Genomic DNA, 144,179 nt, shown 5'->3' on the forward strand with positions numbered 1-144,179 from the left:
AAGGTTCACCTTCAAATCCATGCCCAACAAATGATTTAGCTTCAAACACTTGGGATATAAGTGATATAGCTTGAAATGCAGACGATCAAACCAGTTAGCTTCAAAATCCATGCGATAAACTTGATTTAGCTTCAAATCAATGCGAAGTAGAAGGCTTAGCTTCAAATCCATGCGAAACAAATGATTTAGGTTCAGATACTTGCGGTATAAATGATATAGCTTCAAATGCAGGCGAAGCAAACGTGTTAGCTTCTAATCCATGCGAAACTCATGATTTAGCTTCAAATCAATGCGATGTAGAAGGTTTACCTTCAAATCCATGCTTAACAAATGATTTAGCTTCAAATACTTGCGATATAAATGATATAGCTTCAAATGCAGGCGAAGCAAACGTGTTAGCTTCTAATCCATGCGAAACTCATGATTTAGCTTCAAATCAATGCGATGTAGAAGGTTTACCTTCAAATCCATGCTTAAAAAATGATTTAGGTTCAAACACTTGAGATATAAGTGATATGGCATCAAATGCAGACGATCAAACGAGTTAGCTTCAAAATCCATGCGATAAACTTGATTTAGCTTCAAATCAATGCGAAGTAGAAGGATTAGCTTCAAATCCGTGGAAAACAAATGATTTAGCTTCAAATACTTGCGATATAAATGATATAGCTTCAAATGCAGGCGAAACAAACGAGTTAGCATCTAATCCATGCGAAACTCATGATTTAGCTTCAAATCAATGCGATGTAGAAGGTTTACCTTCAAATCCATGCTTAACAAATGATTTCGCTTCAAATACTTGCGATATAAATGATATAGCTTCAAATGCAGGCGAAGCAAACGTGTTAGCTTCTAATCCATGCGAAACTCATGATTTAGCTTCAAATCAATGCGATGTAGGAGGTTTACCTTCAAATCCATGCTTAACAAATAATTTAGCTTCAAACACTTGGGACATAAGTGGTATAGCTTCAAATGCAGGCGAAACAAACGTGTTAGATTCTAATCCATGCGAAACTAATGATTTAGCTTCAAATCAATGCGATGTAGTAGGTTTACCTTCAAATCCATGCTTAACAAATAATTTAGCTACAAACACTTGGGACATAAGTGATATAGCTTCAAATGCAGACGATCAAACGAGTTAGCTTCAAAATCCATGCGATAAACTTGATTTAGCTTCAAATCAATGCGAAGTAGAAGGATGAGCTTCAAATCCATGCAACACAAATGATTTAGCTTCAATTCAATGCGAAGTAGAAGGATTAGCTTCAAATCCGTGGCACACAAATGATTTAGCTTCAAATACTTGCGATATAAATGATATAGCTTCAAATGCAGGCGAAACAAAGAGTTAGCTTCTAATCCATGCGAAACTCATGATTTAGGTTCAAATAAATACGATGTAGAAGGTTCACCTTCAAATCCATGCCCAACAAATGATTTAGCTTCAAACACTTGGGATATAAGTGATATAGCTTGAAATGCAGACGATCAAACCAGTTAGCTTCAAAATCCATGCGATAAACTTGATTTAGCTTCAACTCAAAGCGAAGTAGAAGGCTTAGCTTCAAATCCATGCGAAACAAATGATTTAGATTCAGATACTTGCGGTATAAATGATACAGCTTCAAATGCAGACGAAACAAACGAGTTAGCTTCATATCTATGCGAAACACATGATTTAGCTTCAAATCAATGCGATGTAGAAGGTTTACCTTCAAATCCATGCTTAACAAATGATTTAGCTGCAAATACTTGCGATATAAATGATATAGCTTCAAATGCAGGCGAAACAAACGTGTTAGCTTCTAATCCATGCGTAACTCATGATTTAGGTTCAAATAAATGCGATGTAGAAGGTTCACCTTCAAATCCATGCCCAACAAATGATTTAGCTTCAAACACTTGGGATATAAGTGATATAGCTTGAAATGCAGACGATCAAACCAGTTAGCTTCAAAATCCATGCGATAAACTTGATTTAGCTTCAAATCAATGCGAAGTAGAAGGATTAGCTTCAAATCCGTGGAACACAAATGATTTAGCTTCAAATACTTGCTATATAAATGATATAGCTTCAAATGCAGGCGAAACAAACGAGTTAGCTTCTAATCCATGCGAAACTCATGATTTAGCTTCAAATCAATGCGATGTAGAAGGTTTACCTTCAAATCCATGCTTAACAAATGATTTAGCTTCAAATACATGCGATATAAATGATATAGCTTCAAATGCAGGCGAAGCAAACGTGTTAGCTTCTAATCCATGCGAAACAAATGATTTAGCTTCAAATCAATGCGATGTAGAAGGTTTACCTTCAAATCCATGCTTAAAAAATGATTTAGGTTCAAACACTTGGGATATAAGTGATATGGCATCAAATGCAGACGATCAAACGAGTTAGCTTCAAAATCCATGCGATAAACTTGATTTAGCTTCAAATCAATGCGAAGTAGAAGGATTAGCTTCAAATCCGTGGAAAACAAATGATTTAGCTTCAAATACTTGCGATATAAATGATATAGCTTCAAATGCAGGCGAAACAAACGAGTTGGCTTCTAATCCATGCGAAACTCATGATTTAGCTTCAAATCAATGCGATGTGGAAGGTTTACCTTCAAATCCATGCTTAACAAATGATTCCGCTTCAAATACTTGTGATATAAATGATATAGCTTCAAATGCAGGCGAAACAAACGTGTTAGCTTCTAATCCATGCGAAACTCATGATTAGCTTCAAATCAATGAGATGTAGGAGGCTTACCTTCAAATCCATCCTTAACAAATAATTTAGCTTCAAACACTTGGGACATAAGTGATATAGCTTGAAATGCAGACGATCAAACGAGTTAGCTTCAAAATCCATGCGATAAACTTGATTTAGCTTCAAATCAATGCGAAGTAGAAGGCTTAGCTTCCAATCCATGCGAAACAAATGATTTAGGTCCAGATACTTGCGGTATAAGTGATACAACTTCAAATGCAGACGAAACAAACGAGTTAGCTTCATATCTATGCGAAACCCATGATTTAGCTTCAAATCAATGCGATGTAGAAGGTTTACCTTCAAATCCATGCTTAACAAATGATTTAGCTTCAAATACTTGCGATATGAATGATATAGCTTCAAATGCAGGCGAAACATACGTGTTAGCTTCTAATCCATGCGAAACTCATGATTTAGCTTCAAATTAATGCGATGTAGATTGTTTACCTTCAAATCCATGCTTAACAAATGATTTAGCTTCAAACACTTGGGATATAAGTGATATGGCATCAAATGCAGACGATCAAACGAGTTAGATTCAAAATCCATGCGATAAACTTGATTTAGCTTCAAATCAATGCGAAGTAGAAGGATTAGCTTCAAATCCGTGGAACACAAATGATTTAGCTTCAAATACTTGCGATATAAATGATATAGCTTCAAATGCAGGCGAAACAAACGAGTTAGCTTCTAATCCATGCGAAACTCATGATTTAGCTTCAAATCAATGCGATGTAGAAGGTTTACCTTCAAATCCATGCTTAACAAATGATTTCGCTTCAAATACTTGCGATATAAATGATATAGCTTCAAATGCAGGCGAAACAAACGTGTTAGCTTCTAATCCATGCGAAACTCATGATTTAGCTTCAAATCAATGCGATGTAGGAGGTTTACCTTCAAATCCATGCTTAACAAATAATTTAGCTTCAAACACTTGGGACATAAGTGATATAGCTTCAAATGCAGACGATCAAACGAGTTAGCTTCAAAATCCACGCGATAAATTTGATTTAGCTTCAAATCAATGCGATGTAGAAGGTTTACCTTCAAATCCATGCTTAACAAATGATTTAGCTTCAAATACTTGCGATGTAAATGATATAGCTTCAAATGCAGGCGAAACAAACGAGTTAGCATCTAATCCATGCGAAACTCATGATTTAGCTTCAAATCAATGCGATGTAGAAGTTTCACCTTCAAATCCATACGCAACAAATGATTTAGCTTCAAACAGTTCGGATATAAGTGATATAGCTTGAAATGCAGACGATCAAACGAGTAAGCTTCAAAATCTATGCGATAAACTTGATTTAGCTTCAAATCAATGCGAAGTAGAAGGCTTAGCTTCCAATCCATGCGAAACAAATGATTTAGGTTCAGATACTTGCGGTATAAGTGATACAGCTTCAAATGCAGACGAAACAAACGAGTTAGCTTCATATCTATGCGAAACACATGATATAGCTTCAAATCAATGCGATGTAGAAGGTTTACCTTCAAATCCATGCTTAACAAATGATTTAGCTTCAAACAGTTCGGATATAAGTGATATAGCTAGAAATGCAGACGATCAAACGAGTAAGCTTCAAAATCTATGCGATAAACTTGATTTAGCTTCAAATCAATGCGAAGTAGAAGGCTTAGCTTCCAATCCATGCGAAACAAATGATTTAGGTTCAGATACTTGCGGTATAAGTGATACAGCTTCAAATGCAGACGAAACAAACGTGTTAGCTTCTAATCCATGCGAAACTCATGATTTAGCTTCAAATCAATGCGATCTAGAAGGTTTACCTTCAAATCCATGCTTAACAAATGATTCCGATTCAAATACTTGCGATATAAATGATATAGCTTCAAATGCAGGCGAAACAAACGTGTTAGCTTCTAATCCATGCGAAACTCATGATTTAGCTTCAAATCAATGCGATGTAGGAGGTTTACCTTCAAATCCATGCTTAACAAATAATTTAGCTTCAAACACTTGGGACATAAGTGATATAGCTTCAAATGCAGACGATCAAACGAGTTAGCTTCAAAATCCTCGCGATAAATTTGATTTAGCTTCAAATCAATGCGATGTAGAAGGTTTACCTTCAAATCCATGCTTAACAAATGATTTAGCTTCAAACACTTGGGACATAAGTGATATAGCTTCAAATGCAGGCGAAACAAACGTGTTAGATTCTAATCCATGCGAAACTAATGATTTAGCTTCAAATCAATGCGATGTAGGAGGTTTACCTTCAAATCCATGCTTAACAAATAATTTAGCTACAAACACTTGGGACATAAGTGATATAGCTTCAAAAGCAGACGATCAAACGAGTTAGCTTCAAAATCCATGCGATAAACTTGATTTAGCTTCAAATCAATGCGAAGTAGAAGGATGAGCTTCAAATCCATGCAACACAAATGATTTAGCTTCAAATCAATGCGAAGTAGAAGGATTAGCTTCAAATCCGTGGCACACAAATGATTTAGCTTCAAATACTTGCGATATAAATGATATAGCTTCAAATGCAGGCGAAACAAAGAGTTAGCTTCTAATCCATGCGAAACTCATGATTTAGGTTCAAATAAATACGATGTAGAAGGTTCACCTTCAAATCCATGCCCAACAAATGATTTAGCTTCAAACACTTGGGATATAATTGATATAGCTTGAAATGCAGACGATCAAACCAGTTAGCTTCAAAATCCATGCGATAAACTTGATTTAGCTTCAACTCAATGCGAAGTAGAAGGCTTAGCTTCAAATCCATGCGAAACAAATGATTTAGGTTCAGATACTTGCGGTATAAATGATACAGCTTCAAATGCAGGCGAAACAAACGAGTTAGCTTCATATCTATGCGAAACACATGATTTAGCTTCAAATCAATGCGATGTAGAAGGTTTACCTTCAAATCCATGCTTAACAAATGATTTAGCTGCAAATACTTGCGATATAAATGATATAGCTTCAAATGCAGGCGAAACAAACGTGTTAGCTTCTAATCCATGCGAAACTCATGATTTAGCTTCAAATCAATGCGATGTAGAAGGTTTACCTTCAAATCCATGCTTAAAAAATGATTTAGCTTCAAGCACTTGGGATATAAGTGATATGGCATCAAATGCAGACGATCAAACGAGTTAGATTCAAAATCCATGCGATAAACTTGATTTAGCTTCAAATCAATGCGAAGTAGAAGGATTAGCTTCAAATCCGTGGAACACAAATGATTTAGCTTCAAATACTTGCGATATAAATGATATAGCTTCAAATGCAGGCGAAACAAACGAGTTAGCTTCTAATCCATGCGTAACTCATGATTTAGGTTCAAATAAATGCGATGTAGAAGGTTCACCTTCAAATCCATGCCCAACAAATGATTTAGCTTCAAACACTTGGGATATAAGTGATATAGCTTGAAATGCAGACGATCAAACCAGTTAGCTTCAAAATCCATGCGATAAACTTGATTTAGCTTCAAATCAATGCGAAGTAGAAGGCTTAGCTTCAAATCCATGCGAAACAAATGATTTAGGTTCAGATACTTGCGGTATAAATGATATAGCTTCAAATGCAGGCGAAGCAAACGTGTTAGCTTCTAATCCATGCGAAACTCATGATTTAGCTTCAAATCAATGCGATGTAGAAGGTTTACCTTCAAATCCATGCTTAACAAATGATTTAGCTTCAAATACTTGCGATATAAATGATATAGCTTCAAATGCAGGCGAAGCAAACGTGTTAGCTTCTAATCCATGCGAAACTCATGATTTAGCTTCAAATCAATGCGATGTAGAAGGTTTACCTTCAAATCCATGCTTAAAAAATGATTTAGGTTCAAACACTTGAGATATAAGTGATATGGCATCAAATGCAGACGATCAAACGAGTTAGCTTCAAAATCCATGCGATAAACTTGATTTAGCTTCAAATCAATGCGAAGTAGAAGGATTAGCTTCAAATCCGTGGAAAACAAATGATTTAGCTTCAAATACTTGCGATATAAATGATATAGCTTCAAATGCAGGCGAAACAAACGAGTTAGCATCTAATCCATGCGAAACTCATGATTTAGCTTCAAATCAATGCGATGTAGAAGGTTTACCTTCAAATCCATGCTTAACAAATGATTTCGCTTCAAATACTTGCGATATAAATGATATAGCTTCAAATGCAGGCGAAGCAAACGTGTTAGCTTCTAATCCATGCGAAACTCATGATTTAGCTTCAAATCAATGCGATGTAGGAGGTTTACCTTCAAATCCATGCTTAACAAATAATTTAGCTTCAAACACTTGGGACATAAGTGGTATAGCTTCAAATGCAGGCGAAACAAACGTGTTAGATTCTAATCCATGCGAAACTAATGATTTAGCTTCAAATCAATGCGATGTAGGAGGTTTACCTTCAAATCCATGCTTAACAAATAATTTAGCTACAAACACTTGGGACATAAGTGATATAGCTTCAAATGCAGACGATCAAACGAGTTAGCTTCAAAATCCATGCGATAAACTTGATTTAGCTTCAAATCAATGCGAAGTAGAAGGATGAGCTTCAAATCCATGCAACACAAATGATTTAGCTTCAATTCAATGCGAAGTAGAAGGATTAGCTTCAAATCCGTGGCACACAAATGATTTAGCTTCAAACACTTGGGATATAAGTGATATAGCTTGAAATGCAGACGATCAAACCAGTTAGCTTCAAAATCCATGCGATAAACTTGATTTAGCTTCAACTCAAAGCGAAGTAGAAGGCTTAGCTTCAAATCCATGCGAAACAAATGATTTAGATTCAGATACTTGCGGTATAAATGATACAGCTTCAAATGCAGACGAAACAAACGAGTTAGCTTCATATCTATGCGAAACACATGATTTAGCTTCAAATCAATGCGATGTAGAAGGTTTACCTTCAAATCCATGCTTAACAAATGATTTAGCTGCAAATACTTGCGATATAAATGATATAGCTTCAAATGCAGGCGAAACAAACGTGTTAGCTTCTAATCCATGCGTAACTCATGATTTAGGTTCAAATAAATGCGATGTAGAAGGTTCACCTTCAAATCCATGCCCAACAAATGATTTAGCTTCAAACACTTGGGATATAAGTGATATAGCTTGAAATGCAGACGATCAAACCAGTTAGCTTCAAAATCCATGCGATAAACTTGATTTAGCTTCAAATCAATGCGAAGTAGAAGGATTAGCTTCAAATCCGTGGAACACAAATGATTTAGCTTCAAATACTTGCGATATAAATGATATAGCTTCAAATGCAGGCGAAACAAACGAGTTAGCTTCTAATCCATGCGAAACTCATGATTTAGCTTCAAATCAATGCGATGTAGAAGGTTTACCTTCAAATCCATGCTTAACAAATGATTTAGCTTCAAACACTTGGGACATAAGTGATATAGCTTGAAATGCAGACGATCAAACGAGTTAGCTTCAAAATCCATGCGATAAACTTGATTTAGCTTCAAATCAATGCGAAGTAGAAGGCTTAGCTTCCAATCCATGCGAAACAAATGATTTAGGTCCAGATACTTGCGGTATAAGTGATACAACTTCAAATGCAGACGAAACAAACGAGTTAGCTTCATATCTATGCGAAACCCATGATTTAGCTTCAAATCAATGCGATGTAGAAGGTTTACCTTCAAATCCATGCTTAACAAATGATTTAGCTTCAAATACTTGCGATATGAATGATTTAGCTTCAAATGCAGGCGAAACATACGTGTTAGCTTCTAATCCATGCGAAACTCATGATTTAGCTTCAAATTAATGCGATGTAGAGGGTTTACCTTCAAATCCATGCTTAACAAATGATTTAGCTTCAAACACTTGGGATATATGTGATATGGCATCAAATGCAGACGATCAAACGAGTTAGATTCAAAATCCATGCGATAAACTTGATTTAGCTTCAAATCAATGCGAAGTAGAAGGATTAGCTTCAAATCCGTGGAACACAAATGATTTAGCTTCAAATACTTGCGATATAAATGATATAGCTTCAAATGCAGGCGAAACAAACGAGTTAGCTTCTAATCCATGCGAAACTCATGATTTAGCTTCAAATCAATGCGATGTAGAAGGTTTACATTCAAATCCATGCTTAACAAATAAATTAGCTTCAAACACTTGGGATATAAGTGATATAGCTTCAAATGCAGACGATCAAACAACTTAGCCACAAAATCCATGCGATAAACTTGATTTAGCTTCAAATCAATGCGAAGTGGAAGGATGAGCTTCAAATCCATGCAACACAAATGATTTAGCTTCAAATACTAGCGATATAAATGAATAGCTTCAAATGCAGGCGTAACAAACGAGTTAGCTTCTAATCCATGCGAAACTCATGATTTAGCTTCAAATCAATGCGATGTAGAAGGTTTACCTTCAAATCCATGCGCATCAAATGATTTAGCTTCAAACACTTGGGATATAAGTGATATAGCTTCAAATGCAGACGATCAAACGAGTTAGTTTCATAATCCACGCGATAAATTTGATTTAGCTTCTAATCAATGCGAAGTAGAAGGATGAGCTTCAAATCCATGCAACACAAATGATTTAGCTTCAAATACTAGCGATATAAATGATATAGCTTCAAATGCTGGCGAAACAAACGAGTTAGCTTCTAATCCATGCGAAACTCATGATTTAGCTTCAAATCAATGCGATGTAGAAGGTTTACCTTCAAATCCATGCGCAACAAATGATTTAGCTTCAAACACTTGGGATATAAGTGATATATCTTCAAATGCAGACGATCAAACGAGTTAGTTTCATAATCCACGCGATAAATTTGATTTAGCTTCAAATCAATGCGAAGTAGAAGGTTCACCTTCAAACCCATGCGCAACGAATGATTTAGCTTTAGACACTTGGGATATAAGTGATATTGCTTCAAATGCAGACGATCAAACGAGTTGGCTTCAAGTCCACGCGAAACAGGTGATTTAGCTTCAGAGATTTGCGATATAAGTGATATAGCTTCAAATGCAGAAGAAACAAACGAGTTAGCTTCTAATCCATGCGAAACTCATGATTTAGCTTCAAATCAATGCGATGTAGAAGGTTTACCTTCAAATCCATGCATAACAAATAATTTAGCTTCAAACACTTGGGACATAAGTGATATAGCTTCAAATGCAGACGATCAAACGAGTTAGCTTCAAAATCCACGCGATAAATTTGATTTAGCTTCAAATCAATGCGATGTAGAAGGTTTATCTTCAAATCCATGCTTAACAAATGATTTAGCTTCAAATACTTGCGATGTAAATGATATAGCTTCAAATGCAGGCGAAACAAACGAGTTAGCATCTAATCCATGCGAAACTCATGATTTAGCTTCAAATCAATGCGATGTAGAAGGTTTACCTTCAAATCCATGCGCAACAAATGATTTAGCTTCAAACACTTGGGATATAAGTGATATATCTTCAAATGCAGACGATCAAACGAGTTAGTGTCATAATCCACGCGATTAATTTGATTTAGCTTCAAATCAATGCGAAGTAGAAGGATGAGCTTCAAATCCATGCAACACAAATGATTTAGCTTCAAATACTAGCGATATAAATGATATAGCTTCAAATGCTGGCGAAACAAACGAGTTAGCTTCTAATCCTTGCGAAACTCATGATTTAGCTTCAAATCAATGCGAAGTAGAAGGATGAGCTTCAAATCCATGCAACACAAATGATTTAGCTTCAAATACTAGCGATATAAATGAATAGCATCAAATGCAGGCGTAACAAACGAGTTAGCTTCTAATCCATGCGAAACTCATGATTTAGCTTCAAATCAATGCGATGTAGAAGGTTTACCTTCAAATCCATGCGCAACAAATGATTTAGCTTCAAACACTTGGGATATAAGTGACATATCTTCAAATGCAGACGATCAAACGAGTTAGTGTCATAATCCACGCGATTAATTTGATTTAGCTTCAAATCAATGCGAAGTAGAAGGATGAGCTTCAAATCCATGCAACACAAATGATTTAGCTTCAAATACTAGCGATATAAATGATATAGCTTCAAATGCTGGCGAAACAAACGAGTTAGCTTCTAATCCTTGCGAAACTCATGATTTAGCTTCAAATCAATGCGATGTAGAAGGTTTACCTTCAAATCCATGCTTAACAAATAATTTAGCTTCAAACACTTGAGAGATAAGTGATATAGCTTCAAATGCAGACGATCAAACGAGTTAGCTTCAAATCCATGCGATAAACTTGATTTAGCTTCAAATCAATGCGAAGTAGAAGGATTAGCTTCAAATCCGTGGAACACAAATGATTTAGCTTCAAATACTTGCGATATAAATGATATAGCTTCAAATGCAGGCGAAACAAACGAGTTTGCATCTAATCCATGCGAAACTCATGATTTAGCTTCAAATAAATGCGATGTAGAAGGTTCACCTTCAAATCCATGCGCAACAAATGATTTAGCTTCAGACAATTGGGATATAAGTGATATTGCTTCAAATGCAGACGATCAAACGAGTTGGCTTCAAGTCCACGCGAAACAAGTGATTTAGCTTCAGACATTTGCGATATAAGTGATATAGCTTCAAATGCAGAAGAAACAAACGAGTTAGCTTCTAATCCATGCGAAACTCATGATTTAGCTTCAAATCAATGCGATGTAGAAGGTTTACCTTCAAATCCATGCATAACAAATAATTTAGCTTCAAACACTTGGGACATAAGTGATATAGCTTCAAATGCAGACGATCAAACGAGTTAGCTTCAAAATCCACGCGATAAATTTGATTTAGCTTCAAATCAATGCGATGTAGAAGGTTTACCTTCAAATCCATGCTTAACAAATGATTTAGCTTCAAATACTTGCGATGTAAACGATATAGCTTCAAATGCAGGCGAAACAAACGAGTTAGCATCTAATCCATGCGAAACTCATGATTTATCTTCAAATCAATGCGATGTAGAAGTTTCACCTTCAAATCCATGCGCAACAAATGATTTAGCTTCAAACAGTTCGGATATAAGTGATATAGCTTGAAATGCAGACGATCAAACGAGTAAGCTTCAAAATCTATGCGATAAACTTGATTTAGCTTCAAATCAATGCGAAGTAGAAGGCTTAGCTTCCAATCCATGCGAAACAAATGATTTAGGTTCAGATACTTGCGGTATAAGTGATACAGCTTCAAATGCAGACGAAACAAACGAGTTAGCTTCATATCTATGCGAAACACATGATATAGCTTCAAATCAATGCGATGTAGAAGGTTTACCTTCAAATCCATGCTTAACAAATGATTTCGCTTCAAATACTTGCGATATAAATGATATAGCTTCAAATGCAGGCGAAACAAACGTGTTAGATTCTAATCCATGCGAAACTCATGATTTAGCTTCAAATCAATGCGATGTAGGAGGTTTACCTTCAAATCCATGCTTAACAAATAATTTAGCTTCAAACACTTGGGACATAAGTGATATAGCTTCAAATGCAGGCGAAACACACGTGTTAGATTCTAATCCATGCGAAACTAATGATTTAGCTTCAAATCAATGCGATGTAGGAGGTTTACCTTCAAATCCATGCTTAACAAATAATTTAGCTACAAACACTTGGGACATAAGTGATATAGCTTCAAATGCAGACGATCAAACAAGTTAGCTTCAAAATCCATGCGATAAACTTGATTTAGCTTCAAATCAATGCGAAGTAGAAGGATGAGCTTCAAATCCATGCAACACAAATGATTTAGCTTCAAACAGTTGGGATATAAGTGATATAGCTTGAAATGCATACGATCAAACGAGTTAGCTTCAAAATCCATGCGATAAACTTGATTTAGCTTCAAATCAATGCGAAGTAGAAGGCTTAGCTTCCAATCCATGCGAAACAAATGATTTAGGTCCAGATACTTGCGGTATAAGTGATACAGCTTCAAATGCAGACGAAACGAACGAGTTAGCTTCATATCTATGCGAAACCCATGATTTTGCTTCAAATCAATGCGATGTAGAAGGTTTACCTTCAAATCCATGCTTAACAAATGATTTAGCTTCAAATACTTGCGATATGAATGATATAGCTTCAAATGCAGGCGAAACAGACCTGTTAGCTTCTAATCCATGCGAAACTCATGATTTAGCTTCAAATCAATGCGATGTAGAAGGTTTACCTTCAAATCCATGCTTAAAAAATGATTTAGCTTCAAGCACTTGCGATATAAGTGATATGGCATCAAATGCAGACGATCAAACGAGTTAGATTCAAAATCCATGCGATAAACTTGATTTAGCTTCAAATCAATGCGAAGTAGAAGGATTAGCTTCAAATCGGTGGAACACAAATGATTTAGCTTCAAATACTTGCGATATAAATGATATAGCTTCAAATGCAGGCGAAACAAACGAGTTAGCTTCTAATCCATGCGTAACTCATGATTTAGGTTCAAATGAATGCGATGTAGAAGGTTCACCTTCAAATCCATGCCCAACAAATGATTTAGCTTCAAACACTTGGGATATAAGTGATATAGCTTGAAATGCAGACGATCAAACCAGTTAGCTTCAAAATCCATGCGATAAACTTGATTTAGCTTCAAATCAATGCGAAGTAGAAGGCTTAGCTTCAAATCCATGCGAAACAAATGATTTAGGTTCAGATACTTGCGGTATAAATGATATAGCTTCAAATGCAGGCGAAGCAAACGTGTTAGCTTCTAATCCATGCGAAACTCATGATTTAGCTTCAAATCAATGCGATGTAGAAGGTTTACCTTCAAATCCATGCGCAACAAATGATTTAGCTTCAAACACTTGGGATATAAGTGATATATCTTCAAATGCAGACGATCAAACGAGTTAGTGTCATAATCCACGCGATTAATTTGATTTAGCTTCAAATCAATGCGAAGTAGAAGGATGAGCTTCAAATCCATGCAACACAAATGATTTAGCTTCAAATACTAGCGATATAAATGATATAGCTTCAAATGCTGGCGAAACAAACGAGTTAGCTTCTAATCCTTGCGAAACTCATGATTTAGCTTCAAATCAATGCGAAGTAGAAGGATGAGCTTCAAATCCATGCAACACAAATGATTTAGCTTCAAATACTAGCGATATAAATGAATAGCATCAAATGCAGGCGTAACAAACGAGTTAGCTTCTAATCCATGCGAAACTCATGATTTAGCTTCAAATCAATGCGATGTAGAAGGTTTACCTTCAAATCCATGCGCAACAAATGATTTAGCTTCAAACACTTGGGATATAAGTGATATATCTTCAAATGCAGACGATCAAACGAGTTAGTGTCATAATCCACGCGATTAATTTGATTTAGCTTCAAATCAATGCGAAGTAGAAGGATGAGCTTCAAATCCATGCAACACAAATGATTTAGCTTCAAATACTAGCGATATAAATGATATAGCTTCAAATGCTGGCGAAACAAACGAGTTAGCTTCTAATCCTTGCGAAACTCATGATTTAGCTTCAAATCAATGCGATGTAGAAGGTTCACCTTCAAATCCATGCGCAACAAATGATTTAGCTTCAGACAATTGGGATATAAGTGATATTGCTTCAAATGCAGACGATCAAACGAGTTGGCTTCAAGTCCACGCGAAACAAGTGATTTAGCTTCAGACATTTGCGATATAAGTGATATAGCTTCAAATGCAGAAGAAACAAACGAGTTAGCTTCTAATCCATGCGAAACTCATGATTTAGCTTCAAATCAATGCGATGTAGAAGGTTTACCTTCAAATCCATGCATAACAAATAATTTAGCTTCAAACACTTGGGACATAAGTGATATAGCTTCAAATGCAGACGATCAAACGAGTTAGCTTCAAAATCCACGCGATAAATTTGATTTAGCTTCAAATCAATGCGATGTAGAAGGTTTACCTTCAAATCCATGCTTAACAAATGATTTAGCTTCAAATACTTGCGATGTAAACGATATAGCTTCAAATGCAGGCGAAACAAACGAGTTAGCATCTAATCCATGCGAAACTCATGATTTATCTTCAAATCAATGCGATGTAGAAGTTTCACCTTCAAATCCATGCGCAACAAATGATTTAGCTTCAAACAGTTCGGATATAAGTGATATAGCTTGAAATGCAGACGATCAAACGAGTAAGCTTCAAAATCTATGCGATAAACTTGATTTAGCTTCAAATCAATGCGAAGTAGAAGGCTTAGCTTCCAATCCATGCGAAACAAATGATTTAGGTTCAGATACTTGCGGTATAAGTGATACAGCTTCAAATGCAGACGAAACAAACGAGTTAGCTTCATATCTATGCGAAACACATGATATAGCTTCAAATCAATGCGATGTAGAAGGTTTACCTTCAAATCCATGCTTAACAAATGATTTCGCTTCAAATACTTGCGATATAAATGATATAGCTTCAAATGCAGGCGAAACAAACGTGTTAGATTCTAATCCATGCGAAACTCATGATTTAGCTTCAAATCAATGCGATGTAGGAGGTTTACCTTCAAATCCATGCTTAACAAATAATTTAGCTTCAAACACTTGGGACATAAGTGATATAGCTTCAAATGCAGGCGAAACAAACGTGTTAGATTCTAATCCATGCGAAACTAATGATTTAGCTTCAAATCAATGCGATGTAGGAGGTTTACCTTCAAATCCATGCTTAACAAATAATTTAGCTACAAACACTTGGGACATAAGTGATATAGCTTCAAATGCAGACGATCAAACAAGTTAGCTTCAAAATCCATGCGATAAACTTGATTTAGCTTCAAATCAATGCGAAGTAGAAGGATGAGCTTCAAATCCATGCAACACAAATGATTTAGCTTCAAACAGTTGGGATATAAGTGATATAGCTTGAAATGCATACGATCAAACGAGTTAGCTTCAAAATCCATGCGATAAACTTGATTTAGCTTCAAATCAATGCGAAGTAGAAGGCTTAGCTTCCAATCCATGCGAAACAAATGATTTAGGTCCAGATACTTGCGGTATAAGTGATACAGCTTCAAATGCAGACGAAACGAACGAGTTAGCTTCATATCTATGCGAAACCCATGATTTTGCTTCAAATCAATGCGATGTAGAAGGTTTACCTTCAAATCCATGCTTAACAAATGATTTAGCTTCAAATACTTGCGATATGAATGATATAGCTTCAAATGCAGGCGAAACAGACCTGTTAGCTTCTAATCCATGCGAAACTCATGATTTAGCTTCAAATCAATGCGATGTAGAAGGTTTACCTTCAAATCCATGCTTAAAAAATGATTTAGCTTCAAGCACTTGCGATATAAGTGATATGGCATCAAATGCAGACGATCAAACGAGTTAGATTCAAAATCCATGCGATAAACTTGATTTAGCTTCAAATCAATGCGAAGTAGAAGGATTAGCTTCAAATCGGTGGAACACAAATGATTTAGCTTCAAATACTTGCGATATAAATGATATAGCTTCAAATGCTGGCGAAACAAACGAGTTAGCTTCTAATCCTTGCGAAACTCATGATTTAGCTTCAAATCAATGCGAAGTAGAAGGATGAGCTTCAAATCCATGCAACACAAATGATTTAGCTTCAAATACTAGCGATATAAATGAATAGCATCAAATGCAGGCGTAACAAACGAGTTAGCTTCTAATCCATGCGAAACTCATGATTTAGCTTCAAATCAATGCGATGTAGAAGGTTTACCTTCAAATCCATGCGCAACAAATGATTTAGCTTCAAACACTTGGGATATAAGTGATATATCTTCAAATGCAGACGATCAAACGAGTTAGTGTCATAATCCACGCGATTAATTTGATTTAGCTTCAAATCAATGCGAAGTAGAAGGATGAGCTTCAAATCCATGCAACACAAATGATTTAGCTTCAAATACTAGCGATATAAATGATATAGCTTCAAATGCTGGCGAAACAAACGAGTTAGCTTCTAATCCTTGCGAAACTCATGATTTAGCTTCAAATCAATGCGATGTAGAAGGTTCACCTTCAAATCCATGCGCAACAAATGATTTAGCTTCAGACAATTGGGATATAAGTGATATTGCTTCAAATGCAGACGATCAAACGAGTTGGCTTCAAGTCCACGCGAAACAAGTGATTTAGCTTCAGACATTTGCGATATAAGTGATATAGCTTCAAATGCAGAAGAAACAAACGAGTTAGCTTCTAATCCATGCGAAACTCATGATTTAGCTTCAAATCAATGCGATGTAGAAGGTTTACCTTCAAATCCATGCATAACAAATAATTTAGCTTCAAACACTTGGGACATAAGTGATATAGCTTCAAATGCAGACGATCAAACGAGTTAGCTTCAAAATCCACGCGATAAATTTGATTTAGCTTCAAATCAATGCGATGTAGAAGGTTTACCTTCAAATCCATGCTTAACAAATGATTTAGCTTCAAATACTTGCGATGTAAACGATATAGCTTCAAATGCAGGCGAAACAAACGAGTTAGCATCTAATCCATGCGAAACTCATGATTTATCTTCAAATCAATGCGATGTAGAAGTTTCACCTTCAAATCCATGCGCAACAAATGATTTAGCTTCAAACAGTTCGGATATAAGTGATATAGCTTGAAATGCAGACGATCAAACGAGTAAGCTTCAAAATCTATGCGATAAACTTGATTTAGCTTCAAATCAATGGGAAGTAGAAGGCTTAGCTTCCAATCCATGCGAAACAAATGATTTAGGTCCAGATACTTGCGGTATAAGTGATACAGCTTCAAATGCAGACGAAACGAACGAGTTAGCTTCATATCTATGCGAAACCCATGATTTTGCTTCAAATCAATGCGATGTAGAAGGTTTACCTTCAAATCCATGCTTAACAAATAATTTAGCTACAAACACTTGGGACATAAGTGATATAGCTTCAAATGCAGACGATCAAACAAGTTAGCTTCAAAATCCATGCGATAAACTTGATTTAGCTTCAAATCAATGCGAAGTAGAAGGATGAGCTTCAAATCCATGCAACACAAATGATTTAGCTTCAAACAGTTGGGATATAAGTGATATAGCTTGAAATGCATACGATCAAACGAGTTAGCTTCAAAATCCATGCGATAAACTTGATTTAGCTTCAAATCAATGCGAAGTAGAAGGCTTAGCTTCCAATCCATGCGAAACAAATGATTTAGGTCCAGATACTTGCGGTATAAGTGATACAGCTTCAAATGCAGACGAAACGAACGAGTTAGCTTCATATCTATGCGAAACCCATGATTTTGCTTCAAATCAATGCGATGTAGAAGGTTTACCTTCAAATCCATGCTTAACAAATGATTTAGCTTCAAATACTTGCGATATGAATGATATAGCTTCAAATGCAGGCGAAACAGACCTGTTAGCTTCTAATCCATGCGAAACTCATGATTTAGCTTCAAATCAATGCGATGTAGAAGGTTTACCTTCAAATCCATGCTTAAAAAATGATTTAGCTTCAAGCACTTGCGATATAAGTGATATGGCATCAAATGCAGACGATCAAACGAGTTAGATTCAAAATCCATGCGATAAACTTGATTTAGCTTCAAATCAATGCGAAGTAGAAGGATTAGCTTCAAATCGGTGGAACACAAATGATTTAGCTTCAAATACTTGCGATATAAATGATATAGCTTCAAATGCAGGCGAAACAAACGAGTTAGCTTCTAATCCATGCGTAACTCATGATTTAGGTTCAAATGAATGCGATGTAGAAGGTTCACCTTCAAATCCATGCCCAACAAATGATTTAGCTTCAAACACTTGGGATATAAGTGATATAGCTTGAAATGCAGACGATCAAACCAGTTAGCTTCAAAATCCATGCGATAAACTTGATTTAGCTTCAAATCAATGCGAAGTAGAAGGCTTAGCTTCAAATCCATGCGAAACAAATGATTTAGGTTCAGATACTTGCGGTATAAATGATATAGCTTCAAATGCAGGCGAAGCAAACGTGTTAGCTTCTAATCCATGCGAAACTCATGATTTAGCTTCAAATCAATGCGATGTAGAAGGTTTACCTTCAAATCCATGCGCAACAAATGATTTAGCTTCAAACACTTGGGATATAAGTGATATATCTTCAAATGCAGACGATCAAACGAGTTAGTGTCATAATCCACGCGATTAATTTGATTTAGCTTCAAATCAATGCGAAGTAGAAGGATGAGCTTCAAATCCATGCAACACAAATGATTTAGCTTCAAATACTAGCGATATAAATGATATAGCTTCAAATGCTGGCGAAACAAACGAGTTAGCTTCTAATCCTTGCGAAACTCATGATTTAGCTTCAAATCAATGCGAAGTAGAAGGATGAGCTTCAAATCCATGCAACACAAATGATTTAGCTTCAAATACTAGCGATATAAATGAATAGCATCAAATGCAGGCGTAACAAACGAGTTAGCTTCTAATCCATGCGAAACTCATGATTTAGCTTCAAATCAATGCGATGTAGAAGGTTTACCTTCAAATCCATGCGCAACAAATGATTTAGCTTCAAACACTTGGGATATAAGTGATATATCTTCAAATGCAGACGATCAAACGAGTTAGTGTCATAATCCACGCGATTAATTTGATTTAGCTTCAAATCAATGCGAAGTAGAAGGATGAGCTTCAAATCCATGCAACACAAATGATTTAGCTTCAAATACTAGCGATATAAATGATATAGCTTCAAATGCTGGCGAAACAAACGAGTTAGCTTCTAATCCTTGCGAAACTCATGATTTAGCTTCAAATCAATGCGATGTAGAAGGTTCACCTTCAAATCCATGCGCAACAAATGATTTAGCTTCAGACAATTGGGATATAAGTGATATTGCTTCAAATGCTGACGATCAAACGAGTTGGCTTCAAGTCCACGCGAAACAAGTGATTTAGCTTCAGACATTTGCGATATAAGTGATATAGCTTCAAATGCAGAAGAAACAAACGAGTTAGCTTCTAATCCATGCGAAACTCATGATTTAGCTTCAAATCAATGCGATGTAGAAGGTTTACCTTCAAATCCATGCATAACAAATAATTTAGCTTCAAACACTTGGGACATAAGTGATATAGCTTCAAATGCAGACGATCAAACGAGTTAGCTTCAAAATCCACGCGATAAATTTGATTTAGCTTCAAATCAATGCGATGTAGAAGGTTTACCTTCAAATCCATGCTTAACAAATGATTTAGCTTCAAATACTTGCGATGTAAACGATATAGCTTCAAATGCAGGCGAAACAAACGAGTTAGCATCTAATCCATGCGAAACTCATGATTTATCTTCAAATCAATGCGATGTAGAAGTTTCACCTTCAAATCCATGCGCAACAAATGATTTAGCTTCAAACAGTTCGGATATAAGTGATATAGCTTGAAATGCAGACGATCAAACGAGTAAGCTTCAAAATCTATGCGATAAACTTGATTTAGCTTCAAATCAATGGGAAGTAGAAGGCTTAGCTTCCAATCCATGCGAAACAAATGATTTAGGTCCAGATACTTGCGGTATAAGTGATACAGCTTCAAATGCAGACGAAACGAACGAGTTAGCTTCATATCTATGCGAAACCCATGATTTTGCTTCAAATCAATGCGATGTAGAAGGTTTACCTTCAAATCCATGCTTAACAAATGATTTAGCTTCAAATACTTGCGATATGAATGATATAGCTTCAAATGCAGGCGAAACAGACCTGTTAGCTTCTAATCCATGCGAAACTCATGATTTAGCTTCAAATCAATGCGATGTAGAAGGTTTACCTTCAAATCCATGCTTAAAAAATGATTTAGCTTCAAGCACTTGCGATATAAGTGATATGGCATCAAATGCAGACGATCAAACGAGTTAGATTCAAAATCCATGCGATAAACTTGATTTAGCTTCAAATCAATGCGAAGTAGAAGGATTAGCTTCAAATCGGTGGAACACAAATGATTTAGCTTCAAATACTTGCGATATAAATGATATAGCTACAAATGCAGGCGAAACAAACGAGTTAGCTTCTAATCCATGCGTAACTCATGATTTAGGTTCAAATGAATGCGATGTAGAAGGTTCACCTTCAAATCCATGCCCAACAAATGATTTAGCTTCAAACACTTGGGATATAAGTGATATAGCTTGAAATGCAGACGATCAAACCAGTTAGCTTCAAAATCCATGCGATAAACTTGATTTAGCTTCAAATCAATGCGAAGTAGAAGGCTTAGCTTCAAATCCATGCGAAACAAATGATTTAGGTTCAGATACTTGCGGTATAAATGATATAGCTTCAAATGCAGGCGAAGCAAACGTGTTAGCTTCTAATCCATGCGAAACTCATGATTTAGCTTCAAATCAATGCGATGTAGAAGGTTTACCTTCAAATCCATGCTTAACAAATGATTTAGCTTCAAATACTTGCGATATAAATGATATAGCTTCAAATGCAGGCGAAACAAACGAGTTGGCTTCTAATCCATGCGAAACCCATGATTTAACTTCAAATCAATGCGATGTAGAAGGATTAGCTTTAAATCCATGCTTAACAAATGATTTAGCTTCGAATACTTGCGATATGAATGATATAGCTTCAATTGCAGGCGAAACAAACGTGTAAGCTTCTAATCCATGCGAAACTCATGATTTAGCTTCAAATCAATGCGATGTAGAAGGTTTACCTTCAAATCCGTGCTTAACAAATGATTTAGCTTGAAACACTTGGGATATAAGTGATATAGCTTCAAATGCAGACGATCAAACGAGTTAGCTTCAAAATCCATGCGATAAACTTGATTTAGCTTCAAATCAATGCGAAGTAGAAGGCTTAGCTTCAAATCCATGCGATAAACTTGATTTAGCTTCAAATCAATGCGAAGTAGAAGGCTTAGCTTCAAATCCATGCGAAACAAATGATTTAGGTTCAGATACTTGCGGTATAAATGATATAGCTTCAAATGCAGGCGAAGCAAACGTGTTAGCTTCTAATCCATGCGAAACTCATGATTTAGCTTCAAATCAATGCGATGTAGAAGGTTTACCTTCAAATCCATGCTTAACAAATGATTTAGCTTCAAATACTTGCGATATAAATGATATAGCTTCAAATGCAGGCGAAGCAAACGTGTTAGCTTCTAATCCATGCGAAACTCATGATTTAGCTTCAAATCAATGCGATGTGGAAGGTTTACCTTCAAATCCATGCTTAACAAATGATTCCGCTTCAAATACTTGGGACATAAGTGATATAGCTTGAAATGCAGACGATCAAACGAGTTAGCTTCAAAATCCATGCGATAAACTTGATTTAGCTTCAAATCAATGCGAAGTAGAAGGATTAGCTTCAAATCCGTGGAACACAAATGATTCAGCTTCAAATACTTGCGATATAAATGATATAGCTTCAAATGCAGGCGAAACAAACGAGTTGGCTTCTAATCCATGCGAAACTCATGATTTAGCTTCAAATCAATGCGATGTGGAAGGTTTACCTTCAAATCCATGCTTAACAAATGATTCCGCTTCAAATACTTGTGATATAAATGATATAGCTTCAAATGCAGGCGAAACAAACGTGTTAGCTTCTAATCCATGCGAAACTCATGATTAGCTTCAAATCAATGCGATGTAGGAGGTTTACCTTCAAATCCATGCTTAACAAATAATTTAGCTTCAAACACTTGGGACATAAGTGATATAGCTTGAAATGCAGACGATCAAACGAGTTAGCTTCAAAATCCATGCGATAAACTTGATTTAGCTTCAAATCAATGCGAAGTAGAAGGCTTAGCTTCCAATCCATACGAAACAAATGATTTAGGTCCAGATACTTGCGGTATAAGTTATACAGCTTCAAATGCAGTCGAAACAAACGAGTTAGCTTCATATCTATGCGAAACCCATGATTTAGCTTCAAATCAATGCGATGTAGAAGGTTTACCTTCAAATCCATGCTTAACAAATGATTTAGCTTCAAATACTTGCGATATGAATGATATAGCTTCAAATGCAGGCGAAACATACGTGTTAGCTTCTAATCCATGCGAAACTCATGATTTAGCTTCAAATTAATGCGATGTAGAGGGTTTACCTTCAAATCCATGCTTAACAAATGATTTAGCTTCAAACACTTGGGATATAAGTGATATAGCTTGAAATGCAGACGATCAAACCAGTTAGCTTCAAAATCCATTCGATAAACTTGATTTAGCTTCAAATCAATGCGAAGTAGAAGGCTTAGCTTCAAATCCATGCGAAACAAATGATTTAGGTTCAGATACTTGCGGTATAAATGATATAGCTTCAAATGCAGGCGAAGCAAACGTGTTAGCTTCTAATCCATGCGAAACTCATGATTTAGCTTCAAATCAATGCGATGTAGACGGTTTACCTTCAATTCCATGCTTAAAAAATGATTTAGGTTCAAACACTTGTGATATAAGTGATATGGCATCAAATGCAGTCGATCAAACGAGTTAGCTTCAAAATCCATGCGATAAACTTGATTTAGCTTCAAATCAATGCGAAGTAGAAGGATTAGCTTCAAATCCGTGGAACACAAATGATTTAGCTTCAAATACTTGCGATATAAATGATATAGCTTCAAATGCAGGCGAAACAAACGAGTTAGCTTCTAATCCATGCGAAACTCATGATTTAGCTTCAAATCAATGCGATGTGGAAGGTTTACCTTCAAATCCATGCTTAACAAATGATTCCGCTTCAAATACTTGTGATATAAATGATATAACTTCAAATGCAGGCGAAACAAACGTGTTAGCTTCTAATCCATGCGAAACTCATGATTAGCTTCAAATCAATGCGATGCAGGAGGTTTACATTCAAATCCATGCTTAACAAATAATTTAGCTTCAAACACTTGGGACATAAGTGATATTGCTTGAAATGCAGACGATCAAGCGAGTTAGCTTCAAAATCCATGCGATAAACTTGATTTAGCTTCAAATCAATGCGAAGTAGAAGGCTTAGCTTCCAATCCATGCGAAACAAATGATTTAGGTCCAGATACTTGCGGTATAAGTGATACAGCTTCAAATGCAGACGAAACAAACGAGTTAGTTTCATATCTATGCGAAACCCATGATTTAGCTTCAAATCAATGCGATCTAGAAGGATTAGCTTCACATCCATGCTTAACAAATGATTTAGCTTCGAATACTTGCGATATGAATAATATAGCTTCAAATGCAGGCGAAACAAACGTGTTAGCTTCTAATCCATGCGAAACTCATGATTTAGCTTCAAATCAATGCGATGTAGAATGTTTACCTTCAAATCCATGTTAACAAATGATTTAGCTTCAAACACTTGGGATATAATTGATATAGCTTCAAATGCAGACGATCAAACGAGTTAGCTTCAAAATCCATGCGATAAACTTGATTTAGATTCAAATCAATGCGAAGTAGAAGGCTTAGCTTCAAATCCATGCGAAACAAATGATTTAGGTTCAGATACTTGCGGTATAAATGATACAACTTCAAATGCAGACGAAACAAACGAGTTAGCTTCATATCTATGCGAAACACATGATTTAGCTTCAAATCAATGCGATGTAGAAGGTTTACCTTCAAATCCATGCTTAACAAATGATTTAGCTTCAAATACTTGCGATATAAATGATATAGCTTCAAATGCAGGCGAAACAAACGTGTTAGCTTCTAATCGATGCGAAACTCATGATTTAGGTTCAAATAAATGCGATGTAGAAGGTTCACCTTCAAATCCATGCCCAACAAATGATTTAGCTTCAAACACTTGGGATATAAGTGATATGGCATCAAATGCAGACGATCAAACGAGTTAGCTTCAAAATCCATGCGATAAACTTGATTTAGCTTCAAATCAATGCGAAGTAGAAGGCTTAGCTTCAAATCCATGCGGAACAAATGATTTAGGTTCAGATACTTGCGGTATAAATGATACAACTTCAAATGCAGACGAAACAAACGAGTTAGCTTCATATCTATGCGAAACACATGATTTAGCTTCAAATCAATGCGATGTAGAAGGTTTACCTTCAAATCCATGCTTAACAAATGATTTAGCTTCAAATACTTGCGATATAAATGATATAGCTTCAAATGCAGGCGAAACAAACGTGTTAGCTTCTAATCCATGCGAAACTCATGATTTAGGTTCAAATAAATGCGATGTAGAAGGTTCACCTTCAAATCCATGCCCAACAAATGATTTAGCTTCAAACACTTGGGATATAAGTGATATAGCTTGAAATGCAGACGATCAAACCAGTTAGCTTCAAAATCCATGCGATAAACTTGATTTAGCTTCAAATCAATGCGAAGTAGAAGGCTTAGCTTCAAATCCATGCGAAACAAATGATTTAGGTTCAGATACTTGCGGTATAAATGATATAGCTTCAAATGCAGGCGAAGCAAACGTGTTAGCTTCTAATCCATGCGAAACTCATGATTTAGCTTCAAATCAATGCGATGTAGAAGGTTTACCTTCAAATCCATGCTTAACAAATGATTTAGCTTCAAATACTTGCGATATAAATGATATAGCTTCAAATGCAGGCGAAGCAAACGTGTTAGCTTCTAATCCATGCGAAACTCATGATTTAGCTTCAAATCAATGCGATGTAGAAGGTTTACCTTCAAATCCATGCTTAAAAAATGATTTAGGTTCAAACACTTGGGATATAAGTGATATGGCAACAAATGCAGACGATCAAACGAGTTAGCTTCAAAATCCATGCGATAAACTTGATTTAGCTTCAAATCAATGCGAAGTAGAAGGATTAGCTTCAAATCCGTGGAACACAAATTATTTAGCTTCAAATACTTGCGATATAAATGATATAGCTTCAAATGCAGGCGAAACAAACGAGTTAGCTTCATATCTATGCGAAACACATGATTTAGCTTCAAATCAATGCGATGTAGAAGGTTTACACTTCAAATCCATGCTTAACAAATGATTTAGCTTCAAATACTTGCGATATAAATGATATAGCTTCAAATGCCGGCGAAACAAACGTGTTAGCTTCTAATCCATGCGAAACTCATGATTTAGGTTCAAATAAATGCGATGTAGAAGGTTCACCTTCAAATCCATGCCCAACAAATGATTTAGCTTCAAACACTTGGGATATAAGTGATATAGCTTGAAATGCAGACGATCAAACCAGTTAGCTTCAAAATCCATGCGATAAACTTGATTTAGCTTCAAATCAATGCGAAGTAGAAGGCTTAGCTTCAAATCCATGCGAAACAAATGATTTAGGTTCAGATACTTGCGGTATAAATGATATAGCTTCAAATGCAGGCGAAGCAAACGTGTTAGCTTCTAATCCATGCGAAACTCATGATTTAGCTTCAAATCAATGCGATGTAGAAGGTTTACCTTCAAATCCATGCTTAACAAATGATTTAGCTTCAAATACTTGCGATATAAATGATATAGCTTCAAATGCAGGCGAAGCAAACGTGTTAGCTTCTAATCCATGCGAAACTCATGATTTAGCTTCAAATCAATGCGATGTAGAAGGTTTACCTTCAAATCCATGCTTAAAAAATGATTTAGGTTCAAACACTTGGGATATAAGTGATATGGCATCAAATGCAGACGATCAAACGAGTTAGCTTCAAAATCCATGCGATAAACTTGATTTAGCTTCAAATCAATGCGAAGTAGAAGGATTAGCTTCAAATCCGTGGAACACAAATGATTCAGCTTCAAATACTTGCGATATAAATGATATAGCTTCAAATGCAGGCGAAACAAACGAGTTGGCTTCTAATCCATGCGAAACTCATGATTTAGCTTCAAATCAATGCGATGTGGAAGGTTTACCTTCAAATCCATGCTTAACAAATGATTCCGCTTCAAATACTTGTGATATAAATGATATAGCTTCAAATGCAGGCGAAACAAACGTGTTAGCTTCTAATCCATGCGAAACTCATGATTAGCTTCAAATCAATGCGATGTAGAAGGTTTACCTTCAAATCCATGCTTAACAAATGATTTAGCTTCAAATACTTGCGATATAAATGATATAGCTTGAAATGCAGACGATCAAACCAGTTAGCTTCAAAATCCATGCGATAAACTTGATTTAGCTTCAAATCAATGCGAAGTAGAAGGCTTAGCTTCAAATCCATGCGAAACAAATGATTTAGGTTCAGATACTTGCGGTATAAATGATATAGCTTCAAATGCAGGCGAAGCAAACGTGTTAGCTTCTAATCCATGCGAAACTCATGATTTAGCTTCAAATCAATGCGATGTAGAAGGTTTACCTTCAAATCCATGCTTAACAAATGATTTAGCTTCAAATACTTGCGATATAAATGATATAGCTTCAAATGCAGGCGAAGCAAACGTGTTAGCTTCTAATCCATGCGAAACTCATGATTTAGCTTCAAATCAATGCGATGTAGAAGGTTTACCTTCAAATCCATGCTTAAAAAATGATTTAGGTTCAAACACTTGGGATATAAGTGATATGGCATCAAATGCAGACGATCAAACGAGTTAGCTTCAAAATCCATGCGATAAACTTGATTTAGCTTCAAATCAATGCGAAGTAGAAGGATTAGCTTCAAATCCGTGGAACACAAATGATTCAGCTTCAAATACTTGCGATATAAATGATATAGCTTCAAATGCAGGCGAAACAAACGAGTTGGCTTCTAATCCATGCGAAACTCATGATTTAGCTTCAAATCAATGCGATGTGGAAGGTTTACCTTCAAATCCATGCTTAACAAATGATTCCGCTTCAAATACTTGTGATATAAATGATATAGCTTCAAATGCAGGCGAAACAAACGTGTTAGCTTCTAATCCATGCGAAACTCATGATTAGCTTCAAATCAATGCGATGTAGGAGGTTTACCTTCAAATCCATGCTTAACAAATAATTTAGCTTCAAACACTTGGGACATAAGTGATATAGCTTGAAATGCAGACGATCAAACGAGTTAGCTTCAAAATCCATGCGATAAACTTGATTTAGCTTCAAATCAATGCGAAGTAGAAGGCTTAGCTTCCAATCCATACGAAACAAATGATTTAGGTCCAGATACTTGCGGTATAAGTTATACAGCTTCAAATGCAGTCGAAACAAACGAGTTAGCTTCATATCTATGCGAAACCCATGATTTAGCTTCAAATCAATGCGATGTAGAAGGTTTACCTTCAAATCCATGCTTAACAAATGATTTAGCTTCAAATACTTGCGATATGAATGATATAGCTTCAAATGCAGGCGAAACATACGTGTTAGCTTCTAATCCATGCGAAACTCATGATTTAGCTTCAAATTAATGCGATGTAGAGGGTTTACCTTCAAATCCATGCTTAACAAATGATTTAGCTTCAAACACTTGGGATATAAGTGATATAGCTTGAAATGCAGACGATCAAACCAGTTAGCTTCAAAATCCATTCGATAAACTTGATTTAGCTTCAAATCAATGCGAAGTAGAAGGCTTAGCTTCAAATCCATGCGAAACAAATGATTTAGGTTCAGATACTTGCGGTATAAATGATATAGCTTCAAATGCTGGCGAAGCAAACGTGTTAGCTTCTAATCCATGCGAAACTCATGATTTAGCTTCAAATCAATGCGATGTAGACGGTTTACCTTCAAATCCATGCTTAAAAAATGATTTAGGTTCAAACACTTGTGATATAAGTGATATGGCATCAAATGCAGTCGATCAAACGAGTTAGCTTCAAAATCCATGCGATAAACTTGATTTAGCTTCAAATCAATGCGAAGTAGAAGGATTAGCTTCAAATCCGTGGAACACAAATGATTTAGCTTCAAATACTTGCGATATAAATGATATAGCTTCAAATGCAGGCGAAACAAACGAGTTAGCTTCTAATCCATGCGAAACTCATGATTCAGATTCAAATCAATGCGATGTGGAAGGTTTACCTTCAAATCCATGCTTAACAAATGATTCCGCTTCAAATACTTGTGATATAAATGATATAACTTCAAATGCAGGCGAAACAAACGTGTTAGCTTCTAATCCATGCGAAACTCATGATTAGCTTCAAATCAATGCGATGCAGGAGGTTTACATTCAAATCCATGCTTAACAAATAATTTAGCTTCAAACACTTGGGACATAAGTGATATAGCTTGAAATGCAGACGATCAAGCGAGTTAGCTTCAAAATCCATGCGATAAACTTGATTTAGCTTCAAATCAATGCGAAGTAGAAGGCTTAGCTTCCAATCCATGCGAAACAAATGATTTAGGTCCAGATACTTGCGGTATAAGTGATACAGCTTCAAATGCAGACGAAACAAACGAGTTAGTTTCATATCTATGCGAAACCCATGATTTAGCTTCAAATCAATGCGATCTAGAAGGATTAGCTTCACATCCATGCTTAACAAATGATTTAGCTTCGAATACTTGCGATATGAATAATATAGCTTCAAATGCAGGCGAAACAAACGTGTTAGCTTCTAATCCATGCGAAACTCATGATTTAGCTTCAAATCAATGCGATGTAGAATGTTTACCTTCAAATCCATGTTAACAAATGATTTAGCTTCAAACACTTCGGATATAATTGATATAGCTTCAAATGCAGACGATCAAACGAGTTAGCTTCAAAATCCATGCGATAAACTTGATTTAGATTCAAATCAATGCGAAGTAGTAGGCTTAGCTTCAAATCCATGCGAAACAAATGATTTAGGTTCAGATACTTGCGGTATAAATGATACAACTTCAAATGCAGACGAAACAAACGAGTTAGCTTCATATCTATGCGAAACACATGATTTAGCTTCAAATCAATGCGATGTAGAAGGTTTACCTTCAAATCCATGCTTAACAAATGATTTAGCTTCAAATACTTGCGATATAAATGATATAGCTTCAAATGCAGGCGAAACAAACGTGTTAGCTTCTAATCGATGCGAAACTCATGATTTAGGTTCAAATAAATGCGATGTAGAAGGTTCACCTTCAAATCCATGCCCAACAAATGATTTAGCTTCAAACACTTGGGATATAAGTGATATGACATCAAATGCAGACGATCAAACGAGTTAGATTCAAAATCCATGCGATAAACTTGATTTAGCTTCAAATCAATGCGAAGTAGAAGGATTAGCTTCAAATCCGTGGAACACAAATGTTTTAGCTTCAAATACTTGCGATATAAATGATATAGCTTCAAATGCAGGCGAAACAAACGAGTTAGCTTCTAATCCATGCGAAACTCATGATTTAGCTTCAAATCAATGCGATGTAGAAGGTTCACCTTCAAATCCATGCGCAACAAATGATTTAGCTTCAAACACTTGGGATATAAGTGATATGGCATCAAATGCAGCCGATCAAACGAGTTAGATTCAATATCCATGCGATAAACTTGATTTAGCTTCAAATCAATGCGAAGTAGAAGGATTAGCTTCAAATCCGTGGAACACAAATGATTAAGCTTCAAATACTTGCGATATAAATGATATAGCTTCAAATGCAGGGGAAACAAACGAGTTAGCTTCTAATCCATGCGAAACTCATGATTTAGCTTCAAAACAATGCGATGTAGAAGGTTTACCTTCAAATCCATGCTTAACAAATGATTTCGCTTCAAATACTTGCGATATAAATGATATACTTTCAAATGCAGGCGAAACAAACGTGTTAGCTTCTAATCCATGCGAAACTCATGATTTAGCTTCAAATCAATGCGATGTAGGAGGTTTACCTTCAAATCCATGCTTAACAAATAAATTAGCTTCAAACACTTGGGATATAAGTGATATAGCTTCAAATGCAGACGATCAAACAAGTTAGCCACAAAATCCATGCGATAAACATGATTTAGTTTCAAATCAATGCGAAGTAGAAGGATTAGCTTCAAATCCATGCTTAACAAATGATTTAGCTTCGAATACTTGCGATATGAATGATATAGCTTCAAATGCAGGCGAAACAAACGTGTTAGCTTCTAATCCATGCGAAACTCATGATTTAGCTTCAAATCAATGCGATGTAGAAGGTTTACCTTCAAATCCATGCTTAACAAATGATTTAGCTTCAAACACTTGGGATATAAGTGATATAGCTTCAAATGCATACGATCAAACGAGTTAGCTTCAAAATCCATGCGATAAACTTGATTTAGCTTCAAATCAATGCGAAGTAGAAGGCTTAGCTTCCAATCCATGCGAAGCAAATGATTTAGGTCCAGATACTTGCGGTATAAGTGATACAGCTTCAAATGCAGACGAAACAAACGAGTTAGTTTCATATCTATGCGAAACCCATGATTTAGCTTCAAATCAATGCGATGTAGAAGGATTAGCTTCAAATCCATGCTTAACAAATGATTTAGCTTCGAATACTTGCGATATGAATGATATAGCTTCAAATGCAGGCGAAACAAACGTGTTAGCTTCTAATCCATGCGAAACTCATGATTTAGCTTCAAATCAATGCGATGTAGAAGGTTTACCTTCAAATCCATGCTTAACAAATGATTTAGCTTCAAACACTTGGGATATAAGTGATATAGCTTCAAATGCAGACGATCAAACGAGTTAGCTTCAAAATCCATGCGATAAACTTGATTTAGCTTCAAATCAATGCGAAGTAGAAGGCTTAGCTTCAAATCCATGCGAAACAAATGATTTAGGTTCAGATACTTGCGGTATAAATGATACAGCTTCTAATGCAGACGAAACAAACGAGTTAGCTTCTAATCCATGCGAAATTCATGATTTAGCTTCAAATCAATGCGATGTAGAAGGTTCACCTTCAAATCCATGCGCAACAAATGATTTAGCTTCAAACACTTGGGATATAAGTGATATGGCATAAAAAAGACGATCAAACGAGTTAGATTCAATATCCATGCGATAAACTTGATTTAGCTTCAAATCAATGCGAAGTAGAAGGATTAGCTTCAAATCCGTGGAACACAAATGATTAAGCTTCAAATACTTGCGGTATAAATGATACAGCTTCAAATGCAGGGGAAACAAACGAGATAGCTTCATATCAATGCGAAACACATGATTTAGCTTCAAATCAATGCGATGTAGAAGGTATACCTTCAAATCCATGCTTAACAAATGATTTAGCTTCAAATACTTGCGATATAAATGATATAGCTTCAAATGCAGGCGAAACAAACGTGTTAGCTTCTAATCCATGCGAAACTCATGATTTAGCTCTAAATCAATGCGATGTAGAAGGTTTACCTTCAAATCCATGCTTAAAAAATGATTTAGCTTCAAACACTTGGGATATAAGTGATATGGCATCAAATGCAGACGATCAAACGAGTTAGATTCAAAATCCATGCGAAAAACTTGATTTAACTTCAAATCAATGCGATGTAGAAGGTTTACCTTCAAATCCATGCTTAGCAAATGATTTCGCTTCAAATACTTGCGATATAAATGATATAGCTTCAAATGCAGGCGAAACAAACGTGTTAGCTTCTAATCCATGCGAAACTCATGATTTAGCTTCAAATCAATGCGATGTAGGAGGTTTACCTTCAAATCCATGCTTAACAAATAAATTAGCTTCAAACACTTGGGATATAAGTGATATAGCTTCAAATGCAGACGATCAAACAAGTTAGCCACAAAATCCATGCGATAAACTTGATTTAGTTTCAAATCAATGCGAAGTAGAAGGATTAGCTTCAAATCCATGCAACACAAATGATTTAGCTTCAAATACTTGCGATATAAATGATATAGCTTCAAATGCAGGCGAAACAAACGAGTTAGCTTCTAATCCATGCGAAACTCATGATTTAGCTTCAAATCAATGCGATGTAGAAGGTTTACCTTCAAATCAATGCTTAACAAATAATTTAGCTCCCAACACTTGGCATATAAGAGATATAGCTTCAAATACAGACGATCAAACGAGTTCGCTTCAAAATCCATGAGATAAACTTGATTTAGCTTCAAATCAATGCGAAGTAGTAGGATGAGCTTCAAATCCATGCAACACAAATTATTTAGCTTCAAATACTTGCGATATAAATGATATACCTTCAAATGCAGGCGAAACAAATGATTTAGCTTCGAATACTTGCGATATGAATGATATAGCTTCAAATGCAGGCGAAACAAACGTGTTAGCTTCTAATCCATGCGAAACTCATGATTTAGCTTCAAATCAATGCGATGTAGAAGGTTTACCTTCAAATCCATGCTTAACAAATGATTTAGCTTCAAACACTTGGATATAAGTGATATAGCTTCAAATGCAGAAGATCAAACGAGTTAGCTTCAAAATCCATGCGATAAACTTGATTTAGCTTCAAATCAATGCGAAGTAGAAGGCTTAGCTTTCAATCCATGCGAAACAAATGATTTAGGTCCAGATACTTGCGGTATAAGTGATACAGCTTCAAATGCAGACGAAGCAAACGAGTTAGCTTCATATCTATGCGAAACACATGATTTAGCTTCAAATTAATGCGATGTAGAAGGTTTACCTTCAAATCCATGCCTAACAAATGATTTAGCTTCAAATACTTGCGATATAAATGATATAGCTTCAAATGCAGGCGAAGCAAACGTGTTAGCTTCTAATCCATGCGAAACTCATGATTTAGCATCAAATCAATGCGTTGTAGAAGGTTTACCTTCAAATCCATGCTTAAAAAATGATTTAGCTTCAAACACTTGGGATATAAGTGATATGGCATCAAATGCAGACGATCAAACGAGTTAGCTTCAAAATCCATGCGATAAACTTGATTTAGCTTCAAATCAATGCGAAGTAGAAGGCTTGGCTTCCAATCCATGCGAAGCAAATTATTTACGTCCAGATACTTGCGGTATAAGTGATACAGCTTCAAATGCAGACGAAACAAACGAGTTAGTTTCATATCTATGCGAAACCCATGATTTAGCTTCAAATCAATGCGATGTAGAAGGTTTACCTTCAAATCTATGCTTAACAAATGATTTAGCTTCAAACACTTGGGATATAAGTGATATAGCTTCAAATGCAGACGATCAAACGAGTTAGCTTCAAAATCCATGCGATAAACTTGATTTAGCTTCAAATCAATGCGAAGTAGTAGGATGAGCTTCAAATCCATGCAACACAAATTATTTAGCTTCAAATAGTTGCGATATAAATGATATACCTTCAAATGCAGGCGAAACAAATGATTTAGCTTCGAATACTTGCGATATGAATGATATAGCTTCAAATGCAGGCGAAACAAACGTGTTAGCTTCTAATCCATGCGAAACTCATGATTTAGCTTCAAATCAATGCGATGTAGAAGGTTTACCTTCAAATCCATGCTTAACAAATGATTTAGCTTCAAACACTTGGATATAAGTGATATAGCTTCAAATGCAGAAGATCAAACGAGTTAGCTTCAAAATCCATGCGATAAACTTGATTTAGCTTCAAATCAATGCGAAGTAGAAGGCTTAGCTTCCAATCCATGCGAAACAAATGATTTAGGTCCAGATACTTGCGGTATAAGTGATACAGCTTCAAATGCAGACGAAGCAAACGAGTTAGCTTCATATCTATGCGAAACACATGATTTAGCTTCAAATTAATGCGATGTAGAAGGTTTACCTTCAAATCCATGCTTAACAAATGATTTAGCTTCAAATACTTGCGATATAATTGATATAGCTTCAAATGCTGGCGAAACAAACGTGTTAGCTTCTAATCCATGCGAAGCTCATGATTTAGGTTCAAATAAATGCGATGTAGAAGGTTCACCTTCAAATCCATGCCCAACAATTGATTTAGCTTCAAACACTTGGAATATAAGTGATATAGCTTGAAATGCAGACGATCAAACCAGTTAGCTTCAAAATCCATGCGATAAACTTGATTTAGCTTCAAATCAATGCGAAGTAGAAGGCTTAGCTTCAAATCCATGCGAAACAAATGATTTAGGTTCAGATACTTGCGGTATAAATGATATAGCTTCAAATGCAGGCGAAGCAAACGTGTTAGCTTCTAATCCATGCGAAACTCATGATTTAGGTTCAAATAAATGCGATGTAGAAGGTTCACCTTCAAATCCATGCCCAACAATTGATTTAGCTTCAAACACTTGGGATATAAGTGATATAGCTTGAAATGCAGACGATCAAACCAGTTAGCTTCAAAATCCATGCGATAAACTTCATTTAGCTTCAAATCAATGCGAAGTAGAAGGATTAGCTTCAAATCCATGCAACACAAGTGATTTAGCTTCAGACACTTGGGATATAAGTGATATAGCTTCAAATGCAGACGATCAAACAAGTTAGCCACAAAATCCATGCGATAAACTTGATTTAGTTTCAAATCAATGCGAAGTAGAAGGATTAGCTTCAAATCCATGCAACACAAATGATTTAGCTTCAAATACTTGCGATATAAATGATATAGCTTCAAATGCAGGCGAAACAAACGAGTTAGCTTCTAATCCATGCGAATCTCATGATTTAGCTTCAAATCAATGCGATGTAGAAGGTTTACCTTCAAATCAATGCTTAACAAATAATTTAGCTCCCAACACTTGGCATATAAGAGATATAGCTTCAAATACAGACGATCAAACGAGTTAGCTTCAAAATCCATGCGATAAACTTGATTTAGCTTCAAATCAATGCGAAGTAGTAGGATGAGCTTCAAATCCATGCAACACAAATGATTTAGCTTCAAATACTTGCGATATAAATGATATACCTTCAAATGCAGGCGAAACAAATGATTTAGCTTCGAATACTTGCGATATGAATGATATAGCTTCAAATGCAGGCGAAACAAACGTGTTAGCTTCTAATCCATGCGAAACTCATGATTTAGCTTCAAATCAATGCGATGTAGAAGGTTTACCTTCAAATCCATGCCTAACAAATGATTTAGCTTCAAATACTTGCGATATAAATGATATAGCTTCAAATGCAGGCGAAGCAAACGTGTTAGCTTCTAATCCATGCGAAACTCATGATTTAGCATCAAATCAATGCGTTGTAGAAGGTTTACCTTCAAATCCATGCTTAAAAAATGATTTAGCTTCAAACACTTGGGATATAAGTGATATGGCATCAAATGCAGACGATCAAACGAGTTAGCTTCAAAATCCATGCGATAAACTTGATTTAGCTTCAAATCAATGCGAAGTAGAAGGCTTGGCTTCCAATCCATGCGAAGCAAATTATTTACGTCCAGATACTTGCGGTATAAGTGATACAGCTTCAAATGCAGACGAAACAAACGAGTTAGTTTCATATCTATGCGAAACCCATGATTTAGCTTCAAATCAATGCGATGTAGAAGGTTTACCTTCAAATCTATGCTTAACAAATGATTTAGCTTCAAACACTTGGGATATAAGTGATATAGCTTCAAATGCAGACGATCAAACGAGTTAGCTTCAAAATCCATGCGATAAACTTGATTTAGCTTCAAATCAATGCGAAGTAGTAGGATGAGCTTCAAATCCATGCAACACAAATTATTTAGCTTCAAATAGTTGCGATATAAATGATATACCTTCAAATGCAGGCGAAACAAATGATTTAGCTTCGAATACTTGCGATATGAATGATATAGCTTCAAATGCAGGCGAAACAAACGTGTTAGCTTCTAATCCATGCGAAACTCATGATTTAGCTTCAAATCAATGCGATGTAGAAGGTTTACCTTCAAATCCATGCTTAACAAATGATTTAGCTTCAAACACTTGGATATAAGTGATATAGCTTCAAATGCAGAAGATCAAACGAGTTAGCTTCAAAATCCATGCGATAAACTTGATTTAGCTTCAAATCAATGCGAAGTAGAAGGCTTAGCTTCCAATCCATGCGAAACAAATGATTTAGGTCCAGATACTTGCGGTATAAGTGATACAGCTTCAAATGCAGACGAAGCAAACGAGTTAGCTTCATATCTATGCGAAACACATGATTTAGCTTCAAATTAATGCGATGTAGAAGGTTTACCTTCAAATCCATGCTTAACAAATGATTTAGCTTCAAATACTTGCGATATAATTGATATAGCTTCAAATGCTGGCGAAACAAACGTGTTAGCTTCTAATCCATGCGAAGCTCATGATTTAGGTTCAAATAAATGCGATGTAGAAGGTTCACCTTCAAATCCATGCCCAACAATTGATTTAGCTTCAAACACTTGGAATATAAGTGATATAGCTTGAAATGCAGACGATCAAACCAGTTAGCTTCAAAATCCATGCGATAAACTTGATTTAGCTTCAAATCAATGCGAAGTAGAAGGCTTAGCTTCAAATCCATGCGAAACAAATGATTTAGGTTCAGATACTTGCGGTATAAATGATATAGCTTCAAATGCAGGCGAAGCAAACGTGTTAGCTTCTAATCCATGCGAAACTCATGATTTAGGTTCAAATAAATGCGATGTAGAAGGTTCACCTTCAAATCCATGCCCAACAATTGATTTAGCTTCAAACACTTGGGATATAAGTGATATAGCTTGAAATGCAGACGATCAAACCAGTTAGCTTCAAAATCCATGCGATAAACTTCATTTAGCTTCAAATCAATGCGAAGTAGAAGGATTAGCTTCAAATCCATGCAACACAAGTGATTTAGCTTCAGACACTTGGGATATAAGTGATATAGCTTCAAATGCAGACGATCAAACAAGTTAGCCACAAAATCCATGCGATAAACTTGATTTAGTTTCAAATCAATGCGAAGTAGAAGGATTAGCTTCAAATCCATGCAACACAAATGATTTAGCTTCAAATACTTGCGATATAAATGATATAGCTTCAAATGCAGGCGAAACAAACGAGTTAGCTTCTAATCCATGCGAATCTCATGATTTAGCTTCAAATCAATGCGATGTAGAAGGTTTACCTTCAAATCAATGCTTAACAAATAATTTAGCTCCCAACACTTGGCATATAAGAGATATAGCTTCAAATACAGACGATCAAACGAGTTAGCTTCAAAATCCATGCGATAAACTTGATTTAGCTTCAAATCAATGCGAAGTAGTAGGATGAGCTTCAAATCCATGCAACACAAATGATTTAGCTTCAAATACTTGCGATATAAATGATATACCTTCAAATGCAGGCGAAACAAATGATTTAGCTTCGAATACTTGCGATATGAATGATATAGCTTCAAATGCAGGCGAAACAAACGTGTTAGCTTCTAATCCATGCGAAACTCATGATTTAGCTTCAAATCAATGCGATGTAGAAGGTTTACCTTCAAATCCATGCTTAACAAATGATTTAGCTTCAAACACTTGGGATATAAGTGATATAGCTTCAAATGCAGAAGATCAAACGAGTTATTTTCAAAATCCATGCGATAAAGTTGATTTAGCTTCAAATCAATGCGAAGTAGAAGGCTTAGCTTTCAATCCATGCGAAACAAATGATTTAGGTCCAGATACTTGCGCTATAAGTGATACAGCTTCAAATGCAGACGAAGCAAACGAGTTAGCTTCATCTCTATGCGAAACACATGATTTAGCTTCAAATCAATGCGATGTAGAAGGTTTACCTTCAAATCCATGCTTAACAAATGATTTAGCTTCAAATACTTGCGATATAAATGATATAGCTTCAAATGCAGGCGAAGCAAACGTGTTAGCTTCTAATCCATGCGAAACTCATGATTTAGCATCAAATCAATGCGATGTAGAAGGTTTACCTTCAAATCCATGCTTAACAAATGATTTAGCTTCAAACACTTGGGATATAAGTGATATAGCTTCAAATGCAGACGATCAAACGAGTTAGCTTCAAAATCCATGCGATAAACTTGATTTAGCTTCAAATCAATGCGAAGTAGAAGGCTTAGCTTCAAATCCATGCGAAACAAATGATTTAGGTTCAGATACTTGCGGTATAAATGATACAGCTTCAAATGCAGACGAAACAAACGAGTTAGCTTCATATCTATGCGAAACACATGATTTAGCTTCAAATCAATGCGATGTAGAAGGTTTACCTTCAAATCCATGCTTAACAAATGATTTAGCTTCAAATACTTGCGATATAATTGATATAGCTTCAAATGCTGGCGAAACAAACGTGTTAGCTTCTAATCCATGCGAAGCTCATGATTTAGGTTCAAATAAATGCGATGTAGAAGGTTCACCTTCAAATCCATGCCCAACAATTGATTTAGCTTCAAACACTTGGAATATAAGTGATATAGCTTGAAATGCAGACGATCAAACCAGTTAGCTTCAAAATCCATGCGATAAACTTGATTTAGCTTCAAATCAATGCGAAGTAGAAGGCTTAGCTTCAAATCCATGCGAAACAAATGATTTAGGTTCAGATACTTGCGGTATAAATGATATAGCTTCAAATGCAGGCGAAGCAAACGTGTTAGCTTCTAATCCATGCGAAACTCATGATTTAGGTTCAAATAAATGCGATGTAGAAGGTTCACCTTCAAATCCATGCCCAACAATTGATTTAGCTTCAAACACTTGGGATATAAGTGATATAGCTTGAAATGCAGACGATCAAACCAGTTAGCTTCAAAATCCATGCGATAAACTTAATTTAGCTTCAAATCAATGCGAAGTAGATGGATTAGCTTCAAATCCATGCAACACAAGTGATTTAGCTTCAGACACTTGGGATATAAGTGATATAGCTTCAAATGCAGACGATCAAACAAGTTAGCCACAAAATCCATGCGATAAACTTGATTTAGTTTCAAATCAATGCGAAGTAGAAGGATTAGCTTCAAATCCATGCAACACAAATGATTTAGCTTCAAATACTTGCGATATAAATGATATAGCTTCAAATGCAGGCGAAACAAACGAGTTAGCTTCTAATCCATGCGAATCTCATGATTTAGCTTCAAATCAATGCGATGTAGAAGGTTTACCTTCAAATCAATGCTTAACAAATAATTTAGCTCCCAACACTTGGCATATAAGAGATATAGCTTCAAATACAGACGATCAAACGAGTTAGCTTCAAAATCCATGCGATAAACTTGATTTAGCTTCAAATCAATGCGAAGTAGTAGGATGAGCTTCAAATCCATGCAACACAAATGATTTAGCTTCAAATACTTGCGATATAAATGATATACCTTCAAATGCAGGCGAAACAAATGATTTAGCTTCGAATACTTGCGATATGAATGATATAGCTTCAAATGCAGGCGAAACAAACGTGTTAGCTTCTAATCCATGCGAAACTCATGATTTAGCTTCAAATCAATGCGATGTAGAAGGTTTACCTTCAAATCCATGCTTAACAAATGATTTAGCTTCAAACACTTGGGATATAAGTGATATAGCTTCAAATGCAGAAGATCAAACGAGTTATTTTCAAAATCCATGCGATAAAGTTGATTTAGCTTCAAATCAATGCGAAGTAGAAGGCTTAGCTTTCAATCCATGCGAAACAAATGATTTAGGTCCAGATACTTGCGCTATAAGTGATACAGCTTCAAATGCAGACGAAGCAAACGAGTTAGCTTCATATCTATGCGAAACACATGATTTAGCTTCAAATCAATGCGATGTAGAAGGTTTACCTTCAAATCCATGCTTAACAAATGATTTAGCTTCAAATACTTGCGATATAAATGATATAGCTTCAAATGCAGGCGAAGCAAACGTGTTAGCTTCTAATCCATGCGAAACTCATGATTTAGCATCAAATCAATGCGATGTAGAAGGTTTACCTTCAAATCCATGCTTAAAAAATGATTTAGCTTCAAACACTTGGGATATAAGTGATATGGCATCAAATGCAGACGATCAAACGAGTTAGCTTCAAAATCCATGCGATAAACTTGATTTAGCTTCAAATCAATGCGAAGTAGAAGGCTTAGCTTCCAATCCATTCGAAGCAAATGATTTAGGTCCAGATACTTGCGGTATAAGTGATACAGCTTCAAATGCAGACGAAACAAACGAGTTAGTTTCATATCTATACGAAACCCATGATTTAGCTTCAAATCAATGCGATGTAGAAGAATTAGCTTCAAATCCATGCTTAACAAATGATTTAGCTTCGAATACTTGCGATATGAGTGATATAGCTTCAAATGCAGGCGAAACAAACGTGTTAGCTTCTAATCCATGCGAAACTCATGATTTAGCTTCAAATCAATGAGATGTAGAAGGTTTACCTTCAAATCCATGCTTAACAAATGATTTAGCTTCAAACACTTGGGATATAAGTGATATAGCTTCAAATGCAGACGATCAAACCAGTTAGCTTCAAAATCCATGCGATAAACTTGATTTAGCTTCAAATCAATGCGAAGTAGAAGGCTTAGCTTCAAATCCATGCGAAACAAATGATTTAGGTTCAGATACTTGCGGTATAAATGATATAGCTTCAAATGCAGGCGAAGCAAACGTGTTAGCTTCTAATCCATGCGAAACTCATGATTTAGCTTCAAATCAATGCGATGTAGAAGGTTTACCTTCAAATCCATGCTTAACAAATGATTTAGCTTCAAACACTTGGGATATAAGTGATATAGCTTCAAATGCAGACGATCAAACGAGTTAGCTTCAAAATCCATGCGATAAACTTGATTTATCTTCAAATCAATGCGAAGTAGAAGGCTTAGCTTCAAATCCATGCGAAACAAATGATTTAGGTTCAGATACTTGCGGTATAAATGATACAGCTTCAAATGCAGACGAAACAAACGAGTTAGCTTCATATCTATGCGAAACACATGATTTAGCTTCAAATCAATGCGATGTAGAAGGTTTACCTTCAAATCCATGCTTAACAAATGATTTAGCTTCAAATACTTGCGATATAATTGATATAGCTTCAAATGCAGGCGAAACAAACGTGTTAGCTTCTAATCCATGCGAAACTCATGATTTAGGTTCAAATAAATGCGATGTAGAAGGTTCACCTTCAAATCCATGCCCAACAATTGATTTAGCTTCAAACACTTGGGATATAAGTGATATAGCTTGAAATGCAGACGATCAAACCAGTTAGCTTCAAAATCCATGCGATAAACTTGATTTAGCTTCAAATCAATGCGAAGTAGAAGGCTTAGCTTCAAATCCATGCGAAACAAATGATTTAGCTTCAAATACTTGCGATAAAATGATATAGCTTCAAATGCAGGCGAAGCAAGCGTGTTAGCTTCTAATCCATGCGAAACTCATGATTTAGCTTCAAATCAATGCGATGTAGAAGGTTTACCTTCAAATCCATGCTTAACAAATGATTTAGCTTCAAATACTTGCGATATAAATGATATAGCTTCAAAATGCAGGCGAAGCAAACGTGTTAGCTTCTAATCCATGCGAAACTCATGATTTAGCTTCAAATCAATGCGATGTAGAAGGTTTACCTTCAATCCATGCTTAAAAAATGATTTAGGTTCAAACACTTGGGATATAAGTGATATGGCATCAAATGCAGACGATCAAACGAGTTAGCTTCAAAATCCATGCGATAAACTTGATTTAGCTTCAAATCAATGCGAAGTAGAAGTATGAGCTGCAAATCCATGCAACACAAATGATTTAGCTTCAAATACTTGCGATATAAATGATATAGCTTCAAATGCAGGCGAAACAAACGAGTTAGCTTCTAATCCATGCGAAATTCATGATTTAGCTTCAAATCAATGCGATGTAGAAGTTCACCTTCAAATCCATGCGCAACAAATGATTTAGCTTCAAACACTTGGGATATAAGTGATATGGCATAAAAAAGACGATCAAACGAGTTAGATTCAATATCCATGCGATAAACTTGATTTAGCTTCAATCAATGCGAAGTAGAAGGATTAGCTTCAAATCCGTGGAACACAAATGATTAAGCTTCAAATACTTGCGGTATAAATGATACAGCTTCAAATGCAGGGCAAACAAACGAGTTAGCTTCATATCTATGCGAAACACATGATTTAGCTTCAAATCAATGCGAAGTAGAAGATTAGCTTCAAATCCATGCAACACAAATGATTTAGCTTCAAATACTTGCGATATAATTGATATAGCTTCAAATGCAGGCGAAACAAACGTGTTAGCTTCTAATCCATGCGAAACTCATGATTTAGCTTCAATCAATGCGATGTAGAAGGTTTACCTTCAAATCCATGCTTAACAAATGATTTAGCTTCAAATACTTGCGATATAATTGATATAGCTTCAAATGCTGGCGAAACAAACGTGTTAGCTTCTAATCCATGCGAAGCTCATGATTTAGGTTCAAATAAATGCGATGTAGAAGGTTCACCTTCAAATCCATGCCCAACAATTGATTTAGCTTCAAACACTTGGGATATAAGTGATATAGCTTGAAATGCAGACGATCAAACCAGTTAGCTTCAAAATCCATGCGATAACTTGATTTAGCTTCAAATCAATGCGAAGTAGAAGGCTTAGCTTCAAATCCATGCGAAACAAATGATTTAGGTTCAGATACTTGCGGTATAAATGATATAGCTTCAAATGCAGGCGAAGCAAACGTGTTAGCTTCTAATCCATGCGAAACTCATGATTTAGGTTCAAATAAATGCGATGTAGAAGGTTCACCTTCAAAATCCATGCCCAACAATTGATTTAGCTTCAACACTTGGGATATAAGTGATATAGCTTGAAATGCAGACGATCAAACCAGTTAGCTTCAAAATCCATGCGATAAACTTAATTTAGCTTCAAATCAATGCGAAGTAGATGATTAGCTTCAAATCCATGCACACAAGTGATTTAGCTTCAGACACTTGGGATATAAGTGATATAGCTTCAAATGCAGACGATCAAACAAGTTAGCCACAAAATCCATGCGATAAACTTGATTTAGTTTCAAATCAATGCGAAGTAGAAGGATTAGCTTCAAATCCATGCAACACAAATGATTAGCTTCAAATACTTGCGATATAAATGATATAGCTTCAAATGCAGGCGAACAAACGAGTTAGCTTCTAATCCATGCGAATCTCATGATTTAGCTTCAAATCAATGCGATGTAGAAGGTTTACCTTCAAATCAATGCTTACAAATAATTTAGCTCCCAACACTTGGCATATAAGAGATATAGCTTCAAATACAGACGATCAAACGAGTTAGCTTCAAAATCCATGCGATAACTTGATTTAGCTTCAAATCAATGCGAAGTAGTAGGATGAGCTTCAAATCCATGCAACACAAATGATTTAGCTTCAAATACTTGCGATATAAATGATATACCTTCAAATGCAGGCGAAACAAATGATTAGCTTCGAATACTTGCGATATGAATGATATAGCTTCAAATGCAGGCGAAACAAACGTGTTAGCTTCTAATCCATGCGAAACTCATGATTTAGCTTCAAATCAATGCGATGTAGAAGGTTTACCTTCAAATCCATGCTTAACAAATGATTTAGCTTCAAACACTTGGGATATAAGTGATATAGCTTCAAATGCAGAGATCAAACGAGTTATTTCAAAATCCATGCGATAAAGTTGATTTAGCTTCAAATCAATGCGAAGTAGAAGGCTTAGCTTTCAATCCAGCGAAACAAATGATTTAGGTCCAGATACTTGCGCTATAAGTGATACAGCTTCAAATGCAGACGAAGCAACGAGTTAGCTTCATCTCTATGCGAAACACATGATTTAGCTTCAAATCAATGCGATGTAGAAGGTTTACCTTCAAATCCATGCTTAACAAATGATTTAGCTTCAAATACTTGCGATATAAATGATATAGCTTCAATGCAGGCGAAGCAAACGTGTTAGCTTCTAATCCATGCGAAACTCATGATTTAGCATCAAATCAATGCGATGTAGAAGGTTTACCTTCAAATCCATGCTTAAAAAATGATTTAGCTTCAAACACTTGGGATATAAGTGATATGGCATCAAATGCAGACGATCAACGAGTTAGCTTCAAAATCCATGCGATAAACTTGATTTAGCTTCAAATCAATGCGAAGTAGAAGGCTTAGCTTCCAATCCATTCGAAGCAAATGATTTAGGTCCAGATACTTGCGTATAAGTGATACAGCTTCAAATGCAGACGAAACAAACGAGTTAGTTTCATATCTATACGAAACCCATGATTTAGCTTCAAATCAATGCGATGTAGAAGAATTAGCTTCAAATCCATGCTTAACAAATGATTTAGCTTCGAATACTTGCGATATGAGTGATATAGCTTCAAATGCAGGCGAAACAAACGTGTTAGCTTCTAATCCATGCGAAACTCATGATTTAGCTTCAAATCAATGCGATGTAGAAAGGTTACCTTCAAATCCATGCTTAAAAAATGATTTAGCTTCAAACACTTGGGATATAAGTGATATAGCTTCAAATGCAGACGATCAAACGAGTTAGCTTCAAATCCATGCGATAAACTTGATTTAGCTTCAAATCAAGCGAAGTAGAAGGCTTGGCTTCCAATCCATGCGAAGCAAATTATTTACGTCCAGATCCTTGCGGTATAAGTGATACAGCTTCAAATGCAGACGAAACAAACGAGTTAGTTTCATATCTATGCGGAAACCCATGATTTAGCTTCAAATCAATGCGATGTAGAAGGTTTACCTTCAAATCCATGCTTAACAAATGATTTAGCTTCAAACACTTGGGATATAAGTGATATAGCTTCAAATGCAGACGATCAAACGAGTTAGCTTCAAAATCCATGCGATAAACTTGATTTAGCTTCAAATCAATGCGAAGTAGAAGGCTTAGCTTCAAATCCATGCGAAACAAATGATTTAGGTTCAGATACTTGCGGTATAAATGATACAGCTTCAAATGCAGACGAACAAACGAGTTAGCTTCATATCTATGCGAAACACATGATTTAGCTTCAAATCAATGCGATGTAGAAGGTTACCTTCAAATCCATGCTTAACAAATGATTTAGCTTCAAATACTTGCGATATAATTGATATAGCTTCAAATGCTGGCGAAACAAACGTGTTAGCTTCTAATCCATGCGAAGCTCATGATTTAGGTTCAAATAAATGCGATGTAGAAGGTTCACCTTCAAATCCATGCCCAACAATTGATTTAGCTTCAAACACTTGGAATATAAGTGATATAGCTTGAAATGCAGACGATCAAACCAGTTAGCTTCAAATCCATGCGATAAACTTGATTTAGCTTCAAATCAATGCGAAGTAGAAGGCTTAGCTTCAAATCCATGCGAAACAAATGATTTAGGTTCAGATACTTGCGGTATAAATGATATAGCTTCAAATGCAGGCGAAGCAAAACGTGTTAGCTTCTAATCCATGCGAAACTCATGATTTAGGTTCAATAAATGCGATGTAGAAGGTTCACCTTCAAATCCATGCCCAACAATTGATTTAGCTTCAAACACTTGGATATAAGTGATATAGCTTGAAATGCAGACGATCAAACCAGTTAGCTTCACAAATCCATGCGATAAACTTAATTTAGCTTCAAATCAATGCGAAGTAGATGATTAGCTTCAAATCCATGCAACACAAGTGATTTAGCTTCAGACACTTGGGATATAAGTGATATAGCTTCAAATGCAGACGATCAAACAAGTTAGCCACAAAATCCATGCGATAAACTTGATTTAGTTTCAAATCAATGCGAAGTAGAAGGATTAGCTTCAAATCCATGCAACACAAATGATTTAGCTTCAAATACTTGCGATATAAATTGATATAGCTTCAAATGCAGGCGAAACAAACGAGTTAGCTTCTAATCCATGCGAATCTCATGATTTAGCTTCAAATCAATGCGATGTAGAAGGTTTACCTTCAAATCAATGCTTAACAAATAATTTAGCTCCCAACCCTTGGCATATAAGAGATATAGCTTCAATACAGACGATCAAACGAGTTAGCTTCAAAATCCATGCGATAAACTTGATTTAGCTTCAAATCAATGCGAAGTAGTAGATGAGCTTCAAATCCATGCAACACAAATGATTTAGCTTCAAATACTTGCGATATAAATGATATACCTTCAAAATGCAGGCGAAACAAATGATTTAGCTTCGAATACTTGCGATATGAATGATATAGCTTCAAATGCAGGGCGAAACAAACGGTTAGCTTCTAATCCATGCGAAACTCATGATTTAGCTTCAAATCGCTTCAAATCAATGCGATGTAGAAGGTTTACCTTCAAATCCATGCTTAACAAATGATTTAGCTTCAAACACTTGGGATATAAGTGATATAGCTTCAAATGCAGAAGATCAAACGAGTTATTTTCAAAATCCATGCGATAAAGTTGATTTAGCTTCAAATCAATGCGAAGTAGAAGGCTTAGCTTTCAATCCATGCGAAACAAATGATTTAGGTCCAGATACTTGCGCTATAAGTGATACAGCTTCAAATGCAGACGAAGCAAACGAGTTAGCTTCATATCTATGCGAAACACATGATTTAGCTTCAAATCAATGCGATGTAGAAGGTTTACCTTCAAATCCATGCTTAACAAATGATTTAGCTTCAAATACTTGCGATATAAATGATATAGCTTCAAATGCAGGCGAAGCAAACGTGTTAGCTTCTAATCCATGCGAAACTCATGATTTAGCATCAAATCAATGCGATGTAGAAGGTTTACCTTCAAATCCATGCTTAAAAAATGATTTAGCTTCAAACACTTGGGATATAAGTGATATGGCATCAAATGCAGACGATCAAACGAGTTAGCTTCAAAATCCATGCGATAAACTTGATTTAGCTTCAAATCAATGCGAAGTAGAAGGCTTAGCTTCCAATCCATTCGAAGCAAATGATTTAGGTCCAGATACTTGCGGTATAAGTGATACAGCTTCAAATGCAGACGAAACAAACGAGTTAGTTTCATATCTATACGAAACCCATGATTTAGCTTCAAATCAATGCGATGTAGAAGAATTAGCTTCAAATCCATGCTTAACAAATGATTTAGCTTCGAATACTTGCGATATGAGTGATATAGCTTCAAATGCAGGCGAAACAAACGTGTTAGCTTCTAATCCATGCGAAACTCATGATTTAGCTTCAAATCAATGAGATGTAGAAGGTTTACCTTCAAATCCATGCTTAACAAATGATTTAGCTTCAAACACTTGGGATATAAGTGATATAGCTTCAAATGCAGACGATCAAACCAGTTAGCTTCAAAATCCATGCGATAAACTTGATTTAGCTTCAAATCAATGCGAAGTAGAAGGCTTAGCTTCAAATCCATGCGAAACAAATGATTTAGGTTCAGATACTTGCGGTATAAATGATATAGCTTCAAATGCAGGCGAAGCAAACGTGTTAGCTTCTAATCCATGCGAAACTCATGATTTAGCTTCAAATCAATGCGATGTAGAAGGTTTACCTTCAAATCCATGCTTAACAAATGATTTAGCTTCAAACACTTGGGATATAAGTGATATAGCTTCAAATGCAGACGATCAAACGAGTTAGCTTCAAAATCCATGCGATAAACTTGATTTATCTTCAAATCAATGCGAAGTAGAAGGCTTAGCTTCAAATCCATGCGAAACAAATGATTTAGGTTCAGATACTTGCGGTATAAATGATACAGCTTCAAATGCAGACGAAACAAACGAGTTAGCTTCATAGCTATGCGAAACACATGATTTAGCTTCAAATCAATGCGATGTAGAAGGTTTACCTTCAAATCCATGCTTAACAAATGATTTAGCTTCAAATACTTGCGATATAATTGATATAGCTTCAAATGCAGGCGAAACAAACGTGTTAGCTTCTAATCCATGCGAAACTCATGATTTAGGTTCAAATAAATGCGATGTAGAAGGTTCACCTTCAAATCCATGCCCAACAATTGATTTAGCTTCAAACACTTGGGATATAAGTGATATAGCTTGAAATGCAGACGATCAAACCAGTTAGCTTCAAAATCCATGCGATAAACTTGATTTAGCTTCAAATCAATGCGAAGTAGAAGGCTTAGCTTCAAATCCATGCGAAACAAATGATTTAGCTTCAAATACTTGCGATATAAATGATATAGCTTCAAATGCAGGCGAAGCAAGCGTGTTAGCTTCTAATCCATGCGAAACTCATGATTTAGCTTCAAATCAATGCGATGTAGAAGGTTTACCTTCAAATCCATGCTTAACAAATGATTTAGCTTCAAATACTTGCGATATAAATGATATAGCTTCAAATGCAGGCGAAGCAAACGTGTTAGCTTCTAATCCATGCGAAACTCATGATTTAGCTTCAAATCAATGCGATGTAGAAGGTTTACCTTCAAATCCATGCTTAAAAAATGATTTAGGTTCAAACACTTGGGATATAAGTGATATGGCATCAAATGCAGACGATCAAACGAGTTAGCTTCAAAATCCATGCGATAAACTTGATTTAGCTTCAAATCAATGCGAAGTAGAAGTATGAGCTGCAAATCCATGCAACACAAATGATTTAGCTTCAAATACTTGCGATATAAATGATATAGCTTCAAATGCAGGCGAAACAAACGAGTTAGCTTCTAATCCATGCGAAATTCATGATTTAGCTTCAAATCAATGCGATGTAGAAGGTTCACCTTCAAATCCATGCGCAACAAATGATTTAGCTTCAAACACTTGGGATATAAGTGATATGGCATAAAAAAGACGATCAAACGAGTTAGATTCAATATCCATGCGATAAACTTGATTTAGCTTCAAATCAATGCGAAGTAGAAGGATTAGCTTCAAATCCGTGGAACACAAATGATTAAGCTTCAAATACTTGCGGTATAAATGATACAGCTTCAAATGCAGGGCAAACAAACGAGTTAGCTTCATATCTATGCGAAACACATGATTTAGCTTCAAATCAATGCGAAGTAGAAGGATTAGCTTCAAATCCATGCAACACAAATGATTTAGCTTCAAATACTTGCGATATAATTGATATAGCTTCAAATGCTGGCGAAACAAACGTGTTAGCTTCTAATCCATGCGAAACTCATGATTTAGCTTCAAATCAATGCGATGTAGAAGGTTTACCTTCAAATCCATGCTTAACAAATGATTTAGCTTCAAATACTTGCGATATAATTGATATAGCTTCAAATGCTGGCGAAACAAACGTGTTAGCTTCTAATCCATGCGAAGCTCATGATTTAGGTTCAAATAAATGCGATGTAGAAGGTTCACCTTCAAATCCATGCCCAACAATTGATTTAGCTTCAAACACTTGGAATATAAGTGATATAGCTTGAAATGCAGACGATCAAACCAGTTAGCTTCAAAATCCATGCGATAAACTTGATTTAGCTTCAAATCAATGCGAAGTAGAAGGCTTAGCTTCAAATCCATGCGAAACAAATGATTTAGGTTCAGATACTTGCGGTATAAATGATATAGCTTCAAATGCAGGCGAAGCAAACGTGTTAGCTTCTAATCCATGCGAAACTCATGATTTAGGTTCAAATAAATGCGATGTAGAAGGTTCACCTTCAAATCCATGCCCAACAATTGATTTAGCTTCAAACACTTGGGATATAAGTGATATAGCTTGAAATGCAGACGATCAAACCAGTTAGCTTCAAAATCCATGCGATAAACTTGATTTAGCTTCAAATCAATGCGAAGTAGAAGGATTAGCTTCAAATCCATGCAACACAAGTGATTTAGCTTCAGACACTTGGGATATAAGTGATATAGCTTCAAATGCAGACGATCAAACAAGTTAGCCACAAAATCCATGCGATAAACTTGATTTAGTTTCAAATCAATGCGAAGTAGAAGGATTAGCTTCAAATCCATGCAACACAAATGATTTAGCTTCAAATACTTGCGATATAAATGATATAGCTTCAAATGCAGGCGAAACAAACGAGTTAGCTTCTAATCCATGCGAATCTCATGATTTAGCTTCAAATCAATGCGATGTAGAAGGTTTACCTTCAAATCAATGCTTAACAAATAATTTAGCTCCCAACACTTGGCATATAAGAGATATAGCTTCAAATACAGACGATCAAACGAGTTAGCTTCAAAATCCATGCGATAAACTTGATTTAGCTTCAAATCAATGCGAAGTAGTAGGATGAGCTTCAAATCCATGCAACACAAATGATTTAGCTTCAAATACTTGCGATATAAATGATATACCTTCAAATGCAGGCGAAACAAATGATTTAGCTTCGACTACTTGCGATATGAATGATATAGCTTCAAATGCAGGCGAAACAAACGTGTTAGCTTCTAATCCATGCGAAACTCATGATTTAGCTTCAAACCAATGCGATGTAGAAGGTTTACCTTCAAATCCATGCTTAACAAATGATTTAGCTTCAAACACTTGGGATATAAGTGATATAGCTTCAAATGCAGAAGATCAAACGAGTTATTTTCAAAATCCATGCGATAAAGTTGATTTAGCTTCAAATCAATGCGAAGTAGAAGGCTTAGCTTTCAATCCATGCGAAACAAATGATTTTGGTCCAGATACTTGCGGTATAAGTGATACAGCTTCAAATGCAGACGAAGCAAACGAGTTAGCTTCATATCTATGCGAAACACATGATTTAGCTTCAAATCAATGCGATGTAGAAGGTTTACCTTCAAATCCATGCTTAACAAATGATTTAGCTTCAAATACTTGCGATATAAATGATATAGCTTCAAATGCAGGCGAAGCAAACGTGTTAGCTTCTAATCCATGCGAAACTCATGATTTAGGTTCAAATAAATGCGATGTAGAAGGTTCACCTTCAAATCCATGCCCAACAATTGATTTAGCTTCAAACACTTGGAATATAAGTGATATAGCTTGAAATGCAGACGATCAAACCAGTTAGCTTCAAAATCCATGCGATAAACTTGATTTAGCTTCAAATCAATGCGAAGTAGAAGGCTTAGCTTCAAATCCATGCGAAACAAATGATTTAGGTTCAGATACTTGCGGTATAAATGATATAGCTTCAAATGGAGGCGAAGCAAACGTGTTAGCTTCTAATCCATGCGAAACTCATGATTTAGGTTCAAATAAATGCGATGTAGAAGGTTCACCTTCAAATCCATGCCCAACAATTGATTTAGCTTCAAACACTTGGGATATAAGTGATATAGCTTGAAATGCAGACGATCAAACCAGTTAGCTTCAAAATCCATGCGATAAACTTGATTTAGCTTCAAATCAATGCGAAGTAGAAGGATTAGCTTCAAATCCATGCAACACAAGTGATTTAGCTTCAGACACTTGGGATATAAGTGATATAGCTTCAAATGCAGACGATCAAACAAGTTAGCCACAAAATCCATGCGATAAACTTGATTTAGTTTCAAATCAATGCGAAGTAGAAGGATTAGCTTCAAATCCATGCAACACAAATGATTTAGCTTCAAATACTTGCGATATAAATGATATAGCTTCAAATGCAGGCGAAACAAACGAGTTAGCTTCTAATCCATGCGAATCTCATGATTTAGCTTCAAATCAATGCGATGTAGAAGGTTTACCTTCAAATCAATGCTTAACAAATAATTTAGCTCCCAACACTTGGCATATAAGAGATATAGCTTCAAATACAGACGATCAAACGAGTTAGCTTCAAAATCCATGCGATAAACTTGATTTAGCTTCAAATCAATGCGAAGTAGTAGGATGAGCTTCAAATCCATGCAACACAAATGATTTAGCTTCAAATACTTGCGATATAAATGATATACCTTCAAATGCAGGCGAAACAAATGATTTAGCTTCGAATACTTGCGATATGAATGATATAGCTTCAAATGCAGGCGAAACAAACGTGTTAGCTTCTAATCCATGCGAAACTCATGATTTAGCTTCAAATCAATGCGATGTAGAAGGTTTACCTTCAAATCCATGCTTAACAAATGATTTAGCTTCAAACACTTGGGATATAAGTGATATAGCTTCAAATGCAGAAGATCAAACGAGTTATTTTCAAAATCCATGCGATAAAGTTGATTTAGCTTCAAATCAATGCGAAGTAGAAGGCTTAGCTTTCAATCCATGCGAAACAAATGATTTAGGTCCAGATACTTGCGGTATAAGTGATACAGCTTCAAATGCAGACGAAGCAAACGAGTTAGCTTCATATCTATGCGAAACACATGATTTAGCTTCAAATCAATGCGATGTAGAAGGTTTACCTTCAAATCCATGCTTAACAAATGATTTAGCTTCAAATACTTGCGATATAAATGATATAGCTTCAAATGCAGGCGAAGCAAACGTGTTAGCTTCTAATCCATGCGAAACTCATGATTTAGCATCAAATCAATGCGATGTAGAAGGTTTACCTTCAAATCCATGCTTAAAAAATGATTTAGCTTCAAACACTTGGGATATAAGTGATATGGCATCAAATGCAGGCGATCAAACGAGTTAGCTTCAAAATCCATGCGATAAACTTGATTTAGCTTCAAATCAATGCGAAGTAGAAGGCTTAGCTTCAAATCCATGCGAAACAAATGATTTAGGTTCAGATACTTGCGGTATAAATGATAAAGCTTCAAATGCAGACGAAACAAACGAGTTAGCTTCATATCTATGCGAAACACATGATTTAGCTTCAAATCAATGCGATGTAGAAGGTTTACCTTCAAATCCATGCTTAACAAATGATTTAGCTTCAAATACTTGCGATATAATTGTTATAGCTTCAAATGCTGGCGAAACAAACGTGTTAGCTTCTAATCCATGCGAAGCTCATGATTTAGGTTCAAATAAATGCGATGTAGAAGGTTCACCTTCAAATCCATACCCAACAATTGATTTAGCTTCAAACACTTGGAATATAAGTGATATAGCTTGAAATGCAGAGATCAAACCAGTTTGCTTCAAAATCCATGCGATAAACTTGATTTAGCTTCAAATCAATGCGAAGTAGAAGGCTTAGCTTCAAAGCCATGCGAAACAAATGATTTAGCTTCAAATACTTGCGATATAAATGATATAGCTTCAAATGCAGGCGAAACAAACGAGTTAGCTTCTAATCCATGCGAAATTCATGATTTAGCTTCAAATCAATGCGATGTAGAAGGTTCACCTTCAAATCCATGCGCAACAAATGATTTAGCTTCAAACACTTGGGATATAAGTGATATGGCATAAAAAAGACGATCAAACGAGTTAGATTCAATATCCATGCGATAAACTTGATTTAGCTTCAAATCAATGCGAAGTAGAAGGATTAGCTTCAAATCCGTGGAACACAAATGATTAAGCTTCAAATACTTGCGGTATAAATGATACAGCTTCAAATGCAGGGCAAACAAACGAGATAGCTTCATATCAATGCGAAAAACATGATTTAGCTTCAAATCAATGCGATGTAGAAGGTATACCTTCAAATCCATGCTTAGCAAATGATTTCGCTTCAAAGACTTGCGATATAAATGATATAGCTTCAAATGCAGGCGAAACAAACGTGTTAGCTTCTAATCCATGCGAAACTCATGATTTAGCTTCAAATCAATGCGATGTAGGAGGTTTACCTTCAAATCCATGCTTAACAAATAAATTAGCTTCAAACACTTGGGATATAAGTGATATAGATTCAAATGCAGACGATCAAACAAGTTAGCCACAAAATCCATGCGATAAACTTGATTTAGTTTCAAATCAATGCGACGTAGAAGGATTAGCTTCAAATCCATGCAACACAAATGATTTAGCTTCAAATACTTGCGATATAAATGATATAGCTTCAAATGCAGGCGAAACAAACGAGTTAGCTTCTAATCCATGCGAAACTCATGATTTAGCTTCAAATCAATGCGATGTAGAAGGTTTACCTTCAAATCAATGCTTAACAAATAATTTAGCTCCCAACACTTGGCATATAAGAGATATAGCTTCAAATACAGACGATCAAACGAGTTAGCTTCAAAATCCATGCGATAAACTTGATTTAGCTTCAAATCAATGCGAAGTAGTAGGATGAGCTTCAAATCCATGCAACACAAATGATTTAGCTTCAAATACTTGCGATATAAATGATATACCTTCAAATGCAGGCGAAACAAATGATTTAGCTTCGAATACTTGCGATATGAATGATATAGCTTCAAATGCAGGCGAAACAAACGTGTTAGCTTCTAATCCATGCGAAACTCATGATTGAGCTTCAAATCAATGCGATGTAGAAGGTTTACCTTCAAATCCATGCTTAACAAATGATTTAGCTTCAAACACTTGGGATATAAGTGATATAGCTTCAAATGCAGACGATCAAACGAGTTAGCTTCAAAATCCATGCGATAAACTTGATTTAGCTTCAAATCAATGCGAAGTAGAAGGCTTAGCTTCAAATCCATGCGAAACAAATGATTTAGGTTCAGATACTTGCGGTATAAATGATACAGCTTCAAATGCAGACGAAACAAACGAGTTAGCTTCATATCTATGCGAAACACATGATTTAGCTTCAAATCAATGCGATGTAGAAGGTTTACCTTCAAATCCATGCTTAACAAATGATTTAGCTTCAAATACTTGCGATATAATTGATATAACTTCAAATGCTGGCGAAACAAACGTGTTAGCTTCTAATCCATGCGAAGCTCATGATTTAGGTTCAAATAAATGCGATGTAGAAGGTTCACCTTCAAATCCATGCCCAACAATTGATTTAGCTTCAAACACTTGGAATATAAGTGATATAGCTTGAAATGCAGACGATCAAACCAGTTAGCTTCAAAATCCATGCGATAAACTTGATTTAGCTTCAAATCAATGCGAAGTAGAAGGCTTAGCTTCAAATCCATGCGAAACAAATGATTTAGGTTCAGATACTTGCGGTATAAATGATATAGCTTCAAATGCAGGCGAAGCAAACGTGTTAGCTTCTAATCCATGCGAAACTCATGATTTAGGTTCAAATAAATGCGATGTAGAAGGTTCACCTTCAAATCCATGCCCAACAATTGATTTAGCTTCAAACACTTGGGATATAATTGATATAGCTTCAAATGCTGGCGAAACAAACGTGTTAGCTTCTAATCCATGCGAAGCTCATGATTTAGGTTCAAATAAATGCGATGTAGAAGGTTCACCTTCAAATCCATGCCCAACAATTGATTTAGCTTCAAACACTTGGAATATAAGTGATATAGCTTGAAATGCAGAGATCAAACCAGTTTGCTTCAAAATCCATGCGATAAACTTGATTTAGCTTCAAATCAATGCGAAGTAGAAGGCTTAGCTTCAAATCCATGCGAAACAAATGATTTAGGTTCAGATACTTGCGGTATAGATGATATAGCTTCAAATGCAGGCGAAGCAAACGTGTTAGCTTCTAATCCATGCGAAACTCATGATTTAGCTTCAAATCAATGCGATGTAGAAGGTTCACCTTCAAATCCATGCCCAACAATTGATTTAGCTTCAAACACTTGGAATATAAGTGATATAGCTTGAAATGCAGACGATCAAACCAGTTAGCTTCAAAATCCATGCGATAAACTTGATTTAGCTTCAAATCAATGCGAAGTAGAAGGCTTAGCTTCAAATCCATGCGAAACAAATGATTTAGGTTCAGATACTTGCGGTATAAATGATATAGCTTCAAATGCAGGCGAAGCAAACGTGTTAGCTTCTAATCCATGCGAAACTCATGATTTAGGTTCAAATAAATGCGATGTAGAAGGTTCACCTTCAAATCCATGCCCAACAATTGATTTAGCTTCAAACACTTGGGATATAATTGATATAGCTTCAAATGCTGGCGAAACAAACGTGTTAGCTTCTAATCCATGCGAAGCTCATGATTTAGGTTCAAATAAATGCGATGTAGAAGGTTCACCTTCAAATCCATGCCCAACAATTGATTTAGCTTCAAACACTTGGAATATAAGTGATATAGCTTGAAATGCAGAGATCAAACCAGTTTGCTTCAAAATCCATGCGATAAACTTGATTTAGCTTCAAATCAATGCGAAGTAGAAGGCTTAGCTTCAAATCCATGCGAAACAAATGATTTAGGTTCAGATACTTGCGGTATAGATGATATAGCTTCAAATGCAGGCGAAGCAAACGTGTTAGCTTCTAATCCATGCGAAACTCATGATTTAGCTTCAAATCAATGCGATGTAGAAGGTTTACCTTCAAATCCATGCTTAACAAATGATTTAGCTTCAAACACTTGGGATATAAGTGATATAGCTTCAAATGCAGACGATCAAATGAGTTAGCTTCAAAATCCATGCGATAAACTTGATTTATCTTCAAATCAATGCGAAGTAGAAGGCTTAGCTTCAAATCCATGCGAAACAAATGATTTAGGTTCAGATACTTGCGGTATAAATGATACAGCTTCAAATGCAGACGAAACAAACGAGTTAGCTTCATATCTATGCGAAACACATGATTTAGCTTCAAATCAATGCGATGTAGAAGGTTTACCTTCAAATCCATGCTTAACAAATGATTTAGCTTCAAATACTTGCGATATAATTGATATAGCTTCAAATGCAGGCGAAACAAACGTGTTAGCTTCTAATCCATGCGAAACTCATGATTTAGGTTCAAATAAATGCGATGTAGAAGGTTCACCTTCAAATCCATGCCCAACAATTGATTTAGCTTCAAACACTTGGGATATAAGTGATATAGCTTGAAATGCAGACGATCAAACCAGTTAGCTTCAAAATCCATGCGATAAACTTGATTTAGCTTCAAATCAATGCGAAGTAGAAGGCTTAGCTTCAAAGCCATGCGAAACAAATGATTTAGCTTCAAATACTTGCGATATAAATGATATAGCTTCAAATGCAGGCGAAACAAACGAGTTAGCTTCTAATCCATGCGAAATTCATGATTTAGCTTCAAATCAATGCGATGTAGAAGGTTCACCTTCAAATCCATGCGCAACAAATGATTTAGCTTCAAACACTTGGGATATAAGTGATATGGCATAAAAAAGACGATCAAACGAGTTAGATTCAATATCCATGCGATAAACTTGATTTAGCTTCAAATCAATGCGAAGTAGAAGGATTAGCTTCAAATCCGTGGAACACAAATGATTAAGCTTCAAATACTTGCGGTATAAATGATACAGCTTCAAATGCAGGGCAAACAAACGAGATAGCTTCATATCAATGCGAAAAACATGATTTAGCTTCAAATCAATGCGATGTAGAAGGTATACCTTCAAATCCATGCTTAGCAAATGATTTCGCTTCAAAGACTTGCGATATAAATGATATAGCTTCAAATGCAGGCGAAACAAACGTGTTAGCTTCTAATCCATGCGAAACTCATGATTTAGCTTCAAATCAATGCGATGTAGGAGGTTTACCTTCAAATCCATGCTTAACAAATAAATTAGCTTCAAACACTTGGGATATAAGTGATATAGCTTCAAATGCAGACGATCAAACAAGTTAGCCACAAAATCCATGCGATAAACTTGATTTAGTTTCAAATCAATGCGACGTAGAAGGATTAGCTTCAAATCCATGCAACACAAATGATTTAGCTTCAAATACTTGCGATATAAATGATATAGCTTCAAATGCAGGCGAAACAAACGAGTTAGCTTCTAATCCATGCGAAACTCATGATTTAGCTTCAAATCAATGCGATGTAGAAGGTTTACCTTCAAATCAATGCTTAACAAATAATTTAGCTCCCAACACTTGGCATATAAGAGATATAGCTTCAAATACAGACGATCAAACGAGTTAGCTTCAAAATCCATGCGATAAACTTGATTTAGCTTCAAATCAATGCGAAGTAGTAGGATGAGCTTCAAATCCATGCAACACAAATGATTTAGCTTCAAATACTTGCGATATAAATGATATACCTTCAAATGCAGGCGAAACAAATGATTTAGCTTCGAATACTTGCGATATGAATGATATAGCTTCAAATGCAGGCGAAACAAACGTGTTAGCTTCTAATCCATGCGAAACTCATGATTGAGCTTCAAATCAATGCGATGTAGAAGGTTTACCTTCAAATCCATGCTTAACAAATGATTTAGCTTCAAACACTTGGGATATAAGTGATATAGCTTCAAATGCAGACGATCAAACGAGTTAGCTTCAAAATCCATGCGATAAACTTGATTTAGCTTCAAATCAATGCGAAGTAGAAGGCTTAGCTTCAAATCCATGCGAAACAAATGATTTAGGTTCAGATACTTGCGGTATAAATGATACAGCTTCAAATGCAGACGAAACAAACGAGTTAGCTTCATATCTATGCGAAACACATGATTTAGCTTCAAATCAATGCGATGTAGAAGGTTTACCTTCAAATCCATGCTTAACAAATGATTTAGCTTCAAATACTTGCGATATAATTGATATAGCTTCAAATGCTGGCGAAACAAACGTGTTAGCTTCTAATCCATGCGAAGCTCATGATTTAGGTTCAAATAAATGCGATGTAGAAGGTTCACCTTCAAATCCATGCCCAACAATTGATTTAGCTTCAAACACTTGGAATATAAGTGATATAGCTTGAAATGCAGACGATCAAACCAGTTAGCTTCAAAATCCATGCGATAAACTTGATTTAGCTTCAAATCAATGCGAAGTAGAAGGCTTAGCTTCAAATCCATGCGAAACAAATGATTTAGGTTCAGATACTTGCGGTATAAATGATATAGCTTCAAATGCAGGCGAAGCAAACGTGTTAGATTCTACTCCATGCGAAACTCATGATTTAGGTTCAAATAAATGCGATGTAGAAGGTTCACCTTCAAATCCATGCCCAACAATTGATTTAGCTTCAAACACTTGGGATATAAGTGATATAGCTTGAAATGCAGACGATCAAACCAGTTAGCTTCAAAATCCATGCGATAAACTTGATTTAGCTTCAAATCAATGCGAAGTAGAAGGATTAGCTTCAAATCCATGCAACGCAAGTGATTTAGCTTCAGACACTTGGGATATAAGTGATATAGCTTCAAATGCAGACGATCAAACAAGTTAGCCACAAAATCCATGCGATAAACTTGATTTAGTTTCAAATCAATGCGAAGTAGAAGGATTAGCTTCAAATCCATGCAACACAAATGATTTAGCTTCAAATACTTGCGATATAAATGATATAGCTTCAAATGCAGGCGAAACAAACGAGTTAGCTTCTAATCCATGCGAATCTCATGATTTAGCTTCAAATCAATGCGATGTAGAAGGTTTACCTTCAAATCAATGCTTAACAAATAATTTAGCTCCCAACACTTGGCATATAAGAGATATAGCTTCAAATACAGACGATCAAACGAGTTAGCTTCAAAATCCATGCGATAAACTTGATTTAGCTTCAAATCAATGCGAAGTAGTAGGATGAGCTTCAAATCCATGCAACACAAATGATTTAGCTTCAAATACTTGCGATATAAATGATATACCTTCAAATGCAGGCGAAACAAATGATTTAGCTTCGAATACTTGCGATATGAATGATATAGCTTCAAATGCAGGCGAAACAAACGTGTTAGATTCTAATCCATGCGAAACTCATGATTTAGCTTCAAATCAATGCGATGTAGAAGGTTTACCTTCAAATCCATGCTTAACAAATGATTTAGCTTCAAACACTTGGGATATAAGTGATATAGCTTCAAATGCAGAAGATCAAACGAGTTATTTTCAAAATCCATGCGATAAAGTTGATTTAGCTTCAAATCAATGCGAAGTAGAAGGCTTAGCTTTCAATCCATGCGAAACAAATGATTTAGGTCCAGATACTTGCGGTATAAGTGATACAGCTTCAAATGCAGACGAAGCAAACGAGTTAGCTTCATATCTATGCGAAACACATGATTTAGCTTCAAATCAATGCGATGTAGAAGGTTTACCTTCAAATCCATGCTTAACAAATGATTAAGCTTCAAATACTTGCGATATAAATGATATAGCTTCAAATGCAGGCGAAGCAAACGTGTTAGCTTCTAATCCATGCGAAACTCATGATTTAGCATCAAATCAATGCGATGTAGAAGGTTTACCTTCAAATCCATGCTTAAAAAATGATTTAGCTTCAAACACTTGGGATATAAGTGATATGGCATCAAATGCAGACGATCAAACGAGTTAGCTTCAAAATCCATGCGATAAACTTGATTTAGCTTCAAATCAATGCGAAGTAGAAGGCTTAGCTTCCAATCCATTCGAAGCAAATGATTTAGGTCCAGATACTTGCGGTATAAGTGATACAGCTTCAAATGCAGGCGAAACAAACGTGTTAGCTTCTAATCCATGCGAAACTCATGATTTAGCTTCAAATCAATGCGATGTAGAAGGTTTACCTTCAAATCCATGCTTAACAAATGATTTAGCTTCAAATACTTGCGATATAATTGATATAGCTTCAAATGCTGGCGAAACAAACGTGTTAGCTTCTAATCCATGCCAAGCTCATGATTTAGGTTCAAATAAATGCGATGTAGAAGGTTCACCTTCAAATCCATGCCCAACAATTGATTTAGCTTCAAACACTTGGAATATAAGTGATATAGCTTGAAATGCAGACGATCAAACCAGTTAGCTTCAAAATCCATGCGATAAACTTGATTTAGCTTCAAATCAATGCGAAGTAGAAGGCTTAGCTTCAAATCCATGCGAAACAAATGATTTAGGTTCAGATACTTGCGGTATAAATGATATAGCTTCAAATGCAGGCGAAGCAAACGTGTTAGCTTCTAATCCATGCGAAACTCATGATTTAGCTTCAAATCAATGCGATGTAGAAGGTTTACCTTCAAATCCATGCTTAACAAATGATTTAGCTTCAAACACTTGGGATATAAGTGATATAGCTTCAAATGCAGACGATCAAACGAGTTAGCTTCAAAATCCATGCGATAAACTTGATTTATCTTCAAATCAATGCGAAGTAGAAGGCTTAGCTTCAAATCCATGCGAAACAAATGATTTAGGTTCAGATACTTGCGGTATAAATGATACAGCTTCAAATGCAGACGAAACAAACGAGTTAGCTTCATATCTATGCGAAACACATGATTTAGCTTCAAATCAATGCGATGTAGAAGGTTTACCTTCCAATCCATGCTTAACAAATGATTTAGCTTCAAATACTTGCGATATAATTGATATAGCTTCAAATGCAGGCGAAACAAACGTGTTAGCTTCTAATCCATGCGAAACTCATGATTTAGGTTCAAATAAATGCGATGTAGAAGGTTCACCTTCAAATCCATGCCCAACAATTGATTTAGCTTCAAACACTTGGGATATAAGTGATATAGCTTGAAATGCAGACGATCAAACCAGTTAGCTTCAAAATCCATGCGATAAACTTGATTTAGCTTCAAATCAATGCGAAGTAGAAGGCTTAGCTTCAAATCCATGCGAAACAAATGATTTAGCTTCAAATACTTGCGATATAAATGATATAGCTTCAAATGCAGGCGAAGCAAACGTGTTAGCTTCTAATCCATGCGAAACTCATGATTTAGCTTCAAATCAATGCGATGTAGAAGGTTTACCTTCAAATCCATGCTTAAAAAATGATTTAGGTTCAAACACTTGGGATATAAGTGATATGGCATCAAATGCAGACGATCAAACGAGTTAGCTTCAAAATCCATGCGATAAACTTGATTTAGCTTCAAATCAATGCGAAGTAGAAGTATGAGCTGCAAATCCATGCAACACAAATGATTTAGCTTCAAATACTTGCGATATAAATGATATAGCTTCAAATGCAGGCGAAACAAACGAGTTAGCTTCTAATCCATGCGAAATTCATGATTTAGCTTCAAATCAATGCGATGTAGAAGGTTCACCTTCAAATCCATGCGCAACAAATGATTTAGCTTCAAACACTTGGGATATAAGTGATATGGCATAAAAAAGACGATCAAACGAGTTAGATTCAATATCCATGCGATAAACTTGATTTAGCTTCAAATCAATGCGAAGTAGAAGAATTAGCTTCAAATCCATGCTTAACAAATGATTTAGCTTCGAATACTTGCGATATGAATGATATAGCTTCAAATGCAGGCGAAACAAACGTGTTAGCTTCTAATCCATGCGAAACTCATGATTTAGCTTCAAATCAATGCGATGTAGAAGGTTTACCTTCAAATCCATGCTTAACAAATGATTCAGCTTCAAACACTTGGGATATAAGTGATATAGCTTCAAATGCAGACGATCAAACGAGTTAGCTTCAAAATCCATGCGATAAACTTGATTTAGCTTCAAATCAATACGAAGTAGAAGGCTTAGCTTCAAATCCATGCGAAACAAATGATTTAGGTTCAGATACTTGCGGTATAAATGATACAGCTTCAAATGCAGACGAAACAAACGAGTTAGCTTCATATCTATGCGAAACACATGATTTAGCTTCAAATCAATGCGATGTAGAAGGTTTACCTGCAAATCCATGCTTAACAAATGATTTAGCTTCAAATACTTGCGATATAATTGATATAGCTTCAAATGCTGGCGAAACAAACGTGTTAGCTTCTAATCCATGCGAAGCTCATGATTTAGGTTCAAATAAATGCGATGTAGAAGGTTCACCTTCAAATCCATGCCCAACAATTGATTTAGCTTCAAACACTTGGAATATAAGTGATATAGCTTGAAATGCAGACGATCAAACCAGTTAGCTTCAAAATCCATGCGATAAACTTGATTTAGCTTCAAATCAATGCGAAGTAGAAGGCTTAGCTTCAAATCCATGCGAAACAAATGATTTAGGTTCAGATACTTGCGGTATAAATGATATAGCTTCAAATGCAGGCGAAGCAAACGTGTTAGCTTCTAATCCATGCGAAACTCATGATTTAGCTTCATATGAATGCGATGTAGAAGGTTTACCTTCAAATCCATGCTTAACAAATGATTTAGCTTCAAACACTTGGGATATAAGTGATATAGCTTCAAATGCAGACGATCAAACGAGTTAGCTTCAAAATCCATGCGATAAACTTGAGTTATCTTCAAATCAATGCGAAGTAGAAGGCTTAGCTTCAAATCCATGCGAAACAAATGATTTAGGTTCAGATACTTGCGGTATAAATGATACAGCTTCAAATGCAGACGAAACAAACGAGTTAGCTTCATATCCATGCGCAACAAATGATTTAGCTTCAAACACTTGGGATATAAGTGATATGCCATAAAAAAGACGATCAAACGAGTTAGATTCAAAATCCATGCGATAAACTTGATTTAGCTTCAAATCAATGCGAAGTAGAAGGCTTAGCTTCAAATCCATGCGAAACAAATGATTTAGGTTCAGATACTTGCGGTATAAATGATATAGCTTCAAATGCAGGCGAAGCAAACGTGTTAGCTTCTAATCCATGCGAAACTCATGATTTAGCTTCATATGAATGCGATGTAGAAGGTTTACCTTCAAATCCATGCTTAACAAATGATTTAGCTTCAAACACTTGGGATATAAGTGATATAGCTTCAAATGCAGACGATCAAACGAGTTAGCTTCAAAATCCATGCGATAAACTTGATTTAGCTTCAAATCAATGCGAAGTAGTAGGATGAGCTTCAAATCCATGCAACACAAATGATTTAGCTTCAAATACTTGCGATATAAATGATATACCTTCAAATGCAGGCGAAACAAATGATTTAGCTTCGAATACTTGCGATATGAATGATATAGCTTCAAATGCAGGCGAAACAAACGTGTTAGCTTCTAATCCATGCGAAACTCATGATTTAGCTTCAAATCAATGCGATGTAGAAGGTTTACCTTCAAATCCATGCTTAACAAATGATTTAGCTTCAAACACTTGGGATATAAGTGATATAGCTTCAAATGCAGAAGATCAAACGAGTTAGCATCAAAATCCATGCGATAAACTTGATTTAGCTTCAAATCAATGCGAAGTAGAAGGCTTAGCTTTCAATCCATGCGAAACAAATGATTTAGGTCCAGATACTTGCGGTATAAGTGATACAGCTTCAAATGCAGACGAAACAAACGAGTTAGTTTCATATCTATGCGAAACCCATGATTTAGCTTCAAATCAATGCGATGTAGAAGGTTTACCTTCAAATCCATGCTTAACAAATGATTTAGCTTCAAACACTTGGGATATAAGTGATATAGCTTCAAATGCAGACGATCAAACGAGTTAGCTTCAAAATCCATGAGATAAACTTGATTTAGCTTCAAATCAATGCGAAGTAGAAGGCTTAGCTTCAAATCCATGCGAAACAAATGATTTTGGTTCAGATACTTGCGGTATAAATGATACAGCTTCAAATTCAGACGAAGCAAACGAGTTAGCTTCATATCTATGCGAAACACATGATTTAGCTTCAAATCAATGCGATGTAGAAGGTTTACCTTCAAATCCATGCTTAACAAATGATTTAGCTTCAAATACTTGCGATATAAATGATATAGCTTCAAATGCAGGCGAAGCAAACGTGTTAGCTTCTAATCCATGCGAAACTCATGATTTAGCATCAAATCAATGCGATGTAGAAGGTTTACCTTCAAATCCATGCTTAAAAAATGATTTAGGTTCAAACACTTGGGATATAAGTGAAAAAGCTTCAAATGCAGACGATCAAACGAGTTAGCTTCAAAATCCATGCGATAAACTTGAGTTATCTTCAAATCAATGCGAACTAGAAGGCTTAGCTTCAAATCCATGCGAAACAAATGATTTAGGTTCAGATACTTGCGGTATAAATGATACAGCTTCAAATGCAGACGAAACAAACGAGTTAGCTTCATATCCATGCGCAACAAATGATTTAGCTTCAAACACTTGGGATATAAGTGATATGGCATAAAAAAGACGATCAAACGAGTTAGATTCAAAATCCATGCGATAAACTTGATTTAGCTTCAAATCAATGCGAAGTAGAAGGCTTAGCTTCAAATCCATGCGAAACAAATGATTTAGGTTCAGATACTTGCGGTATAAATGATATAGCTTCAAATGCAGGCGAAGCAAACGTGTTAGCTTCTAATCCATGCGAAACTCATGATTTAGCTTCATATGAATGCGATGTAGAAGGTTTACCTTCAAATCCATGCTTAACAAATGATTTAGCTTCAAACACTTGGGATATAAGTGATATAGCTTCAAATGCAGACGATCAAACGAGTTAGCTTCAAAATCCATGCGATAAACTTGATTTAGCTTCAAATCAATGCGAAGTAGTAGGATGAGCTTCAAATCCATGCAACACAAATGATTTAGCTTCAAATACTTGCGATATAAATGATATACCTTCAAATGCAGGCGAAACAAATGATTTAGCTTCGAATACTTGCGATATGAATGATATAGCTTCAAATGCAGGCGAAACAAACGTGTTAGCTTCTAATCCATGCGAAACTCATGATTTAGCTTCAAATCAATGCGATGTAGAAGGTTTACCTTCAAATCCATGCTTAACAAATGATTTAGCTTCAAACACTTGGGATATAAGTGATATAGCTTCAAATGCAGAAGATCAAACGAGTTAGCATCAAAATCCATGCGATAAACTTGATTTAGCTTCAAATCAATGCGAAGTAGAAGGCTTAGCTTTCAATCCATGCGAAACAAATGATTTAGGTCCAGATACTTGCGGTATAAGTGATACAGCTTCAAATGCAGACGAAACAAACGAGTTAGTTTCATATCTATGCGAAACCCATGATTTAGCTTCAAATCAATGCGATGTAGAAGGTTTACCTTCAAATCCATGCTTAACAAATGATTTAGCTTCAAACACTTGGGATATAAGTGATATAGCTTCAAATGCAGACGATCAAACGAGTTAGCTTCAAAATCCATGAGATAAACTTGATTTAGCTTCAAATCAATGCGAAGTAGAAGGCTTAGCTTCAAATCCATGCGAAACAAATGATTTTGGTTCAGATACTTGCGGTATAAATGATACAGCTTCAAATTCAGACGAAGCAAACGAGTTAGCTTCATATCTATGCGAAACACATGATTTAGCTTCAAATCAATGCGATGTAGAAGGTTTACCTTCAAATCCATGCTTAACAAATGATTTAGCTTCAAATACTTGCGATATAAATGATATAGCTTCAAATGCAGGCGAAGCAAACGTGTTAGCTTCTAATCCATGCGAAACTCATGATTTAGCATCAAATCAATGCGATGTAGAAGGTTTACCTTCAAATCCATGCTTAAAAAATGATTTAGGTTCAAACACTTGGGATATAAGTGAAAAAGCTTCAAATGCAGACGATCAAACGAGTTAGCTTCAAAATCCATGCGATAAACTTGAGTTATCTTCAAATCAATGCGAACTAGAAGGCTTAGCTTCAAATCCATGCGAAACAAATGATTTAGGTTCAGATACTTGCGGTATAAATGATACAGCTTCAAATGCAGACGAAACAAACGAGTTAGCTTCATATCCATGCGCAACAAATGATTTAGCTTCAAACACTTGGGATATAAGTGATATGGCATAAAAAAGACGATCAAACGAGTTAGATTCAAAATCCATGCGATAAACTTGATTTAGCTTCAAATCAATGCGAAGTAGAAGGCTTAGCTTCAAATCCATGCGAAACAAATGATTTAGGTTCAGATACTTGCGGTATAAATGATATAGCTTCAAATGCAGGCGAAGCAAACGTGTTAGCTTCTAATCCATGCGAAACTCATGATTTAGCTTCATATGAATGCGATGTAGAAGGTTTACCTTCAAATCCATGCTTAACAAATGATTTAGCTTCAAACACTTGGGATATAAGTGATATAGCTTCAAATGCAGACGATCAAACGAGTTAGCTTCAAAATCCATGCGATAAACTTGATTTAGCTTCAAATCAATGCGATGTAGAAGGTTTACCTTCAAATCCATGCTTAACAAATAAATTAGCTTCAAACACTTGGGATATAAGTGATATAGCTTCAAATGCAGACGAACAAACAAGTTAGCCACAAAATCCATGCGATAAACTTGATTTAGTTTCAAATCAATGCGAAGTAGAAGGATTAGCTTCAAATCCATGCAACACAAATGATTTAGCTTCACATACTTGCGATATAAATGATATAGCTTCAAATGCAGGCGAAACAAACGAGTTAGCTTCTAATCCATGCGAAGCTCATGATTTAGCTTCAAATCAATGCGATGTAGGAGGTTTACCTTCAAATCCGTGCTTGACAAATAAATTAGCTTCAAACACTTGGGATATAAGTGATATAGCTTCAAATGCAGACGATCAAACAAGTTAGCCACAAAATCCATGCGATAAACTTGATTTAGTTTCAAATCAATGCGAAGTAGAAGGATTAGCTTCAAATCCATGCAACACAAATGATTTAGCTTCAAATACTTGCGATATAAATGATATAGCTTCAAATGCAGGCGAAACAAACGAGTTAGCTTCTAATCCATGCGAAACTCATGATTTAGCTTCAAATCAATGCGATGTAGAAGGTTTACCTTCAAATCCATGCTTAACAAATAAATTAGCTTCAAACACTTGGGATATAAGTGATATAGCTTCAAATGCAGACGAACAAACAAGTTAGCCACAAAATCCATGCGATAAACTTGATTTAGTTTCAAATCAATGCGAAGTAGAAGGATTAGCTTCAAATCCATGCAACACAAATGATTTAGCTTCACATACTTGCGATATAAATGATATAGCTTCAAATGCAGGCGAAACAAACGAGTTAGCTTCTAATCCATGCGAAACTCATGATTTAGCTTCAAATCAATGCGATGTAGAAGGTTTACCTTCAAATCAATGCTTAACAAATAATTTAGCTCCCAACACTTGGCATATAAGAGATATAGCTTCAAATACAGACGATCAAACGAGTTAGCTTCAAAAACCATGCGATAAACTTGATTTAGCTTCAAATCAATGCGAAGTAGTAGGATGAGCTTCAAAACCATGCAACACAAATGATTTAGCTTCAAATACTTGCGATATAAATGATATACCTTCAAATGCAGGCGAAACAAATGATTTAGCTTCGAATACTTGCGATATGAATGATATAGCTTCAAATGCAGGCGAAACAAACGTGTTAGCTTCTAATCCATGCGAAACTCATGATTTAGCTTCAAATCAATGGGATGTAGAAGGTTTACCTTCAAATCCATGCTTAACAAATGATTTAGCTTCAAACACTTGGGATATAAGTGATATAGCTTCAAATGCAGAAGATCAAACGAGTTAGCTTCAAAATCCATGCGATAAACTTGATTTAGCTTCAAATCAATGCGAAGTAGAAGGCTTAGCTTTCAATCCATGCGAAACAAATGATTTAGGTCCAGATACTTGCGGTATAAGTGATACAGCTTCAAATGCAGACGAAACAAACGAGTTAGTTTCATATCTATGCGAAACCCATGATTTAGCTTCAAATCAATGCGATGTAGAAGGTTTACCTTCAAATCCATGCTTAACAAATGATTTAGCTTCAAACACTTGGGATATAAGTGATATAGCTTCAAATGCAGACGATCAAACGAGTTAGCTTCAAAATCCATGAGATAAACTTGATTTAGCTTCAAATCAATGCGAAGTAGAAGGCTTAGCTTCAAATCCATGCGAAACAAATGATTTAGGTTCAGATACTTGCGGTATAAATGATACAGCTTCAAATTCAGACGAAGCAAACGAGTTAGCTTCATATCTATGCGAAACACATGATTTAGCTTCAAATCAATGCGATGTAGAAGGTTTACCTTCAAATCCATGCTTAACAAATGATTTAGCTTCAAATACTTGCGATATAAATGATATAGCTTCAAATGCAGGCGAAGCAAACGTGTTAGCTTCTAATCCATGCGAAACTCATGATTTAGCATCAAATCAATGCGATGTAGAAGGTTTACCTTCAAATCCATGCTTAAAAAATGATTTAGGTTCAAACACGTGGGATATAAGTGAAAAAGCTTCAAATGCAGACGATCAAACGAGTTAGCTTCAAAATCCATGCTATAAACTTGATTTAGCTTCAAATCAATGCGAAGTAGAACGATTAGCTTCCAATCCATGCGAAACAAATGATTTAGGTCCAGATACTTGCGGTATAAGTGATACAGCTTCAAATGCAGACGAAACAAACGAGTTAGCTTCATATCTATGCGAAACCCATGATTTAGCTTCAAATCAATGCGAAGTAGAAGGCTTAGCTTCAAATCCATGCGAAACAAATGATTTAGCTTCAAATACTTGCGATATAAATGATATAGCTTCAAATGCAGGCGAAGCAAACGTGTTAACTTCTAATCCATGCGAAACTCATGATTTAGCTTCAAATCAATGCGAAGTAGAAGGTTTACCTTCAAATCCATGCTTAAAAAATGATTTAGGTTCAAACACTTGGGATATAAGTGATATGGCATCAAATGCAGACGATCAAACGAGTTAGCTTCAAAATCCATGCGATAAACTTGATTTAACTTCAAATCAATGCGAAGTAGAAGTATGAGCTGCAAATCCATGCAACACAAATGATTTAGCTTCAAATACTTGCGACATAAATGATATAGCTTCAAATGCAGGCGAAACAAACGAGTTAGCTTCTAATCCATGCGAAACTCATGATTTAGCTTCAAATCAATGCGATGTAGAAGGTTCACCTTCAAATCCATGCGCAACAAATGATTTAGCTTCAAACAGTTGGGATATAAGTGATATAGCTTGAAATGCAGACGATCAAACCAGTTAGCTTCAAAATCCATGCGATAAACTTGATTTAGCTTCAAATCAATGCGAAGTAGAAGGATGAGCTTCAAATCCATGCAACACAAATGATTTAGCTTCAAATACTTGCGATATAAATGATATAGCTTCAAATGCAGGCGAAACAAACGTGTTAGCTTCTAATCCATGCGAAACTCATGATTTAGCTTCAAATCAATGCGATGTAGGAGGTTTACCTTCAAATCCATGCTTAACAAATAATTTAGCTTCAAACACTTGGGATATAAGTGATATAGCTTCAAATGCAGACGATCAAACAAGTTAGCCACAAAATCCATGTGATAAACTTGATTTAGCTTCAAATAAATGCGAAGTAGAAGGATTAGCTTCACATCCATGCAACACAAATGATTTAGCTTCAAATACTTGCGATATAAATGATATAGCTTCAAATGCAGGCGGAACAAACGAGTTAGCTTCTAATCCATGCGAATCACATGATTTAGTTTCAAATCAATGCGATGTAGAAGGTTTACCTTCAAATCCATGCTTAAAAAATGATTTAGCTTCAAACACTTGGGATATAAGTGATATGGCTTCAAATGCAGACGATCAAACGAGTTAGCTTCAAAATCCATGCGATAAACTTGATTTAGCTTCAAATCAATGCGATGTAGAAGGTTTACCTTCAAATCCATGCTTAACAAATGATTTAGCTTCAAATACTTGCGATATAAATGATATAGCTTCAAATGCTGGCGAAACAAACGTGTTAGCTTCTAATCCATGCGAAACTCGTGATTTAGCTTCAAATCAATGCGATGTAGAAGGTTTACCTTCAAATCCATGCTTAACAAATGATTTAGCTTCAAACACTTGGGATATAAGTGAAAAAGCTTCAAATGCAGACGATCAAACGAGTTAGCTTCAAAATCCATGCGATAAACTTGATTTAACTTCAAATCAATGCAAAGTAGAAGGCTTAGCTTCTAATCCATGCGAAACAAATGATTTCGGTTCAGATACTTGCGGTATAAATGATACAGCTTCAAATGCAGACGAAACAAACGAGATAGCTTCATATCTATGCGAAACACATGATTTAGCTTCAAATCAATGCGATGTAGAAGGTTTACCTTCAAAACCATGCTTAACAAATGATTTAGCTTCAAACACTTGGGATATAAGTGATATGGCATCAAATGCAGACGATCAAACGAGTTAGCTTCAAAAACCATGCGATAAACTTGATTTAGCTTCAAATCAATGCGAAGTAGAAGGATGAGCTTCAAATCCATGCAACACAAATGATTTAGCTTCAAATACTTGCGATATAAATGATATAGCTTCAAATGCGGGCGAAACAATCGAGTTAGCTTCTAATCCATGCGAAACTCATGATTTAGCTTCAAATCAATGCGATGTAGAAGGTTCACCTTCAAATCCATGCGCAACAAATGATTTAGCTTCAAACAGTTGGGATATAAGTGATATAGCTTGAAATGCAGACGATCAAACGAGTTAGCTTCAAAATGCATGCGATAAACGTGATTTAGCTTCAAATCAATGCGATGTAGAAGGTTTACCTTCAAATCCATGCTTAACAAATGATTTAGCTTCAAACACTTGGGATATAAGTGATATAGCTTCAAATGCAGAAGATCAAACGAGTTAGCTTCAAAATCCATGCGATAAACTTGATTTAGCTTCAAATCAATGCGAAGTAGAAGGCTTAGCTTTCAATCCATGCGAAACAAATGATTTAGGTCCAGATACTTGCGGTATAAGTGATACAGCTTCAAATGCAGACGAAACAAACGAGTTAGTTTCATATCTATGCGAAACCCATGATTTAGCTTCAAATCAATGCGATGTAGAAGGTTTACCTTCAAATCCATGCTTAACAAATGATTTAGCTTCAAACACTTGGGATATAAGTGATATAGCTTCAAATGCAGACGATCAAACGAGTTAGCTTCAAAATCCATGAGATAAACTTGATTTAGCTTCAAATCAATGCGAAGTAGAAGGCTTAGCTTCAAATCCATGCGAAACAAATGATTTAGGTTCAGATACTTGCGGTATAAATGATACAGCTTCAAATTCAGACGAAGCAAACGAGTTAGCTTCATATCTATGCGAAACACATGATTTAGCTTCAAATCAATGCGATGTAGAAGGTTTACCTTCAAATCCATGCTTAACAAATGATTTAGCTTCAAATACTTGCGATATAAATGATATAGCTTCAAATGCAGGCGAAGCAAACGTGTTAGCTTCTAATCCATGCGAAACTCATGATTTAGCATCAAATCAATGCGATGTAGAAGGTTTACCTTCAAATCCATGCTTAAAAAATGATTTAGGTTCAAACACTTGGGATATAAGTGAAAAAGCTTCAAATGCAGACGATCAAACGAGTTAGCTTCAAAATCCATGCTATAAACTTGATTTAGCTTCAAATCAATGCGAAGTAGAACGATTAGCTTCCAATCCATGCGAAACAAATGATTTAGGTCCAGATACTTGCGGTATAAGTGATACAGCTTCAAATGCAGACGAAACAAACGAGTTAGTTTCATATCTATGCGAAACCCATGATTTAGCTTCAAATCAATGCGATGTAGAAGGTTTACCTTCAAATCCATGCTTAACAAATGATTTAGCTTCAAACACTTGGGATATAAGTGATATAGCTTCAAATGCAGACGATCAAACGAGTTAGCTTCAAAATCCATGAGATAAACTTGATTTAGCTTCAAATCAATGCGAAGTAGAAGGCTTAGCTTGAAATCCATGCGAAACAAATGATTTAAGTTCAGATACTTGCGGTATAAATGATACAGCTTCAAATTCAGACGAAGCAAACGAGTTAGCTTCATATCTATGCGAAACACATGATTTAGCTTCAAATCAATGCGATGTAGAAGGTTTACCTTCAAATCCATGCTTAACAAATGATTTAGCTTCAAATACTTGCGATATAAATGATATAGCTTCAAATGCAGGCGAAGCAAACGTGTTAGCTTCTAATCCATGCGAAACTCATGATTTAGCATCAAATCAATGCGATGTAGAAGGTTTACCTTCAAATCCATGCTTAAAAAATGATTTAGGTTCAAACACTTGGGATATAAGTGAAGAAGCTTCAAATGCAGACGATCAAACGAGTTAGCTTCAAAATCCATGCTATAAACTTGATTTAGCTTCAAATCAATGCGAAGTAGAACGATTAGCTTCCAATCCATGCGAAACAAATGATTTAGGTCCACATACTTGCGGTATAAGTGATACAGCTTCAAATGCAGACGAAACAAACGAGTTAGCTTCATATCTATGCGAAACCCATGATTTAGCTTCAAATCAATGCGAAGTAGAAGGCTTAGCTTCAAATCCATGCGAAACAAATGATTTAGCTTCAAATACTTGCGATATAAATGATATAGCTTCAAATGCAGGCGAAGCAAACGTGTTAACTTCTAATCCATGCGAAACTCATGATTTAGTTTCAAATCAATGCGATGTAGAAGGTTTACCTTCAAATCCATGCTTAAAAAATGATTTAGCTTCAAACACTTGGGATATAAGTGATATGGCTTCAAATGCAGACGATCAAACGAGTTAGCTTCAAAATCCATGCGATAAACTTGATTTAGCTTCAAATCAATGCGATGTAGAAGGTTTACCTTCAAATCCATGCTTAACAAATGATTTAGCTTCAAATACTTGCGATATAAATGATATAGCTTCAAATGCTGGCGAAACAAACGTGTTAGCTTCTAATCCATGCGAAACTCGTGATTTAGCTTCAAATCAATGCGATGTAGAAGGTTTACCTTCAAATCCATGCTTAACAAATGATTTAGCTTCAAACACTTGGGATATAAGTGAAAAAGCTTCAAATGCAGACGATCAAACGAGTTAGCTTCAAAATCCATGCGATAAACTTGATTTAACTTCAAATCAATGCAAAGTAGAAGGCTTAGCTTCTAATCCATGCGAAACAAATGATTTAGGTTCAGATACTTGCGGTATAAATGATACAGCTTCAAATGCAGACGAAACAAACGAGATAGCTTCATATCTATGCGAAACACATGATTTAGCTTCAAATCAATGCGATGTAGAAGGTTTACCTTCAAAACCATGCTTAACAAATGATTTAGCTTCAAACACTTGGGATATAAGTGATATGGCATCAAATGCAGACGATCAAACGAGTTAGCTTCAAAATCCATGCGATAAACTTGATTTAGCTTCAAATCAATGCGAAGTAGAAGGATGAGCTTCAAATCCATGCAACACAAATGATTTAGCTTCAAATACTTGCGATATAAATGATATAGCTTCAAATGCGGGCGAAACAATCGAGTTAGCTTCTAATCCATGCGAAACTCATGATTTAGCTTCAAATCAATGCGATGTAGAAGGTTCACCTTCAAATCCATGCGCAACAAATGATTTAGCTTCAAACAGTTGGGATATAAGTGATATAGCTTGAAATGCAGACGATCAAACGAGTTAGCTTCAAAATGCATGCGATAAACATGATTTAGCTTCAAATCAATGCGATGTAGAAGGCTTAGCTTCAAATCCATGCGAAACAAATGATTTAGGTTCAGATACTTGCGGTATAAATGATACAGCTTCAAATGCAGACGAAACAAACGAGATAGCTTCATATCAATGCGAAACACATGATTTAGCTTCAAATCAATGCGATGTAGAAGGTATACCTTCAAATCCATGCTTAACAAATGATTTAGCTTCAAATACTTACGATATAAATGATATAGCTTCAAATGCAGGCGAAACAAACGTGTTAGCTTCTAATCCATGCGAAACTCATGATTTAGCTTCAAATCTATGCGATGTAGAAGGTTTACCTTCAAATCCATGCTTAAAAAATGATTTAGCTTCAAACACTTGGGATATAAGTGATATGGCATCAAATGCAGACGATCAAACGAGTTAGATTCAAAACCCATGCGATAAACTTGATTTAGCTTCAAATCAATGCGAAGTAGAAGGGTTAGCTTCAAATCCGTGGAACACAAATGATTTAGCTTCAAATACTTGCGATATAAATGATATAGCTTCAAATGCAGGCGAAACAAACTAGTTAGCTTCTAATCCATGCGAAACTCATGATATAGCTTCAAATCAATGCGATGTAGAAGGTTTACCTTCAAATCCATGCTTAACAAATGATTTCGCTTCAAATATTTGCGATATAAATGATATAGCTTCAAATGCAGGCGAAACAAACGTGTTAGCTTCTAATCCATGCGAAACTCGTGATTTAGCTTCAAATCAATGCGATGTAGAAGGTTTACCTTCAAATCCATGCTTAACAAATGATTTAGCTTCAAACACTTGGGATATAAGTGAAAAAGCTTCAAATGCAGACGATCAAACGAGTTAGCTTCAAAATCCATGCGATAAACTTGATTTAACTTCAAATCAATGCAAAGTAGAAGGCTTAGCTTCTAATCCATGCGAAACAAATGATTTAGGTTCAGATACTTGCGGTATAAATGATACAGCTTCAAATGCAGACGAAACAAACGAGATAGCTTCATATCTATGCGAAACACATGATTTAGCTTCAAATCAATGCGATGTAGAAGGTTTACCTTCAAAACCATGCTTAACAAATGATTTAGCTTCAAACACTTGGGATATAAGTGATATGGCATCAAATGCAGACGATCAAACGAGTTAGCTTCAAAATCCATGCGATAAACTTGATTTAGCTTCAAATCAATGCGAAGTAGAAGGATGAGCTTCAAATCCATGCAACACAAATGATTTAGCTTCAAATACTTGCGATATAAATGATATAGCTTCAAATGCGGGCGAAACAATCGAGTTAGCTTCTAATCCATGCGAAACTCATGATTTAGCTTCAAATCAATGCGATGTAGAAGGTTCACCTTCAAATCCATGCGCAACAAATGATTTAGCTTCAAACAGTTGGGATATAAGTGATATAGCTTGAAATGCAGACGATCAAACGAGTTAGCTTCAAAATGCATGCGATAAACATGATTTAGCTTCAAATCAATGCGATGTAGAAGGCTTAGCTTCAAATCCATGCGAAACAAATGATTTAGGTTCAGATACTTGCGGTATAAATGATACAGCTTCAAATGCAGACGAAACAAACGAGATAGCTTCATATCAATGCGAAACACATGATTTAGCTTCAAATCAATGCGATGTAGAAGGTATACCTTCAAATCCATGCTTAACAAATGATTTAGCTTCAAATACTTACGATATAAATGATATAGCTTCAAATGCAGGCGAAACAAACGTGTTAGCTTCTAATCCATGCGAAACTCATGATTTAGCTTCAAATCTATGCGATGTAGAAGGTTTACCTTCAAATCCATGCTTAAAAAATGATTTAGCTTCAAACACTTGGGATATAAGTGATATGGCATCAAATGCAGACGATCAAACGAGTTAGATTCAAAACCCATGCGATAAACTTGATTTAGCTTCAAATCAATGCGAAGTAGAAGGGTTAGCTTCAAATCCGTGGAACACAAATGATTTAGCTTCAAATACTTGCGATATAAATGATATAGCTTCAAATGCAGGCGAAACAAACTAGTTAGCTTCTAATCCATGCGAAACTCATGATATAGCTTCAAATCAATGCGATGTAGAAGGTTTACCTTCAAATCCATGCTTAACAAATGATTTCGCTTCAAATATTTGCGATATAAATGATATAGCTTCAAATGCAGGCGAAACAAACGTGTTAGCTTCTAATCCATGCGAAACTCATGATTTAGCTTCAAATCAATGCGATGTAGGAGGTTTACCTTCAAATCCATGCTTAACAAATAATTTAGCTTCAAACACTTGGGATATAAGTGATATAGCTTCAAATGCAGACGATCAAACAAGTTAGCCACAAAATCCATGTGATAAACTTGATTTAGCTTCAAATAAATGCGATGTAGAAGGATTAGCTTCACATCCATGCAACACAAATGATTTAGCTTCAAATACTTGCGATATAAATGATATAGCTTCAAATGCAGGCGGAACAAACGAGTTAGCTTCTAATCCATGCGAATCACATGATTTAGTTTCAAATCAATGCGATGTAGAAGGTTTACCTTCAAATCCATGCTTAAAAAATGATTTAGCTTCAAACACTTGGGATATAAGTGATATGGCTTCAAATGCAGACGATCAAACGAGTTAGCTTCAAAATCCATGCGATAAACTTGATTTAGCTTCAAATCAATGCGATGTAGAAGGTTTACCTTCAAATCCATGCTTAACAAATGATTTAGCTTCAAATACTTGCGATATAAATGATATAGCTTCAAATGCTGGCGAAACAAACGTGTTAGCTTCTAATCCATGCGAAACTCGTGATTTAGCTTCAAATCAATGCGATGTAGAAGGTTTACCTTCAAATCCATGCTTAACAAATGATTTAGCTTCAAACACTTGGGATATAAGTGAAAAAGCTTCAAATGCAGACGATCAAACGAGTTAGCTTCAAAATCCATGCGATAAACTTGATTTAACTTCAAATCAATGCAAAGTAGAAGGCTTAGCTTCTAATCCATGCGAAACAAATGATTTAGGTTCAGATACTTGCGGTATAAATGATACAGCTTCAAATGCAGACGAAACAAACGAGATAGCTTCATATCTATGCGAAACACATGATTTAGCTTCAAATCAATGCGATGTAGAAGGTATACCTTCAAAACCATGCTTAACAAATGATTTAGCTTCAAACACTTGGGATATAAGTGATATGGCATCAAATGCAGATGATCAAACGAGTTAGCTTCAAAATCCATGCGATAAACTTGATTTAGCTTCAAATCAATGCGAAGTAGAAGGATGAGCTTCAAATCCATGCAACACAAATGATTTAGCTTCAAATACTTGCGATATAAATGATATAGCTTCAAATGCGGGCGAAACAATCGAGTTAGCTTCTAATCCATGCGAAACTCATGATTTAGCTTCAAATCAATGCGATGTAGAAGGTTCACCTTCAAATCCATGCGCAACAAATGATTTAGCTTCAAACAGTTGGGATATAAGTGATATAGCTTGAAATGCAGACGATCAAACGAGTTAGCTTCAAAATGCATGCGATAAACATGATTTAGCTTCAAATCAATGCGAAGTAGAAGGCTTAGCTTCCAATCCATGCGAAACAAATGATTTAGGTCCAGATACTTGCGGTATAAGTGATACAGCTTCAAATGCAGACGAAACAAACGAGTTAGCTTCATATCTATGCGAAAGCCATGATTTAGCTTCAAATCAATGCGATGTAGAAGGTTTACCTTCAAATCCATGCTTAACAAATGATTTAGCTTCGAATACTTGCGATATGAATGATATAGCTTCAAATGCAGGCGAAACAAACGAGTTAGCTTCTAATCCATGCGAAACTCATGATTTAGCTTCAAATCAATGCGATGTGGAAGGTTTACCTTCAAATCCATGCTTAACAAATGATTTCGCTTCAAATATTTGCGATATAAATGATATAGCTTCAAATTGAGGCGAAACAAACGTGTTAGCTTCTAATCCATGCGAAACTCATGATTTAGCTTCAAATCAATGCGATGTAGGAGGTTTACCTTCAAATCCATGCTTAACAAATAATTTAGCTTCAAACACTTGGGATATAAATGATATAGCTTCAAATGCAGACGATCAAACGAGTTAGCTTCAAAATCCATGCGATAAACTTGATTTAACTTCAAATCAATGCAAAGTAGAAGGCTTAGCTTCTAATCCATGCAAAACAAATGATTTAGGTTCAGATACTTGCGGTATAAATGATACAGCTTCAAATGCAGACGAAACAAGCGAGATAGCTTCATATCTATGCGAAACACATGATTTAGCTTCAAATCAATGCGATGTAGAAGGTTTACCTTCAAAACCATGCTTAACAAATGATTTAGCTTCAAACACTTGGGATATAAGTGATATGGCATCAAATGCAGACGATCAAACGAGTTAGCTTCAAAATCCATGCGATAAACTTGATTTAGCTTCAAATCAATGCGAAGTAGAAGGATGAGCTTCAAATCCATGCAACACAAATGATTTAGCTTCAAATACTTGCGATATAAATGATATAGCTTCAAATGCGGGCGAAACAATCGAGTTAGCTTCTAATCCATGCGAAACTCATGATTTAGCTTCAAATCAATGCGATGTAGAAGGTTCACCTTCAAATCCATGCGCAACAAATGATTTAGATTCAAACAGTTGGTATATAAGTGATATAGCTTGAAATGCAGACGATCAAACGAGTTAGCTTCAAAATCCATGCGATAAACATGATTTAGCTTCAAATCAATGCGAAGTAGAAGGCTTAGCTTCCAATCCATGCGAAACAAATGATTTAGGTCCAGATACTTGCGGTATAAGTGATACAGCTTCAAATGCAGACGAAACAAACGAGTTAGCTTCATATCTATGCGAAAGCCATGATTTAGCTTCAAATCAATGCGATGTAGAAGGTATACCTTCAAATCCATGCTTAACAAATGATTTAGCTTCGAATGCTTGCGATATGAATGATATAGCTTCAAATGCAGGCGAAACAAACGAGTTAGCTTCTAATCCATGCGAAACTCATGATTTAGCTTCAAATCAATGCGATGTGGAAGGTTTACCTTCAAATCCATGCTTAACAAATGATTTCGCTTCAAATATTTGCGATATAAATGATATAGCTTTAAATGCAGGCGAAACAAACGTGTTAGCTTCTAATCCATGCGAAACTCATGATTTAGCTTCAAATCAATGCGATGTAGGAGGTTTACCTTCAAATCCATGCTTAACAAATAATTTAGCTTCAGACACTTGGGATATAACTGATATAGCTTCAAATGCAGACGATCAAACGAGTTAGCTACATAATCCACGCGATAAATTTGATTTAGATTCAAATCAATGCGAAGTAGAAGGATGAGCTTCAAATCCATGCAACACAAATGATTTAGCTTCAAATACTAGCGATATAAATGATATAGCTTCAAATGCAGGCGAAAGAAACGAGTTAGCTTCTAATCCATGCGAAACTCATGATTTAGCTTCAAATCAATGCGATGTAGAAGGTTCACCTTCAAATCCATGCGCAACAAATGATTTAGCTTCAAACAGTTGGGATATAAGTGTTATAGCTTGAAATGCAGACGATCAAACGAGTTAGCTTCAAAATCCATGCGATAAACATGATTCAGCTTCAAATCAATGCGAAGTAGAAGGCTTAGCTTCCAATCCATGCGAAAGAAATGATTTAGGTCCAGATACTTTCGGTATAAGTGATACAGCTTCAAATGCAGACGAAACAAACGAGTTAGCTTCATATCTATGCGAAAGCCATGATTTAGCTTCAAATCAATGCGATGTAGAAGGTTTACCTTCAAATCCATGCTTAACAAATGATTTGGCTTCGAATACTTGCGATATGAATGATATAGCTTCAAATGCAGGCGAAACAAACGTGTTAGCTTCTAATCCATGCGAAACTCATGATTTAGCTTCAAATCAATGCGATGTAGAAGGTTTACCTTCAAATCCATGCTTAACAAATGATTTAGCTTCAAACACTTGGAATATAAGTGATACAGCTTCAAATGCAGACGATCAAACGAGTTAGCTTCAAAATCCATGCGATAAACTTGATTTAGCTTCAAATCAATGCGAAGTAGAAGGCTTAGCTTCCAATCCATGCGAAACAAATGATTTAGGTCCAGATACTTGCGGTATAAGTGATACAGCTTCAAATGCAGAAGAAACAAACGAGTTAGTTTCATATCTATGCGAAACCCATGATTTAGCTTCAAATCAATGCGATGTAGAAGGATTAGCTTCAAATCCATGATTAACAAATGATTTAGCTTCAAACACTTGGGATATAAGTGAAAAAGCTTCAAATGCAGACGATCAAACGAGTTAGCTTCAAAATCCATGCGATAAACTTGATTTAGCTTCAAATCAATGCAAAGTAGAAGGCTTAGCTTTTAATCCATGCGAAACAAATGATTTAGGTTCAGATACTTGCGGTATAAGTGATACAGCTTCAAATGCAGACGAAACAAACGAGTTAGCTTCATATCTATGCGAAACTCATGATTTAGCTTCAAATCAATGCGAAGTAGAAGGCTTAGCTTCAAATCCATGCGAAACTCATGATTTAGCTTCAAATCAATGCGAAGTAGAAGGTTTACCTTCAAATCCATGCTTAAAAAATGATTTAGGTTCAAACACTTGGGATATAAGTGATATGGCATCAAATGCAGACGATCAAACGAGTTAGCTTCAAAATCCATGCGATAAACTTGATTTAGCTTCAAATCAATGCGAAGTAGAAGTATGAGCTGCAAATCCATGCAACACAAATGATTTAGCTTCAAATACTTGCGACATAAATGATATAGCTTCAAATGCAGGCGAAACAAACGTGTTAGCTTCTAATCCATGCGAAACTCATGATTTAGCTTCAAATCAATGCGATGTAGGAGGTTTACCTTCAAATCCATGCTTAACAAATAATTTAGCTTCAAACACTTGGGATATAACTGATATAGCTTCAAATGCAGACGATCAAACGAGTTAGCTACATAATCCACGCGATAAATTTGATTTAGATTCAAATCAATGCGAAGTAGATGGATGAGCTTCAAATCCATGCAACACAAATGATTTAGCTTCAAATACTAGCGATATAAATGATATAGCTTCAAATGCAGGCGAAACAAACGAGTTAGCTTCTAATCCATGCGAAACTCATGATTTAGCTTCAAATCAATGCGATGTAGAAGGTTCACCTTCAAATCCATGCGCAACAAATGATTTAGCTTCAAACAGTTGGGATATAAGTGATATAGCTTGAAATGCAGACGATCAAACGAGTTAGCTTCAAAATCCATGCGATAAACATGATTCAGCTTCAAATCAATGCGAAGTAGAAGGCTTAGCTTCCAATCCATGCGAAACAAATGATTTAGGTCCAGATACTTTCGGTATAAGTGATACAGCTTCAAATGCAGACGAAACAAACGAGTTAGCTTCATATCTATGCGAAAGCCATGATTTAGCTTCAAATCAATGCGATGTAGAAGGTTTACCTTCAAATCCATGCTTAACAAATGATTTAGCTTCGAATACTTGCGATATGAATGATATAGCTTCAAATGCAGGCGAAACAAACGTGTTAGCTTCTAATCCATGCGAAACTCATGATTTAGCTTCAAATCAATGCGATGTAGAAGGTTTACCTTCAAATCCATGCTTAACAAATGATTTAGCTTCAAACACTTGGGATATAAGTGATATAGCTTCAAATGCAGACGATCAAACGAGTTAGCTTCAAAATCCATGCGATAAACTTGATTTAGCTTCAAATCAATGCGAAGTAGAAGGCTTAGCTTCCAATCCATGCGAAACAAATGATTTAGGTCCAGATACTTGCGGTATAAGTGATACAGCTTCAAATGCAGAAGAAACAAACGAGTTAGTTTCATATCTATGCGAAACCCATGATTTAGCTTCAAATCAATGCGATGTAGAAGGATTAGCTTCAAATCCTTGATTAACAAATGATTTAGCTTCGAATACTTGCGATATGAATGATATAGCTTCAAATGCAGGCGAAACAAACGTGATAGCTTCTAATCCATGCGAAACTCGTGATTTAGCTTCAAATCAATGCGATGTAGAAGGTTTACCTTCAAATCCATGCTTAACAAATGATTTAGCTTCAAACACTTGGGATATAAGTGAAAAAGCTTCAAATGCAGACGATCAAACGAGTTAGCTTCAAAATCCATGCGATAAACTTGATTTAGCTTCAAATCAATGCAAAGTAGAAGGCTTAGCTTCTAATCCATGCGAAACAAATGATTCAGGTTCAGATACTTGCGGTATAAATGATACAGCTTCAAATGCAGACGAAACAAACGAGATAGCTTCATATCTATGCGAAACACATGATTTAGCTTCAAATCAATGCGATGTAGAAGGTTTACCTTCAAAACCATGCTTAACAAATGATTTAGCTTCAAACACTTGGGATATAAGTGATATGGCATCAAATGCAGACGATCAAACGAGTTAGCTTCAAAATCCATGCGATAAACTTGATTTAGCTTCAAATCAATGCGAAGTAGAAGGATGAGCTTCAAATCCATGCAACACAAATGATTTAGCTTCAAATACTAGCGATATAAATGATATAGCTTCAAATGCAGGCGAAACAAACGAGTTAGCTACTAATCCATGCGAAACTCATGATTTAGCTTCAAATCAATGCGATGTAGAAGGTTCACCTTCAAATCCATGCGCAACAAATGATTTAGCTTCAAACAGTTGGGATATAAGTGTTATAGCTTGAAATGCAGACGATCAAACGAGTTAGCTTCAAAATCCATGCGATAAACATGATTCAGCTTCAAATCAATGCGAAGTAGAAGGCTTAGCTTCCAATCCATGCGAAACAAATGATTTAGGTCCAGATACTTTCGGTATAAGTGATACAGCTTCAAATGCAGACGAAACAAACGAGTTAGCTTCATATCTATGCGAAAGCCATGATTTAGCTTCAAATCAATGCGATGTAGAAGGTTTACCTTCAAATCCATGCTTAACAAATGATTTAGCTTCGAATACTTGCGATATGAATGATATAGCTTCAAATGCAGGCGAAACAAACGTGTTAGCTTCTAATCCATGCGAAACTCATGATTTAGCTTCAAATCAATGCGATGTAGAAGGTTTACCTTCAAATCCATGCTTAACAAATGATTTAGCTTCAAACACTTGGGATATAAGTGATATAGCTTCAAATGCAGACGATCAAACGAGTTAGCTTCAAAATCCATGCGATAAACTTGATTTAGCTTCAAATCAATGCGAAGTAGAAAGCTTAGCTTCCAATCCATGCGAAACAAATGATTTAGGTCCAGATACTTGCGGTATAAGTGATACAGCTTCAAATGCAGAAGAAACAAACGAGTTAGTTTCATATCTATGCGAAACCCATGATTTAGCTTCAAATCAATGCGATGTAGAAGGATTAGCTTCAAATCCTAGATTAACAAATGATTTAGCTTCGAATACTTGCGATATGAATGATATAGCTTCAAATGCAGGCGAAACAAACGTGTTAGCTTCTAATCCATGCGAAACTCGTGATTTAGCTTCAAATCAATGCGATGTAGAAGGTTTACCTTCAAATCCATGCTTAACAAATGATTTAGCTTCAAACACTTGGGATATAAGTGAAAAAGCTTCAAATGCAGACGATCAAACGAGTTAGCTTCAAAATCCATGCGATAAACTTGATTTAGCTTCAAATCAATGCAAAGTAGAAGGCTTAGCTTCTAATCCATGCGAAACAAATGATTCAGGTTCAGATACTTGCGGTATAAATGATACAGCTTCAAATGCAGACGAAACAAACGAGATAGCTTCATATCTATGCGAAACACATGATTTAGCTTCAAATCAATGCGATGTAGAAGGTTTACCTTCAAAACCATGCTTAACAAATGATTTAGCTTCAAACACTTGGGATATAAGTGATATGGCATCAAATGCAGACGATCAAACGAGTTAGCTTCAAAATCCATGCGATAGACTTGATTTAGCTTCAAATCAATGCGAAGTAGGAGGATGAGCTTCAAATCCATGCAACACAAATGATTTAGCTTCAAATACTAGCGATATAAATGATATAGCTTCAAATGCAGGCGAAACAAACGAGTTAGCTTCTAATCCATGCGAAACTCATGATTTAGCTTCAAATCAATGCGATGTAGAAGGTTCACCTTCAAATCCATGCGCAACAAATGATTTAGCTTCAAACAGTTGGGATATAAGTGATATAGCTTGAAATGCAGACGATCAAACGAGTTAGCTTCAAAATCCATGCGATAAACATGATTCAGCTTCAAATCAATGCGAAGTAGAAGGCTTAGCTTCCAATCCATGCGAAACAAATGATTTAGGTCCAGATACTTGCGGTATAAGTGATACAGCTTCAAATGCAGACGAAACAAACGAGTTAGCTTCATATCTATGCGAAAGCCATGATTTAGCTTCAAATCAATGCGATGTAGAAGGTTTACCTTCAAATCCATGCTTAACAAATGATTTAGCTTCGAATACTTGCGATATGAATGATATAGCTTCAAATGCAGGCGAAACAAACGTGTTAGCTTCTAATCCATGCGAAACTCATGATTTAGCTTCAAATCAATGCGATGTAGAAGGTTTACCTTCAAATCCATGCTTAACAAATGATTTAGCTTCAAACACTTGGGATATAAGTGATATAGCTTCAAATGCAGACGATCAAACGAGTTAGCTTCAAAATCCATGCGATAAACTTGATTTAGCTTCAAATCAATGCGAAGTAGAAGGCTTAGCTTCCAATCCATGCGAAACAAATGATTTAGGTCCAGATACTTGCGGTATAAGTGATACAGCTTCAAATGCAGAAGAAACAAACGAGTTAGTTTCATATCTATGCGAAACCCATGATTTAGCTTCAAATCAATGCGATGTAGAAGGATTAGCTTCAAATCCTTGATTAACAAATGATTTAGCTTCGAATACTTGCGATATGAATGATATAGCATCAAATGCAGGCGAAACAAACGTGTTAGCTTCTAATCCATGCGAAACTCGTGATTTAGCTTCAAATCAATGCGATGTAGAAGGTTTACCTTCAAATCCATGCTTAACAAATGATTTAGCTTCAAACACTTGGGATATAAGTGAAAAAGCTTCAAATGCAGACGATCAAACGAGTTAGCTTCAAAATCCATGCGATAAACTTGATTTAGCTTCAAATCAATGCAAAGTAGAAGGCTTAGCTTCTAATCCATGCGAAACAAATGATTCAGGTTCAGATACTTGCGGTATAAATGATACAGCTTCAAATGCAGACGAAACAAACGAGATAGCTTCATATCTATGCGAAACACATGATTTAGCTTCAAATCAATGCGATGTAGAAGGTTTACCTTCAAAACCATGCTTAACAAATGATTTAGCTTCAAACACTTGGGATATAAGTGATATGGCATCAAATGCAGACGATCAAACGAGTTAGCTTCAAAATCCATGCGATAAACTTGATTTAGCTTCAAATCAATGCGAAGTAGAAGGATGAGCTTCAAATCCATGCAACACAAATGATTTAGCTTCAAATACTAGCGATATAAATGATATAGCTTCAAATGCAGGCGAAACAAACGAGTTAGCTACTAATCCATGCGAAACTCATGATTTAGCTTCAAATCAATGCGATGTAGAAGGTTCACCTTCAAATCCATGCGCAACAAATGATTTAGCTTCAAACAGTTGGGATATAAGTGTTATAGCTTGAAATGCAGACGATCAAACGAGTTAGCTTCAAAATCCATGCGATAAACATGATTCAGCTTCAAATCAATGCGAAGTAGAAGGCTTAGCTTCCAATCCATGCGAAACAAATGATTTAGGTCCAGATACTTTCGGTATAAGTGATACAGCTTCAAATGCAGACGAAACAAACGAGTTAGCTTCATATCTATGCGAAAGCCATGATTTAGCTTCAAATCAATGCGATGTAGAAGGTTTACCTTCAAATCCATGCTTAACAAATGATTTAGCTTCGAATACTTGCGATATGAATGATATAGCTTCAAATGCAGGCGAAACAAACGTGTTAGCTTCTAATCCATGCGAAACTCATGATTTAGCTTCAAATCAATGCGATGTAGAAGGTTTACCTTCAAATCCATGCTTAACAAATGATTTAGCTTCAAACACTTGGGATATAAGTGATATAGCTTCAAATGCAGACGATCAAACGAGTTAGCTTCAAAATCCATGCGATAAACTTGATTTAGCTTCAAATCAATGCGAAGTAGAAAGCTTAGCTTCCAATCCATGCGAAACAAATGATTTAGGTCCAGATACTTGCGGTATAAGTGATACAGCTTCAAATGCAGAAGAAACAAACGAGTTAGTTTCATATCTATGCGAAACCCATGATTTAGCTTCAAATCAATGCGATGTAGAAGGATTAGCTTCAAATCCTTGATTAACAAATGATTTAGCTTCGAATACTTGCGATATGAATGATATAGCTTCAAATGCAGGCGAAACAAACGTGTTAGCTTCTAATCCATGCGAAACTCGTGATTTAGCTTCAAATCAATGCGATGTAGAAGGTTTACCTTCAAATCCATGCTTAACAAATGATTTAGCTTCAAACACTTGGGATATAAGTGAAAAAGCTTCAAATGCAGACGATCAAACGAGTTAGCTTCAAAATCCATGCGATAAACTTGATTTAGCTTCAAATCAATGCAAAGTAGAAGGCTTAGCTTCTAATCCATGCGAAACAAATGATTCAGGTTCAGATACTTGCGGTATAAATGATACAGCTTCAAATGCAGACGAAACAAACGAGATAGCTTCATATCTATGCGAAACACATGATTTAGCTTCAAATCAATGCGATGTAGAAGGTTTACCTTCAAAACCATGCTTAACAAATGATTTAGCTTCAAACACTTGGGATATAAGTGATATGGCATCAAATGCAGACGATCAAACGAGTTAGCTTCAAAATCCATGCGATAGACTTGATTTAGCTTCAAATCAATGCGAAGTAGGAGGATGAGCTTCAAATCCATGCAACACAAATGATTTAGCTTCAAATACTTGCGATATAAATGATATAGCTTCAAATGCGGGCGAAACAATCGAGTTAGCTTCTAATCCATGCGAAACTCATGATTTAGCTTCAAATCAATGCGATGTAGAAGGTTCACCTTCAAATCCATGCGCAACAAATGATTTAGCTTCAAACAGTTGGGATATAAGTGATATAGCTTGAAATGCAGACGATCAAACGAGTTAGCTTCAAAATCCATGCGATAAACATGATTTAGCTTCAAATCAATGCGAAGTAGAAGGTTTACCTTCAAATCCATGCTTAACAAATGATTTAGCTTCGAATGCTTGCGATATGAATGATATAGCTTCAAATGCAGGCGAAACAAACGAGTTAGCTTCTAATCCATGCGAAACTCATGATTTAGCTTCAAATCAATGCGATGTGGAAGGTTTACCTTCAAATCCATGCTTAACAAATGATTTCGCTTCAAATATTTGCGATATAAATGATATAGCTTTAAATGCAGGCGAAACAAACGTGTTAGCTTCTAATCCATGCGAAACTCATGATTTAGCTTCAAATCAATGCGATGTAGGAGGTTTACCTTCAAATCCATGCTTAACAAATAATTTAGCTTCAGACACTTGGGATATAACTGATATAGCTTCAAATTCAGACGATCAAACGAGTTAGCTACATAATCCACGCGATAAATTTGATTTAGATTCAAATCAATGCGAAGTAGAAGGATGAGCTTCAAATCCATGCAACACAAATGATTTAGCTTCAAATACTAGCGATATAAATGATATAGCTTCAAATGCAGGCGAAACAAACGAGTTAGCTTCTAATCCATGCGAAACTCATGATTTAGCTTCAAATCAATGCGATGTAGAAGGTTCACCTTCAAATCCATGCGCAACAAATGATTTCGCTTCAAATATTTGCGATATAAATGATATAGCTTTAAATGCAGGCGAAACAAACGTGTTAGCCTCTAATCCATGCGAAACTCATGATTTAGCTTCAAATCAATGCGATGTAGGAGGTTTACCTTCAAATCCATGCTTAACAAATAATTTAGCTTCAGACACTTGGGATATAACTGATATAGCTTCAAATGCAGACGATCAAACGAGTTAGCTACATAATCCACGCGATAAATTTGATTTAGATTCAAATCAATGCGAAGTAGAAGGATGAGCTTCAAATCCATGCAACACAAATGATTTAGCTTCAAATACTAGCGATATAAATGATATAGCTTCAAATGCAGGCGAAACAAACGAGTTAGCTTCTAATCCATGCGAAACTCATGATTTAGCTTCAAATCAATGCGATGTAGAAGGTTCACCTTCAAATCCATGCGCAACAAATGATTTAGCTTCAAACAGTTGGGATATAAGTGTTATAGCTTGAAATGCAGACGATCAAACGAGTTAGCTTCAAAATCCATGCGATAAACATGATTCAGCTTCAAATCAATGCGAAGTAGAAGGTTTAGCTTCCAATCCATGCGAAGGAAATGATTTAGGTCCAGATACTTTCGGTATAAGTGATACAGCTTCAAATGCAGACGAAACAAACGAGTTAGCTTCATATCTATGCGAAAGCCATGATTTAGCTTCAAATCAATGCGATGTAGAAGGTTTACCTTCAAATCCATGCTTAACAAATGATTTGGCTTCGTATACTTGCGATATGAATGATATAGCTTCAAATGCAGGCGAAACAAACGTGTTAGCTTCTAATCCATGCGAAACTCATGATTTAGCTTCAAATCAATGCGATGTAGAAGGTTTACCTTCAAATCCATGCTTAACAAATGATTTAGCTTCAAACACTTGGGATATAAGTGATATAGCTTCAAATGCAGACGATCAAACGAGTTAGCTTCAAAATCCATGCGATAAACTTGATTTAGCTTCAAATCAATGCGAAGTAGAAGGCTTAGCTTCCAATCCATGCGAAACAAATGATTTAGGTCCAGATACTTGCGGTATAAGTGATACAGCTTCAAATGCAGAAGAAACAAACGAGTTAGTTTCATATCTATGCGAAACCCATGATTTAGCTTCAAATCAATGCGATGTAGAAGGATTAGCTTCAAATCCATGATTAACAAATGATTTAGCTTCAAACACTTGGGATATAAGTGAAAAAGCTTCAAATGCAGACGATCAAACGAGTTAGCTTCAAAATCCATGCGATAAACTTGATTTAGCTTCAAATCAATGCAAAGTAGAAGGCTTAGCTTTTAATCCATGCGAAACAAATGATTTAGGTTCAGATACTTGCGGTATAAATGATACAGCTTCAAATGCAGACGAAACAAACGAGATAGCTTCATATCTATGCGAAACACATGATTTAGCTTCAAATCAATGCGATGTAGAAGGTTTACCTTCAAAACCATGCTTAACAAATGATTTAGCTTCAAACACTTGGGATATAAGTGATATGGCATCAAATGCAGACGATCAAACGAGTTAGCTTCAAAATCCATGCGATAAACTTGATTTAGCTTCAAATCAATGCGAAGTAGAACGATTAGCTTCCAATCCATGCGAAACAAATGATTTAGGTCCAGATACTTGCGGTATAAGTGATACAGCTTCAAATGCAGACGAAACAAACGAGTTAGCTTCATATCTATGCGAAACCCATGATTTAGCTTCAAATCAATGCGAAGTAGAAGGCTTAGCTTCAAATCCATGCGAAACTCATGATTTAGCTTCAAATCAATGCGAAGTAGAAGGTTTACCTTCAAATCCATGCTTAAAAAATGATTTAGGTTCAAACACTTGGGATATAAGTGATATGGCATCAAATGCAGACGATCAAACGAGTTAGCTTCAAAATCCATGCGATAAACTTGATTTAGCTTCAAATCAATGCGAAGTAGAAGTATGAGCTGCAAATCCATGCAACACAAATGATTTAGCTTCAAATACTTGCGACATAAATGATATAGCTTCAAATGCAGGCGAAACAAACGAGTTAGCTTCTAATCCATGCGAAACTCATGATTTAGCTTCAAATCAATGCGATGTAGAAGGTTCACCTTTAAATCCATGCGCAACAAATGATTTAGCTTCAAACAGTTGGGATATAAGTGATATAGCTTGAAATGCAGACGATCAAAACAGTTAGCTTCAAAATCCATGCGATAAACTTGATTTAGCTTCAAATCAATGCGAAGTAGAAGGCTTAGCTTCAAATCCATGCGAAACAAATGATTTAGGTTCAGATACTTGCGGTATAAATGATACAGCTTCAAATGCAGACGAAACAAACGAGATAGCTTCATATCAATGCGAAACACATGATTTAGCTTCAAATCAATGCGATGTAGAAGGTATACCTTCAAATCCATGCTTAACAAATGATTTAGGTCCAGATACTTGCGGTATAAGTGATACAGCTTCAAATGCAGACGAAACGAACGAGTTAGCTTCATATCTATGCGAAACCCATGATTTTGCTTCAAATCAATGCGATGTAGAAGGTTTACCTTCAAATCCATGCTTAACAAATGATTTAGCTTCAAATACTTGCGATATGAATGATATAGCTTCAAATGCAGGCGAAACAAACGTGTTAGCTTCTAATCCATGCGAAACTCATGATTTAGCTTCAAATCAATGCGATGTAGGAGGTTTACCTTCAAATCCATGCTTAACAAATAATTTAGCTTCAAACACTTGGGATATAACTGATATAGCTTCAAATGCAGACGATCAAACGAGTTAGCTACATAATCCACGCGATAAATTTGATTTAGATTCAAATCAATGCGAAGTAGATGGATGAGCTTCAAATCCATGCAACACAAATGATTTAGCTTCAAATACTAGCGATATAAATGATATAGCTTCAAATGCAGGCGAAACAAACGAGTTAGCTTCTAATCCATGCGAAACTCATGATTTAGCTTCAAATCAATGCCATGTAGAAGGTTCACCTTCAAATCCATGCGCAACAAATGATTTAGCTTCAAACAGTTGGGATATAAGTGATATAGCTTGAAATGCAGACGATCAAACGAGTTAGCTTCAAAATCCATGCGATAAACATGATTCAGCTTCAAATCAATGCGAAGTAGAAGGCTTAGCTTCCAATCCATGCGAAACAAATGATTTAGGTCCAGATACTTTCGGTATAAGTGATACAGCTTCAAATGCAGACGAAACAAACGAGTTAGCTTCATATCTATGCGAAAGCCATGATTTAGCTTCAAATCAATGCGATGTAGAAGGTTTACCTTCAAATCCATGCTTAACAAATGATTTAGCTTCGAATACTTGCGATATGAATGATATAGCTTCAAATGCAGGCGAAACAAACGTGTTAGCTTCTAATCCATGCGAAACTCGTGATTTAGCTTCAAATCAATGCGATGTAGAAGGTTCACCTTCAAATCCATGCGCAACAAATGATTTAGCTTCAAACAGTTGGGATATAAGTGATATAGCTTGAAATGCAGACGATCAAACGAGTTAGCTTCAAAATCCATGCGATAAACATGATTTAGCTTCAAATCAATGCGAAGTAGAAGGTTTACCTTCAAATCCATGCTTAAAAAATGATTTAGGTTCAAACACTTGGGATATAAGTGAAAAAGCTTCAAATGCAGACGATCAAACGAGTTAGCTTCAAAATCCATGCGATAAACTTGATTTAGCTTCAAATCAATGCGAAGTAGAACGATTAGCTTCCAATCCATGCGAAACAAATGATTTAGGTCCAGATACTTGCGGTATAAGTGATACTGCTTCAAATGCAGACGAAACAAACGAGTTAGCTTCATATCTATGCGAAACCCATGATTTAGCTTCAAATCAATGCGATGTAGAAGGTTTACCTTCAAATCAATGCTTAACAAATGATTTAGCTTCAAACACTTGGGATATAAGTGAAAAAGCTTCAAATGCAGACGATCAAACGAGTTAGCTTCAAAATCCATGCGATAAACTTGATTTAGCTTCAAATCAATGCAAAGTAGAAGGTATACCTTCAAATCCATGCTTAACAAATGATTTAGCTTCAAATACTTGCGATATAAATGATATAGCTTCAAATGCAGGCGAAACAAACGTGTTAGCTTCTAATCCATGCGAAACTCATGATTTAGCTTCAAATCAATGCGATGTAGAAGGTTTACCTTCAAATCCATGCTTAAAAAATGATTTAGCTTCAAACACTTGGGATATAAGTGATATGGCATCAAATGCAGACGATCAAACGAGTTAGCTTCAAAATCCATGCGATAAACTTGATTTAGCTTCAAATCAATGCGAAGTAGAAGGCTTAGCTTCCAATCCATGCGAAACAAATGATTTAGGTCCAGATACTTGCGGTATAAGTGATACAGCTTCAAATGCAGACGAAACAAACGAGTTAGCTTCATATCTATGCGAAACCCATGATTTAGCTTCAAATCAATGCGATGTAGAAGGTTTACCTTCAAATCCATGCTTAACAAATGATTTAGCTTCAAATACTTGCGATATGAATGATATAGCTTCAAATGCAGACGATCAAACGAGTTAGTTTCATAATCCACGCGATAAATTTGATTTAGCTTCAAATCAATGCGAAGTAGAAGGCTTAGCTTCCAATCCATGCGAAACAAATGATTTAAGTTCAAATACTTGCGGTATAAGTGATACAGCTTCAAATGCAGACGAAACAAACGAGTTAGCTTCTAATCCATGCGAAACTCATGATTAGCTTCAAATCAATGCGATGTAGGAGGTTTACCTTCAAATCCATGCTTAACAAATGATTTCGCTTCAAATACTTGCGATATAAATGATATAGCTTCAAATGCAGGCGAAACAAACGTGTTAGCTTCTAATCCATGCGAAACTCATGATTTAGCTTCAAATCAATGCGATGTAGGAGGTTTACCTTCAAATCCATGCTTAACAAATAATTTAGCTTCAAACACTTGGGACATAAGTGATATAGCTTCAAATGCAGACGATCAAACGAGTTAGCTTCAAAATCCACGCGATAAATTTGATTTAGCTTCAAATCAATGCGATGTAGAAGGTTTACCTTCAAATCCATGCTTAACAAATGATTTAGCTTCAAATACTTGCGATGTAAATGATATAGCTTCAAATGCAGGCGAAACAAACGAGTTAGCATCTAATCCATGCGAAACTCATGATTTAGCTTCAAATCAATGCGATGTAGAAGTTTCACCTTCAAATCCATACGCAACAAATGATTTAGCTTCAAACAGTTCGGATATAAGTGATATAGCTTGAAATGCAGACGATCAAACGAGTAAGCTTCAAAATCTATGCGATAAACTTGATTTAGCTTCAAATCAATGCGAAGTAGAAGGCTTAGCTTCCAATCCATGCGAAACAAATGATTTAGGTTCAGATACTTGCGGTATAAGTGATACAGCTTCAAATGCAGACGAAACAAACGAGTTAGCTTCATATCTATGCGAAACACATGATATAGCTTCAAATCAATGCGATGTAGAAGGTTTACCTTCAAATCCATGCTTAACAAATGATTTAGCTTCAAACAGTTCGGATATAAGTGATATAGCTAGAAATGCAGACGATCAAACGAGTAAGCTTCAAAATCTATGCGATAAACTTGATTTAGCTTCAAATCAATGCGAAGTAGAAGGCTTAGCTTCCAATCCATGCGAAACAAATGATTTAGGTTCAGATACTTGCGGTATAAGTGATACAGCTTCAAATGCAGACGAAACAAACGAGTTAGCTTCTAATCCATGCGAAACTCATGATTTAGCTTCAAATCAATGCGATCTAGAAGGTTTACCTTCAAATCCATGCTTAACAAATGATTTCGATTCAAATACTTGCGATATAAATGATATAGCTTCAAATGCAGGCGAAACAAACGTGTTAGCTTCTAATCCATGCGAAACTCATGATTTAGCTTCAAATCAATGCGATGTAGGAGGTTTACCTTCAAATCCATGCTTAACAAATAATTTAGCTTCAAACACTTGGGACATAAGTGATATAGCTTCAAATGCAGACGATCAAACGAGTTAGCTTCAAAATCCACGCGATAAATTTGATTTAGCTTCAAATCAATGCGATGTAGAAGGTTTACCTTCAAATCCATGCTTAAAAAATGATTTAGGTTCAAACACTTGGGATATAAGTGAAAAAGCTTCAAATGCAGACGATCAAACGAGTTAGCTTCAAAATCCATGCGATAAACTTGATTTAGCTTCAAATCAATGCGAAGTAGAACGATTAGCTTCCAATCCATGCGAAACAAATGATTTAGGTCCAGATACTTGCGGTATAAGTGATACTGCTTCAAATGCAGACGAAACAAACGAGTTAGCTTCATATCTATGCGAAACCCATGATTTAGCTTCAAATCAATGCGATGTAGAAGGTTTACCTTCAAATCAATGCTTAACAAATGATTTAGCTTCAAACACTTGGGATATAAGTGAAAAAGCTTCAAATGCAGACGATCAAACGAGTTAGCTTCAAAATCCATGCGATAAACTTGATTTAGCTTCAAATCAATGCAAAGTAGAAGGTATACCTTCAAATCCATGCTTAACAAATGATTTAGCTTCAAATACTTGCGATATAAATGATATAGCTTCAAATGCAGGCGAAACAAACGTGTTAGCTTCTAATCCATGCGAAACTCATGATTTAGCTTCAAATCAATGCGATGTAGAAGGTTTACCTTCAAATCCATGCTTAAAAAATGATTTAGCTTCAAACACTTGGGATATAAGTGATATGGCATCAAATGCAGACGATCAAACGAGTTAGCTTCAAAATCCATGCGATAAACTTGATTTAGCTTCAAATCAATGCGAAGTAGAAGGCTTAGCTTCCAATCCATGCGAAGCAAATGATTTAGGTCCAGATACTTGCGGTATAAGTGATACAGCTTCAAATGCAGACGAAACAAACGAGTTAGCTTCATATCTATGCGAAACCCATGATTTAGCTTCAAATCAATGCGATGTAGAAGGTTTACCTTCAAATCCATGCTTAACAAATGATTTAGCTTCAAATACTTGCGATATGAATGATATAGCTTCAAATGCAGACGATCAAACGAGTTAGTTTCATAATCCACGCGATAAATTTGATTTAGCTTCAAATCAATGCGAAGTAGAAGGCTTAGCTTCCAATCCATGCGAAACAAATGATTTAAGTTCAAATACTTGCGGTATAAGTGATACAGCTTCAAATGCAGACGAAACAAACGAGTTAGCTTCTAATCCATGCGAAACTCATGATTAGCTTCAAATCAATGCGATGTAGGAGGTTTACCTTCAAATCCATGCTTAACAAATGATTTAGCTTCAAACAGTTCGGATATAAGTGATATAGCTTGAAATGCAGACGATCGAACGAGTAAGCTTCAAAATCTATGCGATAAACTTGATTTAGCTTCAAATCAATGCGAAGTAGAAGGCTTAGCTTCCAATCCATGCGAAACAAATGATTTAGGTCCAGATACTTGCGGTATAAGTGATACAGCTTCAAATGCAGACGAAACAAACGAGTTAGCTTCATATCTATGCGAAACCCATGATTTAGCTTCAAATCAATGCGATGTAGAAGGTTTACCTTCAAATCCATGCTTAACAAATGATTTAGCTTCAAATACTTGCGATATGAATGATATAGCTTCAAATGCAGGCGAAACATACGTGTTAGCTTCTAATCCATGCGAAACTCATGATTTAGCTTCAAATTAATGCGATGTAGATTGTTTACCTTCAAATCCATGCTTAACAAATGATTTAGCTTCAAACACTTGGGATATAAGTGATATGGCATCAAATGCAGACGATCAAACGAGTTAGATTCAAAATCCATGCGATAAACTTGATTTAGCTTCAAATCAATGCGAAGTAGAAGGATGAGCTTCAAATCCATGCAACACAAATGATTTAGCTTCAAATACTAGCGATATAAATGAATAGCTTCAAATGCAGGCGTAACAAACGAGTTAGCTTCTAATCCATGCGAAACTCATGATTTAGCTTCAAATCAATGCGATGTAGAAGGTTTACCTTCAAATCCATGCGCAACAAATGATTTAGCTTCAAACACTTGGGATATAAGTGATATATCTTCAAATGCAGACGATCAAACGAGTTAGTTTCATAATCCACGCGATAAATTTGATTTAGCTTCAAATCAATGCGAAGTAGAAGGATGAGCTTCAAATCCATGCAACACAAATGATTTAGCTTCAAATACTAGCGATATAAATGATATAGCTTCAAATGCTGGCGAAACAAACGAGTTAGCTTCTAATCCTTGCGAAACTCATGATTTAGCTTCAAATCAATGCGAAGTAGAAGGATGAGCTTCAAATCCATGCAACACAAATGATTTAGCTTCAAATACTAGCGATATAAATGAATAGCATCAAATGCAGGCGTAACAAACGAGTTAGCTTCTAATCCATGCGAAACTCATGATTTAGCTTCAAATCAATGCGATGTAGAAGGTTTACCTTCAAATCCATGCTTAACAAATGATTTAGCTTCAAATACTTGCGATGTAAATGATATAGCTTCAAATGCAGGCGAAACAAACGAGTTAGCATCTAATCCATGCGAAACTCATGATTTAGCTTCAAATCAATGCGATGTAGAAGTTTCACCTTCAAATCCATGCGCAACAAATGATTTAGCTTCAAACAGTTCGGATATAAGTGATATAGCTTGAAATGCAGACGATCAAACGAGTAAGCTTCAAAATCTATGCGATAAACTTGATTTAGCTTCAAATCAATGCGAAGTAGAAGGCTTAGCTTCCAATCCATGCGAAACAAATGATTTAGATTCAGATACTTGCGGTATAAGTGATACAGCTTCAAATGCAGACGAAACAAACGAGTTAGCTTCTAATCCATGCGAAACTCATGATTTAGCTTCAAATCAATGCGATGTAGAAGGTTTACCTTTAAAACCATGCTTAACAAATGATTTCGCTTCAAATACTTGCGATATAAATGATATAGCTTCAAATGCAGGCGAAACAAACGTGTTAGCTTCTAATCCATGCGAAACTCATGATTTAGCTTCAAATCAATGCGATGTAGGAGGTTTACCTTCAAATCCATGCTTAACAAATAATTTAGCTTCAAACACTTGGGACATAAGTGATATAGCTTCAAATGCAGACGATCAAACGAGTTAGCTTCAAAATCCACGCGATAAATTTGATTTAGCTTCAAATCAATGCGATGTAGAAGGTTTACCTTCAAATCCATGCTTAACAAATGATTTAGCTTCAAATACTTGCGATGTAAATGATATATCGTCAAATGCAGGCGAAACAAACGAGTTAGCATCTAATCCATGCGAAACTCATGATTTAGCTTCAAATCAATGCGATGTAGAAGTTTCACCTTCAAATCCATGCGCAACAAATGATTTAGCTTCAAACAGTTCGGATATATGTGATATAGCTTGAAATGCAGACGATCAAACGAGTAAGCTTCAAAATCTATGCGATAAACTTGATTTAGCTTCAAATCAATGCGATCTAGAAGGCTTAGCTTCCAATCCATTCGAAACAAATGATTTAGGTTCAGATACTTGCGGTATAAGTGATACAGCTTCAAATGCAGACGAAACAAACGAGTTAGCTTCTAATCCATGCGAAACTCATGATTTAGCTTCAAATCAATGCGATCTAGAAGGTTTACCTTCAAATCCATGCTTAACAAATGATTTCGATTCAAATACTTGCGATATAAATGATATAGCTTCAAATGCAGGCGAAACAAACGTGTTAGCTTCTAATCCATGCGAAACTCATGATTTAGCTTCAAATCAATGCGATGTAGGAGGTTTACCTTCAAATCCATGCTTAACAAATAATTTAGCTTCAAACACTTGGGACATAAGTGATATAGCTTCAAATGCAGACGATCAAACGAGTTAGATTCAAAATCCACGCGATAAATTTGATTTAGCTTCAAATCAATGCGATGTAGAAGGTTTACCTTCAAATCCATGCTTAACAAATGATTTAGCTTCAAATACTTGCGATGTAAATGATATAGCTTCAAATGCAGGCGAAACAAACGAGTTAGCATCTAATCCATGCGAAACTCATGATTTAGCTTCAAATCAATGCGATGTAGAAGTTTCACCTTCAAATCCATGCGCAACAAATGATTTAGCTTCAAACAGTTCGGATATAAGTGATATAGCTTGAAATGCAGACGATCAAACGAGTAAGCTTCAAAATCTATGCGATAAACTTGATTTAGCTTCAAATCAATGCGAAGTAGAAGGCTTAGCTTCCAATCCATGCGAAACAAATGATTTAGATTCAGATACTTGCGGTATAAGTGATACAGCTTCAAATGCAGACGAAACAAACGAGTTAGCTTCTAATCCATGCGAAACTCATGATTTAGCTTCAAATCAATGCGATCTAGAAGGTTTACCTTCAAATCCATGCTTAACAAATGATTTCGCTTCAAATACTTGCGATATAAATGATATAGCTTCAAATGCAGGCGAAACAAACGTGTTAGCTTCTAATCCATGCGAAACTCATGATTTAGCTTCAAATCAATGCGATGTAGGAGGTTTACCTTCAAATCCATGCTTAACAAATAATTTAGCTTCAAACACTTGGGACATAAGTGATATAGCTTCAAATGCAGACGATCAAACGAGTTAGCTTCAAAATCCACGCGATAAATTTGATTTAGCTTCAAATCAATGCGATGTAGAAGGTTTACCTTCAAATCCATGCTTAACAAATGATTTAGCTTCAAATACTTGCGATGTAAATGATATATCTTCAAATGCAGGCGAAACAAACGAGTTAGCATCTAATCCATGCGAAACTCATGATTTAGCTTCAAATCAATGCGATGTAGAAGTTTCACCTTCAAATCCATGCGCAACAAATGATTTAGCTTCAAACAGTTCGGATATATGTGATATAGCTTGAAATGCAGACGATCAAACGAGTAAGCTTCAAAATCTATGCGATAAACTTGATTTAGCTTCAAATCAATGCGAAGTAGAAGGCTTAGCTTCCAATCCATTCGAAACAAATGATTTAGGTTCAGATACTTGCGGTATAAGTGATACAGCTTCAAATGCAGACGAAAAAAACGAGTTAGCTTCTAATCCATGCGAAACTCATGATTTAGCTTCAAATCAATGCGATCTAGAAGGTTTACCTTCAAATCCATGCTTAACAAATGATTTCGCTTCAAATACTTGCGATATAAATGATATAGCTTCAAATGCAGGCGAAGCAAACGTGTTAGCTTCTAATCCATGCGAAACTCATGATTTAGCTTCAAATCAATGCAATGTAGGAGGTTTACCTTCAAATCCATGCTTAACAAATAATTTAGCTTCAAACACTTGGCACATAAGTGATATAGCTTCAAATGCAGACGATCAAACGAGTTAGCTTCAAAATCCACGCGATAAATTTGATTTAGCTTCAAATCAATGCGATGTAGAAGGTTTACCTTCAAATCCATGCTTAACAAATGATTTAGCTTCAAATACTTGCGATGTAAATGATATAGCTTCAAATGCAGGCGAAACAAACGAGTTAGCATCTAATCCATGCGAAACTCATGATTTAGCTTCAAATCAATGCGATGTAGAAGTTTCACCTTCAAATCCATGCGCAACAAATGATTTAGCTTCAAACAGTTCGGATATAAGTGATATAGCTTGAAATGCAGACGATCAAACGAGTAAGCTTCAAAATCTATGCGATAAACTTGATTTAGCTTCAAATCAATGCGAAGTAGAAGGCTTAGCTTCCAATCCATGCGAAACAAATGATTTAGATTCAGATACTTGCGGTATAAGTGATACAGCTTCAAATGCAGACGAAACAAACGAGTTATCTTCTAATCCATGCGAAACTCATGATTTAGCTTCAAATCAATGCGATGTAGAAGGTTTACCTTTAAAACCATGCTTAACAAATGATTTCGCTTCAAATACTTGCGATATAAATGATATAGCTTCAAATGCAGGCGAAACAAACGTGTTAGCTTCTAATCCATGCGAAACTCATGATTTAGCTTCAAATCAATGCGATGTAGGAGGTTTACCTTCAAATCCATGCTTAACAAATAATTTAGCTTCAAACACTTGGGACATAAGTGATATAGCTTCAAATGCAGACGATCAAACGAGTTAGCTTCAAAATCCACGCGATAAATTTGATTTAGCTTCAAATCAATGCGATGTAGAAGGTTTACCTTCAAATCCATGCTTAACAAATGATTTAGCTTCAAATACTTGCGATGTAAACGATATAGCTTCAAATGCAGGCGAAACAAACGAGTTAGCATCTAATCCATGCGAAACTCATGATTTAACTTCAAATCAATGCGATGTAGAAGTTTCACCTTCAAATCCATGCGCAACAAATGATTTAGCTTCAAACAGTTCGGATATAAGTGATATAGCTTGAAATGCAGACGATCAAACGAGTAAGCTTCAAAATCTATGCGATAAACTTGATTTAGCTTCAAATCAATGCGAAGTAGAAGGCTTAGCTTCCAATCCATGCGAAACAAATGATTTAGGTTCAGATGCTTGCGGTATAAGTGATACAGCTTCAAATGCAGACGAAACAAACGAGTTAGCTTCATATCTATGCGAAACACATGATATAGCTTCAAATCAATGCGATGTGGAAGGTTTACCTTCAAATCCATGCTTAACAAATGATTTAGCTTCAAATACTTGCGATATAAATGATACAGCTTCAAATGCAGACGAAGCAAACGAGTTAGCTTCATATCTATGCGAAACACATGATTTAGCTTCAAATCAATGCGATGTAGAAGGTTTACCTTCAAATCCATGCTTAACAAATGATTTAGCTTCAAACACTTGGGATATAAGTGATATGGCATCAAATGCAGACGATCAAACGAGTTAGCTTCAAAATCCATGCGATAAACTTGATTTAGCTTCAAATCAATGCGAAGTAGAAGGATTAGCTTCAAATCCGTGGAACACGAATGATTTAGCTTCAAATACTTGCGATATAAATGATATAGCTTCAAATGCAGGCGAAACAAACGAGTTAGCTTCTAATCCATGCGAAACTCATGATTTAGCTTCAAATCAATGCGATGTAGAAGGTTTACCTTCAAATCCATGCTTAACAAATGATTTCGCTTTAAATACTTGCGATATAAATGATATAGCTTCAAATGCAGGCGAAACAAACGTGTTAGATTCTAATCCATGCGAAACTCATGATTTAGCTTCAAATCAATGCGATGTAGGAGGTTTACCTTCAAATCCATGCTTAACAAATAATTTAGCTTCAAACACTTGGGACATAAGTGATATAGCTTCAAATGCAGGCGAAACAAACGTGTTAGATTCTAATCCATGCGAAACTAATGATTTAGCTTCAAATCAATGCGATGTAGGAGGTTTACCTTCAAATCCATGCTTAACAAATAATTTAGCTACAAACACTTGGGACATAAGTGATATAGCTTCAAATGCAGACGATCAAACGAGTTAGCTTCAAAATCCATGCGATAAACTTGATTTAGCTTCAAATCAATGCGAAGTAGAAGGATGAGCTTCAAATCCATGCAACACAAATGATTTAGCTTCAAACAGTTGGGATATAAGTGATATAGCTTGAAATGCATACGATCAAACGAGTTAGCTTCAAAATCCATGCGATAAACTTGATTTAGCTTCAAATCAATGCGAAGTAGAAGGCTTAGCTTCCAATCCATGCGAAACAAATGATTTAGGTCCAGATACTTGCGGTATAAGTGATACAGCTTCACATGCAGACGAAACGAACGAGTTAGCTTCATATCTATGCGAAACCCATGATTTTGCTTCAAATCAATGCGATGTAGAAGGTTTACCTTCAAATCCATGCTTAACAAATGATTTAGCTTCAAATACTTGCGATATGAATGATATAGCTTCAAATGCAGGCGAAACAGACCTGTTAGCTTCTAATCCATGCGAAACTCATGATTTAGCTTCAAATCAATGCGATGTAAAAGGTTTACCTTCAAATCCATGCTTAAAAAATGATTTAGCTTCAAGCACTTGCGATATAAGTGATATGGCATCAAATGCAGACGATCAAACGAGTTAGATTCAAAATCCATGCGATAAACTTGATTTAGCTTCAAATCAATGCGAAGTAGAAGGATTAGCTTCAAATCGGTGGAACACAAATGATTTAGCTTCAAATACTTGCGATATAAATGATATAGCTTCAAATGCAGGCGAAACAAACGAGTTAGCTTCTAATCCATGCGTAACTCATGATTTAGGTTCAAATGAATGCGATGTAGAAGGTTCACCTTCAAATCCATGCCCAACAAATGATTTAGCTTCAAACACTTGGGATATAAGTGATATAGCTTGAAATGCAGACGATCAAACCAGTTAGCTTCAAAATCCATGCGATAAACTTGATTTAGCTTCAAATCAATGCGAAGTAGAAGGCTTAGCTTCAAATCCATGCGAAACAAATGATTTAGGTTCAGATACTTGCGGTATAAATGATATAGCTTCAAATGCAGGCGAAGCAAACGTGTTAGCTTCTAATCCATGCGAAACTCATGATTTAGCTTCAAATCAATGCGATGTAGAAGGTTTACCTTCAAATCCATGCTTAACAAATGATTTAGCTTCAAATACTTGCGATATAAATGATATAGCTTCAAATGCAGGCGAAACAAACGAGTTGGCTTCTAATCCATGCGAAACCCATGATTTAGCTTCAAATCAATGCGATGTAGAAGGATTAGCTTTAAATCCATGCTTAACAAATGATTTAGCTTGAAACACTTGGGATATAAGTGATATAGCTTCAAATGCAGACGATCAAACGAGTTAGCTTCAAAATCCATGCGATAAACTTGATTTAGCTTCAAATCAATGCGAAGTAGAAGGCTTAGCTTCAAATCCATGCGAAACAAATGATTTAGGTTCAGATACTTGCGGTATAAATGATACAACTACAAATGCAGACGAAACAAACGAGTTAGCTTCATATCTATGCGAAACACATGATTTAGCTTCAAATCAATGCGATGTAGAAGGTTTACCTTCAAATCCATGCTTAACAAATGATTTAGCTTCAAATACTTGCGATATAAATGATATAGCTTCAAATGCAGGCGAAACAAACGTGTTAGCTTCTAATCCATGCGAAACTCATGAATAGCTTCAAATCAATGCGATGCAGGAGGTTTACATTCAAATCCATCCTTAACAAATAATTTAGCTTCAAACACTTGGGACATAAGTGATATAGCTTGAAATGCAGACGATCAAGCGAGTTAGCTTCAAAATCCATGCGATAAACTTGATTTAGCTTCAAATCAATGCGAAGTAGAAGGCTTAGCTTCCAATCCATGCGAAACAAATGATTTAGGTCCAGATACTTGCGGTATAAGTGATACAGCTTCAAATGCAGACGAAACAAACGAGTTAGTTTCATATCTATGCGAAACCCATGATTTAGCTTCAAATCAATGCGATCTAGAAGGATTAGCTTCACATCCATGCTTAACAAATGATTTAGCTTCGAATACTTGCGATATGAATGATATAGCTTCAAATGCAGGCGAAACAAACGTGTTAGCTTCTAATCCATGCGAAACTCATGATTTAGCTTCAAATCAATGCGATGTAGAATGTTTACCTTCAAATCCATGTTAACAAATGATTTAGCTTCAAACACTTGGGATATAATTGATATAGCTTCAAATGCAGACGATCAAACGAGTTAGCTTCAAAATCCATGCGATAAACTTGATTTAGCTTCAAATCAATGCGAAGTATTAGGATGAGCTGCAAATCCATGCAACACAAATTATTTAGCTTCAAATACTTGCGATATAAATGATATACCTTCAAATGCAGGCGAAACAAATGATTTAGCTTCGAATACTTGCGATATGAATGATATAGCTTCAAATGCAGGCGAAACAAACGTGTTAGCTTCTAATCCATGCGAAACTCATGATTTAGCTTCAAATCAATGCGATGTAGAAGGTTTACCTTCAAATCCATGCTTAACAAATGATTTAGCTTCAAACACTTGGATATAAGTGATATAGCTTCAAATGCAGAAGATCAAACGAGTTAGCTTCAAAATCCATGCGATAAAGTTGATTTAGCTTCAAATCAATGCGAAGTAGAAGGCTTAGCTTTCAATCCATGCGAAACAAATGATTTAGGTCCAGATACTTGCGGTATAAGTGATACAGCTTCAAATGCAGACGAAGCAAACGAGTTAGCTTCATATCTATGCGAAACACATGATTTAGCTTCAAATTAATGCGATGTAGAAGGTTTACCTTCAAATCCATGCTTAACAAATGATTTAGCTTCAAATACTTGCGATATAAATGATATAGCTTCAAATGCAGGCGAAGCAAACGTGTTAGCTTCTAATCCATGCGAAACTCATGATTTAGCATCAAATCAATGCGATGTAGAAGGTTTACCTTCAAATCCATGCTTAAAAAATGATTTAGCTTCAAACACTTGGGATATAAGTGAAATGACATCAAATGCAGACGATCAAACGAGTTAGATTCAAAATCCATGCGATAAACTTGATTTAGCTTCAAATCAATGCGAAGTAGAAGGATTAGCTTCAAATCCGTGGAACACAAATGTTTTAGCTTCAAATACTTGCGATATAAATGATATAGCTTCAAATGCAGGCGAAACAAACGAGTTAGCTTCTAATCCATGCGAAACTCATGATTTAGCTTCAAATCAATGCGATGTAGAAGGTTCACCTTCAAATCCATGCGCAACAAATGATTTAGCTTCAAACACTTGGGATATAAGTGATATGGCATCAAATGCAGCCGATAAAACGAGTTAGATTCAATATCCATGCGATAAACTTGATTTAGCTTCAAATCAATGCGAAGTAGAAGGATTAGCTTCAAATCCGTGGAACACAAATGATTAAGCTTCAAATACTTGCGATATAAATGATATAGCTTCAAATGCAGGGGAAACAAACGAGTTAGCTTCTAATCCATGCGAAACTCATGATTTAGCTTCAAATCAATGCGATGTAGAAGGTTTACCTTCAAATCCATGCTTAACAAATGATTTCGCTTCAAATACTTGCGATATAAATGATATACTTTCAAATGCAGGCGAAACAAACGTGTTAGCTTCTAATCCATGCGAAACTCATGATTTAGCTTCAAATCAATGCGATGTAGGAGGTTTACCTTCAAATCCATGCTTAACAAATAAATTAGCTTCAAACACTTGGGATATAAGTGATATAGCTTCAAATGCAGACGATCAAACAAGTTAGCCACAAAATCCATGCGATAAACTTGATTTAGTTTCAAATCAATGCGAAGTAGAAGGATTAGCTTCAAATCCATGCTTAACAAATGATTTAGCTTCGAATACTTGCGATATGAATGATATAGCTTCAAATGCAGGCGAAACAAACGTGTTAGCTTCTAATCCATGCGAAACTCATGATTTAGCTTCAAATCAATGCGATGTAGAAGGTTTACCTTCAAATCCATGCTTAACAAATGATTTAGCTTCAAACACTTGGGATATAAGTGATATAGCTTCAAATGCAGACGATCAAACGAGTTAGCTTCAAAATCCATGCGATAAACTTGATTTAGCTTCAAATCAATGCGAAGTAGAAGGCTTAGCTTCAAATCCATGCGAAACAAATGATTTAGGTTCAGATACTTGCGGTATAAATGATACAGCTTCTAATGCAGACGAAACAAACGAGTTAGCTTCTAATCCATGCGAAATTCATGATTTAGCTTCAAATCAATGCGATGTAGAAGGTTCACCTTCAAATCCATGCGCAACAAATGATTTAGCTTCAAACACTTGGGATATAAGTGATATGGCATAAAAAAGACGATCAAACGAGTTAGATTCAATATCCATGCGATAAACTTGATTTAGCTTCAAATCAATGCGAAGTAGAAGGATTAGCTTCAAATCCGTGGAACACAAATGATTAAGCTTCAAATACTTGCGGTATAAATGATACAGCTTCAAATGCAGGGGAAACAAACGAGATAGCTTCATATCAATGCGAAACACATGATTTAGCTTCAAATCAATGCGATGTAGAAGGTATACCTTCAAATCCATGCTTAACAAATGATTTAGCTTCAAATACTTGCGATATAAATGATATAGCTTCAAATGCAGGCGAAACAAACGTGTTAGCTTCTAATCCATGCGAAACTCATGATTTAGCTTCAAATCAATGCGATGTAGAAGGTTTACCTTCAAATCCATGCTTAAAAAATGATTTAGCTTCAAACACTTGGGATATAAGTGATATGGCATCAAATGCAGACGATCAAACGAGTTAGATTCAAAATCCATGCGAAAAACTTGATTTAACTTCAAATCAATGCGATGTAGAAGGTTTACCTTTAAATCCATGCTTAGCAAATGATTTCGCTTCAAATACTTGCGATATAAATGATATAGCTTCAAATGCAGGCGAAACAAACGTGTTAGCTTCTAATCCATGCGAAACTCATGATTTAGCTTCAAATCAATGCGATGTAGGAGGTTTACCTTCAAATCCATGCTTAACAAATAAATTAGCTTCAAACACTTGGGATATAAGTGATATAGCTTCAAATGCAGACGATCAAACAAGTTAGCCACAAAATCCATGCGATAAACTTGATTTAGTTTCAAATCAATGCGAAGTAGAAGGATTAGCTTCAAATCCATGCAACACAAATGATTTAGCTTCAAATACTTGCGATATGAATGATATAGCTTCAAATGCAGGCGAAACAAACGTGTTAGCTTCTAATCCATGCGAAACTCATGATTTAGCTTCAAATCAATGCGATGTAGAAGGTTTACCTTCAAATCCATGCTTAACAAATGATTTAGCTTCAAACACGTGGATATAAGTGATATAGCTTCAAATGCAGAAGATCAACCGAGTTAGCTTCAAAATCCATGCGATAAACTTGATTTAGCTTCAAATCAATGCGAAGTAGAAGGCTTAGCTTTCAATCCATGCGAAACAAATGATTTAGGTCCAGATACTTGCGGTATAAGTGATACAGCTTCAAATGCAGACGAAGCAAACGAGTTAGCTTCATATCTATGCGAAACACATGATTTAGCTTCAAATTAATGCGATGTAGAAGGTTTACCTTCAAATCCATGCCTAACAAATGATTTAGCTTCAAATACTTGCGATATAAATGATATAGCTTCAAATGCAGGCGAAGCAAACGTGTTAGCTTCTAATCCATGCGAAACTCATGATTTAGCTTCAAATCAATGCGATGTAGGAGGTTTACCTTCAAATCCATGCTTAACAAATAAATTAGCTTCAAACACTTGGGATATAAGTGAGATAGCTTCAAATGCAGACGATCAAACAAGTTAGCCACAAAATCCATGCGATAAACTTGATTTAGTTTCAAATCAATGCGAAGTAGAAGGATTAGCTTCAAATCCATGCAACACAAATGATTTAGCTTCAAATACTTGCGATATAAATGATATAGCTTCAAATGCAGGCGAAACAAACGAGTTAGCTTCTAATCCATGCGAAACTCATGATTTAGCTTCAAATCAATGCGATGTAGAAGGTTTACCTTCAAATCAATGCTTAACAAATAATTTAGCTCCCAACACTTGGCATATAAGAGATATAGCTTCAAATACAGACGATCAAACGAGTTAGCTTCAAAATCCATGCGATAAACTTGATTTAGCTTCAAATCAATGCGAAGTAGTAGGATGAGCTTCAAATCCATGCAACACAAATTATTTAGCTTCAAATACTTGCGATATAAATGATATACCTTCAAATGCAGGCGAAACAAATGATTTAGCTTCGAATACTTGCGATATGAATGATATAGCTTCAAATGCAGGCGAAACAAACGTGTTAGCTTCTAATCCATGCGAAACTCATGATTTAGCTTCAAATCAATGCGATGTAGAAGGTTTACCTTCAAATCCATGCTTAACAAATGATTTAGCTTCAAACACTTGGATATAAGTGATATAGCTTCAAATGCAGAAGATCAAACGAGTTAGCTTCAAAATCCATGCGATAAACTTGATTTAGCTTCAAATCAATGCGAAGTAGAAGGCTTAGCTTTCAATCCATGCGAAACAAATGATTTAGGTCCAGATACTTGCGGTATAAGTGATACAGCTTCAAATGCAGACGAAGCAAACGAGTTAGCTTCATATCTATGCGAAACACATGATTTAGCTTCAAATTAATGCGATGTAGAAGGTTTACCTTCAAATCCATGCCTAACAAATGATTTAGCTTCAAATACTTGCGATATAAATGATATAGCTTCAAATGCAGGCGAAGCAAACGTGTTAGCTTCTAATCCATGCGAAACTCATGATTTAGCATCAAATCAATGCGATGTAGAAGGTTTACCTTCAAATCCATGCTTAAAAAATGATTTAGCTTCAAACACTTGGGATATAAGTGATATGGCATCAAATGCAGACGATCAAACGAGTTAGCTTCAAAATCCATGCGATAAACTTGATTTAGCTTCAAATCAATGCGAAGTAGAAGGCTTGGCTTCCAATCCATGCGAAGCAAATGATTTACGTCCAGATACTTGCGGTATAAGTGATACAGCTTCAAATGCAGACGAAACAAACGAGTTAGTTTCATATCTATGCGAAACCCATGATTTAGATTCAAATCAATGCGATGTAGAAGAATTAGCTTCAAATCCATGCTTAACAAATGATTTAGCTTCGAATACTTGCGATATGAATGATATAGCTTCAAATGCAGGCGAAACAAACGTGTTAGCTTCTAATCCATGCGAAACTCATGCTTTAGCTTCAAATCAATGCGATGTAGAAGGTTTACCTTCAAATCCATGCTTAACAAATGATTTAGCTTCAAACACTTGGGATATAAGTGATATAGCTTCAAATGCAGACGATCAAACGAGTTAGCTTCAAAATCCATGCGATAAACTTGATTTAGCTTCAAATCAATGCGAAGTAGAAGGCTTAGCTTCAAATCCATGCGAAACAAATGATTTAGGTTCAGATACTTGCGGTATAAATGATACAGCTTCAAATGCAGACGAAACAAACGAGTTAGCTTCATATCTATGCGAAACACATGATTTAGCTTCAAATCAATGCGATGTAGAAGGTTTACCTTCAAATCCATGCTTAACAAATGATTTAGCTTCAAATACTTGCGATATAATTGATATAGCTTCAAATGCTGGCGAAACAAACGTGTTAGCTTCTAATCCATGCGAAGCTCATGATTTAGGTTCAAATAAATGCGATGTAGAAGGTTCACCTTCAAATCCATGCCCAACAATTGATTTAGCTTCAAACACTTGGAATATATGTGATATAGCTTGAAATGCAGACGATCAAACCAGTTAGCTTCAAAATCCATGCGATAAACTTGATTTAGCTTCAAATCAATGCGAAGTAGAAGGCTTAGCTTCAAATCCATACGAAACAAATGATTTAGGTTCAGATACTTGCGGTATAAATGATATAGCTTCAAATGCAGGCGAAGCAAACGTGTTAGCTTCTAATCCATGCGAAACTCATGATTTAGGTTCAAATAAATGCGATGTAGAAGGTTCACCTTCAAATCCATGCCCAACAATTGATTTAGCTTCAAACACTTGGGATATAAGTGATATAGCTTGAAATGCAGACGATCAAACCAGTTAGCTTCAAAATCCATGCGATAAACTTGATTTAGCTTCAAATCAATGCGAAGTAGAAGGATTAGCTTCAAATCCATGCAACACAAGTGATTTAGCTTCAGACACTTGGGATATAAGTGATATAGCTTCAAATGCAGACGATCAAACAAGTTAGCCACAAAATCCATGCGATAAACTTGATTTAGTTTCAAATCAATGCGAAGTAGAAGGATTAGCTTCAAATCCATGCAACACAAATGATTTAGCTTCAAATACTTTCGATATAAATGATATAGCTTCAAATGCAGGCGAAACAAACGAGTTAGCTTCTAATCCATGCGAATCTCATGATTTAGCTTCAAATCAATGCGATGTAGAAGGTTTACCTTCAAATCAATGCTTAACAAATAATTTAGCTCCCAACACTTGGGATATAAGTGATATAGCTTCAAATACAGACGATCAAACGAGTTAGCTTCAAAATCCATGCGATAAACTTGATTTAGCTTCAAATCAATGCGAAGTAGAAGGCTTAGCTTTCAATCCATGCGAAACAAATGATTTAGGTCCAGATACTTGCGGTATAAGTGATACAGCTTCAAATGCAGACGAAGCAAACGAGTTAGCTTCATATCTATGCGAAACACATGATTTAGCTTCAAATCAATGCGATGTAGAAGGTTTACCTTCAAATCCATGCTTAACAAATGATTTAGCTTCAAATACTTGCGATATAAATGATATAGCTTCAAATGCAGGCGAAGCAAACGTGTTAGCTTCTAATCCATGCGAAACTCATGATTTAGCATCAAATCAATGCGATGTAGAAGGTTTACCTTCAAATCCATGCTTAAAAAATGATTTAGCTTCAAACACTTGGGATATAAGTGATATGGCATCAAATGCAGACGATCAAACGAGTTAGCTTCAAAATCCATGCGATAAACTTGATTTAGCTTCAAATCAATGCGAAGTAGAAGGCTTAGCTTCCAATCCATGCGAAGCAAATGATTTAGGTCCAGATACTTGCGGTATAAGTGATACAGCTTCAAATGCAGACGAAACAAACGAGTTAGTTTCATATCTATGCGAAACCCATGATTTAGCTTCAAATCAATGCGATGTAGAAGAATTAGCTTCAAATCCATGCTTAACAAATGATTTAGCTTCGAATACTTGCGATATGAATGATATAGCTTCAAATGCAGGCGAAACAAACGTGTTAGCTTCTAATCCATGCGAAACTCATGATTTAGCTTCAAATCAATGCGATGTAGAAGGTTTACCTTCAAATCCATGCTTAACAAATGATTTAGCTTCAAACACTTGGGATATAAGTGATATAGCTTCAAATGCAGAAGATCAAACGAGTTAGCTTCAAAATCCATGCGATAAACTTGATTTAGCTTCAAATCAATGCGAAGTAGAAGGCTTAGCTTTCAATCCATGCGAAACAAATGATTTAGGTCCAGATACTTGCGGTATAAGTGATACAGCTTCAAATGCAGACGAAGCAAACGAGTTAGCTTCATATCTATGCGAAACACATGATTTAGCTTCAAATCAATGCGATGTAGAAGGTTTACCTTCAAATCCATGCTTAACAAATGATTTAGCTTCAAATACTTGCGATATAAATGATATAGCTTCAAATGCAGGCGAAGCAAACGTGTTAGCTTCTAATCCATGCGAAACTCATGATTTAGCATCAAATCAATGCGATGTAGAAGGTTTACCTTCAAATCCATGCTTAAAAAATGATTTAGCTTCAAACACTTGGGATATAAGTGATATGGCATCAAATGCAGACGATCAAACGAGTCAGCTTCAAAATCCATGCGATAAACTTGATTTAGCTTCAAATCAATGCGAAGTAGAAGGCTTAGCTTCCAATCCATGCGAAGCAAATAATTTAGGTCCAGATACTTGCGGTATAAGTGATACAGCTTCAAATGCAGACGAAACAAACGAGTTAGTTTCATATCTATGCGAAACCCATGATTTAGCTTCAAATCAATGCGATGTAGAAGAATTAGCTTCAAATCCATGCTTAACAAATGATTTAGCTTCGAATACTTGCGATATGAATGATATAGCTTCAAATGCAGGCGAAACAAACGTGTTAGCTTCTAATCCATGCGAAACTCATGATTTAGCTTCAAATCAATGCGATGTAGAAGGTTTACCTTCAAATCCATGCTTAACAAATGATTCAGCTTCAAACACTTGGGATATAAGTGATATAGCTTCAAATGCAGACGATCAAACGAGTTAGCTTCAAAATCCATGCGATAAACTTGATTTAGCTTCAAATCAATACGAAGTAGAAGGCTTAGCTTCAAGTCCATGCGAAACAAATGATTTAGGTTCAGATACTTGCGGTATAAATGATACAGCTTCAAATGCAGACGAAACAAACGAGTTAGCTTCATATCTATGCGAAACACATGATTTAGCTTCAAATCAATGCGATGTAGAAGGTTTACCTGCAAATCCATGCTTAACAAATGATTTAGCTTCAAATACTTGCGATATAATTGATATAGCTTCAAATGCTGGCGAAACAAACGTGTTAGCTTCTAATCCATGCGAAGCTCATGATTTAGGTTCAAATAAATGCGATGTAGAAGGTTCACCTTCAAATCCATGCCCAACAATTGATTTAGCTTCAAACACTTGGAATATAAGTGATATAGCTTGAAATGCAGACGATCAAACCAGTTAGCTTCAAAATCCATGCGATAAACTTGATTTAGCTTCAAATCAATGCGAAGTAGAAGGCTTAGCTTCAAATCCATGCGAAACAAATGATTTAGGTTCAGATTCTTGCGGTATAAATGATATAGCTTCAAATGCAGGCGAAGCAAACGTGTTAGCTTCTAATCCATGCGAAACTCATGATTTAGCTTCATATCAATGCGATGTAGAAGGTTTACCTTCAAATCCATGCTTAACAAATGATTTAGCTTCAAACACTTGGGATATAAGTGATATAGCTTCAAATGCAGACGATCAAACGAGTTAGCTTCAAAATCCATGCGATAAACTTGATTTATCTTCAAATCAATGCGAAGTAGAAGGCTTAGCTTCAAATCCATGCGAAACAAATGATTTAGGTTCAGATACTTGCGGTATAAATGATACAGCTTCAAATGCAGACGAAACAAACGAGTTAGCTTCATATCCATGCGCAACAAATGATTTAGCTTCAAACACTTGGGATATAAGTGATATGGCATAAAAAAGACGATCAAACGAGTTAGATTCAATATCCATGCGATAAACTTGATTTAGCTTCAAATCAATGCGAAGTAGAAGGATTAGCTTCAAATCCGTGGAACACAAATGATTAAGCTTCAAATACTTGCGGTATAAATGATACAGCTTCAAATGCAGGGGAAACAAACGAGATAGCTTCATATCAATGCGAAACACATGATTTAGCTTCAAATCAATGCGATGTAGAAGGTATACCTTCAAATCCATGCTTAACAAATGATTTAGCTTCAAATACTTGGGATATAAGTGATATGGCATCAAATGCAGACGATCAAACGAGTTAGATTCAAAATCCATGCGAAAAACTTGATTTAACTTCAAATCAATGCGATGTAGAAGGTTTACCTTCAAATCCTTGCTTAGCAAATGATTTCGCTTCAAATACTTGCGATATAAATGATATAGCTTCAAATGAAGGCGAAGCAAACGTGTTAGCTTCTAATCCATGCGAAGCTCATGATTTAGCTTCAAATCAATGCGATGTAGGAGGTTTACCTTCAAATCCGTGCTTAACAAATAAATTAGCTTCAAACACTTGGGATATAAGTGATATAGCTTCAAATGCAGACGATCAAACAAGTTAGCCACAAAATCCATGCGATAAACTTGATTTAGTTTCAAATCAATGCGAAGTAGAAGGATTAGCTTCAAATCCATGCAACACAAATGATTTAGCTTCAAATACTTGCGATATAAATGATATAGCTTCAAATGCAGGCGAAACAAACGAGTTAGCTTCTAATCCATGCGATAAACTTGATTTAGCTTCAAATCAATGCGAAGTAGAAGGCTTAGCTTTCAATCCATGCGAAACAAATGATTTAGGTCCAGATACTTGCGGTATAAGTGATACAGCTTCAAATGCAGACGAAGCAAACGAGTTAGCTTCATATCTATGCGAAACACATGATTTAGCTTCAAATCAATGCGATGTAGAAGGTTTACCTTCAAATCCATGCTTAACAAGTGATTTAGCTTCAAATACTTGCGATATAAATGATATAGCTTCAAATGCAGGCGAAGCAAACGTGTTAGCTTCTAATCCATGCGAAACTCATGATTTAGCATCAAATCAATGCGATGTAGAAGGTTTACCTTCAAATCCATGCTTAAAAAATGATTTAGCTTCAAACACTTGGGATATAAGTGATATGGCATCAAATGCAGACGATCAAACGAGTCAGCTTCAAAATCCATGCGATAAACTTGATTTAGCTTCAAATCAATGCGAAGTAGAAGGCTTAGCTTCCAATCCATGCGAAGCAAATGATTTAGGTCCAGATACTTGCGGTATAAGTGATACAGCTTCAAATGCAGACGAAACAAACGAGTTAGTTTCATATCTATGCGAAACCCATGATTTAGCTTCAAATCAATGCGATGTAGAAGAATTAGCTTCAAATCCATGCTTAACAAATGATTTAGCTTCGAATACTTGCGATATGAATGATATAGCTTCAAATGCAGGCGAAACAAACGTGTTAGCTTCTAATCCATGCGAAACTCATGATTTAGCTTCAAATCAATGCGATGTAGAAGGTTTACCTTCAAATCCATGCTTAACAAATGATTCAGCTTCAAACACTTGGGATATAAGTGATATAGCTTCAAATGCAGACGATCAAACGAGTTAGCTTCAAAATCCATGCGATAAACTTGATTTAGCTTCAAATCAATACGAAGTAGAAGGCTTAGCTTCAAGTCCATGCGAAACAAATGATTTAGGTTCAGATACTTGCGGTATAAATGATACAGCTTCAAATGCAGACGAAACAAACGAGTTAGCTTCATATCTATGCGAAACACATGATTTAGCTTCAAATCAATGCGATGTAGAAGGTTTACCTGCAAATCCATGCTTAACAAATGATTTAGCTTCAAATACTTGCGATATAATTGATATAGCTTCAAATGCTGGCGAAACAAACGTGTTAGCTTCTAATCCATGCGAAGCTCATGATTTAGGTTCAAATAAATGCGATGTAGAAGGTTCACCTTCAAATCCATGCCCAACAATTGATTTAGCTTCAAACACTTGGAATATAAGTGATATAGCTTGAAATGCAGACGATCAAACCAGTTAGCTTCAAAATCCATGCGATAAACTTGATTTAGCTTCAAATCAATGCGAAGTAGAAGGCTTAGCTTCAAATCCATGCGAAACAAATGATTTAGGTTCAGATACTTGCGGTATAAATGATATAGCTTCAAATGCAGGCGAAGCAAACGTGTTAGCTTCATATCTATGCGAAACACATGATTTAGCTTCAAATCAATGCGATGTAGAAGGTTTACCTTCAAATCCATGCTTAACAAATGATTTAGCTTCAAATACTTGCGATATAAATGATATAGCTTCAAATGCAGGCGAAGCAAACGTGTTAGCTTCTAATCCATGCGAAACTCATGATTTAGCATCAAATCAATGCGATGTAGAAGGTTTACCTTCAAATCCATGCTTAAAAAATGATTTAGCTTCAAACACTTGGGATATAAGTGATATGGCATCAAATGCAGACGATCAAACGAGTCAGCTTCAAAATCCATGCGATAAACTTGATTTAGCTTCAAATCAATGCGAAGTAGAAGGCTTAGCTTCCAATCCATGCGAAGCAAATGATTTAGGTCCAGATACTTGCGGTATAAGTGATACAGCTTCAAATGCAGACGAAACAAACGAGTTAGTTTCATATCTATGCGAAACCCATGATTTAGCTTCAAATCAATGCGATGTAGAAGAATTAGCTTCAAATCCATGCTTAACAAATGATTTAGCTTCGAATACTTGCGATATGAATGATATAGCTTCAAATGCAGGCGAAACAAACGTGTTAGCTTCTAATCCATGCGAAACTCATGATTTAGCTTCAAATCAATGCGATGTAGAAGGTTTACCTTCAAATCCATGCTTAACAAATGATTCAGCTTCAAACACTTGGGATATAAGTGATATAGCTTCAAATGCAGACGATCAAACGAGTTAGCTTCAAAATCCATGCGATAAACTTGATTTAGCTTCAAATCAATACGAAGTAGAAGGCTTAGCTTCAAGTCCATGCGAAACAAATGATTTAGGTTCAGATACTTGCGGTATAAATGATACAGCTTCAAATGCAGACGAAACAAACGAGTTAGCTTCATATCTATGCGAAACACATGATTTAGCTTCAAATCAATGCGATGTAGAAGGTTTACCTGCAAATCCATGCTTAACAAATGATTTAGCTTCAAATACTTGCGATATAATTGATATAGCTTCAAATGCTGGCGAAACAAACGTGTTAGCTTCTAATCCATGCGAAGCTCATGATTTAGGTTCAAATAAATGCGATGTAGAAGGTTCACCTTCAAATCCATGCCCAACAATTGATTTAGCTTCAAACACTTGGAATATAAGTGATATAGCTTGAAATGCAGACGATCAAACCAGTTAGCTTCAAAATCCATGCGATAAACTTGATTTAGCTTCAAATCAATGCGAAGTAGAAGGCTTAGCTTCAAATCCATGCGAAACAAATGATTTAGGTTCAGATACTTGCGGTATAAATGATATAGCTTCAAATGCAGGCGAAGCAAACGTGTTAGCTTCTAATCCATGCGAAACTCATGATTTAGCTTCATATCAATGCGATGTAGAAGGTTTACCTTCAAATCCATGCTTAACAAATGATTTAGCTTCAAACACTTGGGATATAAGTGATATAGCTTCAAATGCAGACGATCAAACGAGTTAGCTTCAAAATCCATGCGATAAACTTGATTTATCTTCAAATCAATGCGAAGTAGAAGGCTTAGCTTCAAATCCATGCGAAACAAATGATTTAGGTTCAGATACTTGCGGTATAAATGATACAGCTTCAAATGCAGACGAAACAAACGAGTTAGCTTCATATCCATGCGCAACAAATGATTTAGCTTCAAACACTTGGGATATAAGTGATATGGCATAAAAAAGACGATCAAACGAGTTAGATTCAATATCCATGCGATAAACTTGATTTAGCTTCAAATCAATGCGAAGTAGAAGGATTAGCTTCAAATCCGTGGAACACAAATGATTAAGCTTCAAATACTTGCGGTATAAATGATACAGCTTCAAATGCAGGGGAAACAGACGAGATAGCTTCATATCAATGCGAAACACATGATTTAGCTTCAAATCAATGCGATGTAGAAGGTATACCTTCAAATCCATGCTTAACAAATGATTTAGCTTCAAATACTTGGGATATAAGTGATATGGCATCAAATGCAGACGATCAAACGAGTTAGATTCAAAATCCATGCGAAAAACTTGATTTAACTTCAAATCAATGCGATGTAGAAGGTTTACCTTCAAATCCTTGCTTAGCAAATGATTTCGCTTCAAATACTTGCGATATAAATGATATAGCTTCAAATGAAGGCGGAACAAACGTGTTAGCTTCTAATCCATGCGAAGCTCATGATTTAGCTTCAAATCAATGCGATGTAGGAGGTTTACCTTCAAATCCGTGCTTAACAAATAAATTAGCTTCAAACACTTGGGATATAAGTGATATAGCTTCAAATGCAGACGATCAAACAAGTTAGCCACAAAATCCATGCGATAAACTTGATTTAGTTTCAAATCAATGCGAAGTAGAAGGATTAGCTTCAAATCCATGCAACACAAATGATTTAGCTTCAAATACTTGCGATATAAATGATATAGCTTCAAATGCAGGCGAAACAAACGAGTTAGCTTCTAATCCATGCGAAACTCATGATTTAGCTTCAAATCAATGCGATGTAGAAGGTTTACCTTCAAATCCATGCTTAACAAATAAATTAGCTTCAAACACTTGGGATATAAGTGATATAGCTTCAAATGCAGACGAACAAACAAGTTAGCCACAAAATCCATGCGATAAACTTGATTTAGTTTCAAATCAATGCGAAGTAGAAGGATTAGCTTCAAATCCATGCAACACAAATGATTTAGCTTCACATACTTGCGATATAAATGATATAGCTTCAAATGCAGGCGAAACAAACGAGTTAGCTTCTAATCCATGCGAAACTCATGATTTAGCTTCAAATCAATGCGATGTAGAAGGTTTACCTTCAAATCAATGCTTAACAAATAATTTAGCTCCCAACACTTGGCATATAAGAGATATAGCTTCAAATACAGACGATCAAACGAGTTAGCTTCAAAATCCATGCGATAAACTTGATTTAGCTTCAAATCAATGCGAAGTAGTAGGATGAGCTTCAAATCCATGCAACACAAATGATTTAGCTTCAAATACTTGCGATATAAATGATATACCTTCAAATGCAGGCGAAACAAATGATTTAGCTTCGAATACTTGCGATATGAATGATATAGCTTCAAATGCAGGCGAAACAAACGTGTTAGCTTCTAATCCATGCGAAACTCATGATTTAGCTTCAAATCAATGCGATGTAGAAGGTTTACCTTCAAATCCATGCTTAACAAATGATTTAGCTTCAAACACTTGGGATATAAGTGATATAGCTTCAAATGCAGAAGATCAAACGAGTTAGCTTCAAAATCCATGCGATAAACTTGATTTAGCTTCAAATAAATGCGAAGTAGAAGGCTTAGCTTTCAATCCATGCGAAACAAATGATTTAGGTCCAGATACTTGCGGTATAAGTGATACAGCTTCAAATGCAGACGAAACAAACGAGTTAGTTTCATATCTATGCGAAACCCATGATTTAGCTTCAAATCAATGCGATGTAGAAGGATTAGCTTCAAATCCATGATTAACAAATGATTTAGCTTCGAATACTTGCGATATGAATGATATAGCTTCAAATGCAGGCGAAACAAACGTGTTAGCTTCTAATCCATGCGAAACTCATGATTTAGCTTCAAATCAATGCGATGTAGAAGGTTTACCTTCAAATCCGTGCTTAACAAATGATTTAGCTTCAAACACTTGGGATATAAGTGATATAGCTTCAAATGCAGACGATCAAACGAGTTAGCTTCAAAATCCATGAGATAAACTTGATTTAGCTTCAAATCAATGCGAAGTAGAAGGCTTAGCTTCAAATCCATGCGAAACAAATGATTTAGGTTCAGATACTTGCGGTATAAATGATACAGCTTCAAATTCAGACGAAGCAAACGAGTTAGCTTCATATCTATGCGAAACACATGATTTAGCTTCAAATCAATGCGATGTAGAAGGTTTACCTTCAAATCCATGCTTAACAAATGATTTAGCTTCAAATACTTGCGATATAAATGATATAGCTTCAAATGCAGGCGAAGCAAACGAGTTAGCTTCAAAATCCATGCGATAAACTTGATTTAGCTTCAAATCAATGCGAAGTAGAAGGATGAGCTTCAAATCCATGCAACACAAATGATTTAGCTTCAAATACTTGCGATATAAACGATATAGCTTCAAATGCGGGCGAAACAATCGAGTTAGCTTCATATCTATGCGAAACCCATGATTTAGATTCAAATCAATGCGATGTAGAAGGATTAGCTTCAAATCCATGATTAACAAATGATATAGCTTCGAATACTTGCGATATGAATGATATAGCTTCAAATGCAGGCGAAACAAACGTGTTAGCTTCTAATCCATGCGAAACTCATGATTTAGCTTCAAATCAATGCGATGTAGAAGGTTTACCTTCAAATCCATGCTTAAAAAATGATTTAGCTTCAAACACTTGGGATATAAGTGATATGGCATCAAATGCAGACGATCAATCGAGTTAGCATCAAAATCCATGCGATAAACTTGATTTAGCTTCAAATCAATGCGAAGTAGAAGGCTTAGCTTCCAATCCATGCGAAACAAATGATTTAGGTCCAGATACTTGCGGTATAAGTGATACAGCTTCAAATGCAGACGAAACAAACGAGTTAGCTTCATATCTATGCGAAAGCCATGATTTAGCTTCAAATCAATGCGATGTAGAAGGTTTACCTTCAAATCCATGCTTAACAAATGATTTCGCTTCAAATATTTGCGATATAAATGATATAGCTTCAAATGCAGGCGAAACAAACGTGTTAGCTTCTAATCCATGCGAAACTCATGATTTAGCTTCAAATCAATGCGATGTAGGAGGTTTACCTTCAAATCCATGCTTAAAAAATGATTTAGCTTCAAACACTTGGGATATAAGTGATATGGCATCAAATGCAGACGATCAAACGAGTTAGCTTCAAAATCCATGCGATAAACTTGATTTAGCTTGAAATCAATGCAAAGTAGAAGGCTTAGCTTCAAATCCATGCGAAACAAATGATTTAGGTTCAGATACTTGCGGTATAAATGATACAGCTTCAAATGCAGACGAAACAAACGAGATAGCTTCATATCTATGCGAAACACATGATTTAGCTTCAAATCAATGCGATGTAGAAGGTATACCTTCAAATCCATGCTTAACAAATGATTTAGCTTCAGATACTTGCGATATAAATGATATAGCTTCAAATGCAGGCGAAACAAACGTGTTAGCTTCTAATCCATGCGATAAACTTGATTTAGCTTCAAATCAATGCGAAGTAGAAGGCTTAGCTTCCAATCCATGCGAAACAAATGATTTAGGTCCAGATACTTGCGGTATAAGTGATACAGCTTCAAATGCAGACGAAGCAAACGAGTTAGTTTCATATCTATGCGAAACCCATGATTTAGCTTCAAATCAATGCGATGTAGAAGGTTTACCTTCAAATCCATGCTTAACAAATGATTTAGCTTCAAACACTTGGGATATAAGTGATATAGCTTCAAATGCAGACGATCAAACGAGTTAGCTTCAAAATCCATGCGATAAACTTGATTTAGCTTCAAATCAATGCGAAGTAGGAGGCTTAGCTTCAAATCCATGCGAAACAAATGATTTAGGTTCAGATACTTGCGGTATAAATGATACAGCTTCAAATTCAGACGAAGCAAACGAGTTAGCTTCATATCTATGCGAAACACATGATTTAGCTTCAAATCAATGCGATGTAGAAGGTTTACCTTCAAATCCATGCTGAACAAATGATTTAGCTTCAAATACTTGCGATATAAATGATATAGCTTCAAATGCAGGCGAAGCAAACGTGTTAAGTTCTAATCCATGCAAAAATCATGATTTAGCTTCAAATCAATGCGATGTAGAAGGTTTACCTTCAAATCCATGCTTAAAAAATGATTTAGGTTCAAACACTTGGGATATAAGTGAAAATGCTTCAAATGCAAACGATCAAACGAGTTAGCTTCAAAATCCATGCGATAAACTTGATTTAGCTTCAAATCAATGCGAAGTAGAAGGATGAGCTTCAAATCCATGCAACACAAATGATTTAGCTTCAAATACTTGCGACATAAATGATATTGCTTCAAATGCAGGCGAAACAAACGAGTTAGCTTCTAACCCATGCGAAACTCATGATTTAGCTTCAAATCAATGCGATGTGGAAGGTTTACCTTCAAATCAATGCTTAACAAATGATTTAGCTTCAAACACTTGGGATATAAGTGAAAAAGCTTCAAATGCAGACGATCAAACGAGTTAGCTTCAAAATCCATGCGATAAACTTGATTTAGCTTCAAATCAATGCAAAGTAGAAGGCTTAGCTTCAAATCCATTCGAAACAAATGATTTAGGTTCAGATACTTGCGGTATAAATGATACAGCTTCAAATGCAGACGAAACAAACGAGATAGCTTCATAGCTATGCGAAACACATGATTTAGCTTCAAATCAATGCGATGTAGAAGGTATACCTTCAAATCCATGCTTAACAAATGATTTAGCTTCAAATACTTGCGATATAAATGATATAGCTTCAAATGCAGGCGAAACAAACGTGTTAGCTTCTAATCCTTGCGAAACTCATGATTTAGCTTCAAATCAATGCGATGTAGAAGGTTTACCTTCAAATCAATGCTTAACAAATGATTTAGCTTCAAACACTTCGGATATAAGTGAAAAAGCTTCAAATGCAGACGATCAAACGAGTTAGCTTCAAAATCCATGCGATAAACTTGATTTAGCTTCAAATCAATGCAAAGTAGAAGGCTTAGCTTCAAATCCATGCGAAACAAATGATTTAGGTCCAGATACTTGCGGTATAAGTGATACAGCTTCAAATGCAGACGAAGCAAACGAGTTAGTTTCATATCTATGCGAAACCCATGATTTAGCTTCAAATCAATGCGATGTAGAAGGATTAGCTTCAAATCCATGATTAACAAATGATTTAGCTTCGAATACTTGCGATATGAATGATATAGCTTCAAATGTAGGCGAAACAAACGTGTTAGCTTCTAATCCATGCGAAACTCGTGATTTAGCTTCAAATCAATGCGATGTAGAAGGTTTACCTTCAAATCCATGCTTAACAAATGATTTAGCTTCAAACACTTGGGATATAAGTGAAAAAGCTTCAAATGCGGACGATCAAACGAGTTAGCTTCAAAATCCATGCGATAAACTTGATTTAGCTTCAAATCAATGCAAAGTAGAAGGATTAGCTTCTAATCCGTGCGAAACAAATGATTTAGGTTCAGATACTTGCGGTATAAATGATACAGCTTCAAATGCAGACGAAACAAACGAGATAGCTTCATATCTATGCGAAACTCATGATTTAGCTTCAAATCAATGCGAAGTAGAAGGTTTACCTTCAAATCCATGCTTAAAAAATGATTTAGGTTCAAACACTTGGGATATAAGTGATATGGCATCAAATGCAGACGATCAAACGAGTTAGCTTCAAAATCCATGCGATAAACTTGATTTAACTTCAAATCAATGCGAAGTAGAAGTATGAGCTGCAAATCCATGCAACACAAATGATTTAGCTTCAAATACTTGCGACATAAATGATATAGCTTCAAATGCAGGCGAAACAAACGAGTTAGCTTCTAATCCATGCGAAACTCATGATTTAGCTTCAAATCAATGCGATGTAGAAGGTTCACCTTCAAATCCATGCGCAACAAATGATTTAGCTTCAAACAGTTGGGATATAAGTGATATAGCTTGAAATGCAGACGATCAAACCAGTTAGCTTCAAAATCCATGCGATAAACTTGATTTAGCTTCAAATCAATGCGAAGTAGAAGGCTTAGCTTCAAATCCATGCGAAACAAATGATTTAGGTTCAGATACTTGCGGTATAAATGATACAGCTTCAAATGCAGACGAAACAAACGAGATAGCTTCATATCAATGCGAAACACATGATTTAGCTTCAAATCAATGCGATGTAGAAGGTATACCTTCAAATCCATGCTTAACAAATGATTTAGCTTCAAATACTTGCGATATAAATGATATAGCTTCAAATGCAGGCGAAACAAACGTGTTAGCTTCTAATCCATGCGAAACTCATGATTTAGCTTCAAATCTATGCGATGTAGAAGGTTTACCTTCAAATCCATGCTTAAAAAATGATTTAGCTTCAAACACTTGGGATATAAGTGATATGGCATCAAATGCAGACGATCAAACGAGTTAGATTCAAAACCCATGCGATAAACTTGATTTAGCTTCAAATCAATGCGAAGTAGAAGGGTTAGCTTCAAATCCGTGGAACACAAATGACTTAGCTTCAAATACTTGCGATATAAATGATATAGCTTCAAATGCAGACGAAACAAACGAGTTAGCTTCATATCTATGCGAAAGCCATGATTTAGCTTCAAATCAATGCGATGTAGAAGGTTTACCTTCAAATCCATGCTTAACAAATGATTTAGCTTCGAATACTTGCGATATGAATGATATAGCTTCAAATGCAGGCGAAACAAACGTGTTAGCTTCTAATCCATGCGAAACTCATGATTTAGCTTCAAATCAATGCGATGTAGAAGGTTTACCTTCAAATCCATGCTTAACAAATGATTTTGCTTCAAACACTTGGGATATAAGTGATATAGCTTCAAATGCAGACGATCAAACGAGTTAGCTTCAAAATCCATGCGATAAACTTGATTTAGCTTCAAATCAATGCGAAGTAGAAGGCTTAGCTTCCAATCCATGCGAAACAAATGATTTAGGTCCAGATACTTGCGGTATAAGTGATACAGCTTCAAATGCAGAAGAAACAAACGAGTTAGTTTCATATCTATGCGAAACCCATGATTTAGCTTCAAATCAATGCGATGTAGAAGGATTAGCTTCAAATCCATGATTAACAAATGATTTAGCTTCGAATACTTGCGATATGAATGATATAGCTTCAAATGCAGGCGAAACAAACGTGTTAGCTTCTAATCCATGCGAAACTCGTGATTTAGCTTCAAATCAATGCGAAGTAGAAGGCTTAGCTTCAAATCCATGCGAAACAAATGATTTAGTTTCAGATACTTGCGGTATAAATGATACAGCTTCAAATGCAGACGAAACAAACGAGTTAGCTTCATATCTATGCGAAACACATGATTTAGCTTCAAATCAATGCGATGTAGAAGGTTTACCTTCAAATCCATGCTTAACAAATGATTTAGCTTCAAATACTTGCGATATAATTGATATAGCTTCAAATGCTGGCGAAACAAACGTGTTAGCTTCTAATCCATGCGAAGCTCATGATTTAGGTTCAAATAAATGCGATGTAGAAGGTTCACCTTCAAATCCATGCCCAACAATTGATTTAGCTTCAAACACTTGGAATATAAGTGATATAGCTTGAAATGCAGACGATCAAACCAGTTAGCTTCAAAATCCATGCGATAAACTTGATTTAGCTTCAAATCAATGCGAAGTAGAAGGCTTAGCTTCAAATCCATGCGAAACAAATGATTTAGGTTCAGATACTTGCGGTATAAATGATATAGCTTCAAATGCAGGCGAAGCAAACGTGTTAGCTTCTAATCCATGCGAAACTCATGATTTAGCTTCAAATCAATGCGATGTAGAAGGTTTACCTTCAAATCCATGCTTAACAAATGATTTAGCTTCAAACACTTGGGATATAAGTGATATAGCTTCAAATGCAGACGATCAAACGAGTTAGCTTCAAAATCCATGCGATAAACTTGATTTATCTTCAAATCAATGCGAAGTAGAAGGCTTAGCTTCAAATCCATGCGAAACAAATGATTTAGGTTCAGATACTTGCGGTATAAATGATACAGCTTCAAATGCAGACGAAACAAACGAGTTAGCTTCATATCTATGCGAAACACATGATTTAGCTTCAAATCAATGCGATGTAGAAGGTTTACCTTCAAATCCATGCTTAACAAATGATTTAGCTTCAAATACTTGCGATATAATTGATATAGCTTCAAATGCAGGCGAAACAAACGTGTTAGCTTCTAATCCATGCGAAACTCATGATTTAGGTTCAAATAAATGCGATGTAGAAGGTTCACCTTCAAATCCATGCCCAACAATTGATTTAGCTTCAAAGACTTGGGATATAAGTGATATAGCTTGAAATGCAGACGATCAAACCAGTTAGCTTCAAAATCCATGCGATAAACTTGATTTAGCTTCAAATCAATGCGAAGTAGAAGGCTTAGCTTCAAATCCATGCGAAACAAATGATTTAGCTTCAAATACTTGCGATATAAATGATATAGCTTCAAATGCAGGCGAAGCAAGCGTGTTAGCTTCTAATCCATGCGAAACTCATGATTTAGCTTCAAATCAATGCGATGTAGAAGGTTTACCTTCAAATCCATGCTTAACAAATGATTTAGCTTCAAATACTTGCGATATAAATGATATAGCTTCAAATGCAGGCGAAGCAAACGTGTTAGCTTCTAATCCATGCGAAACTCATGATTTAGCTTCAAATCAATGCGATGTAGAAGGTTTACCTTCAAATCCATGCTTAAAAAATGATTTAGGTTCAAACACTTGGGATATAAGTGATATGGCATCAAATGCAGACGATCAAACGAGTTAGCTTCAAAATCCATGCGATAAACTTGATTTAGCTTCAAATCAATGCGAAATAGAAGTATGAGCTGCAAATCCATGCAACACAAATGATTTAGCTTCAAATACTTGCGATATAAATGATATAGCTTCAAATGCAGGCGAAACAAACGAGTTAGCTTCTAATCCATGCGAAATTCATGATTTAGCTTCAAATCAATGCGATGTAGAAGGTTCACCTTCAAATCCATGCGCAACAAATGATTTAGCTTCAAACACTTGGGATATAAGTGATATGGCATAAAAAAGACGATCAAACGAGTTAGATTCAATATCCATGCGATAAACTTGATTTAGCTTCAAATCAATGCGAAGTAGAAGGATTAGCTTCAAATCCGTGGAACACAAATGATTAAGCTTCAAATACTTGCGGTATAAATGATACAGCTTCAAATGCAGGGCAAACAAACGAGATAGCTTCATATCAATGCGAAACACATGATTTAGCTTCAAATCAATGCGATGTAGAAGGTATACCTTCAAATCCATGCTTAGCAAATGATTTCGCTTCAAAGACTTGCGATATAAATGATATAGCTTCAAATGCAGGCGAAACAAACGTGTTAGCTTCTAATCCATGCGAAACTCATGATTTAGCTTCAAATCAATGCGATGTAGGAGGTTTACCTTCAAATCCATGCTTAACAAATAAATTAGCTTCAAACACTTGGGATATAAGTGATATAGCTTCAAATGCAGACGATCAAACAAGTTAGCCACAAAATCCATGCGATAAACTTGATTTAGTTTCAAATCAATGCGAAGTAGAAGGATTAGCTTCAAATCCATGCAACACAAATGATTTAGCTTCAAATACTTGCGATATAAATGATATAGCTTCAAATGCAGGCGAAACAAACGAGTTAGCTTCTAATCCATGCGAAACTCATGATTTAGCTTCAAATCAATGCGATGTAGAAGGTTTACCTTCAAATCAATGCTTAACAAATAATTTAGCTCCCAACACTTGGCATATAAGAGATATAGCTTCAAATACAGACGATCAAACGAGTTAGCTTCAAAATCCATGCGATAAACTTGATTTAGCTTCAAATCAATGCGAAGTAGTAGGATGAGCTTCAAATCCATGCAACACAAATGATTTAGCTTCAAATACTTGCGATATAAATGATATACCTTCAAATGCAGGCGAAACAAATGATTTAGCTTCGAATACTTGCGATATGAATGATATAGCTTCAAATGCAGGCGAAACAAACGTGTTAGCTTCTAATCCATGCGAAACTCATGATTTAGCTTCAAATCAATGCGATGTAGAAGGTTTACCTTCAAATCCATGCTTAACAAATGATTTAGCTTCAAACACTTGGGATATAAGTGATATAGCTTCAAATGCAGAAGATCAAACGAGTTAGCTTCAAAATCCATGCGATAAACTTGATTTAGCTTCAAATCAATGCGAAGTAGAAGGCTTAGCTTTCAATCCATGCGAAACAAATGATTTAGGTCCAGATACTTGCGGTATAAGTGATACAGCTTCAAATGCAGACGAAGCAAACGAGTTTGCTTCATATCTATGCGAAACACATGATTTAGCTTCAAATCAATGCGATGTAGAAGGTTTACCTTCAAATCCATGCTTAACAAATGATTTAGCTTCAAATACTTGCGATATAAATGATATAGCTTCAAATGCAGGCGAAGCAAACGTGTTAGCTTCTAATCCATGCGAAACTCATGATTTAGCATCAAATCAATGCGATGTAGAAGGTTTACCTTCAAATCCATGCTTAAAAAATGATTTAGCTTCAAACACTTGGGATATAAGTGATATGGCATCAAATGCAGACGATCAAACGAGTTAGCTTCAAAATCCATGCGATAAACTTGATTTAGCTTCAAATCAATGCGAAGTAGAAGGCTTAGCTTCCAATCCATGCGAAGCAAATGATTTAGGTCCAGATACTTGCGGTATAAGTGATACAGCTTCAAATGCAGACGAAACAAACGAGTTAGTTTCATATCTATGCGAAACCCATGATTTAGCTTCAAATCAATGCGATGTAGAAGAATTAGCTTCAAATCCATGCTTAACAAATGATTTAGCTTCGAATACTTGCGATATGAATGATATAGCTTCAAATGCAGGCGAAACAAACGTGTTAGCTTCTAATCCATGCGAAACTCATGATTTAGCTTCAAATCAATGCGATGTAGAAGGTTTACCTTCAAATCCATGCTTAACAAATGATTTAGCTTCAAACACTTGGGATATAAGTGATATAGCTTCAAATGCAGAAGATCAAACGAGTTAGCTTCAAAATCCATGCGATAAACTTGATTTAGCTTCAAATCAATGCGAAGTAGAAGGCTTAGCTTTCAATCCATGCGAAACAAATGATTTAGGTCCAGATACTTGCGGTATAAGTGATACAGCTTCAAATGCAGACGAAGCAAACGAGTTAGCTTCATATCTATGCGAAACACATGATTTAGCTTCAAATCAATGCGATGTAGAAGGTTTACCTTCAAATCCATGCTTAACAAATGATTTAGCTTCAAATACTTGCGATATAAATGATATAGCTTGAAATGCAGGCGAAGCAAACGTGTTAGCTTCTAATCCATGCGAAACTCATGATTTAGCATCAAATCAATGCGATGTAGAAGGTTTACCTTCAAATCCATGCTTAAAAAATGATTTAGCTTCAAACACTTGGGATATAAGTGATATGGCATCAAATGCAGACGATCAAACGAGTCAGCTTCAAAATCCATGCGATAAACTTGATTTAGCTTCAAATCAATGCGAAGTAGAAGGCTTAGCTTCCAATCCATGCGAAGCAAATGATTTAGGTCCAGATACTTGCGGTATAAGTGATACAGCTTCAAATGCAGACGAAACAAACGAGTTAGTTTCATATCTATGCGAAACCCATGATTTAGCTTCAAATCAATGCGATGTAGAAGAATTAGCTTCAAATCCATGCTTAACAAATGATTTAGCTTCGAATACTTGCGATATGAATGATATAGCTTCAAATGCAGGCGAAACAAACGTGTTAGCTTCTAATCCATGCGAAACTCATGATTTAGCTTCAAATCAATGCGATGTAGAAGGTTTACCTTCAAATCCATGCTTAACAAATGATTCAGCTTCAAACACTTGGGATATAAGTGATATAGCTTCAAATGCAGACGATCAAACGAGTTAGCTTCAAAATCCATGCGATAAACTTGATTTAGCTTCAAATCAATGCGAAATAGAAGGCTTAGCTTCCAATCCATGCGAAACAAATGATTTAGGTCCAGATACTTGCGGTATAAGTGATACAGCTTCAAATGCAGACGAAACAAACGAGTTAGCTTCTAATCCATGCGAAACTCATGATTTAGCTTCAAATCAATGCGATGTAGAAGGTTTACCTTCAAATCCATGCTTAACAAATGATTTAGCTTCAAACACTTGGGATATAAGTGATATAGCTTCAAATGCAGACGATCAAACGAGTTAGCTTCAAAATCCATGCGATAAACTTGATTTAGCTTCAAATCAATGCGAAGTAGGAGGCTTAGCTTCAAATCCATGCGAAACAAATGATTTAGGTTCAGATACTTGCGGTATAAATGATACAGCTTCAAATTCAGACGAAGCAAACGAGTTAGCTTCATATCTATGCGAAACACATGATTTAGCTTCAAATCAATGCGATGTAGAAGGTTTACCTTCAAATCCATGCTGAACAAATGATTTAGCTTCAAATACTTGCGATATAAATGATATAGCTTCAAATGCAGGCGAAGCAAACGTGTTAAGTTCTAATCCATGCGAAAATCATGATTTAGCTTCAAATCAATGCGATGTAGAAGGTTTACCTTCAAATCCATGCTTAAAAAATGATTTAGGTTCAAACACTTGGGATATAAGTGAAAATGCTTCAAATGCAAACGATCAAACGAGTTAGCTTCAAAATCCATGCGATAAACTTGATTTAGCTTCAAATCAATGCGAAGTAGAAGGATGAGCTTCAAATCCATGCAACACAAATGATTTAGCTTCAAATACTTGCGACATAAATGATATTGCTTCAAATGCAGGCGAAACAAACGAGTTAGCTTCTAACCCATGCGAAACTCATGATTTAGCTTCAAATCAATGCGATGTGGAAGGTTTACCTTCAAATCAATGCTTAACAAATGATTTAGCTTCAAACACTTGGGATATAAGTGAAAAAGCTTCAAATGCAGACGATCAAACGAGTTAGCTTCAAAATCCATGCGATAAACTTGATTTAGCTTCAAATCAATGCAAAGTAGAAGGCTTAGCTTCAAATCCATTCGAAACAAATGATTTAGGTTCAGATACTTGCGGTATAAATGATACAGCTTCAAATGCAGACGAAACAAACGAGATAGCTTCATAGCTATGCGAAACACATGATTTAGCTTCAAATCAATGCGATGTAGAAGGTATACCTTCAAATCCATGCTTAACAAATGATTTAGCTTCAAATACTTGCGATATAAATGATATAGCTTCAAATGCAGGCGAAACAAACGTGTTAGCTTCTAATCCTTGCGAAACTCATGATTTAGCTTCAAATCAATGCGATGTAGAAGGTTTACCTTCAAATCAATGCTTAACAAATGATTTAGCTTCAAACACTTCGGATATAAGTGAAAAAGCTTCAAATGCAGACGATCAAACGAGTTAGCTTCAAAATCCATGTGATAAACTTGATTTAGCTTCAAATCAATGCAAAGTAGAAGGCTTAGCTTCAAATCCATGCGAAACAAATGATTTAGGTCCAGATACTTGCGGTATAAGTGATACAGCTTCAAATGCAGACGAAGCAAACGAGTTAGTTTCATATCTATGCGAAACCCATGATTTAGCTTCAAATCAATGCGATGTAGAAGGATTAGCTTCAAATCCATGATTAACAAATGATTTAGCTTCGAATACTTGCGATATGAATGATATAGCTTCAAATGTAGGCGAAACAAACGTGTTAGCTTCTAATCCATGCGAAACTCGTGATTTAGCTTCAAATCAATGCGATGTAGAAGGTTTACCTTCAAATCCATGCTTAACAAATGATTTAGCTTCAAACACTTGGGATATAAGTGAAAAAGCTTCAAATGCGGACGATCAAACGAGTTAGCTTCAAAATCCATGCGATAAACTTGATTTAGCTTCAAATCAATGCAAAGTAGAAGGCTTAGCTTCTAATCCGTGCGAAACAAATGATTTAGGTTCAGATACTTGCGGTATAAATGATACAGCTTCAAATGCAGACGAAACAAACGAGATAGCTTCATATCTATGCGAAACTCATGATTTAGCTTCAAATCAATGCGAAGTAGAAGGTTTACCTTCAAATCCATGCTTAAAAAATGATTTAGGTTCAAACACTTGGGATATAAGTGATATGGCATCAAATGCAGACGATCAAACGAGTTAGCTTCAAAATCCATGCGATAAACTTGATTTAACTTCAAATCAATGCGAAGTAGAAGTATGAGCTGCAAATCCATGCAACACAAATGATTTAGCTTCAAATACTTGCGACATAAATGATATAGCTTCAAATGCAGGCGAAACAAACGAGTTAGCTTCTAATCCATGCGAAACTCATGATTTAGCTTCAAATCAATGCGATGTAGAAGGTTCACCTTCAAATCCATGCGCAACAAATGATTTAGCTTCAAACAGTTGGGATATAAGTGATATAGCTTGAAATGCAGACGATCAAACCAGTTAGCTTCAAAATCCATGCGATAAACTTGATTTAGCTTCAAATCAATGCGAAGTAGAAGGCTTAGCTTCAAATCCATGCGAAACAAATGATTTAGGTTCAGATACTTGCGGTATAAATGATACAGCTTCAAATGCAGACGAAACAAACGAGATAGCTTCATATCAATGCGAAACACATGATTTAGCTTCAAATCAATGCGATGTAGAAGGTATACCTTCAAATCCATGCTTAACAAATGATTTAGCTTCAAATACTTGCGATATAAATGATATAGCTTCAAATGCAGGCGAAACAAACGTGTTAGCTTCTAATCCATGCGAAACTCATGATTTAGCTTCAAATCTATGCGATGTAGAAGGTTTACCTTCAAATCCATGCTTAAAAAATGATTTAGCTTCAAACACTTGGGATATAAGTGATATGGCATCAAATGCAGACGATCAAACGAGTTAGATTCAAAACCCATGCGATAAACTTGATTTAGCTTCAAATCAATGCGAAGTAGAAGGGTTAGCTTCAAATCCGTGGAACACAAATGATTTAGCTTCAAATACTTGCGATATAAATGATATAGCTTCAAATGCAGACGAAACAAACGAGTTAGCTTCATATCTATGCGAAAGCCATGATTTAGCTTCAAATCAATGCGATGTAGAAGGTTTACCTTCAAATCCATGCTTAACAAATGATTTAGCTTCGAATACTTGCGATATGAATGATATAGCTTCAAATGCAGGCGAAACAAACGTGTTAGCTTCTAATCCATGCGAAACTCATGATTTAGCTTCAAATCAATGCGATGTAGAAGGTTTACCTTCAAATCCATGCTTAACAAATGATTTTGCTTCAAACACTTGGGATATAAGTGATATAGCTTCAAATGCAGACGATCAAACGAGTTAGCTTCAAAATCCATGCGATAAACTTGATTTAGCTTCAAATCAATGCGAAGTAGAAGGCTTAGCTTCCAATCCATGCGAAACAAATGATTTAGGTCCAGATACTTGCGGTATAAGTGATACAGCTTCAAATGCAGAAGAAACAAACGAGTTAGTTTCATATCTATGCGAAACCCATGATTTAGCTTCAAATCAATGCGATGTAGAAGGATTAGCTTCAAATCCATGATTAACAAATGATTTAGCTTCGAATACTTGCGATATGAATGATATAGCTTCAAATGCAGGCGAAACAAACGTGTTAGCTTCTAATCCATGCGAAACTCGTGATTTAGCTTCAAATCAATGCGATGTAGAAGGTTTACCTTCAAATCCATGCTTAACAAACGATTTAGCTTCAAACACTTGGGATATAAGTGAAAAAGCTTCAAATGCAGACGATCAAACGAGTTAGCTTCAAAATCCATGCGATAAACTTGATTTAACTTCAAATCAATGCGAAGTAGAAGGCTTAGCTTCCAATCCATGCGAAACAAATGATTTAGGTCCAGATACTTGCGGTATAAGTGATACAGCTTCAAATGCAGAAGAAACAAACGAGTTAGTTTCATATCTATGCGAAACCCATGATTTAGCTTCAAATCAATGCGATGTAGAAGGATGAGCTTCAAATCCATGCAACACAAATGATTTAGCTTCAAATACTTGCGATATAAATGATATAGCTTCAAATGCGGGCGAAACAATCGAGTTAGCTTCTAATCCATGCGAAAATCATGATTTAGCTTCAAATCAATGCGATGTAGAAGGTTCACCTTCAAATCCATGCGCAACAAATGATTTAGCTTCAAACAGTTGGGATATAAGTGATATAGCTTGAAATGCAGACGATCAAACGAGTTAGCTTCAAAATCCATGCGATAAACATGATTTAGCTTCAAATCAATGCGAAGTAGAAGGCTTAGCTTCCAATCCATGCGAAACAAATGATTTAGGTCCAGATACTTGCGGTATAAGTGATACAGCTTCAAATGCAGACGAAACAAACGAGTTAGCTTCATATCTATGCGAAAGCCATGATTTAGCTTCAAATCAATGCGATGTAGAAGGTTTACCTTCAAATCCATGCTTAACAAATGATTTAGCTTCGAATACTTGCGATATGAATGATATAGCTTCAAATGCAGGCGAAACAAACGAGTTAGCTTCTAATCCATGCGAAACTCATGATTTAGCTTCAAATCAATGCGATGTGGAAGGTTTACCTTCAAATCCATGCTTAACAAATGATTTCGCTTCAAATATTTGCGATATAAATGATATAGCTTTAAATGCAGGCGAAACAAACGTGTTAGCTTCTTTATCCATGCGAAACTCATGATTTAGCTTCAAATCAATGCGATGTAGAAGGTTTACCTTCAAATCCATACTTAACAAATGATTTAGCTTCAAACACTTGGGATATAAGTGATATAGCTTCAAATGCAGACGATCAAACGAGTTAGCTTCAAAATCCATGCGATAAACTTGATTTAGCTTCAAATCAATGCGAAGTAGAAGGCTTAGCTTCCAATCCATGCGAAACAAATGATTTAGGTCCAGATACTTGCGGTATAAGTGATACAGCTTCAAATGCAGAAGAAACAAACGAGTTAGTTTCATATCTATGCGAAACCCATGATTTAGCTTCAAATCAATGCGATGTAGAAGGATTAGCTTCAAATCCATGATTAACAAATGATTTAGCTTCGAATACTTGCGATATGAATGATATAGCTTCAAATGCAGGCGAAACAAACGTGTTAGCTTCTAATCCATGCGAAACTCGTGATTTAGCTTCAAATCAATGCGATGTAGAAGGTTTACCTTCAAATCCATGCTTAACAAATGATTTAGCTTCAAACACTTGGGATATAAGTGAAAAAGCTTCAAATGCAGACGATCAAACGAGTTAGCTTCAAAATCCATGCGATAAACTTGATTTAGCTTCAAATCAATGCAAAGTAGAAGGCTTAGCTTTTAATCCATGCGAAACAAATGATTTAGGTTCAGATACTTGCGGTATAAATGATACAGCTTCAAATGCAGGCGAAACAAACTAGTTAGCTTCTAATCCATGCGAAACTCATGATTTAGCTTCAAATCAATGCGATGTAGAAGGTTTACCTTCAAATCCATGCTTAACAAATGATTTCGCTTCAAATATTTGCGATATAAATGATATAGCTTCAAATGCAGGCGAAACAAACGTGTTAGCTTCTAATCCATGCGAAACTCATGATTTAGCTTCAAATCAATGCGATGTAGGAGGTTTACCTTCAAATCCATGCTTAAAAATGATTTAGCTTCAAACACTTGGGATATAAGTGATATGGCATCAAATGCAGACGATCAAACGAGTTAGCTTCAAAATCCATGCGATAAACTTGATTTAGCTTCAAATCAATGCGAAGTAGAAGGATGAGCTTCAAATCCATGCAACACAAATGATTTAGCTTCAAATACTTGCGATATAAATGATATAGCTTCAAATGCGGGCGAAACAATCGAGTTAGCTTCTAATCCATGCGAAACTCATGATTTAGCTTCAAATCAATGCGATGTAGAAGGTTGACCTTCAAATCCATGCGCAACAAATGATTTAGCTCCTAACACTTGTGATATATGTGATATAGCTTCAAATGCAGACGATCAAACGAGTTAGCTTCAAGATCCATGCGATAAACTTGATTTAGCTTCAAATCAATGCGAAGTAGAAGGCTTAGCTTCAAATCCATGCTTAAAAAATGATTTAGGTTCAAACACTTGGGATATGAGTGAAAATGCTTCAAATGCAAACGATCAAACGAGTTAGCTTCAAAATCCATGCGATAAACTTGATTTAGCTTCAAATCAATGCGAAGTAGAAGGATGAGCTTCAAATCCATGCAACACAAATGATTTAGCTTCAAATACTTGCGACATAAATGATATTGCTTCAAATGCAGGCGAAACAAACGAGTTAGCTTCTAACCCATGCGAAACTCATGATTTAGCTTCAAATCAATGCGATGTGGAAGGTTTACCTTCAAATCAATGCTTAACAAATGATTTAGCTTCAAACACTTGGGATATAAGTGAAAAAGCTTCAAATGCAGATGATCAATCGAGTTAGCTTCAAAATCCATGCGATAAACTTGATTTAGCTTCAAATCAATGCAAAGTAGAAGGCTTAGCTTCAAATCCATGCGAAACAAATGATTTAGGTTCAGATACTTGCGGTATAAATGATACAGCTTCAAATGCAGACGAAACAAACGAGATAGCTTCATAGCTATGCGAAACACATGATTTAGCTTCAAATCAATGCGATGTAGAAGGTATACCTTCAAATCCATGCTTAACAAATGATTTAGCTTCAAATACTTGCGATATAAATGATATAGCTTCAAATGCAGGCGAAACAAACGTGTTAGCTTCTAATCCTTGCGAAACTCATGATTTAGCTTCAAATCAATGCGATGTAGAAGGTTTACCTTCAAATCAATGCTTAACAAATGATTTAGCTTCAAACACTTCGGATATAAGTGAAAAAGCTTCAAATGCAGACGATCAAACGAGTTAGCTTCAAAATCCATGCGATAAACTTGATTTAGCTTCAAATCAATGCAAAGTAGAAGGCTTAGCTTCAAATCCATGCGAAACAAATGATTTAGGTCCAGATACTTGCGGTATAAGTGATACAGCTTCAAATGCAGACGAAGCAAACGAGTTAGTTTCATATCTATGCGAAACCCATGATTTAGCTTCAAATCAATGCGATGTAGAAGGTTTACCTTCAAATCCATGCTTAAAAAATGATTTAGCTTCAAACACTTGGGATATAAGTGATATGGCATCAAATGCAGACGATCAAACGAGTTAGCTTCAAAATCCATTCGATAAACTTGATTTAGCTTCAAATCAATGCGAAGTAGAAGGATGAGCTTCAAATCCATGCAACACAAATGATTTAGCTTCAAATACTTGCGATATAAATGATATAGCTTCAAATGCGGGCGAAACAATCGAGTTAGCTTCTAATCCATGCGAAACTCATGATTTAGCTTCAAATTAATGCGATGTAAAGGTTGACCTTGAAATCCATGCGCAACAAATGATTCTCTTCAAACACTTGTGATATATGTGATATAGCTTCAAATGCAGGCGATCAAACGAGTTAGCTTCAAAATTCATGCGATAAACTTGATTTAGCTTCAAATCAATGCGATGTGGAAGGTTTACCTTCAAATCCATGCAAAACAAATGATTTAGCTTCAAACACTTGTGATATATGTGATATAGCTTCAAATGCAGGCGATCAAGCGAGTTAGCTCCAAAATCCATGCGATAAACTTGATTTAGCTTCAAATCAATGCGAAGTAGAAGGATCAGCTTCAAATCCGTGGAACACAAATGATTTAGCTTCAAATACTTGCGATATAAATGATATAGCTTCAAATGCAGGCGAAACAAACTAGTTAGCTTCTAATCTATGCGAAACTCATGATTTAGCTTCAAATCAATGCGATGTGGAAGGTTTACCTTCAAATCAATGCTTAACAAATGATTTAGCTTCAAACACTTGGGATATAAGTGAAAAAGCTTCAAATGCAGACGATCAAACGAGTTAGCTTCAAAATCCATGCGACAAACTTGATTTAGCTTCAAATCAATGCAAAGTAGAAGGCTTAGCTTCAAATCCATGCTTAACAAATGATTTAGCTTCGACTACTTGCGATATGAATGATATAGCTTCAAATGCAGGCGAAACAAACGTGTTAGCTTCTAATCCATGCGAAACTCATGATTTAGCTTCAAATCAATGCGATGTAGAAGGTTTACCTTCAAATCCATGCTTAAAAATTGATTTAGCTTCAAACACTTGGGATATAAGTGATATGGCATCAAATGCAGACCATCAAACGAGTTAGCATCAAAATCCATGCGATAAACTTGATTTAGCTTCAAATCAATGCGAAGTAGAAGGCTTAGCATCCAATCCATGCGAAACAAATTATTTAGGTCCAGATACTTGCGGTATAAGTGATACAGTTTCAAATGCAGACGAAACAAACGAGTTAGCTTCATATCTATGCGAAACCCATGATTTAGCTTCAAATCAATGCGATGTAGAAGGTTTACCTTCAAATCCATGCAACACAAATGATTTAGCTTCAAATACTTGCGACATAAATGATATAGCTTCAAATGCAGGCGAAACAAACGAGTTAGCTTCAAAATCCATGCGATAAACTTGATTTAGCTTCAAATCAATGCAAAGTAGAAGGCTTAGCTTCAAATCCATGCGAAACAAATGATTTAGGTTCAGATACTTGCGGTATAAATGATACAGCTTCAAATGCAGACGAAACAAACGTGTTAGCTTCTAATCCATGCGAAACTCATGATTTAGCTTCAAATCAATGCGATGTAGAAGGTTTACCTTCAAATCCATGCTTAAAAAATGATTTAGCTTCAAACACTTGGGATATAAGTGATATGGCATCAAATGCAGACGATCAAACGAGTTAGATTCAAAATCCATGCGATAAACTTGATTTAGCTTCAAATCAATGCGAAGTAGAAGGATCAGCTTCAAATCCGTGGAACACAAATGATTTAGCTTCAAATACTTGCGATATAAATGATATAGCTTCAAATGCAGGCGAAACAAACTAGTTAGCTTCTAATCCATGCGAAACTCATGATTTAGCTTCAAATCAATGCGATGTAGATGGTTTACCTTCAAATCCATGCTTAACAAATGATTTCGCTTCAAATATTTGCGATATAAATGATATGGCTTCAAATGCAGGCGAAACAAACGTGTTAGCTTCTAATCCATGCGAAACTCATGATTTAGCTTCAAATCAATGCGATGTAGAAGGTTCACCTTCAAATCCATGCGCAACAAGTGATTAAGCTTCAAACGCTTGGGATATAAGTGATATAGCTTGAAATGCAGACGATCAAACGAGTTAGCTTCAAAATCCATGCGATAAAATTGATTTAGCTTCAAATCAATGCGAAGTAGAAGGCTTAGCTTCCAATCCATGCGAAACAAATGATTTAGGTTCAGATACTTGCGGTATAGTGATACAGCTTCAAATGCAGACGAAACAATCGAGTTAGCTTCATATCTATGCGAAACTCATGATTTAGCTTCAAATCAATGCGATATAGAAGGTTTACCTTCAAATCCATGCTTAACAAATGATTTAGCTTCAAACACTTGGGATATAAGTGATATAGCTTTAAATGCAGACGATCAAACGAGTTAGCTTCAAAATCCATGCGATAAACTTGATTTAGCTTCAAATAAATGCGACGTAGAAGGATTAGCTTCAAATCCGTGGAACACAAATGATTTAGCTTCAAATACTTGCGATATAAATGATACAGCTTCAAATGCAGGCGAAACAAACGTGTTAGCTTCTAATCCATGCGAAACTCATGATTTAGCTGCAAATCAATGCGATGTAGAAGGTTTACCTTCAAATCCATGCTTAACAAATGATTTAGCTTCAAACACTTGGGATATAAGTGATATAGCTTTAAATGCAGACGATCAAACGAGTTAGCTTCATGATCCACGCGATAAATTTGATTTAGCTTCAAATCAATGCGAAGTAGAACGATGAGCTTCAAATCCATGCAATCCAAAGATTTAGCTTCTAATACTTGCGATATAAATGATATAGCTTCAAATGCAGACGATCAAACGAGTTAGCTTCAAAATCCATGCGATAAACTTGATTTAGCTTCAAATCAATGCGATGTAGAAGGTTTACCTTCAAATCCATGCTTAAAAAATGATTTAGCTTCAAACACTTGGGATATAAGTGATATGGCATCAAATGCAGACGATCAAACGAGTTAGATTCAAAATCCATGCGATAAACTTGATTTAGCTTCAAATCAATGCGAAGTAGAAGGGTTAGCTTCAAATCCGTGGAACACAAATGATTTAGCTTCAAATACTTGCGATATAAATGATATAGCTTCAAATGCAGGCGAAACAAACTAGTTAGCTTCTAATCCATGCGAAACTCATGATTTAGCTTCAAATCAATGCGATGTAGAAGGTTTACCTTCAAATCCATGCTTAACAAATGATTTCGCTTCAAATATTTGCGATATAAATGATATAGCTTCAAATAGAGGCGAAACAAACGTGTTAGCTTCTAATCCATGCGAAACTCATGATTTAGCTTCTAATCCATGCGAAACTCTTGATTTAGCTTCAAATCAATGCGATGTAGGAGGTTTACCTTCAAATCCATGCTTAACAAATAATTTAGCTTCAAACACTTGGGATATAAGTGATATAGCTTCAAATGCAGACGATCAAACAAGTTAGCCACAAAATCCATGCGATAAACTTGATTTAGCTTCAAATAAATGCGAAGTAGAAGGATTAGCTTCAAATCCATGCAACACAAATGATTTAGCTTCAAATACTTGCGATATAAATGATATAGCTTCAAATGCAGGCGGAACAAACGAGTTAGCTTCTAATCCATGCGAAACTCATGATTTAGCTACAAATCAATGCGATGTAGAAGGATTACCTTCAAATCAATGCTTAACAAATGATTTAGCTTCAAACACTTGGGATATAAGTGAAAAAGCTTCAAATGCAGACGATCAAACGAGTTAGCTTCAAAATCCATGCGATAAACTTGATTTAGCTTCAAATCAATGCAAAGTAGAAGGCTTAGCTTCAAATCCATGCGAAACAAATGATTTAGGTTCAGATACTTGCGGTATAAATGATACAGCTTCAAATGCAGACGAAACAAACGAGATAGCTTCATATCTATGCGAAACACATGATTTAGCTTCAAATCAATGCGATGTAGAAGGTTGACCTTCAAATCCATGCGCAACAAATGATTTAGCTTCAAACACTTGTGATATATGTGATATAGCTTCAAATGCAGGCGATCAAACGAGTTAGCTACATAATCCACGCGATAAATTTGATTTAGATTCAAATCAATGGGAAGTAGAAGGATGAGCTTCAAATCCATGCAACACAAATGATTTAGCTTCAAATACTAGCGATATAAATGATATAGCTTCAAATGCAGGCGAAACACAACGAGTTAGCTTCTAATCCATGCGAAACTCATGATTTAGATTCAAATCAATGCGATGTAGAAGGTTCACCTTCAAATCCATGCGCAACAAATGATTAAGCTTCAAACACTTGGGATATAAGTGATATAGCTTGAAATGCAGACGATCAAACGAGTTAGCTTCAAAATCCATGCGATAAAATTGATTTAGCTTCAAATCAATGCGAAGTAGAAGGCTTAGCTTCCAATCCATGCGAAACAAATGATTTAGGTTCAGATACTTGCGGTATAAGTGATACAGCTTCAAATGCAGACGAAACAAACGAGTTAGCTTCATATCTATGCGAAACTCATGATTTAGCTTCAAATCAATGCGATATAGAAGGTTTACCATCAAATCCATGCTTAACAAATGATTTAGCTTCAAACACTTGGGATATAAGTGATATAGCTTCAAATGCAGACGATCAAACGAGTTAGCTTCAAAATCCATGCGATAAACTTGATTTAGCTTCAAATCAATGCGACGTAGAAGGATTAGCTTCAAATCCGTGGAACACAAATGATTTAGCTTCAAATACTTGCGATATAAATGATACAGCTTCAAATGCAGGCGAAACAAACGTGTTAGCTTCTAATCCATGCGAAACTCATGATTTAGCTGCAAATCAATGCGATGTAGAAGGTTTACCTTCAAATCCATGCTTAACAAATGATTTAGCTTCAAACACTTGGGATATAAGTGATATAGCTTTAAATGCAGACGATCAAACGAGTTAGCTTCATGATCCACGCGATAAATTTGATTTAGCTTCAAATCAATGCGAAGTAGAAGGATGAGCTTCAAATCCATGCAATCCAAAGATTTAGCTTCTAATACTTGCGATATAAATGATATAGCTTCAAATACAGACGATCAAACGAGTTAGCTTCAAATCCATGCGATAAACTTGATTTAGCTTCAAATCAATGCGATGTAGAATGTTTACCTTCAAATCCATGCTTAAAAAATGATTTAGCTTCAAACACTTGGGATATAAGTGATATGGCATCAAATGCAGACGATCAAACGAGTTAGATTCAAAATCCATGCGATAAACTTGATTTAGCTTCAAATCAATGCGAAGTAGAAGGGTTAGCTTCAAATCCGTGGAACACAAATGATTTAGCTTCAAATACTTGCGATATAAATGATATAGCTTCAAATGCAGGCGAAACAAACTAGTTAGCTTCTAATCCATGCGAAACTCATGATTTAGCTTCAAATCAATGCGATGTAGAAGGTTTACCTTCAAATCCATGCTTAACAAATGATTTCGCTTCAAATATTTGCGATATAAATGATATAGCTTCAAATGCAGGCGAAACAAACGTGTTAGCTTCTAATCCATGCGAAACTCATGATTTAGCTTCAAATCAATGCGATGTAGGAGGTTTACCTTCAAATCCATGCTTAACAAATAATTTAGCTTCAAACACTTGGGATATAAGTGATATAGCTTCAAATGCAGACGATCAAACAAGTTAGCCACAAAATCCATGCGATAAACTTGATTTAGCTTCAAATAAATGCGAAGTAGAAGGGTTAGCTTCAAATCCATGCAACACAAATGATTTAGCTTCAAATACTTGCGATATAAATGATATAGCTTCAAATGCAGGCGGAACAAACGAGTTAGCTTCTAATCCATGCGAAACTCATGATTTAGCTACAAATCAATGCGATGTAGAAGGATTACCTTCAAATCAATGCTTAACAAATGATTTAGCTTCACATACTTGCGATATAAATGATATAGCTTCAAATGCAGGCGAAACAAACGTGTTAGCTTCTGATCCATGCGAAACTCATGATTTAGCTTCAAATCAATGCGATGTAGGAGGTTTACCTTCAAATCCATGCTTAACAAATAATTTAGCTTCAAACACTTGGGATATAAGTGATACAGCTTCAAATGCAGACGATCAAACGAGTTAGCTTCAAAATCCATGCGATAAAACTTGATTTAGCTTCAAATCAATGCGAAGTAGAAGGATGAGCTTCAAATCCATGCAACACAAATGATTTAGCTTCAAATACTTGCGACATAAATGATATAGCTTCAAATGCAGGCGAAACAAACGAGTTAGCTTCTAATCCATGCGAAACTCATGATTTAGCTTCAAATCAATGCGATGTGGAAGGTTTACCTTCAAATCAATGCTTAACAATTGATTTAGCTTCAAACACTTGGGATATAAGTGAAAAAGCTTCAAATGCAGACGATCAAACGAGTTAGCTTCAAATCCATGCGATAAACTTGATTTAGCTTCAAATCAATGCAAAGTAGAAGGCTTAGCTTCAAATCCATGCGAAACAAATGATTTAGGTTCAGATACTTGCGGTATAAATGATACAGCTTCAAATGCAGACGAAACAAACGAGATAGCTTCATATCTATGCGAAACACATGATTTAGCTTCAAATCAATGCGATGTAGAAGGTATACCTTCAAATC

Source organism: Megalopta genalis, unplaced genomic scaffold (assembly GCF_051020955.1).
Source record: "Megalopta genalis isolate 19385.01 unplaced genomic scaffold, iyMegGena1_principal scaffold0164, whole genome shotgun sequence".
NCBI lineage: Eukaryota > Metazoa > Arthropoda > Insecta > Hymenoptera > Halictidae > Megalopta > Megalopta genalis.